Raw genomic sequence first — 144179 nt, forward strand, 5'->3', positions numbered from 1 at the left:
AACAAACAATTTCGAATAAGTTTCAGACACTTGCAATGCAGAAAACGCCGAGAATTAACAACTTTTTAAAATTACCATTCAGTATTTCACGACTGCTCGGGATCCAGAAAAGTCGGGAAGTCATTTCCCGAAGTGGAGATCGGGACTGGAAATTTATTTCCCGGTCCCGACTTTTCGGGATCCCCCAAATCCCTACCTCTTCTGATACCGAAAAGTAAACATAAATATTCCATAAAGAAGGCAACGTTGGATTCCTTCAGAACGTCATTAATGACTAGCTCCAAGATCCAAGGGAAAATCTACCGAGTTTTTCAAACCTGACTTGCCAACACTGACTGCGAAGGTGAGTTTGAAGCAGTGTTGCCAGGTCTACTGATTTCGCAGGAGATTTCCTGATTTTCAGCACGATCTACTGATCTCCTGACAAGTTTCAGGAAAATGTGGAAATCTCCTGATTTTTTGCTTCCTAAAATATTTATAATGAACAATTATTTAATAAAATCAAAACTTGATTTAAAATTTACATATTCAGCTGATGGAATGTAAAGATCCATGAATATTCCGCAGAGAGAGAGAGAGAGAGAGAGAGAGAGAGGTGGGGGAGGATGGTCATACCAGGCTTGATGACACTGGGAAAGACGTGCGACTTCTTGAGCTCTTTGTGCATTCGGAACTCCAAGGCGGCTGTCCTAATTTTCCCTATTGAGGTTTTTGTCAAAGGGAAGGAAACTGGTAACAACAAAATACCAATGTTGCCACCCACACATACGAACAAGTATTCAGTGTTATGGTAGTGTTTATTGCAAATGCTAGATACAGGTTCAGGTTTTTAACTCTGATAAACAAAAGGGAGTCCCCATTAGGAATGCAGCCAAAGGTTATGGTTACAAAAGCTCTTAGTAAACTGTCGATTGATTGATTTGGTTTATTTTACTTCGCATTTCTGCCACATTTGGCTAATCGCGAAGACGAGGATGAGTGATGATATGATGAAATTCATGTAGGGACAACCATGCCCTGGCCGAGATTCGATCCCGAGACGGGATCCCTGATCTCATAGCTCTGTGCTAACCACTCAGCCACGGAGGTCGGCTTAGTAGACTGCTGTTGCAGACTTATACGTCGCAGTTTTATTTTTCCTTAATCATCTCTTAACTTAGAAATAATAGTTCATATTTTCATAGAGGTTTTTTTTAAGCTATTTTTGAGGGTAACTACTACTACAATTGCTCTTATGTCCCTTTATACTCAGTCGTTACTCTGACGGTAGAAGAAAAAATCTGCGACTTGTCTGATACTGGGCCCCGGGTTCGAATCCCGGACTGGGACTGGGATATTTCGGGGGTTCAGGCATGATAGCCCTTCTCCATTACCATTCTTTGAATGTGTTGTTAAAAAAAGTGTTGTCTTTATTATATCCTGTAACTTTTGCTAGTTTTAAAGAAAAGCAATCTATGGTGTTATCAGGTAGAATATTTAAAAAATATATCCCCGAATGCGTAGTGGCTGAAGCTCTAGTCCTAGTTAATACAAAAATCACGAAATTTTTCCATAAACTTTTAAACGCCAAGTACGTAAATCCACGCACAGTCACAACTTATTTTAGAATATTTGTGAGAGATGAACAGAAAATCGAGGCCGCATTTTTTCCAGTAATGTCACTGCTTTTTGCAATGTGTAGGGGCAGTGCCGTCGATTAGGGGGGGGGGGCAATCCTTGCACCACCCTCAGTTTTGGCCCCCACCACTGGTTGGGGAAAACTTTGCCTTTACCTTTGGTGAATTAAGGTGGTGGCGTTATCGTATCAAAGTACAACAGAGAAATTTGTATTAACATAACATTAATAAATTTATCTTTTGAATTCTAAAATTAATAATTAACGTTCAATAATAATAGTGGAAAGCTTTTCCCACTCTACCCCCCCCCAGAACGTTGATAATCCGCTATTATTAGTTCTTCTGATTTTTTAAGCAGATCTCCTGATTTTTCAGGGGACGATCTCCCGCTTTTTAAAAATCTGACCTGGCAACGCTGGTTTGAAGTACAGCGCCGTAGTTTGAAGTTTATTAACTATGGAGTATGTCTGTATATTCTGTGTTTGATGTATCTACATGTTTGTGACACTTTATTAAGTAAATATGTTATTACTGAAGTTTTTGTGGTAACATTATCGTATGAGGGAAACGGATTCCTTCAAATTTACAGGAGAAAGTACTTACGGAAATCATTTTCTTTTGCGTTGTGGAAGTTCCTGAATGTAGATTTGATCCATTTTAATGTGAATGCGTGTTGTTTTCTGCGAAAATCTCTGTCCGACACGCTGTTTCTGCTCGCGCCATTTGCTTTCTGCACGAGAGTGCAATGTTCCGTGTGTTAAGATGATGCAACCCCGTAGCCAGTGTTTCAGCCTCGCCGTGTTTTCACTAGAACATGACGTGTCGAGTATTTTTTTTTAACTATGCTTGCCTAACCTAACCTAACCTTACGGAAAATGGGGTACTACTTTACTATACCGGAGACACCTATCAATGATTTATTTCGCAATTTTTTACGTTGCTAACGTGCTATTCTGCATTGCGGAACATTTCTTTAGGTGAAATAATGAATTTCTAACGAAAATAATGTCAATTTCTTACATTAACGAGTACTTACTGTTGTTCCTTATTTCCAACAAACCATCCACGGGTAGCCCCAAAAACCATTGACGTTAGCCCAAAAATTCACGATAGCCCCACGAACCATCACGGGGACGAGGTATGCCTACTAGGTTAGGTTAGGCCTGTTAGGTTAGGTTCCATTAGCACTCATTTCGTTCAATTTAGCATATACGGACAATACGAGAGCGTATTGTGCTCTCGAGCAGAAAGCAAATGGCGGCAGCAGCAATAGCGCGTCGGAAATAGATTTTCGTAGAAAACCACATGCATTCGCATTAAAATGGATCAAAACTACATTCCCGAACATCAACAACGCTACAGAGAATGATTTCCGTAAGTACTTTCTCCTGTAAATTTGAAGAAATCCGTCTCCGATATAGTAAAGTGTTACCGAAAATGGTTTTTGGGGCTAATGTCAATGGTTTGCGACGTATTAGCATAATTTCAAATCCGGGCACGAAAGTAGATATTTTCCGGTGAACGATAACACGTTAGCAATGTAAAGAAGTCCGAAATATATGATTTGTAGGTGTTTCCCTTATACGATAATAGTACCGTTTTTATCCTAATAGAAGCTGACAACAGCATATTTGATTTTCTTAATTCTTTTTATGCATTTGTTTTACGTATATTATAGTAAGTCTTAAGGTGTATTTTCGGTTCGGTTTTAAGTCACTCATTGATTAATTTCTGTTTATATTCTAAGCAAGACAGAGTTCAATGCCCATCCGAGATTTTTGTCCTAGTTCTACAGGATGTATTTATTGCTACATTTTATTGTAAATGGCTAGTGATTTTGAATTGATTTTATTTTAGTTGTTGGAGAATGAACGCATAGATTCTTTGGTAAATATGCGATATCGCCCGGACGGATTTCTTCAAATTTACAGGAGAAAGTACTTACTGAAATGAGTTTCTTTAGCATTCTGGGCATTCTTGGAGGTATTTTCTTTCACGGGAAACTAAAAACTTCGTATTTGAATGCTGCCAAACAATAATTAATCACTTTTTACGTAAGAAACTTGCATTGCCTGCCATATTATGCTGCTGTTTCCATTGTGTGCGTGCAGATGGCGAGAGCGTCGAAAGTCACACGGTCTCGTCAGTGTTTCCAAACGTGCATTTTTTATGATATTTTTTTTTTTTGGGGTTATCGTGAATGGTTTTTTGGGGCTATTCGTCAGTGGTTTGTGATGACATAATGAACACGAAAGTAGGTATTTTTCAGTTAAGAAGGTTGAAACACTGCATACCCACTCCAAAACGACAAAACACAAGCACGGTGCGGTGCGATGATCAATGACGAGTGCATGCCATATTGTTACCAAGCGGAACAAGGAAGACAAATAATCACTCGTAATATGAAAAGTTGACACTATTTTATGGAAAAAGACATAACTTCACCTTAAAGAATGTTCCGCAATGCAGAAAAGGTAAGTACCAGTGGTAAAATTAAGGAAATAAATGAGTTTAAGGTGTCCGGGCGTTATCACATATTTACCGATTCTTTTTGCATTTGGCATAATAGCATAACCAAAAAGTTGAGTGCTGTTCTTATCACTCAAGAAGAGTTTGAATAATTCCTTCTGATATTGAGCTGCATTGACCCACTGTACTCCCTCGAGAATTACGTCGATTTTTGGCATGAGTTTACAATACTGGACCACTCTCCAATTTCTATAAAATTTCGCCTATTTACTAATTTCGGTGTCCTGATGACGTATCTGTAGTTCATATTTGGCGGCCACTTGTTAAAATTGTACATTTACGTGTAGAACTTGTAAAATAACCTTGCGATTTACCACGGTGATTGTCCATACACAGCAATTCAGAACCATCTTTCTTTCGCAATTCGTTAATGGTCTTCCTTTACGCACAACAATCTTGCTGACGTCAGACGAATAATGCCTACGAAGTTAGGTTAGGTTCCATTAGCATAAATACAAAGAAAAATTAATATTTTAGCTACATGTACTGTACCTTGTCTCGCCTGTTGATTTCTTCATGTTGGGAAAATGGCATCTTCCGTGGAGCTATTGTTCTTTTGGTAGGGTTACGTTACGTTAAGAAAACATAGTTTATTTAGTTGTTTTACAGAATAAACGAGTTACAGACATTTCCCAGCTTTAATAGTTTTACCGTTTTACGTAATATAAAACTGGTTCTAGTGTGCTGTAAACACAAATAAGATATATTTGATCTGAAAGTATAGTGCACATAAGGAAAATACACATTCTATTCCGGACTACTTTCATTCAGAGGTCTGATCGTATCTGGTGTCCTTGCTATTGTGTTATTGGGTCATTCTCATGTGGTATCCTCACATGTAGAGCTGTTTGCACATGGACTAGCTGATCACAATTCCCAAATTGCAACAAGCATAACTCCTAGCCTAACAACAATTTGCAATATAAACAAAAATATATAATTTTTGAATGTACTTGCCTTTAAAAAAATGGACTTCTTTCTACGTGGTTTCAAGGGCAAAATGTGTCAAATGGCAGGCAAATTACTTGCTACAAACACTAGTTGTGCACAAGGTATCTCAATGTCCTCCTGCAACAGTCAAACCTCTGGCTCCTGGCTGAAAAATGCAACAATGCTGAATATATCAGAGCACTGCCAAATTTTCATTTCCACAAGCACTTGCAACACTACGCACCTTTGAAACAGAAAACCGAGTCTTGCTGTTGACATGGAACCCAGACACCTTTTTAGTCAAACCCTAGCCTTCGTTTTCTGGTGTCAGGCAAAAATTGTAATGTACTAGGTAAATCAAAAACTAAAGGCAATTTTGTTTTTTCACAAGAATAAACAAAAACTGGGTGTGTCTGACGTCACCACGTGTATACTTGGAGTGACGTGGAAGTAGGAGTTTCCATCACTGCCCCATTCGGTTGAGTGTTGCGGAGCAAAAAGGTCACACGTATGGACGCACCACTCCACAAATGCACCATCAAGGAACAGTGAGTCATAGTGCACTTTCTGTGGTCGGAGGGAGTCAAACCGGCAGACATTCGCTCTTTCTGAGGTCGGAGGGAGTCAAACCAGCAGACATTCACCTTCGGTTGTTAGCGCAGTATGCATGACTCAACGAAAGGTGTATGAGTAGGTGGACCACTTTAAAGCTGCGTGGTCGTCGGTTCAGGTCAGATGATGAGGTCCAGCAGGCGGTGCTGGCGTGGCTTTGTGACCAACCAAAAACCTTCTTCGTGGATGGGATACAGAAGCTGATTGCACGATATCAAAAGTGCTTTGCCGTGCAGGGGGCATATGTAGAAAAGTGATATGTGTAGTTCTTCTTGTGTGGAAAGAAAGATGTTATGTGAGAATTACCTTTACTTTTTGATTTACCCTAATATTTTTGCTAATACAACTAAACCTAAACGTCATGTCAACTTTTGCGCCATTCTTCCATTAAGATATGACTTTCAAAACCAATAACGTTTTATAAAAGCGTTACAAAGCTATGCATAGTACATTTATACCACAGGAAAATGGTGTAAGAAATAGTATCATCATAAACTCTCAATACTCCACTATAATACATCTCCACAAGTTAAAAACAACAGAAGTCATTTGTATGGAACTTAATCTTCGCAAATGAAGCAAACATTTTCACTTTCTCACAGGGATACTAAGGGTTAAGGGTACTGCGTCCTTTAGTTTCAAGTACAATTACTTAGTGATTTAAGAAATATATACCTTTGATGTTACATGATGATAAATTCAAATTACTGTTGTTAGCATGTGTGTGTGTGCTTCATCATTATTAAAGAAAAGAAAATTTCATTCATTGTACTGTTTCCATTGATAATAAATATAGAATTATTGACAACATCCATTGTGAAAATGCTTAACAATGAATAAGTTTCTTCTATTCTAAAATTCCATTATGAATGATATGATATCACTTGTGTAACTGCCTAATTTCACTAATCAACCAGAGCAAGTCTGGGTCATTCCATGTCAAGTGAACCAATGAAATACACCTGACCATCTCTAATTTTATTCAAACTTAATCATCATGAAGTACATCTATAAACTAGGTATGACACGGGAATATTACAGTTAAATCTATAAGTTCATTACACTCTAAAAGGAAAACATAATTATCATACCTTCTCTTCTTTCATGGCAACAACTTTAATTTACTGTATGGTAATTTTCAAGAGCCATGGTTGCTGCATCCATTTCTTCCTTTGAAAGGTAGTAACTATGGGAAGTGGGACATCTGGGTTCCACAAGGGTGAGGATCTGAGAGACAAGCACTTGTAGTTTATATGCATAGTCACTTTTGAAATTAAATGATGGAGAAGGACCAGCAGGGTGCAGAAACTCAACTTTCACCGTATTTGCAGCCTCATTCTTGTCCAAGACTACAGCAAGCCACCAATTATTGTTGTTCTCACATGTCACATACCCTTTCACTTCTGCCAGTTGCAACTTCTGCTTCATGCCTGCTCCTAATATAGTAAAAGTGCATGACTGTTCACTTGTTGAAAATACCTTTCACCGACACTGGGATGAGACTGTGGAATTTATGTGTAGCTGGTATCGGTTTTGCAGACAGAAATCTATCTGCAAGTATTGTTTGTTCTTCATTGTTTAGTTTTTCATTGAAGAAGAACTGTATGGAGTCGATGTTTTCCTCACACCATGTAAACAGCTGTGATGGTGTAATTATTTGATCATCATAGGGCCAGTGCAGGTTGCCCTTCCTGCAAGTCTTTTCACAGTACCACCCAGACCATCACACACTCTTTTCCCATGAGCTGTAGCATGAAAATGCCACTCCGCCGCTACTCCAAAATCATTAACATGGGCCAAATGTTTGAGAAGTTTTTGCTGTTTCTGAACTGCGCAGCTGAACCATCTGAGAAGTAGTAAATTTGTTTCAAATCTAATCAGTATCTATCTAAGATGAGAGGGAAGCTTTTTTTTAAATGAATGTACAGCAACAGTGTCATGCTGCAGACATTCAGAGATACATACAATGCTTTTGAATTTTAGATCATTGTGATCCTTGTAGTAGACTGCTATTGGAAAAAATTGTTGCTTGCTCATTGTTCCAATGAAAAGACTGGGCCTCATCTTGTACTACAAACTAATAATTTTCCACAAAGTCCATACATACCACAGCCTCATTTTCTTCAGTGTTCTGCTTCAAGTAATTGTAATAATCTGTCTGTTTCCTTGCAACAAAAGAATGTCTCTTCAAAACTAGCAACTGTTCACATAAAGATTCTACAAACTTATCTGCAGTTTTAGTGAACGTTACTACAGTAAATTACATCTGTCAACAGATACCCATTGCTTGTATGATATGTAGTCTACCAGTTCATTATCTAGCTGCAACTGTAACTCATCTTTAAAATTACCTACACCTGGACACAAAGGACATTCATTAAGGTGGCATTCTGTACCTTGCGCTATACACATTATCTGCTCTAAACACGATTTATAGTCACAGCTGTGCCATCATTCAGTGTAATTTTCTTGGATTTCAGTACTTGTATCATTTGGTTTTATATTTTGATGTGTTGTGCAAATGCAGACTGTGTGGGCACCACTTCCACCTGCCAAGACACAATGTTCAGGTCGTAAATCAGTGAATTTTGTAAACCCAATCTTATCAGTAGGATTTTCGTTTTTGAACAGCGCATATAGTTCCTTCATGTTGCCCAACACTAGCTTCTTTTAATCATGAATTCTACAGTCACCTGTTGTTATTGAAAGAAAGTATATTTTTTTTCCAGGCATAAGACAGCTGACAGCGTCACTGTTGTAGAAACTGATTACCTTTTCAATGACCCTTTCCAGGTTTAGGATTAGGTGTTGCGAAAAAACCCTTTTCTTTAACCAATGCTTTCGCTTTTCTTGCCATTTTGTTGCTAACCTGAAATCCTCTTTGTATTTTATTCCATGACCAGCTTTTAGGTAGTACTGTTAAAATTTTCAATTTTTCACTCACACATACATTATCTTGTTGAAACTTTTGTTTTAGCTGACTGATCGTTTCACATTATGCATTCTTTTCCACAGTTTCCTCTGCTTCTGTTAGTATCTTTTCTCTCAAACATCTTTTTATTTTCCTATATTTTGTATCACTGTATGATTTCATTTGCAATTTTCTCTTAGCAGCAGGTGATTCTTCTAGAGAGATTAGAGAGTTATTCAAATACTCTAAACCGACATCTATGGACACAAATGCTTCGTCAACATTACTAGGCCCTGGGCTACTGCTATTGGGTATTGGTACTGAACAGTCATCTGCCTCCTGATTTGTAATCTTTTGCAACTTCATTTATTTCCTACAACTGTCACAAATTTTCATACCTGCCACAATGCTGTCTGTAACAGGTTGGAGACTTCTTTTAACACTCTGATGTCTGTTTTTCTTAAAAGGGTTGCAGCAGAAAATCTTTGCTCTTTCACTTACTTTTTCAGCCATACTGGAGAATAACAACAGTCACACAATGTCTAATATCAGTAATAATAACCCTTTTCCTGAATGCTGGCTGATGGAAACAGCAAGCATGTACTTGTTTGAACATGTTCAGACTTGCAGACTGGCTAACTCTCATTGTGGCATGCTATCAGACTGAGGTTGGTCATAATATTTTACCCATAGCGAAATCAGAGGCATAACTTGGGGGTGGGGGGGGGCAAGGGAGAACTTGCCTTCCCCCAATATTTTGAGACTTATAACAACACTTTATAAAAACCTGGTAATTATTAAAACTGTTAAATATGTTATGCAATAGTAGTTTCAAATGAAATTGCATCCAAATATACTAATTTGTACATTTTTTTTAGATGGGCCAAGATATACATTATATATATATATATATATATACAGTGCTCAAAAAAGTTTTGCATATTATGATTGCATGCGGTTTGAGTCGCGATATCCTCAAAAGGTATACAATGTTCATTATGTGAGCAATGTCCGAGACAGAAACCGACATAATGTGATACGTTCTATGCAATTAGACACGTCGTATTATTATACTATTAATATTAACTTAATAATACTCAGCGGTGAACGATGAGACTCTGTGAAGTACACAGACTCCTCTCAGGTACAGGGGTAGTGTTAGGCAAAGACAATATTCACAGCACAGAGAAATAAAACCACATTACTGCAGTATGTATAAACTGAAAGATTTTATTCTTTATTTATTGCAATTATAGTGCAAATATACTTGAGACGAAGACGAGGATTTCGCTTTGTCGATGAATTGACTCAACTAAAACGCATAAACTCAATGCGTGGCTATCGGCAAGCCTATGATCACATAGACCTAGCTTGCGCCCCGAACTACCACACCAAGAGATATGCAATGATAACTGAGCCAATATTTGCTCTTTAGCCTTTTATTTCCAAATTACTCCTTAGGCTAGCTTTATTATTTAACGTAGAATGGTTGCAGTATTGTGCATATCATCAATGCATGGCTATTGGCGTACCTATGTTCACATAGGCCTAGCTTGCGCCCCGAACTACCATACCAGGATGTATGCACAACACCGAGGAGTTCTTTTTAAGTTTAAAAGCTTCGACGATCCGTGGCGAAAAAGTGTGTTGTTTCTTACGCGATATCCTCGCTTTTATACTATTTTCGAGAACACAGATTAAAGTACAGATGAATCACTCACTATCTACAAAAGGATACTATCAACAAAACTGACATCTATACATCCTTAGAAATACAAATTCGTATAGTGCACTCTTGCAAACATGAAGATATATTAAACTACTCATAACAGAGCATAAAATACAACAAACATTAAACAAAATATATACATTACTAATAAGGTGCAATATTACATAGAATAACAAGGAAATTACGCTTTCTTTCACAAAATAAATATATTAGTGACATATTTTCTACTGGTGACGTCACATAAAAATATGGATCATATCATCTGCCCCTTCCTTTCGGAAACTAAGTTTCAGGAAGGAAGTTATCTACCTGGAGGAAATTTAGTTTTAGAGTACAAACTCTTTCTTTTTATCCTCCGAGAAACGCACCAGTTTTATGTTATCCAAGTTAACCTTATCATATAATTCTTTAGTCCTTGGAATTAACAATGTCACAACATTATTTTCCACTTTGTCCACTAGATAAGGTCCTATCCACAACATAAATAACTTTTGAATGGTCCTATCTAGTGAGGAGCTTAAGGAATGGTTTTTAACCATCACAAAGTCTCCAACTGTCACTGTCTTGGCGTTTCCCTTCTGTTTTAAATCCTTCGACAACTTCTTTTTCTCCCTGACTTGGGCTAAGAATAATTTGGACTTCCAATCCGGTTGGGCTTCTTCCCGTTTGGGCCAATTGAAATGTGTTAGGATCTCTCTGGGTATAGGATGATTGAAGAATAGTTCAGCAGGCGAATATCCAGTAGTTTCGGAAATAGAATAATTAATTAACCAAACAACTTTTGATATGTATCGCGACCAAGTCTGATGTTCTCGATAACAAAATAAACGAAGTAATCTGACTATCTCTTGATTTGCTCGTTCTACCATGTTCCCCTTTGGATTGTAAGCTGTTGTGCAAACATGATGGATACCACGGCTTTTGGTAAATTCTTTCCACTGCTTAGAGGTAAACTGAGCTCCTCTGTCGCTTAGGGTAAACCTAACGTTTGGATAGTGAGCAAAATATCCTCTCTGAAGCGTGTTTATAATTTCTGTGGTGCTGGCAGTCCATAAAGCATATGCGGAGACAAAACGTGTACCCACATCAATAAGGCTCAAGATGTACTGGTATCCATTAGAACAAGGAAGCTTCCCAATGAAGTCCAGAGAAAGCATCTCGTGAGGTTGCTTGGGACTGATATGAAGGGTCTCCTTGAGTATCCCCAATTTGTCGTCTGGTTTACTCTGGGCACAAATTTCACAATCTCGGATGTACTGTATCACGTCATCCTTCATGCCTTTCCAGAAGTATCGTACTGCAAGTTGCTTCAATGTCTTGGATACTCCAAAATGTCCAGCTTCATCATGAATTACTTTCAAGAGAGGTTGCTTCATTACCACCGGAACACACAATTTCCAAAGGAACTGATTATCCGATCCTTTCTTAAATAAAATCCCTTCTTGAATGCGATAGGAACGATGCAATCTGAGGTTAGGTTCCTGAGAATTTAGAGATTGGAATAAATTTTTGCAGAATTCATCTTCAGATTGTGCCTCTCTCCACTTGTCGACGTCATCTATTTCCCCTCTTTCTGCCCACAGGTAGTTTATTCTGAATGTCTGCTGGCTTTTTTCAGGATGAATCTGGGGTATATCATCAGCAGGATACCGAGATAAAATATCTGCCAGATCGTTTTGGCGACCAGAGACGTATACTATTTTATACTGGTACTGTTGGAGTTTTAGAGACCAGCGAGTCAAACGACTGTTCCAGTTACGGGCGTCTTGTAACCATACCAACCCTTTATGATCACTATAGATAGTGAAGGGCCTACCTTTCAAATAAACAGCATACTTCTCAACTCCAAAGATTATGGCCAAACATTCTAACTCATGGATGGAGTTCTCTTTCAGTTTTCGGCTTGCATACTGAATGACTTTTCTCTCTTCACCAACCATTTGGAAAAGAATACTACTCAATCCTTTCCCAGAAGCATCGCATTGGATACAGAATTCCTGTTCAAAATCAGGCTGTGCTAATTCAGCATCTCTTACAAGTTCATTCTTCAGTAGCTGGAAACTTTGTTCTTCCTCGTCTCCCCAAATCCAACGTTGATTTTTACCCAACAGCTTGGTGAGCGGTTCAGATTTAGCTGCAAAGTTTTCAATGAATTTCCGCCTCCAGTTGGCGAGGCCAAAAATTTTCCGAACATCCTTTCTAGTTTTAGGTTTAGGAAATAACTTAACGGCTGAATTTTTGTCTGGTTGGATTTTGATAGCATCTCCAGAAACAATGTGACCCAAGTAGGTAATTTCCTTTTTGACAAATTCACACTTTCGTAGCTTTACAGTCATCCCCACTTCTTGGAGTCGCTGCAACACTTCGTCCAGATGTTCGAGATGCTTGGAGAGTTCATTGTCGAAAATCAGCAAGTCATCCATATATTGAGTTAGATACTCTTCGGTTTCAGGACCAAATACAGCATGCATGGCAGCTATGAAAATTGACACAGCACTAGAGATACCAAAAGGCATTCGAGCAAACATCCACTGACGTCCTTTATAGGAGAAGGCAGTACATGGTTGGCAGCGCTGCACTCTCAGCAACTGCAGACGGATGACCAGCTGTTCGAGATCCAGTTTCTGTTTCCGTTTGGCGGGTAACGTGCATGGTCTCTAACTGATTCGTAAGTTGTTCTACTTGAGTTTTTATTTCCTCAACGTCCTTGCTTCTTTGAGACATAACTACTGGAATCTGACTAATATTTTCTTGGACCTCAGCCCGGAACTGTATTTTGTCAGTCTCGGCCTCGGCCAATATCTGTTCCATCGTCAGCTGTTTTTCAATAATCTTATTGCACTCCTCAGTGAATCTCGAATTAATGTCCTCTATATCGATGCAAACACTTTCCGTGGCTTTATTAACATCGGCTGCCAAGCTATGCCGGAAGTCATCAAAGTCTATCTCTCTAGCCTGCCGGATTTCTTCAGAGAGTCGCGCCCTTGATTCCTCATTCTCAGACTTCAGTTGTTGAATCTCACAGGCCATCTCGCCTATTTCAGCTCTTAATACTTTTAAAGATTCATCGTGCTGCTTACCGATATCATCCTTTAGCAACGCACATTGTCTGAGGATATCTTCCTTTAATATGTCAGATTGTCTACAGATATCAGCCTTCAGTGCTTCAGACTGTTTGCACATATCAGCCTGCAATGTTTCAGACTGTTTGCAGATATCAGCTTTCAGTGCTTCAGACTGTTTACTAATATCATTGCTAATCTCAGCCTGTAATTTTCCAATACTTTCGACTTGTTGTTTGCTAATTCCTTCAATCATTGCTTTTAATGCTTTGAACATATTTAATGGATCAGATGAACTATCTGTAGACAATAATTCACAATCTTTACAAACCAAATCGGTAGACTCGTGGCTTTCAGTTCGAATATCTAGGCCACAACATTCAAAATGTAGAAGCTTTGTACATTTCTTGCACACAAATGTGGTTTTATCTTTATCAATGTCCCGACAACAATCGGGAACATTAAGTCCTGAACTCGAAGTGAGATTTTTATTTGCGCTACGCAAATGCTTCTTTTCCATTTCGAAACGAAATAACTCTGTGCTTTTCAATAAATATGAAAGTTTAGTGCTCTTGCACAATTAATCTCAACTTTAAACAATTGTCTTGCCCTTGTACACTACAAAATCGAGCCAACACGTTGAGCTGCCACTTGATACGTTCTATGCAATTAGACGCGTCGTATTATTATACTATTAATATTAACTTAATAATACTCAGCGGTGAACGATGAGACTCTGTGAAGTACACAGACTCCTCTCAGGTACAGGGGTAGTGTTAGGCAAAGACAATATTCACAGCACAGAGAAATAAAACCACATTACTGCAGTATGTATAAACTGAAAGATTTTATTCTTTATTTATTGCAATTATAGTGCAAATATACTTGAGACGAAGACGAGGATTTCGCTTTGTCGATGAATTGACTCAACTAAAACGCATAAACTCAATGCGTGGCTATCGGCAAGCCTATGATCACATAGACCTAGCTTGCGCCCCGAACTACCACACCAAGAGATATGCAATGATAACTGAGCCAATATTTGCTCTTTAGCCTTTTATTTCCAAATTACTCCTTAGGCTAGCTTTATTATTTAACGTAGAATGGTTGCAGTATTGTGCATATCATCAATGCATGGCTATTGGCGTACCTATGTTCACATAGGCCTAGCTTGCGCCCCGAACTACCATACCAGGATGTATGCACAACACCGAGGAGTTCTTTTTAAGTTTAAAAGCTTCGACGATCCGTGGCGAAAAAGTGTGTTGTTTCTTACGCGATATCCTCGCTTTTATACTATTTTCGAGAACACAGATTAAAGTACAGATGAATCACTCACTATCTACAAAAGGATACTATCAACAAAACTGACATCTATACATCCTTAGAAATACAAATTCGTATAGTGCACTCTTGCAAACATGAAGATACATTAAACTACTCATAACAGAGCATAAAATACAACAAACATTAAACAAAATATATACATTACTAATAAGGCGCAATATTACATAGAATAACAAGGAAGTTACGGTTTCTTTCACAAAATAAATATATTAGTGACATATTTTCTACTGGTGACGTCACATAAAAATATGGATCATATCAAATGTCCCAAGTTAATTCGATATTCAGCAGATACAGGGCAGTAGATGCCACATGATCCCTGAGCAGATTTGAAGAAGCAGCCCGATGGGAGGCATTATCCGTGTCTTATCCACACTTGTGAGTTGGAAACTGCACAGAGAGCGGGTGGAAAACGAAGGGCAACATGCCTCGAGCAACCATTTCTGCTACACAGGGAAGATCGGTACTTGGTGATTTTGGCACGTTGTAGACCCACTGCAACTGCTGCAAGTTTGTACCAGGATCTGCGGAGGGCCTCAGGAGCGAATGTTTCCAATCAGACAGAGTGGAATCGACTTCATGATGAAGGATTGACGTCAAGAAGACCCATAGCCAAGGTTCCTCTGAAACCACACCATAAGAGAGACCGTGTAAGGTGGACAACAATGCACAGTGAATGGAGTCAGGAACAGTGGGAGCACACGCTCTTTACAGACTAGGTCACCCTCAGTTTGCACCCGTTAAGCAAAAGCACAAGGGTTTGGAGACGATCAGATAAGAGATTGAACGAGCGCTTCATCCAGGAACGTCACCAGCAGCAGGGGGGCTCCATCATGTTTTGCGGTGGAATCATGTTTGGTCAACTTACACCCCTAATTCCTCTCCAGAGTCACGTGACTGGTCTGATGTACAGAAACGCTATTCTCGAACCCGTGGTAGCAGGTTTCTCTACAACTGTGGGGGATGGCTTCACGCTGGTGGATGATAACGCTCGACCACATCGAGCCAAAGTGGTTCAAGAGTTCCTTGATATGCATGGCATTCGACGTATGGTGTGGCTGGCGTATTCTCCAGACATGAATTGTGTGGAACATGCATGGGGACACCTGAAGCGAGCAATTGTCAGCCACGAAAATCCTCCTGTGAACAAGGTGCAATTGCGGGAGGCTGCCATTCAAGAGTGGGACAGTCTTCCTCAGGAAAAGTTGAATGCTCTTATCCTTAGCATGGCCCACCGTGTTCAAGCATGCCTTCGGGCTCGAGGTGGCTATACACGGTACTGAACTCCCATCTGTTGATGCCAAGCACGCCTGCGAGCCATAGGTACACGGTATTACACTGCCTTTCTTTTGTGTTTCGCATCACACACTTTCAATCTTGTGCTTCTGGTGTGATTTTGTTTCATCTGCATGGCTTCACTGTTTTCTTTCTGTTTGTATGTCTCCCCTGTACTCTTGAATATGATTCCATGTATCTAGTACAATAAAATGATCACAAACCCTGAATATGCAAAACTTTTTTTTGAGCACTGTATTTATATATATATATATATATGGATAAAAGCAAGGAGGGCTAAATAAAGATCCAAGAAGGAGAAAGGAAACACTCGCTGGACAGTGGAAAAATTCAAAATTTTCACTAACTTTGTCGTAGCATCTTCGGTGTTTTAAATTTTTTATATTGATTTAAAATATATTTTAAATATTACATTTAATGTTTTTAAAAAATTAAGTATATTCTTTATTTTTTTTAACAAATATTTGTTAAAAACGTGCCCTCCTCCCCTAAAAATCAAGACCCCAGGTTAACCTCCTTTCCTACATACCTATTATTTCACCATTTGGCCAATTTGGTAAACACCATAGTCCCTTTACAAAGGAATGGAATTACATTGCAATATTCCCCTGTCATATGATCTTACCTAGTGTTTGTTTATACATGTCAAAAACTATGATCCCATTGCGATCCCATATCAAAACTTCTATGACTTGATGTTGAAATATGTATGTTTCTAAAAATATAGGGTTTTTGAAGAACCCTATTTTCAAAACAAGTTTGAATGACCTTGAAATGAAAAAAAAAATTCAAAAGTAGTCATGTGATATATCCAATTAAAGCTCATAGGAAAGGCAACAATTTGATTCTTATTCAACCTTCTACTGTACATCAATTCTAGCTTGATTTATGAGTTTTTGTGATCCCATGTGTGCTGAAAATTGCACTTTTTCCCCCCATATTTCAGAGGGTTTTAACTGGAGGACTACCTCAGATACAAATCTGAAATTTTACATTTCTTCCTACCTTAGGTGGTACTTCATAACAACTAATTATGAATAAAATCAGAGATGGTCACGTTCAAAATTGACCAAAATTTGGTTCACTTGACATGGAATGACTCGTCCAGGAATCACAAAGTGTCACATTTCAATTTGTGCAATTTTTATGATCAATTAGTTTCAAACAATGTTTAAAGAAAGTATGGTATATCTTGTGGTATAAAAAGGGGTCATAATTAAGATATGACTATTTGTGACAAGTGTGACATGTGCAAATGCTAAAGATATGACACATTTGTTAGTGTTTTTTCATCATGGAAACAGGGCTTAATTGTTCTGTAATTTTTCAATTTATGAACAAAGTATATTATTATAGAAGTAGAACTTTGATATTGTGCTTCAATACATTTATTTGTCTATTTTCACCTGATTTAGGTGGAAACTCATTGAGGATGGCAACGAACATAGTGATTAATTCATAAACATTTCTGTCAAACTTTGACAAGATGATGATGGTTTCATACCATTAGCAGCAATCACAGCTTTTAGTACTTGTATACCATGAAATTGTAGTTATCAGATCATCATTCATAAAATTGTGCATCTTTCTGGCATTTAGACATGTGAATAACTTGTTGTAAATCACAATCTATGCATGCATCTCACATTGTTACTTGAGAGGGAAAGAATTGTCATGTCCTCTTTAATCAATCGCAGTCTGATAATCTCTATTTTTTTTTTTTTTTTTTTTGTAGATCAGACATATATTTTCATTTCCACTATTACAGCTTCCTCAGAGACTGCTCAGTACTTATAGGTTTATGTAAAATTAAATATCTTTTTTGAAGGCTTTAGTAAGAATCACCTCTCCTCTTTATTTCCAAGATGCTTGACTGCTTCTGACAACTCTTCCTGATATGTTAAAACTATTTTTTTTTTTAAAAAAAGGTATTGCATACAACGAGTTTTTCATTAGTATAGAGGAAGGAAGAATAGTTTTCTAATGACAAAATATTTCATTGATGTTTTTTCAAATCTATGATCTGAACAGAAACAAACCTTGCAATAATTCTCTTTTCAAGTGAAGATCAGAGGTTTCACAATTGAGGGAGTACAATATTGTTCTTGTTCAACAGAAATTAGCCGAAATATTTTTCGTTTTTTCATTCACACAAGTTTGTTACTTAGTTATCACAGATGCTGATGAGGAACAAACTTATTTGTTTTAAGATTTCAAACCTTGGTTCCTTAGTCTTTCAGCTTCTTTATATTTGTTAATTTTGTAGACCAATCTTGTGCTGACACTTGTGGCCCTTCATTTATAAATGTTCAAGATTTTTTGGCTGATACCCAATTATAACACCATTAAGCCTTGTTTCCATAATATGAAAAACTAAATATGCTGACCAAGGCAGAAATTTATTTTATTATAAAACATAAATAGAGAAGAAAGGTGAAGAAGACACAATTAACTGGAATGAAGGACTGAAGATAAACAAAGAATGGAAGAAGGTGTTAGAAAGAGTGGAAAGGACAAGAGAGAAAGAGGAGAGAAGGAAAAAGAATGAAGAAAAAAAAAGAGCATGAGATAAAGAGTCCAACCACATTCTAAATGGAAGAAAATTTTTAGCCTTTTAGGTGAAAGTACAGTTGACAAGGGAAATCCACCTGCTAAAATGTTCCAGAACAACTTTCCAATAGTCTGGAGGGGAGTAATGTTTGTGTATATATATCCTCCTGTTACATTTGCACTTGGTGCAGAGTCTGAAGAAGACCTTGCTAGAAGGTTGAAACGTTACATTCAATTTATGTTTTATAATAAAATAAATTTCTGCCTTGGTCAGCATATTGAGTTTTTCTGATACCCAACATCGTAATTGGTTTATGATTTTTGCAGTTTACATTGTTCTTAAATTCCCAGCACACTGAACACATACACTTGGTACATGCTATTAAGATGGCTTCCATTTTACATTCATGAACCTTACATGACAGTTGCATGCATGTAGAATTTTTAACATCACAAACACAGAAGTCACGAATACAAGCCGAAATTCTGAAAGACAGGTTTGCTTGTTGAACATTTTGTCTGTGACGATAGGAACAACACTGCCATATGAAGAACCCTGTTGTTTTCATCCTCAATAGCATGCACGGTTCCCGTATACCACTTTTCATCTAGGTCCCAATACATATGAACTTGAGAACCTGTTTCCAGGTTCGATACCCGGTGGAGGCACATAGTGGTTCGGATCGCACTTTAAACTATATGTCCAGTTCCGATTAGCCTCTCTGTACATAAAGTGGACTTAAAACAACAAATAATTCAATTTAGAACCTGTTTTAAAGTATCTTCACTACAAGAAATTAAGTCTTTGGTAGATACAACATTCTTCATGTACCATCTTCCCTTCAAACTAAAATATCTAGTAACAAGATAAAACCAAGTAATATAGGTAAGCAAATACCTTCTCAAAAATGGCTGATAGTTGATGGATGTCATTTTGCCAGAATGTGAATCCCCCTATGTAATACACATTTATGAAATATCTCAATTTTTTTGAGATACAACATGTTGTGATGGTTTCGAGTTTGGCGATATGTGAGATCCTACTGGTGCAAATATCAAAATAAAGTGTATATCCATCATGTGGGCTTTCAAAACATGGGTAATATGACTCTTCACTAAAACTAACCTTTCTTTTACCATATATTTATGGATATTTTTTCCCCCTTTAGTTTGCAAGATTTGTAGATTGAACTCTGTCATGGAGAAATTTTAAGGCAATACATGGTTATTGGTACTTACCACTTTCTTGATGCAATTTTTGTTTTTTATTGTTTCATTTTACTTTGCATTTCTGTCACTTTTGGCTAATCCCAAAGATGAGGATGAAGGTGAGTGATTATACTGGCTGAGAGTCCAGATGCCAGAGCCTCATTAGTCTGCAAAATTTTGTTCAGGCTGTACTACTTGGAAGGAAGGTGGACATTTTGGTATCTCCAGAAAAGGTCACCCCTACAATATTTGGGTGGTTGTTTGGTAGATAGTTACTTTGAGTAATATATTTGTAAATTTTACTATAATTATGCATTACTTGCACTATAATTCTTACAAAATTGGCCAATTCATTCCAAGTGTTACATAGAAACCTACCCTTATATTATGTGAACCTACTGTTCAGTTTCTCTTCATATATTCTAAAACTCGTTAAGTGGTATTCTAAGTGTATGAGTGTAGCTAAAATATAGTCACCTTCTTCCAGACATGTTCATGTACAAAGGACATAGAAATGGTATGCAAATTGTTCATCACCATTTTCCTTCTGTGTGTTTTCCACAGTATGATGATCATCAGGACTGGGATTAATATGTACTAACAAGTGGCTTTATATGTACTACACTAGTGTCCAAAATTAAAGGAACAAACATAAGTCCTTTCCTCGTGTGATTTTTTTGTTGATAAATTTGCCAAGTTTAACCTGTTGCTATCGTGATTTTTTTTGTTGATAAATCCTGGCAGGGGTGCCCACAGGGGTGTTTTATGGTGCAAGTTGCGCCATCGAGATTTATTGGGGGGATTTTTTCCTTCAAATAATATAAAATTCAACATTTATATCTTTTCCAAAATATATGTAAAAATTTTACACCTTAAATGCACCATATTTAATCCATTAGATGAAGAAATGAAAGTGTTTAGGACATTATCGAAAAGGGGGGGGGGGGTATCGAACTCCTATATATTAGGCCTTAATTGACACGTGGGTTCTGAGGGGAATTTTGAATTAAACTTTGGGGGGGGGGACAGTATCCAACTCTAGGTCTTAGATTATGGCGAGTACTTTAGTTAGAGGGGGATTGAGCATTAAATTGAAGGGGATATATCCAATTCTTGTGTATTACTATTGTCTTGGACTGTTGCGGAAATTCTGGTGTGGAGACTGAGAATTAATTTTTTGGAGGAGGCAATATCTACTCTTCAATATTAACAGTAAGTCTAAAATTGGCATGGGAATTTTGGTGGTAGGATTGAGTATGCAGGGTGGCGACAGACGTGGAAAACCAGGGAAAGTCAGGGAATTTGAGGTATCCAAAAAATCAGGGAAATGTCAGGGAATTTTGTATTGATTGACTTTTTTTTTTTTTTTTTTTTTTTTTTTTTTTGAGATATCGTTATAGATATAGAGAGAAAGAAAGAAGGAGAGAAATTTCCAGAGGGGCAGTACGTTGTGTTAAGCTTCTAAATATTACGTGGAAAATGCATTGAATTATATATTTTTTTGTCCGTATGGGAGTAGTAAGTGGACAGAACTGTCACCAGATGGAGGGGATGGGAGCGGGTGGCACCGTCCGGTAGTTGTCTGACATCGTAGTAAGGCATTTTGTTGGACAAACTGAAGGAACATGGAAACAAATAGGATCCATTGATACTTACGATTTTTGTCGAGTATCACCACCCGACAAAGTATCTCACTACAACATGAAACAAGAAATTGCATGCATGGCACTCTTATGGAATTGATTTTTGTTGGATGTCTTTGGACTGCAACATACAACAAAAATCGCATGCTGATGGAATTTTATTACTCTTCTGGCTCACTTCACCCTATTTAATGTAGCAGTGCTTACAAAGGTTTTCTTTCATCATCCTGACGTATTACTGGTTTCACACAAGTTAACATACTTTTACAATGACATTGCACTATTCTTAGATATCAAGGAGAATCAAACAAAACGGGATATATATTATTGAATACTATCACGAGAAAGTAAAACATAAATCTGCATTGGTGAAAGTTATAAAAATTGACAAGTGCATGCTCCCAACCTCAAATTTATTGCAACACTAGATAGCCGTGGTAGCTCAGTCGTTAGGGCGTCTGACTACCATGCCAGAGGCCCCCGTTAGATCCCTGGCGGGGGAGAACCTGGATTTTTTTTACCTGTTCGAGCGGCTCCGGCACCCACTCAGCGTTGTATAAAGTGGGTACCTGGAGGAAACTCTGGGGGGTAAAGGCAGCTAGGGGCATGGTGCTGATCACATCACCCCAACCTTCAGCCATGATTTAGAAAGTGTGGGGCCCTAACCCCACACTCCCCTATACGCCTTCATGGTGTGGTGCAGAGCACAGGGGAGCACTTTACCTTTTTTCTTTTTTACTAGTATTGCAATGAAATTAACGCCACTCTCTGTCCTGTAGGTTTAAACTCGTGAGAGATGGTCATTAATCTCTCACTGAGTGAAGTTAATGTCCCATATTATGAAATAAAATACTACTAATAAAAAATTACCTAAATATTTTATTATCATATTTAGTCGAATCATTCAATCATAAAAGCATATCACATTCTTCAAGAATTGACTTTTCTCTGCCAACCCTGCTAAATTTTCACTTTTCATCTATTGATTTATATGAGGGGTGCCCAGAAAGTAATTTCCAATTAGTAGGGACCTCGATTTTTCGCAAACGCGAAAACCGTGAAAAATGTTAATTGCTGAGAAGTTGTGTTCATGAATGTGCAGTGATGTCGGGACACATTTTTTGCCCATTCGAAATATCGAAATAACGCAAGTTTGGCATTAAATGCGAATTGTTCGTGTTTTTAGAGATTTTTTTAAAAAAATGTCCTAAAACAACGGAAAATTCCTTGAAATCCAACATTCTCGTGTTTTCTAGGCTTAAAGAAACAAAATGTGCCATATTTGTGTACATAGAATGTGCAAGTTTTCCAACATTTTATTCAAGAGTAAACTATAATGCTTGTTATACATGGAATATTTCCGACAGCCACATTAAATCATGTATTTCCCACTATTTTTTCAACTTCTATGAAAACAATTTGCATCTCAGAGGAAAGTGGCAGGGTTCTAATAGGAGATCGAGTGCGTATCTACCGTCACATGGGAATACCGTCTGTATTTGTCGCGCGAGATGTGTTTTGAATTACCAAGCTAAGTGCGCATCATCGGCATTTGTCGAGCGATAAATAATGGAGCTCAGTCGTTAGGACATCCGAATACCATGCAAGAGACCTGGAGTCGATCCCCTGCGTGGAAGAACCGGGATATTTTCCACCTGTTCCAACTGCTCCAGCGCCCACCCAGAGTCGTATCAAGCACGTAGTTGGAACAAACTTTGGAGGGTAAAGGTAGCCAGGAGCGTGGTGCTGATCACATAACCCCCACCTTCGGCCGTGATCAAGAAAGTTTGGGACCCTAACTCCACACCCCCTAGATGCCTTAATGGCTTAGTGCTAAGCACAGGCGAGCACTTTACTTTTACTTTTACTTCCTCAAAAATCTGTTCCAACATATCAAACTGTCACGAAAATACGTAGACCACGTGACCTACAATTTAAAATAATAGTTTAAAAGCACAATGGAAGTATTAAGTTTTGGTATATTTGGCAGAAAAATGTTCTAAAACAAAAACGCTAATTTTGGGAACGGAACACTAACAAGTCAAAAAAAGATAATGTCAATTTTTGGTGCCATAATATATCGGTATCTGTCACGTGAGATTTATTGATTTAAATTTTTTGGGTGCATCGCCACTTATGGTCATTATGCAACCTTCAGTATATTCAGGGAAAATTCTATTATCTAAAAACCTTACCTTAAAATTAAAAAGGGGGTATGGAACATAACTTTCCCAGAAAAACTTCCAAGATATCAAACTCTCACTAAGAGGCGTAGGCCATGTGACTTACAATTTGAAACAGTAGTGAAAGACACCATGAAGGTATAATTTCAGATATTTGCTAGAAAATGATCTAAAATAAAAATGTGAATTTTATGAAAATAACACCGAATAGTAAGAAAAAAATACAACAATTTAAAAAAAAATCAAGGTCCCTACCGATTAGGCATAAATAAAACATGAATATCAGTAGTAATTTATTGCATTAGTAACAGTGAGTTCTAACGTAATTTTCGGCATAATCACCACCGTTGTTCTGGCATTTGTCATAGCATGGCACTAAATTTTGTATGCCCATGGCATATGTGTCTGACAGCAAATCCTTGTCTTGCCAGAAACCTCTTCAGTTGAACAAAGATATGAAAGTCGGTACATGCAAGTTCAGGGCTGTACAGGGAGTGTTTCAAGATCTCTCACGTGAAGTGATGCAAATGGCCCACGTGTACTCAGCTGTATGGACTTGTGCACATTCGATTGGCCTTCTGTGAATTGTCTGCACCATCGTCTGACCATAGTATCACTCACGAGGTCCGGTCTGCCCACCTCACACGATTGCTGGTGGCTCTGTGCCAAATTCTGAGCTTTCAAAAATCTGATTACTTCACGTAGGTTACATCGCAGTCGGTGGGAGACTGTATGAGAGCTGCAATCTTAACCTAGAACTGTCGTAAAACGGCTGAATTGCGATTGTACCAGATTACAGTTACATGCCACTTCTTCCTGCCTGCATGTGTGTGGTACTCTCTGGCCACTAGTGCTGTGTACAATCACCGTTGGAGGTATTTTCAGGACGCCCCTCGCATATGAACTTTCAGAAGCTGTAATTAACAGAGTATTTCTGTTTTAATGTGTTGTTAGCTAAATCAGGTACCTACACAATGCAATTCTATAAATTCCTACATACCCTTTTCGTCAGCAATAATGGTATAACTGCATGTTGTCAGTTTCACAGTACTTCACTTGGATATACTGTACCGAAGCAGAAATCCCATTGATAACACTGGTCTACATATGAAAAAAAAAATTCTGCTGACTTAGATATTTTAACTGATTCTATATAATTTGAGGTCGCTGATTGCAAATATGTAGTCAGAAAATGTGTATCACGTCACAATTTTTCACAAATCACATTTGAGAATTTTCACAATATTATAATACTGGGCTAAACTCCAACAATTTTCCATATAGATATCTGCACATAATGAAATTATAGGACTATACATAGGTGGCGGAGCTGATAACAGGTATTAAGTTGCATTGTTTGTCAAGTCACATTTCAAAATTTTCAGAAAATTATATCCAGCTACATTCCAACAGCACTTGCAAAGAGAATGCGACGTAGTCAGATGTCCATGCAGAGTATCACGTCACGTTGTTTAACAAACATACGTTTCTATTTTCTCAATAGGGAGTTCTTAATGCACAAAAAGTTTAGTCAATTCCGGCAAATTGATCGATTTGTTTCACGAGCACATACAGTCAACACCTGATGCCTGTACTTATGCTAAACTTAACATACACCACAGAATAGCACAACATGCATACCTACTTAGCCAAAATTTTTTGTTTCTTTGATTTTCTGGAGTAGGTGGCCTCAGGAACGTCACGCTGCAAGCACCAGCAATAGTCGGTCATCATGTTTTCATTCTATCTCCCCTGATATCGGTGCTCCATGGTTTTTATGTCTTGGTGGAAGCGTTCGCCCTGTTCTTCACTTACGGCACCAAGATTGGACGGAAATACATCTAAGTGGCTGTGCAGGAAGTGAAGCTTGACACTCATATTTACTCCTAACTTTTGAAACGTCACCAACAAATTTCCAACTAGAACCTCGTAGTTGTGCACCCTGAAGTTTCCAAGAAAGTTTGTATTGACATCAGAAAAGGCACACCATGCATCTTTCTCTGTGTGGTTCATTGTTTGTAAGAATTCTTCATCTTTCATTAGCATCCTTATCTGAGGACCATCAAAAATACCTGCTTTTACTTTCTCATGCGTCAATGCAGGAAATTTTGAGCAAATATATTTAAAGCAAGCCCCATTCTTATCCACAGCTTTTACATACTGCTTCATTTATCCAAACTTAATGTGCAGTGGAGGAAGTAACACTTCCTTAGGATCAACAAGCGGCTTGTTCTGGATGTTTTTCGCCCCAACTTCAAAGCTTTTCCTGGCAGGCCACAGTCTTCGTACCCAATGTTCGTTCCTTGCTCGACTGTCCCATAAACACAAAAAGCATGGATATTTCGTGAAACCTGCTTGTTGACCAAGTAACATTGAAATGACCTTGAGATCTCCGCACACAAGCCAACTTTAATTTGCATACTTTATCTTTCGAAGCAGTTCTTTCATTGTTTCGTAGCTTTCCTTCAAATGTACGGAGTGGCCAACAGGAATGGATGCTAACTTATTGCCATTATGCAGCAACACATGCTTCAAACTCCTCTTCGAGCTATCAATAAAAATCCTCCATTCTTCTGCATTATACATACATCCCATAGCTTCAATTAGTCCCTTCACATCTGTACAATAGACATATTCTTTGTCCCTTTGAAAATATCTTAATAGATGCTTCTCTCTGTCCCGACACATGAAGGTTTTTCCAGACGCTAACATTTTTCTTTCCTTTAGTCTACACAGGTCCTGCATACTTTATGAGGTGCCCAGGATTTATGTTGGTCACCCAATTTAATTCCGAAATATGCACTATATGCTTTCCTTACAAAGTCAGTAATATGACCTTTGTTTTGGGGTTAACAATGTTCGAATAACTGATTTAAATAATAATCATTATAATATTCCATGTGCTGCCACCTTGTGACCTCTTTACGGACTACGTTGTTTCATTGCTCTAAATATACATCCCTAATATTAGATAATTTTCTATTTTTCTCCGAAACCTGACGTGATAGAAAAAACGGATTTCGGTTTTGGATTTATCACCCTCGAATTACTAAAGAACAACCATCAACCTCCAGTCAGCAAAATGGACGTAGACCAGTGTAATGTAAGGAAATATGACGCTTTCTTTTGTACAATTCAATTGTTTCACTTATATGCAAGAGTTAAGTTGTTTGCTTTACAGTAAAGCGAAAAGTAGCTTTATTCATCAAAAAATGAGTCCGCACTCATGGTTCTTGCAAGAAGCGGGTTCCAAACCTCAGTGGAAATATCAACATATAATACTGAAAATGGATAAGGAGACTGATAAATTACAAAATGTATTTCTTAATCAATCACTCTTCACTCGTATCTCATTTAGTCGTAACTTTAAAATAATCAAGTATTTTATTTTAAAGTTACTGCGTATGATAAAATTCCATAATCCTTCCCTAGCTTGTGAATTGTAATAATTTTCCAAATTCACTATTTTGCAGTTTGAATTCAATTCATAGAGAATAGAGAAATTAAGTCATTTTCTTAGAAGATAATATTGGTACTTAACAAATCCAAACCTGGATCTGTATTAGTTCATTATTTCCATTTGCAAAAACATCGATTTAGTTTAGTTTGTAATTGTCAGGGAAAAATGTAAATTTTGTCCTGGAAAACCTGGAAAAGTCAGGGAATTTCATTTCTGCTTGTTTGTAGCCACCCTGGTATGTTCCCTCCAGGGAACACCACCTTAAAGTAGCACTGACCGTGCGGGCGGAGGGGTTTGTGTGCTTTGTTGAGGCTGAGAGCTATGCCAGCGGTAGAATCTACCGGCAGGGTCACAAATGCTGGACAGGTCTCAGAAGAGAAGCCAGACTAAGGTGTTCTACAACGTCCCATCTTTACCATATCCTATCCTAATATTCCTTCCTAGTCCCAAATATTGCTGCCTTGTAGTCATAGAGGGATCTATAAAGGCTAAGGAAAGAAAACCCTAACAGAAAATTACCTGGTCCTCCAGGTTGGGGGTTGGCGTGAGGCTGACAACATTATCCGGAAAAAAAAAATCAATCGTTCAGAAACCACAACTTGTGCCTCGGAAAGTGGATAAACATGATGACGGACCAGCTAAACGAATAACGGACATGAATATGGCCACGTGGAATATAAAGACAATGCTAGCCCCAGGAAAGATGCAGGAGGTAGCGAGAAATAAAAAAAATGGTATACAGATAGCAGCAGTACAGGAAATTAGATGGGTTGGAATGGGTAGAGTAGACAAAAAAGATTTCACAATGTTTTATAGTGGAACAGAACAAAGGACAGGGCAGAGAGGTACAGGCTTCATAATAACTAAGGAAGCAAGAAAAAGTATACTGCAGTTTGTGCCAGTATGTGATAGAATAAGCAAGCTCAGAGTTAAAGGATCATTCAGAAACATAACAATTATAACAGTGTATGCACCTACAGAAGACAAAGGTGATCAAGAGAAAGAAGAATTTTATGATAAGCTGGAGGAAACATTAGAAGAAACTCCTAGATATGATTCAATTATTATCATGGGAGATTTTAATGCACAAATTGGCAAGGAGGATAGGAGAAAAGGAATAAGTGGAGTCTATACCTTACATAGAGAAAGCAATAATAATGGCAATGTACTCTATCAGTTTGCAATTAGAAACAAAATGATAATAAAAAGCACGTGTTTCCCACATAAAGATATACATTTGGGGACCTGGAGATCCCCAGATGGAACAACAACAAACCAAATCGACCATGTTTTGGTAGGTCACAGATATTCCTCCTCAATCACAGATATTAAAAGTTGCAGAGGACCTAACTGTGACTCTGACCACTTTCTTTTGAAAGTAAAAGTTCGAGAGAGAATAAGAACAACACAACAGACAGAAAAACTAAAAAGAATAAAATGGAATATGCAGAAATGGAAAAAAGAAGAAATCAGACAAAGATACCAAGATGAAATAGCTCAAAAAACACAAAGTTGGACAGTAGAAGAGAGGAGCTCAACTGAAAAACACTGGGAGAAAATACAAGGAACTCTAAAAGAAGTAGCAGAAGAAATAATAGGAGAAGATAAGCAAGTAGGGGAAAAAATGTGGTTCGATGAGGATTGTGAGAAAGTAATAAAGGAAAAGAACGAAGTTAGACAAAAAATGATACAAAGAAAAATGAGAGGAAATGTCGAAAGGTACCGAGAAAAAAGGAATATAGCTAATAAAACATGCAAACAGAAAAAGAAGAAGATAATGAAGAAACAGCTGATGGAGATAGATGACTTGAGTAGACAAAATGAAACAAGAAAAGTATATACCGCAATTAAAAAAGTAAATAAAGGATACCAACCAAAGGAAATTGGCTATAAGGATAAAAATGGAGTAGTGATAGGAGATCAGCATAGAAAATTAGAGAGATGGGCAGAATATTATCAAGAACAACTAGGAAATGAAGAGGAACTAGTGGGAACAACAGGAATAGATGGATACAATGAGGGAAGCATTGAAGACCCACCAACAATGGAGGAGATAGAAATAGCAATTAGAAAAGCGAAAAATAACAAAGCACCAGGAGAAGACGGTATAATAATAGAAATGCTAAAGATGGCAGGGCTGACAATGAAAATTGAAATCCATAAACTCCTGGAACGGATCTGGAAAGAAGAACAAATGCCGGAAGGATGGAAAGTTGGAATAATATGCTTTGCTTTGCTTTGAGTTGCTGTTTTAAGTCCACTTTATGCACAGTAAGGCTAATCGGGACTGGACCTACAGTTTAAAGTGGGATCCGAACCACTTGTGCCTCCACCGGGTATCGAACAGTTGGAATAATATGCCCAATACACAAAAAAGGGGATCGAACGGAATGTAGTAACTATAGACCAATAATGCTGCTAAATGTGGTGTACAAAGTCCTTACCAGTATTATTAATGAAAGATTGAAGAAATATACTGAAGCTATAGTAGGAGAATATCAATGTGGATTTAGACCAGGTAGGTGTACAACAGATCAATTATTCGTTATACAACAGATAATTGAAAAACACTATGAATATGCAATAGACCTCCTAATTCATTGACTACAAAAGAGCATTTGATAGTATAAGGAGACCCGAACTGAGTAGAGCTATGCAAGAATTAAAAATCCCCATCAAGTTAATAAATTTAATAGAAATGACAATGAAACAGACCAGAGCAAAAGTGAAAATAGGGAATGAAACAAGTAGAGAATTTCCATATTCCAGAGGAGTCAAACAAGGAGACGGACTGTCAACCACACACTTCAAACTAGCATTACACGTGGCCGTTCAAAAGGTAGATAAGAGAGGATCAATTTTTACAAAGAGCACTCAAATATGCGCATATGCAGATGACATTGCAATAATAGCATGAACAAGAAACGATTTAAAGAAAACATACCAGAGATTAGAAGAAACTGCAAATAGGTTAGGACTAGAAACAAATGTCAATAAAACAAAGTACATGATTGTTACCCAAAAACCTGACAAATATAGAGAGAAAAGAATAGAAATAAATGGGAAGGAATTTGAAAGAGTCAGGTCATTCCAATACTTAGGGCTGATCATAAATAAACAAAATAAAAAAGATAGCATGATAAAGGAAAGGATATACATGGGGAATAGAGCATATTATGCAAACATGCAATTATTAAAGAGCAAACTAATAAACAGGAATCTCAAAATTACCATATATAAAACGTTAATAAGACCTATAATAACATATGGTTCAGAGACATGGGTAATGAATAAGACAGAAGAGGAAGCATTGCGCAGATTTGAGAGGAGGGTGATACGCAAAATATATGGACCGGTTAATGAAAATAATTTTTGGAGAATAAGAACTAATGAAGAAATTAACCATATACTAGGGAAAAAGGATATTGTGAGATTTATTAAATCACAAAGAATGTGGTGGCTGGGTCACATACAGAGAATGGGAAAGGATAGAATGCAAAGGAAAGTGATGCAAGAAAAAATCTATTCAACAAGAAGAAGAGGAAGACCAACGACAAGATGGCTAGATGGTGTCCTGGAAGATTTGCGTCACATGAAGGTGAAAAGATGGTGGGAGATTGCAGAGGACAGGAATAGATGGAGGCACATAGTTGAGGAGGCCAAAGCCCATGAGAAGCTGTAGCGCCATGGGTAAGGTAGGGGATAGAAAGCTCTTGATAAAGTGTTAAATCTTAGATTGTCAAGGAATTTCTGTAGTGGAGTGAGAGTTCGAACATTACATTTTGGAGACTATATTTAGCGATAAGGTTTCCGACCCCAAATGTGCCAAAGGAAAAGCTGGAAAAGGAAAAGACTAAATATCTCAGGATCTTAAGAAAGTAATGACACCCCATTAAATTAATATTCTTCAAAGCCTGCAAAGAAATGGATATAAAAATTTTCTTTCTCGCTTTGCTTGCAATAACTTGTTGCTACGATGTGTGTTTGGCACTTTAATGACATGAATATGAAGTTTACATACTGAAGCTGCATTACAAGACGAGCGATATCCTCGATTGATTGATTTGGTTTTTTAAGTCCACTTTATGCACTCTAAGGCTAATCGGGACTGAACTACAGTTTAAAGTGGGATCTACGTGCTATTCTCGATTATGATGAATGATTTTAGGGGTGGTCTTGAGTGATGGCACACCTGTTTATGGAGGAGGAGCAGATCAATTATAAAGCTAAGAAACAGTTACTTTCGGTAGACATGCTGTCATAATTAAATATTTTGTGGGGATTACGATATGGTTTAAGACCGGGAATGATATGATTTGTTGGAAAAGCATGACATGATTTTGGGGGGATGCACCATTGGCCTTGGGGGGATGGGCACCCCTGAATCCTGGCACATTAAGGTTAGTTTATTTTCTATCTTAAACCAGTTGTCTATGACATCATAAATATTACTATCACCTGATCGTATTATGTGGTCAAATGGACACATGGGAAAGAATTTCCGTTTGTTGCTTTAATTTTGGACATTAGTATATTTGTCAAGATAGTAAATGCTTGCTTGATGGTGGCGTTGCAAGCAAAACTTCAATTATGAAAAGTTTTAAGGTCAAATGTGTGACGACACACCATTCTCACCTTAAGTGTTTTGAAACTAAGATGTTCTCTTTTCTGGGAGTTGCATCCCAATAATGTATTCCATAAGGATCTCCATGGATGTCAGAAAGTAAAAATTGCAGCAGTCTGGAAAAACAACTACATTGGAAATAAAATAGGGAGAAGAAATATGCGTAGCCAGTGATGAAACAATTCAAGAACTTACATGATAAGTAAATAATCACCTACCAGGAGAAGCTGTAGGTGAGTGTTTAGTGATACCGCCTCACGTTCTGAAGGATGCATGTTTGAACCCGGTTAGAGAAATGATTTTTTTCCCCCCCACTTGCCAATGAGGCTCCATCACGTGTGTTCGAATCTGCATTTGGACAGTGAAACTTTTTTTTTTTAATTGTGTAACCAGAGGTTGTCGACGACATGGGATACAGGATGTGCATACCACATGCATTTTAAATCCATGATTTCACCTGCTAATTTCGTACAACGTCTTAGCTTTTGGCTTGGGTCATTCCATGCCAAACCATCCAATGGTGGTTGCATGACCATTTTAGAAAAAAATCATTTTTAGTACATAGGTTTGTACATGTTTCTAGATATCAAAACCAATGTTCAAAAAAAAATATTGTCTTTAGTTCTCCTGGGGCAGCCATTTTTCCAACATGGAGCATGGCTTTTTTTGCTCATGTAGCAGTATACAGAAACCTTAATATCTCAAAAACCATTAAAGCTAGAGACCTGAAACAAAATTAATTTTGTAGCTAATGAAGTATACTTCCTATGATATTCAAGTATGTTTTGCTTGAAATTGCATTGTAAGTACGAAATTATGGTGGAAAATGGGGTAACAATAGTTAAAAAATTGCATTTTTAAGCCTGATTTTCTTAATGAAGGGGTTTAGTCTAAGGCTTGATTTTTTTCATCTATAGACCTACCTACTACCCACAGGGTGTCTGTAAATAAAATATCAGTGCTTAGAAATGCACCCCTTTTTTACAGCATGGGCTCAAACATGGGTTCATTGAATTTTTACAGTTTTTGGGGTTAAATATCTCAGATGGGTCTCCTTTAAAAATTCTGAAATTTGGCACATAGGAAGCCCTTAATGAACCTAACTCACAGTAAAAATCTCAACTTTTAGATTCAACTCGTTTTGGTCAATATGAGGTAAGGTATGTCACCTAATTTCTGACATTGCAAAGTAAGGTTAAACTACATTCCATACTTAGAATAATGAAGTCTTTTCTTCTTCTTTTTTAAATTTGAGTTAAATAAAGGCTCAGAAAATATAGTAACATAAGGTTTTAATACTTGACTTACCATAAATTGAAATTAAAAGGTATGACAATTGAAAATCTGTGAAATCTCATTGCAAAAGGTTTGATTCATTAGGTACCCACGACCAGTTGGTGTTGTCAGCCCCAAAACTGTCCACACCTCTAGTTCTGTGACTAAGGTTTATATACTATGGGTGTGGCCGAAGCAACCACTGGCGGGGTTATTTCTGATGCCTCGTGTTTTTTTTTTTATCAGTTGCCAATGAGGCACCATCTCATGTGTGTTCGAATCTGCATCTAGACAGTGAAACTTTTTTTTTTTAAATTGTGTAACCACAGATTATCAAGTACATGGGACACATGATGTGCTTACCACATGCATTTTTAATCCATGATTTCACCTGCTAATTTCGAAAAACACATTAGATTTCAGCTCAAAGCCCAGCCAACTGATCTACATACCCCTAACGGTAGATCCAGGGTCTTTCGAAGCATACTTTATTTAGTGGAGATGCGGGGCAGAGGTCTGATCGTATCTGGTGTCCTTGCTATTGTGTTATCGGGTCGTTCTCATGTGGCATCCTCACATGTAGAGCTGTTCGCACATGGAGTAGCTGATCACAATTCCCAAATTGCAACAAGCATAACTCCTAGCCTAACAACAATTTGCAATATAAACAAAAATATATAATTTTTGAATGTACTTGCCTTTAAAAAATGGACTTCTTTCTACGTGGTTTCAAGGGCAAAACGTATCAAATGGCAGGCAAATTACTTGCTACAAACACTAGTTGTGCACAAGGTATCTCAATGTTCTCCTGCAACTGTCAAACCTCTGGCTCCTGGCTGAAAAATGCAACAATGCTGAATATATCAGAGCACTGCCAAATTTTCATTTCCACAAGCACTTACAACACTACAGAGACACATGCACCTTTGAAACACAAAACCGAGTCTTGCTGTTGACATGGAACCCAGACACCTTTTTAGTCAAACTCTAGCCTTTGTTTTCTGGTGTCAGGCAAAAATTGTAATGTACTAGGTAACTCAAAAACTAAAGGCAATTTTGTGTTTTCACAATAATAAACAAAGACTGAGTGTGTCTGACGTCATCACGTGTATACTTGGAGTGACGTGGAAGTAGGAGTATCCATCACTGCCCCATTCGGTTGAGTGTTGCGGAGGAAAAAGGTCACACGTATGGACGCACCACTCCACAAATGCACCATCGAGGAACAGGGAGTCATAGTGCACTTTCTGTGGTCGGAGGGAGTCAAACCGGCAGACATCCACCTTCGGCTGTTAGCGCAGTATGGAGCTTGTGTCCTTGCTATTGTGTTATCGGGTCATTCTCATGTGGTGTCCTCACATGTAGAGCTGTTCGCACATGGATTAGCTGATCACAATTGGTTCCTAGAAACCAACACAGTAACCACTGTTTTCCTGTTGTTGCTCACCTTACTTCATTGAAGGATAGTGAGTGCTTGTGAACTGAAGACAGACAAAGATAAGATCCACAGCACCTTGAGTGCTTCCTGTTGAGAACCGCACCCAAATCCAAGTTTGCAGGAAAACTTGAACGTGTGGAAACTTGCAAATTACAAGAGTCTTCAGAACATTATTTTCACTGTTCCTATATATTGCTGCAAATGTTACAACACAATTATAATGTTAAGATCTGGACTACTTCAGTCGACTTATATAATCTAATATGTTCTTAGCTACTACATTCTTTTGTTTTAAAAATTGAAATCTGTACAGTGTAAATTATGTTCATAACTCAACCAATATTTTTTCAATAACCGCTCGAATTTTTGACATGGTTGTTAGAAATTTCCGCATTAACTCTCCATTGTTGATCTTGTGTGATACACAATTCAAGAACTGTATGTCTCGTTCACATGCCTTTCCACATTTTGTAAGAAGTATAGTATGAAGTAGTTAGTCTCAAAATCATTAAATTTTTATTAAAAATATGAGTCGTGCCAAAATGTGTAATTAATTCCATCCTAGGTATACACTAGTTGGCACTGCACTGTGAAGAAAGTTCTACCTTTGATGAGAAGGGAGCACAGGACCATTTGTATGTTGGAAAGTTATCATACCAACTTGACTACAATGCCAGATTCACAGAGCATTTTATTTCCCCACTTAGGCTTCTGTAGAAAAAATATGATAAGACTTTATCTGTTATCCAACAAAAAATAGAAGTGGGTCATGCACAGAGAAGCCTGATTTGTCCTAGATACAGGATGTTAGTTCTCTGCTTCAATGTGTAGCCTCCATGATATGACGTCACCCCTGAGTTCAATCACTTGATTTCACAAACGAAACCTCCGTGGGGTGGTGAGACGAGTAATTTTGTAAGCAATGGATATGGTTGTATAACGAGGGGAGGGGGAGGTGATGAAGTTCTTTCAGTTTTTAATGAACATTTATATGTAGTTAGTGACTGATGAGTGCAGTGATACAGAGTTGATATCTTCTTTGCTCACTGCATGTATACAATGTCTAAAACTACAAATTTTTCAAAGTTCTCTGATTTTATTATTTTAATTGAAACTGAATTAATGTAAATGGCAAACTGCAAGAAACATAACTTTATGAAATGACAGCTTGAGACTGGGTTCCTAACAATTCCAACATTAACATTTTGTGTCTGTATATGGATTTAGAGGCAAGATTCAATAGCATAGCTACATCAGTAATCCAATAATACTCTCAACAAATAATATCATTTTATGAATTCCATGCAAACACTAGTTTTAAATAATACACTGCTTTGTTTTTATAATTACATTTATTTTATTCATGTCTCATTTTAGGTTTCAACTTTATTAAATTAAATAGGAATTGTAGCTTTCCTTTCGACATGATTCAAACAGGAGTTCTTGGGTTACCAGCAAGGTTAAGTCGAGGTTAATTTCCGTTTTGAGCGCATACATTCCTCTCATCATCAAGGAATATAGAAATGGAGACCAGTGTAGGTGGTTAAATATATGACTCTTATGGTGCAGAGTTTGGGTTCTGTCTTCTTTTTTGCTCACTCTGCATCCTGGTGTTTTTATGGGCTGGAGATTTTTTTTTTTCGATGAGCTTGTTCCAGGCATGACTGAGCTGGAGTCCCATGTCCCTGTTGAAATTTGTGCTTTCCTGTGATATGGCTTCTTTTACTTGTCGGTCCCAATAACTGGCACATTTGGCTATTATTTTGAAGTCAGCAAATAAAACCTTGTGTCCCTCTATGATGTTGTGTTCTGCAAGTCCTGACTTTTCTGGTTGGAATAATCTGATATTGCGCTGATGTTTGTTACATCATTATTCAATGGTGCATCCTGTTTGGCTATATATGGTGTCCCACACTCGCATGGAATATGGTATACTCCTGGAATCCGGAGTTCCACGTTATCCTTGACTGAGTGGAGAAGAGCCTTGATCTTGAGTGGTGGTCTGTGGATGGTATTTAATCTGTGTCTTGTGAGAATTCTACTTAATTTCCCAGTGGTGTGCCCAATAAGAGGTAAAACTGTTTTAGTGGGACGCTCTTCTGTGTTGCTGCTTGCTGCTAGCAGGGGATTTGTGTGGTGAATGGACCACATCCCCACCTGGTCCAGGTGGTGAAGAATTGGCCCTTCTAAGGACCACACTGTTGTCCAGGGTTGGTTTCTGCTGAGATGTCACTCCCTTGTTGATGTCACTGATGTTGTATCCATTCTCTGTTGTAGCGTGGTTCTAAGATGGTTGACTTCTGAATGTAGGTTTTCTTCGTTCGAAATGGTTACTTCTCTGTGGGCTAGTGTGTTGAGAACCACAAGACATTGAGCCTTGTGGTGGAAAGTATGGGCATTAAGGTAGAGGTTGCTGTGAGTTGGTTTTCTATGTACACCATCCCAAAGTGTTCCATCTGGTTTGTGACAGATTAGGATGTCCAGGGAAGGGAGGCAGTCATCTTCTATCTACATAGTAAACTTAATGTTTGAATGGCGGTTGTTAAGGAATTCCAGGAAACTATGTAATGCCGGTTGTCGATGTGGCCAAATGACGACTGTGTCATCCACATATCTGTAGAAGCAGGATGGTGGATGCGGTGTGTCCTTCAGGGCTTTGTGTTCAAAATGCTGCATGTAGAAATTCGCTATGCCTGGTGAAAGTGGTGAACCCGTGACCACTCTGTCATTTGTTTATAATATTTCCCGTTGTAAAGGAAATATATCAAAGCGTGTGGTGAAGAGGTCTTGTATGGCCGGTGGAAAGTGGCTTCGCAGAAGTATGTGTCCAATGTTACCTCGCTGGTAGTCCGAGAACACCTGTTCGAATTTATTATAGTAGTTTTGTATTGAGCAATTTCAAAACTATTTGCAATTTTTTATTAACAAAATAAAAACAGTTGTCATCATATATGCAATAAATATTTTACAGACTTAACATTAGTTGTTATTCTATCATTTAAATAAAAGTGCTGTAGAGGAGAATCGAACTAGGGACCCTTCATGTAGTGAGCAGATATCGTAAACAGAATATTAAAATTAAATTGTTTTTTTTCAAAACTATGATATATTATGTTTTCTTGTTAATTCTAAACATTAAAAATGAGGGAATTTAGAATTCGATGCCAGACAGGATAGCCCATTCGATGTATACTTCAACAGTCTTATCTACAGAGCATGCGAGCTGAGCATGTACAGTTCTACGGTTGTCAAGCTTTGTGGTCTCTGCCTGAGACCACAATTTACACAGTCAACGCGAAGGTTCTCTCAGCAGTATGACATCATCCTTGGTTGACTTGCAGCGGTGTGCCCAGCAATTTGTTAACAAGCATAAAGGGTTACAATTTTCAATAATATATCTCTGTCCACCACCCTATTGCCTTTCATAGGAATGACTTCGTATTGGAGAAGCTATGTGGAAAAATACATCCCATGTGGTGTCTACAAGTAATAAGATATATCAGAAGAAGAGTTTTCATATTCTCCCTCTTATAAATGTCCAAAAGCAATAATTCTACTAAATTAAAAAAGTCTGTTCTATAAGAGATTTGTACCTGCAATCTTCAGAAAGCTGGGTCAGCTCTTTCCCACTGTCCTACTTTTTCACTTGATCAAATCAAGTTGAAATTTTGTCCGCAATGTTGAAAAGTTTGTTAACATACCTGCTGTTTCTTGCTAGTTTATTTTTACAAGCAGGAACTCGGAACTAGACTTTTGTGGTATATTTTATTCTCTCCAACTAACTAACTAACTAACTCTCTAGCCTTCTTAAACCTGAAGATTCATGGCTGCAGCAACACAGGCCTTCCATCTGTCCCTATCCTGAGTAAGATCTATTTACTCTTTTCCATCCCTACCAATTTCCTTTAGGTCCATCTCAACGTTATCCTTCCATCTTCGTCTTGGCCTTCCTACAGGTCTCTTACCATCAGGTTTCCCAACAAGAATCCTGTAAACTCCTCTTTCCTCCCTCATTCGTGCCACATGGCCTGCCCACCTAAGTCTTCTTGATTTAATTATTCTAATAATATCTGGACATGAATACAAATTATGTAGTTCTAAATTATGTAACCTTCTCCACTCACCTGTCTTCTCATCCCTTTTAGGTCCAAATATTTTCCTAAGGATCTTATTTTCAAATACTCTCAATTTATGTTCTTCTTTCAATGTAAGAGACCAAGTTTCACACCCATATAATACTACATGCAAAATTACTGTTTTGTATATTTTAACTTTTAGTTTCTTAGATATTAAACGAGAAGACAAAAGTTTATGAAGAGAGATGTAACATGCATTTCCTGAATGAAGTCTACTTTTTATTTCCTCTTTAATATAATTTTCATTTGTTAGTATTGCTCCTAAGTATTTTGGAAACTGGTTCAAACGAGTTGTTATCAATAATTAGATTTTGATTATTACCTAACACTTGGTTTCGGCCTTTAAGCATATATTTAGTTTTCTCTTCGTTACCCCCACACCCCCTATACGCCTTCATGGCGTGGTGCTATGCACAGGGGAACACTTTACCTTTTACCTTTTTTTACCTTTGTTAACTTCCAAACCTATCTCTTTAGCAGTTTTAAAAAAATATTTTAGTATTATTCTTGATTGTATTTATATCATCCCCTAATAAGTCTACATATGCATATGCTAACAACTGAGTCACACCATTTCATTTTAGTCCTTCTTTAGTTTCTTTTACCTTCCTAACAGCATATTCTAAGGCAAAATTAAAGAGCAATGGAGATAATGCATCTCCTTGCTTTAACCCATCATGAATTGCAAATTTGTCAGACACATTAATACCTACACGAATTTTACTTTCTGTTTCACTGGTACATACTTTTATCATACCAACAAGCTTCTTAGGTATTCCAAACTCGACTAATATTTGGTCTAGGAATTAATTTGTGCGCCTGGACAAGAGATGGCGTAACGAGCGTATCGTCCCACAGTTCCGTGTAGCCACACATGCGTTGAAAACTCCTGTCAGCACGCATCATTCGTAGTATAGAGCAGTTGATTGACGCATCAACAACAGCATTTTGTAGTCAACTAAACATGGTGCAGTTCGTGCCAGATAAAGTGTTTTTGTGGGGTGTTCTGCTTCATTACTTTAACATGCAGAAAAGTGCTACCGAAAGTAATCGTATTTTGGTGGAAGTGTATGGTGACCATGCACTAGCTGAGCGGACGTGTCTGAAGTGGTTTGCACGGTTTAGAAGTGGTGATTTCGGCCTGGAAGACCAAGAGCGACCTGGACAGCCAAAAAAATTTGAAGACGAAGAATTAAGAGCATTGCTCGATCAGGATTCGTATCAAACGCAGGAAGAACTTGCAGAAGCATTAGGCATTGATCTAACAACAGTTTCCAAATGCCTCAAAGCCATGGGAACGATTCAAAAGATGTCACATTGGGTTCCACATGAATTGAAAGACAGAGACGTTGAAAGACGAAAAACCATTTGCGAATTGCTGCTTCAAAGACAGAAAAGAAAGGGGTTTTTGCATCGCATTGTTACTGGCTATGAGAAGTGGATCCATTACGAGAACCCTAAACGAAAAAAGGCTGGGTGAAGCCAGGTGAACCAGGTCCATCACAACCGAAACCAGATATTCACTGTGCAAAGGTTATGCTGTGCATATGTTGGGATATGAAAGGTGTGGTGTACTATGAGCTGTTGCAACCGGGTGAAACTATTAATGGAGAACGTTATCGACAACAATTAATGCGTTTGAAGCAAGCTCTGGCCAGGAAACGACCAGAATGGGAGAACAGACATGATAAACTTATTTTTCAACATGATAACGCTCGCCCACATGTCGCAAAACCGGTCAAAACCTATTTAGAAAATGTCGGATGGGAAGTTTTACCCCACCCGCCGTATTCACCAGACGTTGCTTCTTCGGACTACTACTTGTTCGATTGCATGAATAACGATTTGATTGTACAGCAGTTCACTTCTTCAGAAGATATCGAAAAATGGGTCTCTGAATGGATCGCTTCAAAGGATGAGGACTTCTTTTGCCACGGAATCTGTAACTTGCCTGACAGATGGGCGAAAGTGGTGGCTCGCGATGGACAATATTTTTCTTAAGGTATTTATGTATTTTGTGTTTGAACTACAGCTTCAATGTGTGCATAACAACCGCACGAATTAATTCCTAGACCAAATATATTATATAATTTATCTCTTTTGACTGAATCATATGCTTTTTTGAAATCAATGAATAGCTGATGGACATTTTGATTATATTCCCACTTTTTTTCAAGTGTCTGTCTAATGTGAAAAATTTGATCTGTAGTTGATCTGTTACGTTTAAATCCACATTGAATCACCTATAATTTCATTAGCATATGGGGTTAGTCTTGTTAAAATAATGTTAGATAATATTTTATATGTTGTTGAGAGTAGAGAAATTCCACGGTAATTATTGCAGTTCATTTTATCACCTTTTTTAAACACAGGAACAATTATGGATTCTTTCCACTGTTGAGGGATTTCTTCTTTATTCAATACTACACAAATTAATTTATTAATTTGACATATTAACGAATTTGAACCATATTTAATTAACTCAGCTGGTATTAAATCAATGCCATCTTTAACTTCAGTCAAGTTAGGTTCTGGAACTAAAGGTACTTCTAATTTATCTCCTACATGAACATTTAAGAGGTCATTAAAGTAGTTCTTCCATCTATTTAGAATATCGCTTGGGTCAGCTAGAAAATCACCGTCTTTATCTTTTATCAAGTTTACTTTAGGTTGTCACCCCTTTCTAAATTCATTTACACCTTTATATAAATTTCTGATATTTTTGTTTTTGCTTTTTGTTTCAATTTCGTTAATTTTGCTTTTCAAGTAATCTCTTTTTTTTACTTCTAAATGTACGGTTAACTTCTCGCTTTATTCTATTATAATTGCTTAGATTTGTATCATCAGAGTTATTTCACCACCTAAGTCTAGCCTGATTTCTTATTTCTATTAGATTATGACATTCATTATCAAACCATGGCTTACTTTTTCTTGGTTTATGGTATCCTATACTTTCTTTAGCTGCTGATTCTATTGCATTACGTATGTGCTCCCAATTCTTATTTACGTCTGTTTCATTTATATTTTCATCATCATTTAAATCCTGCAAAACATCAAATCTATTTGACAGTTTAATTTGGTAATCTTTCTTAATTCTTTCATTAGCAAATTTTCCTGTTTTAGATTTTGTTGCTTATGATTTATCACTACGAGTCTTTCTCTTAATTTAGCAATTACTAAATAATGGTCACTGGCACAGTCAGCACCTCTATGTGTACGCACGTCAATTACACTGGTCTACAAATTTTCATGAACTTTCTGCTTATGTATATTTTTCAGTCTTATTTTCATAATTTGGACCCACTGAACACGAATATGACATTGGTTTTGCTGTAATGTCAGTTTTTTGGATAATATGGGTCGTTTATTATTTCTTATTGAAAGTGCAACGTGTAGCCCATATGTCATATGTATTATGTAGAAAAACATAAAATTACAAACACAGGACAGTCAGTAACCAATAAAATTACATATATAATGAACAGTATAACAATGAAAAATAGCTAAAACAATACAATGAAATGAACAGAATACAATAATATTACTCATCAGTCCCTTCATTTAGTTCATCTTATGTGACAACATGCTCAAGAGTTAATATTTGTTGTTCGTTGTCTTTTTTGGGAAACACTTCCTTCCCCTTCATCACAAACTAATCCCCAAATGTAATCACCCATCATGGCACAGTCCCATCTTCTCTGGTATCTGGCTTCCATGAATGGAATGTCCTTTTGAAAGTGTTCGCCGTGTTCTTCGCTTATCTCTCCCAAATTCTGCCAAAGAAATCAAGATGCAAATGAAGCATGTGTAATTTTACAGACATTCTACAGCCTAGTGCTCTATATCTATCAATTAGTGTCTTAACCTGATCGTCAAGATCTTCACTTCTGTTGTGGACAAGAAATCCCTTCACGAAGTTGTGGAAGTCCTTCCAAGCATTTCTTTCCAGCTCGGTCATATTTTGTTTAAGTTCATTACTATTTAGCATGAAACAAATCTGTGGTCCAGTAAAAATGGATTTTCTCCAACATCAACTTCACACTTGAGTAACTTTCCTTCAAGTGGATGGAGTACGCGACTCGAATTGGTTCGTATTGAAAGCCAATTGCACTAAAGAGACCACTTATATCAGAACAGTAGCACAGCAACTCTTCCACACACACAAAAAACACGAAAACACCTGGTGTCTCTTTCTGAATTTTGTTATTCTACAGGAAGGAAGTAGCAAGTTCCATTCCTTCAGCCGTGAAGCTAAAAGTTCAGACTTATTTTTTGGTAAATTCAGGTCTCGAATAAGGTCATCTAGCTCTTTCTGGTTCAGTAAATGAGGTTTCTTTCTATCCTCATCATCAGTAACATGGTCACCAGAACTGTCCAAATCAGTACCTTCTTCCGCAAATGTGGTTTGGATTGGAGGCGATGGTATAGGAGGATCTTCACTGTCAGGAACAGGTGCTCGGGAGGATGGTATGTCAAGGTACTCTAGCTGACGCCTATTCTTCCCTCTCTTGAAATGTGGCAGGTCGATCATGCAAAAGTAACAATCATCATGATGATTTGTAGGTTCCCTCCACACTCGCAGAATCGCAAATGGCATGCCTTTCCTGCTACCACGCAACCAATGTTCCATCATCGACCTGCAGGTACCACACCTAACATGTGGAGCTCATGGTTTGTCCAGATCATCAACAGCCATTCCAAAATACTCTTTATAGGCTTCACAAAATTTTGTCCCTGGTACAATGACATGTTTAACTTGCTTGGGACCAATATACAGTAGTATCCACATACATAACAGAACGAGTCTGCATGAAATTTGCACTTCTGACCCGCTGACATGCTGTTCCATAACAAAGCAAATGAACTTAACGCAGATTAACACACACCCAGACTGAAGTAGTAGACATGGTGGCGAAGAAACAACCTTGAAACACAACCACAAGGCCAAAGTAGGAATTCAGGTGAGTGCTTGTACTCTTCAAATTTACTAGGCACCGATAAAAACACACACAAAAAATAGGTAAACCACACAGACGGGGTAGACATGAAGGGGAGTTTCAAACCTTTACACGAGTTAAAATCAACAGCAACTGTGCTTCCATCTAGCGACTGTAAGAGTAAATACACCCATATTGCTGTGGCTAAGGCAGCAGTGCAAGAGAACAAAACATACTAATATCTTTCAAAATGTTGATATTTCGACAAAATCGTTGCTGGATTCGTGTTTAGTGGGTCAAAATCTATAAGAATTCATCACAAAACAATGATAAGCAAAATGTTGTTGACCAGTGTTATACTAGTATGCCTTCTCTTATCAATGAGAATATGATCTATCTGATTATGAGTTTTACCATCTGGAGAAGACCAAGTATATTTATTTACATTTTATGGAAATGAAAATTATTTTTGTAATATTTTCTTGATCGCTTCTCTCGCAATTCCTGCTTTTCTTAGTCTTATCAAGTTTATAACCATAGCTAGGGGGTGCTGGCTGTGGATCATACATGCTGACCCCACACTACCCTATTCTGGTTGAAGATCTTCACACCTCTAGGTAGGATCGTGGGAGGGAGACTGGCAGTCGGGAGATAGGCCAAGGGCTGTAGAGCCATGGGGTTGTTATTATTATTAATTGTGTGGTCGGCACACTAGGTTTACTGTCACTAACCAGGCAAGATTATAATTTGTGTAGTGTTAAATTCACTTGTGTAGTAGCTACCTTTCGTTAACGGCATAGCAGCTAGTCCATACTTTTCTTGCTAATTTTTGTTCATGTAACTCTAATGTTCATGTGGCATTGTTAGGTGTCTTCATTTAGAGATTGTTCTGGAGTTGCAGCTGATTTTTTGTTCTATTCCTGTGACTTTGAACTCGCCGATGTTACTGACCAACTGACAGGGTAGGTAGATAAGCCCTTAGACTACCCAATGGATCACATATTTGCGTAATGTATAGTCTTCGTGGCACATATAATGGAAAAGTCACTTTTGTGCTTAAGTTTTGGACACCAGTGTATTTTTAAAAAGCATCATCTGAAAATTAATCTTCATTGCATTTTATTTATTGTAAGGAAAAAATTCACTAAAAAGTGTAGTTTTTTCTTCCATTTTGCAAGAACGGTGAACTTAACATCATACAGGTCATAATGAACTCTTGATATAATATTGATTTTTTTTTGTACCTGAAGGTAGTAGTTATGCTGTCTAATGTGTTTTTGTTAGTCTTGTGTAGTATCGGTGGTGTGTATGTATGTGTCTTGTGTTGTAGTTGTGCTGTCTAGTATGTTTGTTTTGTCTTGCATAGTAGTTGTGCTGTCTAATTTGTTTGTGTTTGTCTTGTGTAGTAGTTGTGGTGTGTAGTTTGTTTATGTTTATATTGTGTAGTAGTTGTGGTGTGTTTGTGTTTATATTGTGTTATAGTTGTGATGTGTTTGTGTGTGTCTTGTGTAGTAGTTGTGCTGTCTAATGTGTTTGTCTTGTGTAGTAGTTCCTCCATTCATATTGGGGGTTAGGCGTAGAGCTGACAACTCTGCACTGTAAAAAGCCATGTCAAGAATCAGCAATATAAGGCCATGGATGTTCCCAAGGTAAAATATTCCGGAGGCAAAATAGTCCCCCGTTCGGATCTCCGGGTGGGGACTACTTTGGGAGGTCCCTGGACTAAGGATAAAATCTACATTAGGAATAAGGATATTAAATTAGGCACCTGGAATGTTCTGAGCCTTTACCGGCCTGGGACATTTCAGTGTACAGTTAATGAGATAGTTAAGTATAAATTAGACGTAGTAGCTGTCCAGGAAGTTAGGTTATTAGAAATTATACTTTTTTCTATGGTGGTACTGAAAATCATAATTTTGGAACAGGCTTTTTTATAAATAATAGAATTATCTCGGCTCTTAAAACAGTAGCATTTATTAATGATAGGATATCATATGCAGTTTTACAGGGTAGGTGGTGTAAAATTATTTTAATAAACATACATGCACCAACGGAAGATAAAGATGATAATACTAAAGATGATTTTTATACAGAGTTAGAACAGGTCTTGGATAAATTTTCTCAGTATGATATGAAAATTCTGTTAGGTGACTGTAATGCACAGATTGGCAAAGAAGAGACATTTAAACCCACGATTGGTAAAGAAAGTCTTCATGAATTAAGTAATGATAATGGTATAAGATTGATTACTTTTGCAACCTCAAAGAATTTAATTGTGAAAAGTACCACTTTTAAACATAAAGTTATCCATAAATATACCTGGTCTTCTCCAGATGGTAAAACTCATAATCAGATAGATCATATTCTCATTGATAAGAGAAGACATACTAGTATAATTGACGTTCGTACACATAGAGGTGCTGACTGTGCCAGTGACCATTATTTAGTAATTACTAAATTAAGAGAAAGACTCTCAGTGATAAATCATAAGCAACAAAATCTAAAAGTTCTAAAATTTGATACAGGAAAGTTTACTGATGAAAGAATTAAGAAAGATTACCAAATTAAACTGTCAAATAGATTTGATGTTTTGCAGGATTTAAATGATGATGAAAATATAAATGAAACAGACGTAAATAAGAATTGGGAGCACATACGTAATGCAATAGAATCAGCAGCTAAAGAAAGTATAGGATACCATAAACCGAGAAAAAGTAAGCCATGGTTTGATAATGAATGTCATAATCTAATAGAAATAAGAAATCAGGCTAGACTTAGGTGGTTAAATAACTCTGATGATACAAATCTAAACAATTATAATGGAATAAAGCGAGAAGTGGACCGCATGTTTAGAAGTAAAAAAATAGATTACTTGAAAAGCAAAATTAACGAAATTGAAACAAACAGCAAAAATAAAAATATCAGAGATTTATATAAAGGTGTAAATGAATTTAGAAAGGGGTGGCAACCTAAAGTAAACTTGATAAAAGATAAAGATGGTGATTTTCTAGCTGACCCAAGCGATATTCTAAATAGATGGAAGAACTACTTTAATGACCTTTTAAATGTCCATGTAGGAGATAAATCAGAAGTGAATGAAGTACACACAGCAGAACCTTTAGTTCCAGCACCTAGCTTGACTGAGGTTAGAGATGCTATTAAAAGGCTAAAGAATAGCAAAGCACCTGGCATTGATTTAATACCAGCTGAGTTAATTAAATATGGTGGAAATTCATTAATATGTCAAATTCATAAATTAATTTGTTTAATATGGAATAAAGAAGAAATCCCTCAACAGTGGAAAGAATCCATAATTGTTCCTGTGTTTAAAAAAGGTGATAAAATGAACTGCAATAATTACCGTGGAATTTCTCTACTCTCAACAACATATAAAATATTATCTAACATTATTTTAACAAGACTAACCCCATATGCTAATGAAATTATAGGTGATTATCAATGTGGATTTAAACGTAACAGATCAACTACAGATCAAATTTTTCACATCAGACAGACACTTGAAAAAAAGTGAGAATATAATCAAAATGTCCATCAGCTATTCATTGATTTAAAAAAAGCATATGATTCGGTCAAAAAAGATAAATTATATAATATATTAGTAGAGTTTGGAATACCTAAGAAGCTTGTTAGTATGATAAAAATATGCACCAGTGAAACAGAAAGTAAAATTCGTGTGGGTATTAATATGTCTGACAAATTTACAATTCATGATGGGTTAAAACAAGGAGATGCATTATCTCCATTGCTCTTTAATTTTGCCTTAGAATATGCTGTTAGGAAGGTAAAAGAAACTAAAGAAGGACTAAAATTAAATGGTGTGACTCAGTTGTTAGCATATGCAGATGATGTAGACTTACTGGGGGATGATGTGAATACAATTAAGAATAATGCTAAAATATTTTTCAAAACTGCTAAAGAGATAAGTTTGGAAGTTAACAAAGAGAAAACTAAATATATGCTTACAGGCCGAAACCAAGTGTTAGGTAATAATCAAAATCTAATTATTGATAACAACTCATTTGAACCAGTTTCCAAATTCAAATACTTAGGAGTAATATTAACAAATGAAAATTATATTAAAGAGGAAATAAAAAGTAGGCTTAATTCAGGAAATGCATGTTACTTCTCTCTTCATAAACTTTTGTCTTCTCGTTTAATATCTAAGAAACTAAAAGTTAAAATATACAAAACAGTAATTTTGCCTGTAGTATTATATGGATATGAAACTTGGTTCCTTACATTGAAAGAGGAACATAAATTGAGAGTATTTGAAAATAAGATCCTCAGGAAAATCTTTGGACCTAAAAGGGATGAGGAGACAGGTGAGTGGAGAAGGTTACATAATTTAGAACTACATAATTTGTGTTCATGTCCAGATATTATTAGAATAATTAAATCAAGAAGACTTAGGTGGGCAGGCCATGTGGTGCGAATGGGAGAGGAAAGAGGAGTTTACAGGATTCTTGTTGGGAAACCTGATGGTAAGAGACCTGTAGGAAGGCCAAGACGAAGATGGAGGGACAATGTTGAGATGGACCTAAGGGAAATCGGTAGGGATGGAAAAGAGTATATAGATCTTGCTCAAGATAGGGAAAGATGGAAGGCCTGTGTTGCTGCAGCCATGAACCTTCGGGTTTAAGAAGGCTAGAGACTTAGTTAGTTGAGGTTGCAAAAGTAATTAATCTTATACCATTATCATTACTTAATTCATGAAGACTTTCTTTACCAATCGTGGGTTTAAATGTCTCTTCTTTGCCAATCTGTGCATTACAGTCACCTAACAGAATATTCATATCATACTGAGAAAATTTATCCAAGACCTGTTCTAACTCTGTATAAAAATCATCTTTAGTATTATCATCTTTATCTTCCATTGGTGTATGTATGTTTATTAAAATAATTTTACACCACCTACCCTGTAAAACTGCATATGATATCCTATCATTAATGAATTCTACTGTTTTAAGAGCCAAGATAATTCTGTTATTTATGAAAAAGCCTGTTCCAAAATTATGAATTTCAGTACCACCATAGAAAAAAGTATAATCTTTAGTTTTACAATTCCCTTCTCCTGGCCACCTAACTTCCTTTACAGCTACTACATCTAATTTATACTTAACTATCTCATTAACTGTACACTGAAATGCCCCAGGCGGGTAAAGGCTCAGAACATTCCAGGTGCCTAATTTAATATCCTTATTCCTAATGTAGATCTTATCCTTAGTCCAGGGACCTCCCAAAGTAGTCCCCACCCAGAGATCCGAATGGGGGACTATTTTACCTCCAGAATATTTTACCTTGGGAACATCCATGGCCTTATATTTCTGTTTCTTGACATGTCTTTTTACAGTGCAGAGTTGTCAGCTCTACACCTAACTCCCAATATGAATGGAGGACCGCACCTGTCGTTGGTCAGTGGATCCCTGGGATCTAGCTGGGAGGATCACATTGTAGTCCACCAACCATACCCCACTTCTGCCGATTGTGGGACGCTCATAGAGCCATGACAGGACAGCTCTGTAAATCCCAACAGAGCAAAATGTTGACCATTTCACTCTGTTGGTTGACTAACTGCAGTGAACAAGTCACTGGGCGATGAGGTTGTCACATCCCTACGCCTATAATATTAATTTTAATAATAATGATAATGTTAATTATTTTATTCTCTCCATCCTACTCTAATGTGACGTATCTCATATATTGTAAATTCTAAGTGGCATTGTTACATGTTGCAATTAATTTCTCATACCATTGTTAATTCCAGACCTGGCCACAACCACCGAACATTTACTTTCTGGACATCTAGTACACACATAGGGACTAAAAATTGGCAAAATATGGTCTAACACATATGTAAAATGACTCAAAACGATGCAAGGAAGACTTCTTCATAGTGATTTCCTCATTTGTGTGATTTCAAATAAAATAAACAATTTATTATTTTCCATTGCATTAATGCTTAAAGATGACAAAAGCTACAGATAATGAACTTGACCTAATCGAATAGGTGAGATTGTAAAATCCAACTTTTTGCAAACTTAAGATATGTATTTTACAAAAGAATAATTTGAATAAGAAGTATTTTTAACATGGTTTTCCTTACCTGATAGTTTGACAAACAATTTAAAGAAAACATTCTTAATACAATGTACTTCTTGATAAAATAATTCTTTTTATTCACTTTTTAAAACTTTCAACACAACCATTTCTAAAAATGATTAATTCAGTATGGATTGATATTAAAGTTATTCAGAAATTATTTTATAAGCACAGAAAGTACTAATAGTAACATTCAATTATTCGTTTTCTGTTTTCAGAAAGTGTTACATGTGTGTTACAAGTACAGGTTGTAACAAATTACTGAGATTGCCTATTTGCAAAGCAGTGTGTTGCAAAACATTGTTTTTAGTTTTCAAATGTAAAACTTTGTCTATAGTCTCTCAATATTGCTTTATACTGACTGAAATTTCTCTCTACATCACAAGCAGTAAGGGATCCCGTAGTAACGCTAGTAACATCTTGAGGCATTAAATCTACATCTGGTTATACATTTAAATTGCCATGTGTGACAAGTTCTCAACAATAGGAATAGCAGCATGGCTTATCGTCTAATGGCAGTATATGTATTTGTTATTGTTGTGGAAGCCGGCATTGTTTGTAAATGAACAACAAAGTAAACCAACTATCGCCCATCACAATTTTAACAACGAAAACAATATGAATCAGATGAAACAGCCTCCTTTATGGAATTCCTACAAGAACACATTCCGGAGCCGAGAGTCGAAATGCTCATATAGCCACTTTCTTTCTTTTCAACAATTCCAATATGATGAAATATGAACAATATGTGAAATAAACCTGTTGAAATATATAAAATTGTGTTATCCTTAAATATACTATATAAGTATGTATTAAAACAGGGTTTCTGGAAAACGGGAAAATGTCAGGGAATTTGGCTTGTCAGGGAAATATCTGGGAAATGTATTAGAATTTTGCATATCATCTTGAATTTACGTGCATTTTGGAGTCTGCAAGAGAAAAGTTGCAAAATGAACAAGAAGTTTACTTCTACTTCTGGATTTGGTTCTTGTGATTCCAGTCCCAAAAAATATTCAGTTTAGAAACTTTGTTTGGTTTTGTTTCTTTTGTTCTTGTGATTCTCACATTTGTGCAAAATTATGGTTCCTTCGAATTTCTGTAATAAATTTTCACTTTTATAAGACTAGATATTATAAAGAATATCAAAGTTATACTTGCAGTCCAGATATCTGATTGATGAGTAAAGTACATTGACAATATGATCATAATTATCGGAGGTTGGTGAAAATGAGGTTATCTTCTATTGTTTTATAGATCATAGTCTTCTTGGTATTTCCTATAGAATTCCTATATGCAACAAAAATTTGTCCAGATGCTATGTACTTATAAATGTAAGCAAAAGAGCAGCATTTTCTATGGCACTGTAAATTCGCCAGAAAATTAAAAATTTTGTATGGTTTATGAACTTTTTCTGATGTTTTAATATTGTGGAGATGTGTTATGGTGAAATAATGTGCCTCTGTTACCTTAGCCTGAAGGGTAGATGCACGTGATTGTAGGACCCAATACATTTGATGCCAATTGTAATATTACATTTTACTCTTCAAATTTTCATGTGTTCTTGTGTGTGTAGAATGAAATTTGCTAAAACAAAGTTGTGAAAGTAAATATTCATAATAATTAACAAATTATATATTTAATTGAAAAATGCAAGGTTCAAAAGCAAAAATCATGGTGATAAACATGTCTGAAAAAAATTCAAACCTGGAAATGTCAGGGAATTTCATAATCAAGAAATCATAGCTTTCCTGTAAAGGTAGAAATGTGGAATAATATTGACAATAAAATGTGTGTCTTAAATCACTACAAACGTTACTATTCATAAAGATAATACAAAATTTCAGTGGTAATTCGTCAGACTAAAAGGATGTATTTACATATAAATCCTAGCCCTGATGATCATGAATTGAACTAAAAATGCCAGCAAGGAAAGGACATAATCTGCCTCCCATCAACAGAATTCCATTCTTTAAAACAACACAGGATGTACAATTTGGCTACTATTATCTTTGCCATTAGCTGTACATTAATTGACACAATGATTTGGTGTGAATAATTTGTAAAATTAAGGTAAATAAGTTTTTACAATATTGAGAGAATTTTGAAGAATAAAAAAAATATCCTGTCTTAAAGTAGCATAGATATGTAATCATAAGTTGAATTTGTGTTTTATTATGTGTACCCCTCATATTGCAGGGTAGCATAGATATGGAAGACTACGGTGATGCTTTGAACTTATTTTTTGCACCAAAAGTATATAATCAATTATTTGATTATGAGAAATCTGTGTACAGAAATGTGATGAAGGATTTCTGGGTAAAATGGAATGAAGGTTAGTGCTTTCTTTTAACTAGTGCCATTGTCTATACACCTGAATAGTTGCTAATACTATGGTCTTGTAATCAGGGTGTCTTGGGTTTGATTGGTTGGGCAGTCACTTTGAAGATTGGTTTGATTTTCACTTTAAACTATATGTCCAGCCCTCATTAGCGGGACCCAAGTTCTGATCTTTTAATTCAAACTAAACACATTTTTTTACATGGTTTGTCATGTCTGATAACACCTATGTCCATCGGCTTTGTGATAATATTTTATAGACTCATTTTTACCTTCCATATTCTCCTTTGTACGTATTTGTTCCATCAACATCATTTGCCGTTTCCTGCCTCTGGCTGGGTTGAAATAGAAGTCAAGCCTCTCCATTTTTTCTGGGTCTTCCACCACTCCTCTCTTTCCACTGTTACAATCTTGTCCTCTTCTCATAACACTCTCTACTATCTGCTCTTTCCACTGACATCTTGGTCTCCCCCTTGACCTTATTCCCACTCCTTGTGCATTGTAGGCTCTTACTGGTAGTCTTTCTGCATCCATCCTCTTCATGTGTTCAAACCATCTCATCTGTGCCTGATCTATACTGTCCTGAAGCTTCACCACCCCAACTGTCTATTGGAACTCCTCATTACTTATTCTATCCCTTCTAGTCTTCTTCGATATACTCCATAAAAATTTCATCACCACTGCCTTGCATCTTTCCTTTGTCTCTGTCAGCCATTGTCCAAGTCTCTGCTCCATATATAATTATTGGCACATAGTAGGTATTATATATCACCTTCTTGCATTTCATAGGTACATCCCTGTTCCATAATAATCTTCCAACACCTTGATACAGTCCACCACCCATTTGTCCTCTTCTGTTTACCTCCTCATCTATTCTTCCACTTCTATCAATTATGCTTCCTAGATATTTGAATCTCTCCTCTACCCTCAACTCTTCCGTGTCCATCTTTATTCTTGGTTCATTTCTATGTACATATTTGTGTGCTGGGAACTATTCATTTACTATCATCTTCAATGCAGATTGCTGGTGGTATTCTGTGTCAGATCAACTTGGTTCTCAACTTCATTGTTGATTCATTTGAAATTTGCCACACTGTTAGGCTACATGTAAAGATGCATTTTAGAGGTGTGCAGAAGGTGCAATTTTGACCAATTTTTCACCATCTTGTTAATTGTAAAATAATTCAGATGATGTTGGGAAGGTCTTGAAGAGCTGCTTTCACGTGAGATATTACACGCCTATGTCAAAGGTGGACATTTTTGAAGGTGGTGTGATCAAAATTTCGGTAGCCATATGGTTGGTTGAGTTGGTGTTTATGCACAGTAAGGCTAATCAGGACTGGACCTACAGTTTAAAGTGGGATCCGAACCACTATGTGCCTCCACCGGGAATCAAACCCGAGACGCCTTGATTACAAGGCAGCGACGCTACCACTGCCCCATCGGGGAGGCCCTGTAGCCATATGGCTACATATACAGGATGACCTGTAATTAGATGTATTCCCTGAAAGATGTTAAAGTAGAGACAAATTGCAATAATTTTGACCATATCATACCCCATCCAAAATTTCGTAGTTTTTGAGATAAACTAATTTTTTTAAGTTACAATTTTCCACAAAAAAATGTGAATTGCGAAAAACAGCTCATTGTACGGCCATTATTTCATAGTTTTTTGATAGCTAACAAATAAGTGGTTCATTGAAAAAAAGGTTTGTCCCAAATAAGAATCACGTGTAAGTAATGAGTGCAATGAACCCTCAGTTCTTGCATTTTATTAGTTGAAGCAAACATGCAGTTGGCAGCACTTGGGTTTGTCAGCCTGATAATTGATAGTGGCAGATTGACAAGGGTGATTGTTGAAGAAAGGCTCCGAGTGTATTTACTTTCATTGTTGATTGGTTTATCTTCTCTTCTCTGGGTTTCTCAGTTCCTATTGTTGTTTTATAACTTAGCAAATGGTTTTCGATTTAACACATGTACATTTGGTTATTTTTTGGTTTTGTTTTTTCTACAGTACTAAAAAGGGTAATTTACATATGCTTAGTAGGAAACATGTAAATATTGAAGGTTTGCTACGCATGCCCGATAGTTCAAATTTTGGCCACCATGTTAAAGCGCCACTTTTATATAAGTAGCGTGTCAGTGTCATGGAGCACAGTTGATTGCTGGATGCCAACTGCGAAAGGACCTGGTCCCTGGGGTGCAAGCCCCAGATGAATTTCCCCAACCAGGTTCCTAATATGGATGTGTCTCCCCTCAAGGTCTGGTTCCTGGGTTCAAATCCTGGATGAATTCCCCCAGCCAGATCTTCCAGTCAGTTCCCAACTATGGGCGCTCCAACAGACCTCCCACTTTTTTTCCTCCGTCCATTCCTGAATACAGGCACACCAATGGGTGACTCTCTTTCTCATTCCTCCGTCCATTCCTAAATACAGGCGCACCAAAGGGTGAACCCATTACTTCATCCATTCCTGAATACAGGCACACCAATGGGCACTCCTACTCCTCCGTCCATTCCTGAATACAGGCGCACCAACGGGCAAAAACCATTCCCCCGTCCGTTCCTGAAAACAGGTGTACCAATGGGTGAACCCATGCTCACCTTTTCTCTAACTGCCCTTTTCTCTTTTTAAATATAGCAGTACCTTTGTTTGAGGTTTTTCCATTATTTATAGTGGCCTCTTGGTTCGAGTCCCTTGACATGTGTTTGGGTAGTTATATTAGAAAAATGGTTATAATAATTCTTTAACTCAGGAGTAGGCTTCTCTCATTTGAAGAGTAGAAATAATTATTAAATGCAGAGCATAGTTTCTTTGAGATTAGACAAATGTACAATGGGAAGTGCTGACATGGGAAATGTTCATACACTTTCAAATGTTCTGTCATAGTCCTGTACTTATTCTGTAAAAGTAGTTATTTTTTATTAAGCATTGTAAAGAATTTACACCTAAATACCTTGCACTATTTCTTGTAAACAGTTATTAGTTCACTGTTGTAATAAACATGTTAAATCGAGCTTGAATCTCTGCTTTCACTGTTTTCGTGGCTTTACAGTGTTTTCACCCAGCAAGCCCTGAGGTATATATTAGAGATCTCATGTCTACGACTGTACAATGCTAGCATTAATGGGTAAACTATGCAACGTCCCCCCCACCCCACCCCCTTTGTTAAAGTTTTCACATTTCTCTTAAAAATGTTGTAAATGGATCTGCGCAGCCGGTGTATATATTGCAAGGTCCTAGTAACTTATATACTCTTTAAGTTAAAAAGTTAAAAACTCTAAAATCAAATTAAGTCAGGTGGAATGTTGCATGAGTGGGTCTAAACTTACAAGTGGTGATAAAAAAAATGCACTCTTAACAGGTGGGCTGAAAAGTTCGTAGGCTAACATAGTAAAAAATATTTTTTTGACAAAATTCGATTTTATTATTCAATATAGTTGCCTTCGAGGGCGATACAACGATTATAGCGGTCATACAATTTTTCGATGCCATTTTTATAGTACGATTTCTCTTTAGCCTCAAAATAGGCCTCAGTTTCGGTGATTACCTCTTCATCAGCACTAAATTTCTTTCCAGCGAGCATTCTTTTAAGGTCTGCAAACAGGAAAAAGTCACTGGGGGCCAGATCTGGAGAATATGGTGGATGGGGAAGCAATTCGTAGTCTAATTCATATAATTTTGCCATCGTTTTCATTGATTTGTGACACGGTGCATTGTCTTGATGAAACAGCACTTTTTTCTTCTTCAAATGAGGCCGTTTTTTCGTGATTTCATCCTTTAAACGCTCCAACAACGCTATGTAAAGTCTCAGCTATCTCGATCAACTTCACTTTACGATCATTTAAAATTATTTTGTGGACTTTTTTTATGTTTTCGTCGGTAACAGCCTCTTTGGGGCGTCCACTGCGTGCATCGTCTTCGATGCTCATTTCGCCTCGTTTAAATTTAGCAAACCACTTCTCAACGGTTGATTTTCCTGGTGCAGAGTCCGAATAATGTTTATCAAGCCAAGCCTTGGCTTCAACAGTATTTTTTTTCGCCAAAAAGCAATGCTTTATTAAACACACGAAATTCTTTTTTATCAATTTTTTCACAATAACAAAAGCTGCTTCACTCACAATGCTATATCTCACGAACTAATTATCCGGCAGCTGTGAAATTTATACACGTATCTTTTGAAGGTTAGTACTAAGTAAAAATCACATGGATTTAATTCTAGTAACGCCATCTATGAGTCAGCCTACGAACTTTTCAGCCCACCTGGTACTTGGCAACGTATTAATAACAAGAATGGTAGTGTACAAATTACTTAAATTACTTCCTTGTGTCATCAGCTATCCAACAAGGTACAAATGTTTCTAACATTCACATTTGTGTACAAGAAATAATACTTAATTCATTTTCATGTGAATGGAATCAATGAACATTACATTTAAAGAACATTACAAGTCTTGCTCAAAGTGGGCACCTCTGTTACGAATGCAGGCATGCAGGTTTTTACTGAGATTTGTTCTGTAACTCATGGTGTGATGGTGTCCTTGATGTGTTGAGGAGCTGTTAAGATCCTCTCCCTGAGTTCTTCTTGCGAGTTTAGTGGTGTCTTGTAAACTAAGTCTTTCATGTGGCCCCAAATGTAGAAGTCGCAAGGCATTAAATCGGGAGATCGAGCTGGCCAGGGAATCGAGCCACCTTGGCCAATCCATTTATTTGGGCAATTTTCATCCAGCCACTGTCGCATGCCCAGGCAGAAGTGATCTGGGCAGCCATCATGCTGATAAATCATGTCACGTCTTGTGGCTAGAGGCACATCCGCCAACAACATTGCCATCTCGTTCCTCAAAAAATGTTCATAAGTGATGCCATTTGGGCAGGAAAAATGGCCCGAGTGTTGATGACACCCGTTTATACATTCAATGAGAATCTCCTCTGACTGGCCTTTTCTTTGACTTTTTTCGGGTTCTTGCCCTTTGGCACCCAATAATGCACATTCTGGAAATTGGTTACATCGTTCCGGTCGAACTTTGATTCATCCGTCCATAAAATCTTGCTGAGGTAATCTGGATCTTCGAGATCAGCATTTATTAGAAAACGACAAAAATCCATCCTCCTGGCAGAGTCTCCCTCCTCCAGAGCATGCACGGGGGTGTAGTGGTATGGCTAAAGCCATGCCATATGCAATGTACACCACATTTTCCACTGACTCATGCCAAGTTGCTTGGCCACAACTCTTGTCGAAGTAGTCACAACTCTCATCAAAGTAGTGCCGTCTCTTTGAAAACGCTCCAATATTTCCTCCTCTCCTTCAGGAGCAAACTCGCGAGGTCTGCCTGCATCACCTTGCCGTTGTCAAACCGAACCGGTTTCCTGTATGCCATACAAAACACTCATGCGTCTGGTAAACAGCGATTAGGGAAACGATGTTCATATTCTCTTCATTCTGCAGCTGCGTCACCATCATAAAACCCGTAACAGTACAAAATATCAACATATTCTTCACTGTCAAATACAGCCATTGTTGAACAGCACAGTAACAACATTAGCACCTATTCTATCACTTATTGATTTAGTTGCAAGGCTATGCAAAGTAGAATTATGTAGATCAGCCACTTTCAACCTGAGATAAGCTCTTAGGTGCTGCGATCTAGTGAGTGTCATTTCACTGCCATCTAGTGAGCTGTGTAATTCACATTTGTGTCACTTGTTTACGTGATAAGACAAGTATTGTCCTCTAGTGGGCATATGATGTAATATGTAACAACCAAAGCATGAGTAACAGCGGTGCAGATATCGTGCTTGTAAAAAAATTAACATGAAAATGAATTAAGTATTATTTCTTGTACACAAATGTGAAAGTAAGCAACATTTGTACTTGTTGGATAGCTGATGACACAAGGAAGTAATTTATGTAATTTGTATACTTGATGTCATACCATTTTTGTTATTAATACGTTTTGATATTAATCCAAGTAAACTAAGAGTGCATTTTTTTATCACCACTTGTATGTTTTGACCCACCCATTACTTACATGTGATTGTTATTTGAGACAGACTCCCCCCCCCCCCCCGAACCACTTATTTGTTAGCTATCAGAAAATGCTGAACTAAGTGTCGTACAATGAGCTGTTTTTTCGCAATTTGTATTTTTATGTGAAAAATTGTAATTAAAAAAACAATAAAAATTATATTATCTTGAATAGTACTAATTTTCGGGTGTAGTATCATATGGTCAAATTTATTGCAAATTGCTTCTACTTCAACCCCTTTCAGGGAATACATCTAATTACAGGTCACCATGTATATTCTCAAAAAAATGGGTAAAATGAAATGTCATACATACACTATTAATCAGTAAGTGTACAAAATTGGAAAATGGTTTGCCAATGAGATCCAGGGTTATTTTACATTTAGCTTAGGTTAGGTAACAGAAATGAAAATTACATGAAAACACAATATTAATAGAATTCATATACATGAAGCAGAAATTTGCATTCAGAGTTCTTAGAAATATATTGCCACATAACTGCAGGCAGTTTAATGGTAGTAAAAATAATATTAAATAATATTAAGTAAAATTGTAATATTTTTGGGCAACTCAAAGTGTTACCCCTCCTTTTTTATACCTATTCATATTTCTTCTAGCAATAAACTTTAGATGTTAGATGACATTTAACTAAAGAATACCAAACAATATGGAAGTAGTGACGTGGGTCGAATAAGTAGTGAAACATTCTTATGGTTCATAGATGCATACTGAACATATTTTATACACAAAATGTATGAACTTTTGAAGTAAAAAATTAAAATGTTCCAAGAAATGAAAAAAAAAATGTTGGTTAAAAATATTGTCCCTGCCTAACTTGCATTATATCTGATCATGTTAAAACTTGCAGTAAAAACTTTGTAATAAAATATTGAAATTAATTTGAAAACACATATAGTGTCTTTAGCATGACATGTCAGTTATTTTTTTATTTGAATGCATTTTGCTGCGCATCGATCTTACACACATCTGAGTGGTGCCTGTGACTTGTTTCCAGTTCCATTTACTTACTGGGGGAACAAAATACTTCCTGTAACTCCATAAAACATTGTATTTGTACTGTACTTCATCCACAGTAAGAATCATCACAATCTCTCTCTCTCTGTATTACAGTGGACGCATCAGGATTAATCGTGTAGGGGTGCCGAGAGGATGTGGAATCAAATTTAATAATAATCTTGAAAATAAATAAAAAGAAACATGCAACTACGACACATACCACACAAGGGGGAAAAATGATTACATATGGAACTGCACAACACCACATTCTACCAAAAATGGAAACTTACAGTGTTAATTTTCTCTACTTGTTAAACAGGCCTGTCTCCTCCAATGCCAGATTTCATGTATAGTGTTCACACGAGATCAGTTGAAGATGATTTAGCCAAAGAGGAGGAGGAACATGACAGGTAATAAACACACTGATGAATTTAAATGAATTGTGGATGATTAGGGCTGAGTGGACACCAATGCCAATATGTGGGTATTGGAAAGTATCGGTTGGATTTTATTTACTGATAGCAGCCGACTTTCTGAAACCTCGGAAAATATGTGAACTATGAGCTTCCCTGTAACTTAGCATAGCAACACTAGCCCCACTGCTCCCATGCCAGGGTTTCAAATGTTGTGGTGGATCTATATTCTGGAATTTGGAGGGTTCGCAAGGTCTGCAAGAATGCCACTTGCACATTGCCATTCGACACTTTTGCGGAGTCTAATTATCCTGGAAGTCATGCAAAATTTGAGGTTTTCAATGAGTTTTGCAAAAATATTATGTAGGAAAACTGTATTTTGTGATTACATAACAGGTACTTTATTATTCTTGTAGGGCCTCCCTGATGGCACAGTGGTAACGTCGTCGCCTTCTAATCAATGGGTCCCGTGTTTGATACTCAGTGGAGGCACATAGTGGTTCAGATCCCACTTTAAACTATAGGTCCAGTCCCAAATAGCCTTAATGTGCATAAAGTGGACTTAAAGTACCAACTTTATTATTGTGATCCCATTTTCAATATTTTCAATAAGATATCGTTAAGAAACTCTGCACGGGAACAGGAAATCTTGTTGCTAAGTTTCGGCTTCAACTTTTAGGCCCCTTTTATGCACAACACAACCACGGTGCCAGAAACCATTGATGGCAGGAGGAGAGAGAGAGAGAGAGAGAGAAATTTCCAGAGGGGCAGAAAAATGTGTTAAGCCTCTAAATATTATGTGGAAAATGCATTGAATTATCATTTTTTCTTGTCTGTATGGGAGTAGTAAGGGAACAGAACTGCCAACAAATGGAGGGAATGGAGTGGCTGGCGCCATCCGATAGAACATGGAAACAAATAGGCTCCATTGATACATACGATTTTTGTCGAATATCGCCACCCGACAAAGTATCTCACTATAACATGCGACAGAAATTGCATGCATGCCACTCGTATGGAATTGATTTTTGTTGTATGTCTTCGGACTGTAACGTCCAATAAAAATCGCATGCATAAACAAGAAGAGGTTTAGACTGCAAATATGCTGCTGCAATTTTATTATTCTTCTGGCTCACTTCACCTTATTTAATGTAGGAATGCTTACGAAGATTTTATTTCATCATCCTGACATATTACTGGTTTTCCACAAGTTAACATACGTTTACAATAACATTTCACTATTCTTGGATATGAAGAAGAATCCATCAAAATGGGATATATATATACTATATTGAATACTATCACGAAAAAGTGAAACACAAATCTGCATTGGTGAACGTTATAAAAATTGATAAGTTTGTGCTCCCAACCTCAAATTTACTGCAACACTAGTATTGAAATGAAACTAACACCACTCTCTATCCTGTCTGTTTAAACTCGTGAGAGATGGTCATTAATCTCTCACTGAGTGAAGTTAATGTCCAATATTATGAAATGAAATACTAACAATAAAGACGTAAATATTTTAATATCATATTTACTCGAATCATTCAATCTTAAAAGCAAATCACTTTCTTGAAGAATTGACTTTTCTCTGCCAGCCCTGCTAAATTTTCGCTTTCCATCTACTGATTTATACGAGGGGTGGCCAGAAAGTAATTTCCAATTAGTAGGGACATTGATTTTTCGCAAACGCAAAAACCGTGAAAAATGGTAATTGCTGCGAAGTTGTGTTTATGAATGTGCAGTGATGTCTGAACACATTTTTCGCCCGTTCAAAAAAAAAAAAGTAAAGTTGTAGTGCTGCCTCCTAGAGGAAGAAGAAACAAGCTACTGTTGCTAGACAAGAGTCTGTGCAAACAGGACCTGGAATGGTGAACGTAGTTTTGTTATAATGTAAAGTATTACTTGGTTTGTGAGTTTGTGTAATAAATGCAGTTAATCTTGTTAACATATGTGTTTCCATCGCACAACATTATGGCGCAGTCGGTATAAAAGAACTTGACTGTTCATGGATTGCAGGATTTACAAGAACTTTACATTTCCGTAAGTTTTTTTTCATCTCGGACGGACTGTCCTCATTCGTACAACAAACTGTTGGAACAATCATATATGTGTCGGTTTGACGCAATTTGTCATAACACGGTAAGGATTACCGTCCACATTGTTTAAGTCTTACAAAAATAGTGTGATGTAAATATATATACCAAGATTCCTTCTAACGTAGAACCAAGTTATAATCATGAAACGTACAAAGGCTTTGTCACGTTCATAGATACATTGTGATCCGATGCAGATCAAGTATAATTATAAGTGAAAACTCACTTTTCATAGTTGTTAGGTTAAACGTTTGGATTTACAGTCATAAATATGTACACAAACATGACATTTAACGCTTTCGACGAAGATTCAGAGGACATTGAAGATTATCTCTTACGTTTCGAACAGTTGTGTATAATTCAAAAGTTCAGCGATGATCAGAGAGTTCCTATACTCATTGCCTTCATAGGTGCAAAGGCATTTAAAGTCTTGAAAAATGTAGTCGCACCAGACCTTGTACAGAATCTGTCGTATTCTCGTCTAAAGGATAGTCTTTTGTCACACTACAAACCTGTAACTAATAAGTTTGTTGAACGATATAAGTTTCGACGTTGTGTGCAAGAGCAAGGTGAAACCGTTTCTGATTATTTCATAAGGCTGAAGCAACAAGCCATAAAATGTAACTACGGCAATTTTCTGGACGAAGCTTTAGTTGAACAGATAGTATTGGGCATACGATCTGAAGTTACTAGAAGAAAGTTGCTTTCAGTACAGTCGCTAACCTTTCAGCGATGTCAGGAACTGTCATTACAAAATGAAATGTTAGAGAAAGAAACCCGATTGTTAATACGATCAGAAAGTGTAAAGCAAGAGTCAGCAGTTTCACGCACCTCAACCCAATTTCCAAAAAGAACAGTGCAAGGGGACAAACATACAAAACAACATACTTATAGTTCGTCTAATCCAACGATTCACGGAATGAAATATACTGATTACAGCTGTCCTAACTGTACGTACAAACATGATTTTAAAGACAACTGTCCAGCCAAGGATTCAGTTTGTTCATTCTGTAGGAAACGTGGTCACTGGCAAAAGCGGTGTAGGAAGAGAGAGAAGCTTAAAGGGAAGCCCAATAGTAGTAATAACGTAGGACAAACTACTGAAATCGAAAATTTGAAGATGTCAACTTCTCATACTTCACCTGGCGAGCAAACAACATGGTTACCTAGTGTCGTCTCATACAGTTGTGACTCGCACATCATCGGGTCACCTACGTCCAATTACCCTTTATCAAAGAATCCAATGCTAAAGGATTTACTTATTAACGGCAAGTTTGTTCAATGTGAGCTCGATACAGGGTCTGCCGTAACTCTGTTCCAAGCAGATTCATTCAGGAATTGGTTTCCAACGACTGATATTAACCGTTCCTCCATAAAAATATATGGCGTAGGGAAACATGCTCTTTCAGTGCAAGGTCAGGCTGAACTGGGACTTACACACTCCGGATCGACTTATTTACTTCCCGTTATTTTATGCAAGGACTTTCTCACCTATCCTCTCATAGGTCGTTCATGGCTAGATGTCGTTACGCCGGATTGGAGAACTTTACTGTTACATTTACAGCAGACTAGTTCTATGCTAGTTGACCCTACGGGAAATGACCAACCAGAACATTTACGGATGAAAATAAAACATGAATTTGCTTCGGTCTTCGATGGTGATCTATCGAAACCAATTGTACCGTACATAATTGATATACCTTTGAGAAGAGATGCTGTACCGATTTTCCGGAAAGCCTATGATACACCTTACGGTTTGCGGGCACAAGTGGAAGTTGAAATTAAGAAACTAGTACAACAAGGACTCTGGGAGGCTATCACCTACTCTGATTGGGCATCTCCTCTTGTGGCAGTCACCAAGAAAGATGGGTCTTTGAGGTTATGTGTCGATTTTTCTTCAACTGTCAACAAGATGACGGAAAATATGAAGTTCAATATTAGTAAAACTGATGATATATTTGCTAAACTGAAGAATTGCCAGTATTTCTCCGTAGTGGACCTTCAAATGGCTTATTGCCAACTTCTCTTGTCAGAAAAGTCACAAATTATAACTGTAGTGAACACCCATGTGGGACTCTATAAGATAAAACGGTTGTGCTTCGGGATCACAGTTAGTGGCGATATTTTCCAAATGACGCTGGCTAAAATCTTGGGAGACACACCAGGCGTCGCATTTTACTTTGATGACGTTATCGTAGGTCGAGATACATTGGCACAATGCTATGAAAGGACACTTCTAGTCCTCTCTAAACTTCAGCAACATAATGTGAAGGCTAACTTCAACAAATGTACCTTTCTATCTCCGGAAGTCGAATACTTGGGATACTGCATATCTTCTAAAGGTATCAGTCCTTCTCGTAAGAATCTAGAGGCAATATTGGACTGTCCAGAACCGTCGGACATCTCACAGTTGAGATCTTTTATCGGCATGTTAAACTTCCATCGAAGATTTATACACAATCTCGCTTCAAAGATACCACATCTTACCTCTCTCTTGAAGAAAGATGTTTCGTGGAAATGGACTACTGAAACATCCAAAGAATTTAGGAACATTCTAAAGGAACTACGAGAAGCGCAACCCACAATACCATTCGATCCAAGTAAACCTATTGTGCTGATATGCGATGGATCTCCATACGGTTGCGGCGCCCGATTATGCCATCGTGTAGAAGGAGCGCTCGCTACGGTGGCATGTGCATCATCTACACTTAGTGATGTGGAGAAAAGATATGCACAGGTAGAAAGAGAAGCATTAAGTGTAGTATTCGGCGTGAGGAAATTTGAAAAATTCCTAAGAGGACTTCATTTCGAAATAATCTCTGATGCTACGGCCATTAAGTTCATATTTTCACCAGGAAAGTCAATCTCCAAGCACGCTTCGAACAGACTATTGCGTTGGTCTCTCTTTCTATCCGGATTCAACTACGACGTAGTGACATCATCACGTGTACCTGTGGCGGACATGCTCAGCAGGTTACCTTGTCCCACAGAAGACCCAGTAGATGAGGAAGCTACATTGTGTTACAGCATGACAGGCACCAGAGCGCCAATTTCTCTACAGATGATCGCTGATCACACCAATGCTGATCCAGTGATAACCGAAGTTGCAATATATGTAGAAAGGGGTTGGCCGAAAAGGTTTAATCAACGGATAAAGGATTCCAATATTTACCCTTACTACGAAAGGCGAAACCTTCTCTCGCTAGAGGCAGGATGTCTGTGGTGGATGGGGAGGTTAGTCATCCCACAATCGCTTCGTTCGAAGGTTGTGGAACTCTTTCATTCGAACCACCCTGGGGAAAGGACGATGATGGAGACCTTACGATCACAAGCATGGTGGCCCAAGATGACAAGGGATATACAACATTGTATCCAGACTTGTGAAACATGCCAATCCACACGTTCCAGGATCAAGAAAGGTCCAGATAATAGGTGGCCGGAAGCTAGATTTGTAGGACAAAGACTCCACGTAGACCATTTCTTCTTGGCTGGGAGAAAGTTCCTATTACTTGTGGATGCTTATAGTCGCTGGGTAGATGTCTGGCCAGTATCTTCCTTAGATACACCGGAGACCATACGCTGGATTCTTCAGTCGTGCTCGACTCTCGGAATTCCACAAACAATAGTTTCGGATAATGGTCCGGCATTTATCAGTCTAAAGTTCCGTTCCTTTTGCCAACAGTTCGGAATCGAACACATCACAATACCGCCGTACCTCAGTCCTAGCAACGGGCTTGCAGAGAGGTACGTACGCACGGTGAAGACTGGCATGTTGAAGGTGTTGCATGAACATCCACATCTGACTTCTTTACAGTTCGATGCAAAGTTAGCGGAGTACCTGCTGTTTTTGAGGAATTCCCGGTTGGGAGAGGAACGTAGTCTTCCTGCAGCCTCAGTCCTCACCTTCATTCCAAGAACATGGTGGAACTGTATACGTGGTGATCATAATAGAGATGCCGAGAGGACAGAAGCTCCTTCTTTCTTGAAACCTAGAATCAACCACAACAAACCATACAGGACATTTTCACCTACTGAAACTGTATGGATTCAATCACCAAAGCACTTGTCACCTAACTTCAAGGAGGGAGATATTGTAGAAAGGTTGGGTGGAACTCACCTATACAAAGTGCGCTTTGCCGATGGAACTCAAAGAGTGGTACATTCACGTTGGATTCGTCACAGGACACACAGTCAACAGAACCATCCAGAAACCTGTGATGATGATAGTCCACCCGGACCAGAAGGTGCGCCGGAGAATCGAAATTCAGATTCCAAAATTACCCCACCTCAACCCCACGTTGATGACCATCAACCCCAAGACGCTGACGCTGCTCCACGACCAATATCCACTCCTCATGTGCCTAGAAGATCGACCAGGATTAAGGTACCCCCTGACAGATACGGGTACCCTTGTTAATTTTTCTTTTGTAACTCTGGGAGGAATGTAGTGCTGCCTCCTAGAGGAAGAAGAAACAAGCTACTGTTGCTAGACAAGAGTCTGTGCAAACAGGACCTGGAATGGTGAACGTAGTTTTGTTATAATGTAAAGTATTACTTGGTTTGTGAGTTTGTGTAATAAATGCAGTTAATCTTGTTAACATATGTGTTTCCATTGCACAACAAAAGTAGCCAGGAGCGTGGTGCTGCCGTGATCAAGAAAGTGTGGGGCCCTAACTCCACATCCCAATACACCTTCATGGAAAAGTTCAGGGGAGCACTTCACTTTTACTTCCTCAAAAATCTGTTCCAACATATCAAACTTGTCATGAAAATATGTAGACCATGTGACCTACGATTTAAAATAATAGTTTAAAAGCACAATGGAGTATTAAGTATCAGTATATTTGGCAGAAAAACTAAAATGCAAAGTTTGTGAAACGTAGCACTAACAAGTCAAAGAAAAGATGATGCCAAATTTTTGTGCCATAATATATCAGTTTCTGACACGTGAGATTGATTGATTTAAATTTTTTGGGTGCGTCGCCACTTATGGTCATTATTAAAGCCCGGATTTTTATGTAATATCAACTCCTAAAATATGTACATAAATATGTAATAAAAATGTCTGAAATATGTAAAAAATATGTAAATTCATAATGAAATATGTACTATAAATATTTATTCCAAACGTTACTTCCTATTTTTGTTACATTTTTTCCTCACAAAGGGATATGTTTATTTCAAAAAGACTTACAAAAATTGAAGTTACAATATTACAATGCTTACATTAAGTATTTTTTTATGTTCTTATAGAGCAAAAATATTAACCACAATTTGAATATATTCAATATTTAATATACAATGTCACCAGGTACCATTCAAAATGTTCAGTAGTAAATTTTCGTTGCCCAAATTTTTCACTCAAAAAGCACTTACAAAAATTCAGGTTACCTTTGATCTTGTGGCAGGCACTGTATTTAATTATTTAACTTACAATATGTTACCAGGTGCATTTCCAAATGTTCAGAAGTAAATGTTTGTCGCCGATCAGATAATATGTTCTTGTATGCAGAGAAACTTCTCTCCACGTCACAAGAAGTAACCGGACCGTACTTCAGGAGGTGAATGTGGTCGGGAGAAATATCATTGGGAGGGTTAACTGTTTCACCATTGAGAATGCGGCTCACTGTAAATAAGCTGACGTAACCTGGGTTTCTTTCAGTCACTGCGTCAAATTTTCCTTGAGCTTTCTCTCCCACATCTCCTCCAACAGCAGACAGTTTCTTTCTTGCATCCTCATATATATCCATGGCTTCCAGGAGAGGAAGCCCAACAGTTTCTAGTTTTTTTATGCTTGTATCAATCCAACCAAAATTGCTGTTTATGTATGCCATATCGCAAGCAAGTTTGGTGTTCTTTAAGAGATTTTGAGCAGTGCGTACCGATACAGCTGAGTCCGCCGAAAATGAGTCAAGCACAGATTTCACTTCTTCAAAATGTTCGTTGTCAAAATGTTCGTTGTAAAACTTACTTGCCCAGATCCAAGTGCCCCATCTAGTAAGAATAGGTTCCGGAGGGAGTGGTACACCTGGCAATTGTTCCTTGTAAACTTGCACACGTTGTGGTGCCTTCAGAAACACCTTTTTCGTGGAAGAAATAAGTTGCTTGACTTCCGGGAAATTGCCTCTCACCTTCTCAGCAATGCGTTGGAGAGCATGTGCCAAGCAAGTAAAGTGGATCAAGTTAAAATAAAACACTTTAAGTGCCGTAGCAGCTTTTAACATGTATGACGCACTGTCTGTGAACATGAGAAGAACTCTCTCTTCTTGTACGCCATCCGGATACAACAATTTAAGACTGTCATTCACAAATTGTGCTATGGTGGAATGATTAGTACGCTCTAGAACTTTGCATGCAATGAGATGTGGTGTAGATGGAGAATCAGCAATTAGCGTTCCAACAATGAAATTACTTACATACCGTCCCAAAGTATCAGTTGTTTCGTCGATGGAAATCCACACATAGGAACTGCCTACTTCTGCCCTAATTGATTCTAAAGTTTCTTTGTAGGAATGTGGAAGATATCGCTTTCGAAGGGTTGACTCGTCAGGAAGTTTACGGCCACAATATTTTTCCAGAAAATCCCGGAACTTCAGTACTTGAATTTTATACCAAGGGATGTTTGCTGCAATCATTGCTTCGCACATTTCCTTGTAAAACACACTGAATGAAGAATCCTCTTGCATCTTGGTTTGTAAAACTTGCTTCTTTTCACTCCGTAGTTGTTTGTTTTTCACATGAAGTGAAGTGCGAACATGTTGATCTAATTGAGACTTCATAGTGCACCCAACTTTTTTATCGCACACTCGACAAAAAATAACTTTACCATCCGTAGTAAATGCATCATCGACTGCTATCCAAGATCGCAACTTTTGAGATAACGAGGAGGTAGGCGGAGCCATTCCAGCTTTCTACAGCTAAAACACTGTTTAAATACTGAGGCAAGCTCTTCTTAAAACTCCAATGGTTAAAATGAAAAGGCGACGAAATATATATACAAAATTCTACGGTTGAGTTAACAATACTTCATTCAAGATTTGTCGCCGCCGGCTGCAAAAATCAAAACGATCACAACAATGTACGGATGAAAGGTAAGTGCCTCTCAGCGTTGTACTTGCCGCCTTCCATTGTTGGTTCTCTTCGTTCGCTGTGTGTTGCTTGCCGCCCCATGTTACAAACTGGAAACTGAAACACTGTCGAATCTTGATGTAATTGTTACGATGCGGCGAATCAACGAACTGCTATGCACGTACAAGGAAGGCAAATCGCACTTTTAAGTTACTATATTTTTTTAGACCTGGAAATGGGGAGGGGAAGTGAGAAGATACTGTTTTAACTAGTAAGCCAAAAGTTCATTGGATTTTCCTCTTAAGGACTGTTTTATGTAAAAAATTTGTAATATAAAACTTCACTGTGACATCTCTACTGACGTAATTCGTCAATATATTTTAATTCCACGCTTGTACATATAAAGGAAAAAATATGTAATTACATAGAAATCCGGGGTTTAGTCATTATGCACCCTTCAGTATATACAGGGAAAATTCCATTATCTAAAACCCTTACCTTAAAATTGAAAAGGGGTATGGAAAATAACTTTCAAGATTTCAGACTCTCACGAAGAGGCATAGGCCATGTGACTTACAATTTGAAACAGTAGTTTAAAAACACCATGAAGGTATAATTTCAGATATTTGCCAGAAAATGCGCTAAAATGAAAATGTGAATTTTGGGAAGAATAACACCGAATATTAAGAAATAAAAAATACACCAATTTAAAAAAAAATATCAAGGTCCCTACTGATTAGGCATAAATAGAACAAGAATATCGGTTGTAATTTATTGCATTAGTAACAGTGAGAGTTCTAACCTAATTTTCGGCATAATCACCACCATTGTTCTGGCATTTGTCGTAGCATGGCACTAAATTTTGTATGCGCAAGGCATATGTGTCTGACAGCAAAGACTGGAACTATCTCTACCGCAGTGTAGCTGTCAAATCTTTGTCCAGCCAGAAACCTCTTCAGTTAAACAAAGAGATGAAAGTCTGTGATGCAAATTTCCCGTGTGTACTCAGCTGTATGGGGTTGTGCACATTCGATTGGCCTTCTGTGAATTGTCTGCACCATTGTCTAACCATACTATCACTCACGACATCAGTCTGCGCACCTCACACGATTGCTGGTGGCTCTGTGCCAAATTCTGAGCGTGCAAAAATCTGATTACTACATGTAGGCTACATCGCAGTCAGTGGGAGGCTATATGAGAGCTGTAATCTTTAAGTTGGCTGTCCTAAAACAGCTGCATTGCAACTGTACCAGATTACAGCTACATGCCACTTCTTCCTGCCTGCATGTGTGTGTGTCACGCTTCGACCACTAGTGCTGCGTATAGGCACCATTGGAGCTTTTTTCAGGATGCCCCTCGTACATGAACTTTCAGAAGCTGTTATTAACAGAGTGTTCCTGTTTTAATGTGTGGTTAGCTAAATGAGGTACCTATACAATGCAATTCTATAAATGCCTTGCATTAAATTTTTAATATCTACATACCCTGTTCATCAGCAATAATGTTATAACTGCATGTTGTCAGTTTCACAGTACTTCACTTGGATATACTGTACTGAACCAGAAATTCCATTGATAATGTACGGAAATATATCACTTTCATTTGTACAGTTCAACATATTTTTTTCATCAGCAATAATGATATAACTGCATGTTGTCAGTTTCACAGTACTTCACTTGGATATACTGTACTGAAGCAGAAATCCCATTGATAATGTACGGAAATATGACACTTTCTTTTGTACAGTTCAATTGTTTCACTTATATGCAAGAGTTAAGTTGTTTGCTATACAGAGAAGGGAGAAATAGCTTTATGCATCAAAAAATGAGTCTGCACTCATGGTTCTTGAAAGCAGATGGGTCCAAACCTCAGTGGAAATATCAACATATAATATCGAGAATATATAAGGAGACTGATAAATTACAAATTGAATTTCTTAATCAATCATTCTTCACTCTTATCTCATTTAGTCGCAACTTTAAAAATAATCAAGTACTTTATTTTAAACTTAGTGTGTATGATAAAATTCTGTAATCCTTCCCTAGCTTGTGAATTGTAATAATTTTCCAAATTCACTATTTTGCTGTTTGAATTCAAATCATAGAGAATAGAGAAATTAAGTAAATTTCATAGAAGATAATATTGGTAATTAACAAATCCATACCTGGACCTGCATGAGTTTATTATTTCCATTTGCGAAAACATCGATTTAGTTTAGTTTGTAATTGTCAGGGACAAATGTAAATTTTGTCCTGGAAAACCTAGAAAAGTCAGGGAATTTCATTTCTGCTTGTTTGTAGGCAGCCTGATTAATCAATATTTTGAACAACTTTTAATTTTTACATTTTAAGCATCAGCATCGGGAATCAGTAAGAGTATCAGTTTAATTAAGGTGGTACCAGCTCGGCCCTATAGATAATGATTAAATTATGTAATAGTTTGTGTTGAAATTTGTTGATAAAAGTTCATAGTCTCGTTAACTACAAAACCATCATACAAACATCAGAGATACTGTATAGGTAAAGTATTTTTCATGCTTTGTACATTTGACTGCCAGGATTGTATCTTCTTAATGCAATGCTCCTATTCCCACATTTCCTTCTGTGCAAGAAGGTGTCAAATTCATGGTTTGGTGTGTTACATAGGATTCAAGTATTGGGTAAGTAGGATACTACACCTTCACAATACTGTAACCTTTTTTTAATAAAGAGCGTCCTTCAGCCCCATGCAGACAAAGTGTAACAAAAAGAAAAACTGCCAGCAGTAGATTTCCTAGATATTCTAGATAATGCATTTTTACTTATTTGCAAATCTAAACAAAAGTTTAAATTAAATATTCACATGAAAAATTGGTTCAAGACCTGATGTTCAGTGCATGTAAAAACCACAATATTTGTAGTTTTAAACCACATGTTTCCTTTTCCAACCTTGTTTCTTTCTTTTCATATGGTCAGCACAAAAAATTTAAATTGCATATTGTTTGGGAAATATTGTACTTGTGATGCTGTAGCTTTAACTGAGAATCATGTGCAAGACCACTTGTCCCAAAGGCTAAACATGTGGGAACAGGAAGTTCATTCTGAAAGGAAAATACAATACATATTCGTTGCAAACGCATATGTACAATAGGATATGTACAATACATATGAGTCATTCCATGCCAAATCAACACAGATATGTGCAATTTTTAACCTGACCATCTCCGATTTTCATGAAATTTGGGGAGTTTAAACTATGCATAGAACTTAGTAACTATGAAAATTTTTAGTCTCGTGCGTCTTGTAATTGTTAAATTATTCAAGGTCAAAGTTTGCAGAAATTGCCTTTTTTGAGCCCGCTTAGCTATACTAAATCTGCTGTAACTCCGCCACTATTTTGCCTAGGAAGCTCAAATAAAGCTTATTGTACAGGGAATTGAACAAGCTTTCCAGTGATATATAACAAGCATACCTTTGGATAAAAATATAATTTTGTCACGTGACCTTGACTTTTGACCTTGAATATCTCAAAACATTTCATCACCAAAAATCGTGACAAAAATATATTTGGTCCCTCATACCATACTATAAAACATACCAAAAAATCATTCTGGGACTGCGATGGGATCAGAAGATACAAAATAATATGTGTGACTGATAAAAGCCCCATTACATGAACTATGAAGAGTCAAATGTCCCTTAACACCCCCTACAAAATGTGAAGGAGTTATCCTGGGTATAATTGGTCATAAAAGAAATAGGTTAGGCACAGGGAGATCCCTAGCCGTGTGTGTCAAGCACAGGTCCAGCAAATTGTTGACCGCCATATTGAATTCAACGCAAAAATTTCAAAGGAAAGGGGGTGATGTGATATATCAAATCAGGCTAGAATTTCACGAGAAATGAAGTGACGAAGGATTTTCCAACATATATTTAACCAGCAAAAATTTATTACTGCATGCTTGTAACCATTTTCTCCTTTTCGAAGTGTTAAAAACAAAGCATTGGAATGCTCCTAACGTGTTAGGAACTCATCGAGATCACGCTGACATCTTGGGAGAGAAAGAAGTATACGCACCATTGCATATGATTTTAATCAGCTACATTCACCAAATAGTTGAATAGTGAAGAATATTGGGAAAAGTATCTCAAACAATTACGTGACACTTCCTTTGGAATGAAAAATTATTCAGTGACGAGGCAAATTTTTATGTTCACGGTGAAGTTAATAAAAATAATATGCAATACCTGTGATTTGCTCAGTCGAATGGTTGTTGCTGGTAAGCTAATTATGTGGTATAATGTATGGCGAACGGAAATGGTTGGTCCATATTCAACAACGGAACCTTAAATGGTGAGGGCTTCTTGGATTTGTTAAGTGAACAGGTTTTTTCACCCTTGCTTATGGGATATGGCACTTTTCGAGAGATTTGAAACAGGGCAGAGTGTGACCACACTATGTGGACATTTTCGCAATTTCTTCATGGTAATTTTCTAGGTAGATTGATGGGCACACGGGGATCTATTAAAAGGCCTGCACATTCCCCAGATCTAACATCTTAGGAGGACTTTTACCTTCAGAAACATTTGAAGAGAATGGTGCATGCTCTAAAAGTCCCTGATATTGACCATCTGAGAGAAGGCATAGTTGCTGCTTGCGATGTTGTTGCACATGCTACATTACCAAATGTTCTATGCGAGTGTGAGAGACGTCAACGAGTGTGCTCACAGGAACATTGACAACATTATAATGTGCATATATCGTAAGTGAAAGATATGTGTATAACTTTTTGCTGGCGTAAGATACATTGGAAAATTCTTCGTCACTTCATTTCTCGTGAAATTCTAGCCTGATTTGATATATCACATCACCCCCTTTCCTTTGAAATTTTTGCGTTGAATTCAATATGGCGGTCAACAATTTGCCGGACCTGCGCTTGACACACATGGCTAGGGATCTCCCTGTGCCTAACCTATTTCTTTTATGACCAATTATACCCAGGATAACTCCTTCACATTTTGTAGGGGGTGTTAAGGGACATTTGACTCTTCATAGTTCATGTAATGGGGCTTTTATCAGTCACATAGTTACACATTATTTTGTATCTTCTGATCCCATCGAAGTCCCAGAATGATTTTTTTGGTATGTTTTATAGTATGGTATGAGGGACCAAATATATTTTTTTCACGATTTTTGGTGGTGACATGTTTTGAGATATTCAAGGTCAAAAGTCAAGGTCACGTGACAAAATTATATTTTTATCCAAAGGTATGCTTGTTATATATCACTGGAAAGCTTGTTCAATTCCCTGTACAATAAGCTTTATTTGAGCTTCCTAGGCAAAATAGTGGCGGAGTTACAGCAGATTTAGTATAGCTAAGCAGGCTCAAAAAAGGCAATTTATGCTAACTTTGACCTTGAATAATTTAACAATTACAAGACGCACGAAACTAAAAATTTTTATACTTACTAAGTTCCATGCATAGTTTCAACTCCCCAAATTTCATGAAAATCGGAGATGGTCAGGTCAAAGGCTGTGTTGATTTCGCATGGAATGACTCATATACAAATAATCAATGTGCTTTTGTTATCGTGATTGCCATTGTTTTATAGAAATTTTAGAATATCAGACATGCATTTATATATATAACAATATCCTTGTCCCACCTCCAACTGGCACCATTCTCGTCAATGCTTCCCTGCAATCTTGTCCTGGAACTCAAAATGGCTATCTGGCGCTGCTCATCTGAAATGTAACGCAATGACTGCATACATTTTTGCTTTGAGGTCATCCAGATCTCTTGGCTTTTCTGCGTACACTTCCATCTTGACATATCCTCACATTCAAAAATCACACGCAGCCAGTTCTGGTGCCCTTGTGGGCCATGGTGTGGGTACTCTGCGGCCAATCCACCTGCCTCCAAATTCTTGATCCAGGAAGTTTCTGACTCCAAGAGCAAAATGGGGAGGTGTCCTGTCTTGCTGGAAGTGCACGGTCAGGGTTGCTACGCGACTGGAAAACCTGGAAAACAGGGAAAAGTCAGGGAATTTGGTTGGTCAGGGAATAGTCAGGGAATTTTGCATAATTTCTGGAATTTACGTGCATTTTGGAGTTGCAGGAGAACCAGTTACAAAATGAACAAACGGTTCATTTCCACTTCCGAATTCGGTTCTTGTGATTCCCGTCCCCCCCAAAAGATTCAGTTCAGAAACTTGTTCCTCTCGTCATTATGACTTCTAGTCTGTTATGTACAAAATTATGGTTCCTTTGCATTTTAATTCTATATTTATTCACTCTAGGATCTAGGTTCTTGCATCCGTTCATTTTGCGACTCGTTCTTGTGAACCTGTTCAAGACCGGAATTTGGAGAGGCGTGAGATTTTTCATTGATTTCAAAAAAGCATATGATTCGGTCAAAAGATATAAATTATATAATATATTAGTAGAGTTTGGAATACCTAAGAAGCTTGTTAGTATGATAAAAATATGCACCAGTGAAACAGAAAGTAAAATTCGTGTGGGTATTAATATGTCTGACAAATTTACAATTCATGATGGGTTACAACAAGGAGATGCATTATCTCCATTGCTCTTTAATTTTGCCTTCGAATATGCTGTTAGGAAGATAAAAGAAACTAAAGAAGGACTAAAATTAAATGGTGTGACTCAGTTGTTAGCATATGCAGATGATGTAGACTTACTGGGGGATGATGTGAATACAATTAAGAAAAATGCTAAAATATTTTTCAAAACTGCTAAAGAGATAGGTTTGAAAGTTAACAAAGAGAAAACTAAATATATGCTTACAGGTCGAAACCAAGTGTTAGGTAATAATCAAAATCTAATTATTGATAACAACTCGTTTGAACCAGTTTCCAAATTTAAATACTTAGGAGTAATATTGACAAATGAAAATTACATTAAAGAGGAAATAAAAAGTAGGCTTAATTCAGGAAATGCATGTTACTTCTCTCTTCATAAACTTTTGTCTTCTCGTTTAATATCTAAGAAACTAAAAGTTAAAATATACAAAACAGTAATTTTGCCTGTAGTATTATATGGATATGAAACTTGGTCCCTTACATTGAAAAAGGAACATAAATTGAAAGTATTTGAAAATAAGATCCTTAGGAAAATATTTGGACCTAAAACGGATGAGGAGACAGGTGAGTGGAGAAGGTTACATAATTTAGAACTACATAATTTGTATTCATGTCCAGATATTATTAGAACAATTAAATCAAGAAGACTTAGGTGGGCAGGCCATGTGGCACGAATGGGAGAGGAAAGAGGAGTTTACAGGATTCTTGTTGGGAAACCTGATGGCAACAGACCTGTAGGAAGGCCAAGACGAAGATGGAGGGACAACGTTGAGATGGACCTAAGGGAAATCGGTAGGGATGGAAAAGAGTATATAGATCTTGCTCAAGACAGGGACAGATGGAAGGCCTGTGTTGCTGCAGCCATGAACCTTCTGGTTTAAGAAGGCTAGAGAGTTAGTTAGTGAGATTTTTCCTTAGAGAACAAGCTACTCAACACGAAACCTACGCACCAGCCATCCTCAGAATTTCTTGCGGAAAAAATGTTGCTTTAGCTTTGTGCGTGGTGAGGAAATTTTCTTTCTTCAAGAACACACCCGTTCGGAACCCGTTCTCTTTTGATACATGAGGCGGAGCAGGTTGGTGTTCGGACAGTTCCTTGGTTTTGGATCTGCAATAAAGTTTGAAGAGCAGAATTTCACGGAACTGGCTGTGATTGACGTCGCACTGAACGGGTGCGGATGCCAAGTAAAAACAAAGGGACTCACTACTTCTTGCCCTCCGTGAACCCGTTCTGTGAATTTGAGTCCTTCGTTTGCGACCCGTTCAGAAGAAACGTGATCAACTAGTTCATTTGCTCGTTGTCGTAGTTTTTACATTGCAGAGATGTGTTACACCTGAGAAATTAGTGACTTTATGCAGTATCAGTGATGTCATCATTCGAATATGCATGTGTTTTGTGCATGTAGAACGAATTTATTTTTAAAAAACTGGTGTGAAATAGAGGAATTAAACGTACGCTGGTCACACATCATTGTTAGGTCAGGAATGTTGGTTTCATGCTGATAATAATTTTACGTATTTTTTGCATGTAGAATGAAATTATGCTGAAAAGTGGTGAAAATGAGCCCAAGTTCCTTTTCTTTTATTACGATTTCATCATGCTACAAATGCAGCTTTTACATGGTTCGATTTCGATTTATGTCTGTTAACACATACTGCAGAGTTTTAGCGATTACTTAAGATTTTGTGAATATATGCTTTTGTGGTTAGGTTATGAATGTCAGATTTGGTTGTCTTAGAATTAAAATAAAGACCCTGAATGCACTCTACTAAGGTTCCGATTTATTTCTACATTCATTCCCACTAGTTTACGATACATACTGTCGCTTGTCAACCGGAGAATACCTTGTCCGTGGGAAGCGTGTATGATTGCGTAAGGTAATTTTGAAGGTTTTTTTCAACATAAATAACTTTTTTCGAATCCAAACAGTGCTCATTATTATAAGGAAGGTTCAGATTTCGTGTCACAATGATCGCCAAAATTCTGTGATAATTAGTCTTCCTGCTAGGAAAATTTGAAAAAAAAAGTCATAAAACATTCGGGACTGTTACCTTTTAAAAGACAGATTTCGATGTTTTCCTTAATATAAAATTGGTTCCAGCATGTGGAAAACTCAAATAATGGAGATATATGATTCCAAAGTATGGCCCGTGTATATATATTATTTAGATGTATGGTTGGTCACCGGCCCCATTCAAGTTCTGAATTTCCGCAATATGTAGCCTACTATTTTCAATAAATTAAAAAATATAATCATTAAACTTATTGCATATTTTCTAAAGGTACATGATCTAATTTTCTGTTGTTCTCATTTGTATTGATATAGGCTAATTGAGGTTGTATACAGGTTACATTGTAAAGCTTTGATATATATATATATGCCACATTTTTTTATTGATTTTTTTACACCCCCTTAATTGTAATGACTTAGTGAAAATTGGGATGTACAATGGTTATTTATTTTTTCATTGAATGGCATTATATTAATCACTTGGTAAATTTTCAGCTAATAACTGTGTATATTCATATTCATAATAATTAACATGCCTGCATATTTAATTGAAAAACGTGAGGTTCAAAAGCAAAAATCATGACGACAAACATGTCTGGAAAAATTTTATTTCTGGTCTGGAAAACCTGGAAAAGTCAGGGAATTTCCTAATCAAAAAATCGTAGCTACCCTGTGCACGTCAGTCATCCTTGATACCAAGTTCAATCAGCTGGGGTAGGAGGAACGTCTGCAGGATGTTGAGGTAGGTAGCACCCGTCACAATAACTTCCTCTCAGAAGATAGGCCTAATTAGGTGATCTGTTGACACAACACACCACAGAGTCAATTTTGGGCTATCCCTCTCGTAGGTTCAGAATTTGTGCACCAGAACACATAATTTCAGTGCCTCATACCTGAAAATGCACTGACTTCTCCTGAATCGACTCCATCTTGGAATCACCTGATAGCTCATAATAGGTTTTGGGCGAATTACTCACTGTTACACAAATATTAAGATGTATTTCTATTATAAAAACACAATAAAAATATCAGATAAAAGGTCACTTACTTACAAAATTGTGAGTCTTCTTCTTTGGTTTTGCTACCATGCCGTGTCAAGTTTTTTGTACAAGGAAAAGGTTTCGCTGGTATGAAAGGAGAAAGAGAATTTGATCACTTGTCATTTTCACTAAAAATACCCAAAAACAGGTTAAAATGGATTAAAATTATAAAATCTAAGCTCCCTGTCGATGCTTCCATGTGGTATGCAGAAAGATGACACAGACTATATCCCTCACGCTTGGCTACATCTCCCATTCAACTACGTTACTTCCGGGTCAAACTCACGTGCAGCACAGATTACTTAATGCTTGCAGTCATGTGATCCTTTCAACTTGCACTTTTGACAGTTAAAACTTGAAGACTGCTGTGCAGTACAAACTCTGTTTCACTGAAATCTCTATTCGTTACAAAGTTATAGTGAATTTAATTTGTGGGAAGGACTTTAGGAAAATCTTGTATCTTGTTTGTTCTCTTGGGCATATTAAACTTTTGGATGGCATAGTATAACACATGAAGGGAAATAACTCACATTGAAGATTTCAGTTGTCAGAGGAAAAATTGAAACTTGCAGCAAATAACTGCAACTTGAAGTTACGTAATTCTCCACAAGTACATTACATGAGATTCTGTAATCACTCATTCATATTTTTACAGATCGTATCTCACTTAATAATCAACTTAAAAAATCCCTTCCACTTGCAACATGGGGAGAAATTCATACTCTGTCGGAGATTTCTTTTAGTAGCAATTCCCATTCTGACTATATTGAAATAAATGTACAACTGGACAAAAATGTCACTGCTTGCCTTAAAATAAAATTAAATAACATGGGCATGGGTGTTCGTTGTGAGTGTCCCTTCATGAATTTCATCACTCATCCTCATCGTTGTTAGCCAAAATTGGCAGAAAAACAGTGTAAAATAACCTAAATCATTCAATCAATCATGAGGAACATCATTGTCATTATTTATTTAACAGCTATTAAAAAACAACAAAGGAAAAGTTCTGGAAGCAAGAACGTGTATAAGGTGCAAAAAGAGTTTGACCCCACAATTTCTCTTTGGGTCTCAGTTGTAAAGTACACTATACTTTATTTGAGTTTCTGATATGTTTTTCTTTGGAATGTCTTCATCTTCTCATACATACAGCATATTCTAGTCAAAAGTGACAATACTTTGAGTTTGATTTGAGTTTTAACATATGACTCAGAAGGCTAATCGGAACTGGACCTACAGTTTATAGTGGGATCCTAAACATTGTGTGCTTCCACCGGGTACTGAGCCTCTTGATTACAAGGCAATGACATTACCTCTACGTCAGTGCAGAGGCCCTGAAATTGTTTTTAATTGTGTATAAATTTTCCAATGACTACATTGCACAAAGCATTTCAAGTGTTGATTATATTGTGCCTTGAAGACTGCAAGTAGCTGACTGTATATATGGAAATTTCTTTTACAAAAAACACATACATCAATTGTACCTTTATTAGGATAAAAACAATTAAAATAACATCATAATACACTTAAATGCAGGTTATATATATACAGTTTAAGCTCAGTTTTATGTTTTCCTGCATCAAACATTCATTTTTCATGATCACAATAGAACAGAATGTTATAAAATTTACATTTTCTTGCATTTTAAATTTTTACTCGTTGGTCTCCTGAAGAACATAAAAATTGAGGTTCCACTAGAATTATCTGATGGGTAAAATTATCAACCATTTTACAGATAAACAATAATCCTAACTGTACTATCCAAAATATATTTTTTCTAATGATCACATGCTCAACCTGAACTAAACAAGATATTTTAAAAATGCAATCCAAGAAGTATTGCATCTGTGACCATGTAATCTTCCAACTTATTACTCTGAAAAGAAAAGTATTTTATCTTCAAGAATACTTGGTTATTATTATTTGTTTATCTGTGGTATTTTATTACATTAAACAAGACAATTAAATGTACATTTTCCCATGTTTTTTGTAATACAAAATGATTAGAAACTGAGCAACATGAAAACAAGACATGTTCACACAGCTATATTTTTAAAACACTTAAAATTAAGACCAAGGCAGACTTTATTGTCAAATAAACACACTATAAACGTGACTATTTCAATCTTATAGCAAGGCCTTCTTCAGATTCTGAACCAACTTCAAAAATTTGGATTTGAAGTTGAAGTTGTTTATAGTGTGTTTATTTGACAATAAAGTCTGCTTGGTCAAAATTTTAGGTGTTTTATTAAGTCTGGAAACAAGGCTTAATAAAGTTATATTTTTCATTGTAAATCCTAATCTATAGAAATCCTCATCCATTCTTTATTTTTCTCTCAACATTTCCTGAGAGTAATAATTCATGTTGTTTTTTATTACACAGTTCCTCCAAATAACTTCAGGCACACCAACTTTGTCGAGTTTCTAACTGCCAACTGGCATGAAAGTGCACCTAGGGTTAGCTAATACAGACAAGAAATGTACAAGTCATTCAACCCTCTGTAACCCCCTTTTTCAAAAATTTGAATTATTTTCCTTACCAGTGCATTAATGGTCGGGAAAGCACTAGGTAACTTATGTTCACTATTCCCCCGAAAACATAGAGGCATTGGTGCCTTTTTTCTGCCGTTCTTTCAGTTGCTTTCATGCCTCTGAAGTGACCGGTCCCCTTTTGGTGCCACTCAGTACTGCACGCGGGAACGTTTCATACCTTAACCACTTGCCTTACTAACCCGAATTATCTCGGATGTGGTACTCTTCTGGCAAAATATTATCCCGAGTTATCTCGGAAACCTGAGGAGTTTGAATGTAATTTTTTTACCGGCCCGTACTAAGTCGGGCGGAACTTTCATGATGAATTGGGTAGGTGGAGTTAGTTGCAAGTCCGGCCAACAGATGTCTCGAGCGTGCACTAATTTTTGTGCCTGCCTTGAGGCGCCAAGAAGTGAAGAAAGACAACAGCTTTTCTGCATTGCGTGACATTCGGTTGCTTGCAAGAACGCATTGTTCGGAAGCGTTGATTCGGTTGGAACTTTCTCGTCCTTTTGGCAGCAAAAATATAAGCACAGACATAAGTGCATCAGAGTGTAGTGTAAGTGCTAGTGGCAGTGAAACAACGCTAACTGACTATGATGATATTTCAATCGAAAGTTCGCATTCTGATGTTAGTTTGACGTCTGTACGAGTGTGGCAAGAACTTGATCCTGAATCTCCAGCACAGCTCCACCACGCTTTCCGTTTTCTGCTCAACCACGTGCCAAGTATGATGTAGACGAAAGTAAGGGCTTGATACAATTTTTCGAACAGTACATTGATAATGATATTGTGACTCTAATAGTGAATGAAACGAACATATTTGCAGTGCAAGAAGGGAATGCAACTTGGAATCAAGTAAGTGTGAACGAAATGCAAATTTTCCTTGCTCTTACAATACTACAAAGCATTGTAAAGAAACCCGACCTACAGTTTTATTGGACAAAAAATCCATTGTTGCTAACTCCATTTTTTTTCACAAACAATGAGCTACCGTCGTTTCCTTGAGATCAAAAGGTACCTTCATTTTTCAAACAATCAAACCTATGATGCAGCAACCCATCCAAATCCAAATCTAAATAAAATATGGCCCGTTATTGAACATCTGCGGCAGAAATTTCAAACACTTGTTACACCAGAAAGAGAACTATCTATTGACGAAAGTCTTCTTATGTTCAAGGGAAGGTTGGGTTGGATTCAGTACATACCACTAAAAAGAGCGAGGTTTGGGATAAAGTCGTATATGCTTTGTGAATCAAAAAGTGGCTATGTTTTGGATATAATTGTTTACACTCGGAAAGATACACACTTCATGGAAGAATACAAAGATTTACCGGTGTCTTCCCGTGTTGTTATGTCTCTCTTACATCCTCTTCTAAACCAGGGATTCAGCGTAACAATGGACAATTATTACAATTCACCCCAGCTGGCAGATATTGTTATATCAAACAAGACAGACGTTTATGGTACACTAAATACAAACAGAAAAGACTTACCAAAGGAACTGAAAGATACACGAGTTGAAAAGGGAGGAATCATAGGTTTCAGGAAGGGTAAAGTAACAGTTATGAAGTGGAACGACAAAAAATATGTTGGTCTATTGTCGAGTGTACACACAGTTGATATGGTGAAAGTAGAGAGGCGGGGAGAAGCAAAATATAGACCTCGGGTTGTTATTGACTATAATGACACTATGGGTGGGGTGGATAGGGTAGATCAGCATCTTGCTGATTATGCAACACCCAGAAAGCGTGGCAAAAAATACTATAAGAAGATTTTCCTACACCTTCTTGATCTGGCCATATGGAACTCGTTTGTTTTGTACACAAAATGTGGTGGAACAAAAACACACCTGGAATTCCGTCTGGAACTTGTGAATGACCTGATCAAGCAGAACCACACACCATCACTGTCACCAAGATTTGGACGACCAAGCATACATCCAAGTCCACTACGACTTTCAGGTCGTCATTTCTTCGAGTATTTGCCACCCACTCCGAAGAAATCAAATCCTACGAAGCAGTGTTATATGTGTTCAAGAGTACGTTATGCCCGGGGCAAAAAAATCAGAAGGGAATCCCGCTTCTACTGTCCTGACTGTAATGTGGCTTTGTGTGTAGTGCCCTGTTTCCGTGTATACCACACAGCACCTGGTGTCGGAAGTGAAATGCTACAGGTAGCAGAACACCTAAACGTTGGTAAAACGAACATTTTCAAATGAAAAAGAAAATTGTTGCTCCGAGTTTACTCGGGCTAGTAATTATGTGAGTCGTTTGTGAAAATAATAATTACTTCTTTTGTCTTTTGAAATCAATATTATATCATTTATAACATAAACAACATACCATTTTGTTCGTTGCATTATTGTTAGTAAATATCACAATTTATATCACATTTAACAGCTCCGAGTATACTCGGGTTAATAAAGGAATGCCTATTTGGAATAGAATATTTTGATTATTTTTGATTGTTGTACCAAAAATCATTGTTAATGTAATTTTGCATGTAAAGTAGTAGTAAAATATAAAATTAAAAAAAGTGTAAAATTTTGACATCAATTTGGAAAAAAAGTCATAAGGCAAGTGGTTAAAGCCATGAATTTGGGCAAATAAGAAGACTAAAACCACTGTACATTGATTGGAATGCAAATTATTTGTATGCAGAAACCATTGCAGTACCCATACAAAATGTCGGAGTTGTCAAAATAACAATATTGAAAAGCGACAATATTCGGTTCCTTATATTTGGTTCTTTTCTTATGTATACTTTGTAAGAATACGAGAAACAAATTGAGATTTGAACATTTTTAAAATATTATGTAAGTTTCTTCGAGGTGTGTTTTCTACATTTGATTGCTTTTTCTGCGAGTCAGTAAGATTTTGACACAGAGTTTAACACATAGTTTGTTTCTATGCCCATATAAGTTGTACGATTTCAAATCAATTTGAAAAATACATTGAAAATTTATGAAAATATACGTTGAAATGTTTTGAAAAATATGTTGAACATTTTTGGAAAATACTTTGATAATTTTGTGAATGGTGAGTTAATTTTTTAGTGCCTTCATTATATGGCAAAGTTTTAATTACATTTAGAATAATATTTTGGTGCATTTGCTTCAAGAGTCTAAACTTGTAATTCTATGAGACTCTCTCATTTTTTATTTTTTTACTTTTCTTTTAATAGCTGATAGATATATCCGAAATGAACATATTTGCATTCATGTATATTTCGCCTGATATCCAGTAAGTGCTAGTGTAATTCAACCTCGATTTGCATGAATAATTCATGTAAATAACGTTGGTTTTGATGAGGTGGAACTGAGAGCCATGTGCAGGACATTTGTGCTAAAATGAGGATGCGGATGATGGTGGGTTAATAAAGGTTTCATGCTAGAACCTCATGTAGATTTTATTGTAACTAGGGTCTGCAAAAATGCAACATGACACTTGTGTGGGGTCCAATTATTCTGAAAATTATGCAAAATGTTTACTTATTTATTTTCCACCAGTATTATGTGAAATGATAATGATTTTGTGATTAACGTATAGCAATTTTGATAGTGTGATGTAATTCTTGAGTATTTTTTAAGTAAAACTCTTGCAAATTGGTTCATATAATTGCAGTGGAGACATGCACTACTCAATATCTTCACCAACTTTTAGTTTTCACAATTTTCAATGATTGGTATTGGTGAGAATTGGGAAGATATTGGTGTCTTTACCTGTTCAAAGTGCTATCGGCTTAGCTCTACATATTTTATATCTATGACATACATGTAATATTTCAATTAGTATAAAATACAACCACATGTATGCTGGATCAGTATTTGCACATTGAAGGAAATTATTGCACCACATAAAAGTGCAATAAAGAACAACCTTGACAATTATGTGACAGGGGCACATGTTACCCTTATTTTCAAAGCAAATTATTTTACTAGTGAATTTCAAATGAAAATCTATTATTTAACTGTTCTCAGACATATAAATAACATACATTAAAATAAAAAAAATATGTTTTCTCTTGGCCTTTTTGCCTAGTGTGCAATAGGCTGCACCAAGATAAAGTCATTGCTAGCTCAGTGTGTTTCATTGCAAGATATGTAAATATGTTTAAATTAAATATTTTGAATACTTTAATGGTTTCCACTTTCACAAAATTTGTTCGTTAATGCAGAACTTTTTTGTCTTTCAAAAGCAGCTCCAACTCGGATGCTTTGTTGGGTAACCAAAGCAAGAAAGGTGAGTTACTTTTATTTTTAAATTATTCATGTTTGGGTTTTGTGAGTTTCAGCTGGGTCTCACATTCTAATACAATAGAAATAGAGCCTGGAGTTACAAAATTAATCACAACAATGTTTTGGGGGAGGAGGAGGGTTGGAGAAGGTCTGGTACTTCTCTTTAAAACCCAGTTTCATGTGGTGATACAAACGTTAGTGAATTTGAAGTAAACTATTAGAGCCACTTAAAATGACTGGTTTATATCACACATGTTAATACCTTTATACACGTTTGTCTATATCACTTTCGTTAATACAAAATATATCCACGAAAGAAGTTTATGTACTGCAGCAGTCACAGTGCCTCGCTTTCATTCCAAGTTTGTTAATTCTTTGGCAAGTCACGGTGTTAAGATTAGGCAGTTAGTCCCATAGTCAGGATGAAATTGCGCCAGCTCGGTCCCTTTGAACGACCAAGAACAACCATAAATTTTTGTTACATATTTGCCTCGACTATATACTCAGAACCTTTGGGATATGAGAAATCGCATCTCAGAGTTTGGGTATGGGTCTACATCTCAACTTAGCTTATATATCTACTGGGTTAATTCACTTTAATCTATATTCATGCATAAATTACCCTCACTTCGGTACTTTGCTTAACTATTGTGATCGCACCAACCCTCCACTGACCAGTGTAAATGTGCATGTGGGTCACAACAGAATGAGTGCCGAATTAACTGATTGACTTACAATCCGACAGTATCTCCACCCCACTGACCAGTGGTGGTGAAACACCCTATCATGCCGGAAGTCCATCAATAAACAAAATATTTACTATATACCATAATCATTAGTTATGTTTTTCCTTATTACTTTCAAAGAATCTAAAACTATTCCAATTATTAAATTTATTTACAACTCAACTCCAAATTTTTCAACTCCTAAATATAATTCAAAATATACTCCTGAATTTTTATTAATTTATTACTATTTTTGAATCATGGTCGGATATCCTAAAATGTAAAAACCTCTGATCATGACAGCTTAAAAATATACTGATTACAGCTGAAGGCTCAAAATAACTTAACTTCAAAAAATTACTGTAAATCCTATGAGCACATTTTCAGCTACATGCCTGAGTCCCTAAAGGATCAAAGTCTGTATTACAGTTACTGAGTTACAACAACTGACCATTCTGCGAGTACAGCAACTTTACAAAAGGTCGAAGATCTCATTTTGAATTCAATAACTTTATAAAAGGCCGAACTATGTTCTTCGTAAAATTTCATTTATGTGCATTCATAACTATTATCAGCTACTTATATTACATATGCTACTACAGAATTCAATCAAGCATTCATATCTAATAACACAGGAACCAATCTCAACCCTTTACAAGCCATCATCAACTACTTATATTACAAATGCAGCTTTACAGAATTCTCTCGAGCATCCATAACAAATAACAGGAGAACCAATCTCAACGCTTTACAAGCCATCTTCGGCTACTTATATTACAAATGCACCTTTACAGAATTCACTTATATAATTCGCTTCATAGAAAAAATGTACAACCAATAACTTATTATATGCTGACCCAATAATCCGTACTTTCACAACCCAATAAATGAAACAATTTATAAATACGGCGAAACTAGTGCTCACTTTTATCCGCGAACCTGTTTTTTCTTCCTTTTCGATTAATTTCAGTGGCCACTGCCACCATCCTCGTTGGAACTTGCTGCGTTGTTGCTTGGCGTGCATCTTTTGTTCGTAGTTCTCTGGCTGCCGTTAGGTGCGCTGTGCATCTTGGTGCGTCGTCTGCTATTTCCGGGCGATAACTGCTGCAGTAGTGGAATCCAAGTGTGGTGCGCTTGCCCGCTATCGATGTTTAGTTCGTGCGGGAAGTGCATTATGGCGTGCGTTTCCTTGATTTTGGTGTCTATGAGCATGTGGGCAGTGTGTTTGACTCGAACCTTTTGAATTTTATGGCTATTGTATTTGATATGTCTAGCAAGACCAGTAGTGGGTTGGGCTTTTTTCGCATCTGCTAGGTGCTGTTGGAGTCTTTCATTGACAGATCTGATGGACCTGCCGATGTAATGAGCCTTGCATTCACACTCTGCATCATATACACCTGGGTTGTCAAGGGGGGAGAGGAAGTACCGTTTGTGCTTGTTCAGTTTATCAGTTATTTTGGAGTTGGGTTTGTGCGCTACTTTGATGCCAAATGGGAGAAGGGCTTTGGCTATGCGGTTGGAAGTGGTGGGATGGTAGGGGAAGGCAAACCATTTATATTGGTCGCTGAGGGTTGGTTGTGGCTGGGTTGCTTGTGGATGGGTTGATTGTGGTAGGTTAGGGTGTCTGACCTGTATTTCCGCCTTACTGCACCAAGTGGAAAGTTGTGATTCAGTGTAGCCATGTTTCAGGGCTATTTCTGTGATAGTGGCTATCTCCTCTCGTAGATCCTCTTCTTTGCCACAGTAGGAGAAGGCTCTTCGATAAAAGTTTAGCCACACATTGGCTTTTTGCTTAGGGGGATGGCTAGAGAGAGCATGTATGTACTGGTTGCCTGCATCCGGTTTTCTGTAGACGGTGGTTGTGAATTTGTTAAGTGCACGGCTGATGGTGATGTCCAGGAAGTTGATTTTACCAAGTTTTTCATGCTCTACGGTGAAGTTGAGCCTGGGGTGGATGCTATTTAGTTTGTTCACTAGGAGGTTGAGTTCTTCTGCCTTTTTGTATACAACTATTGTGTCGTCCGCGTACCTTCCATATCGGATGTGTTGTAGTTCGGGAGTGTGGAGTATCTCTTTTTCAGCCAGGTGCAAAGCCCTTCTCCCGTTTGGCATCAAAGTAGCGCACAAACCCAACTCCAAAATAACTAATAAACTGAACAAGCACAAACGGTACTTCCTCTCCCCCCTTGACAACCCAGGTGTATATGATGCAGAGTGTGAATGCAAGGCTCATTACATCGGCAGGTCCATCAGATCTGTCAATGAAAGAATCCAACAGCACCTAGCAGATGCGAAAAAAGCCCAACCCACTACTGGTCTTGCTAGACATATCAAATACAATAGCCATAAAATTCAAAAGGTTCGAGTCAAACACACTGCCCACATGCTCATAGACACCAAAATCAAGGAAACGCACACCATAATGCACTTCCCGCACGAACTAAACATCGATAGCGGGCAAGCGCACCACACTTGGATTCCACTACTGCAGCAGTTATCGCCCGGAAATAGCAGACGACACACCAAGATGCACAGCGCACCTAATGGCAGCCAGAGAACTACGAACAAAAGACGCACGCCAAGCAACAACGCAGCAAGTTCCAACGAGGATGGTGGCAGTGGCCACTGAAATTAATCGAAAAAGAAGAAAAAACAGCTTCGCGGATAAAAGTGAGTACTAGTTTCGCCGTATTTATATACTACCGCATCTCTCTTTTCCCAATCATAAAAACAATTTATTTTTAATTATAGATGGCAATAGTATTCTTGCTAAAAACCCAGACTCGCAGTGTTCTTTTAACAGGCACTTTCTGACCAGAAGAGTGTTCTTAGCTTTAAGTAAACAAAAAACAAGTGTTATTTACAGAACTTCCTGACCAGGAGAGCTCCGGAAGATTTAAAAATATAAAAGAATTTCAAACATGACAAGCAGCTTGTAGATCTTTGAAACTCCAGTTTAAATTTTCATGATTTAAATGGAGTCACGCTGACCAGCACTAACTCCAACAAAATTTATAAATGATTGATGAATTTTAGATAAATAATTATGTATGGTTTAAATATTTACAAGCACGCATTGTCCACCCTTAATGACTGCACTGACCAGCATTAGCCTTAAGGGTTGGCTTCCTAATAATGCTGGACATTGTGGAAGGATGGGCTGACCAGTCACTTCCCACACAATGCTCACATTCTCAAAGCCTGGACCCCGATGTGTGAAGTGATTACCTCAAAACCCAAGAACAGAATGAATTTTGCCGATGAATTGCCCAGTTTTCATGCCTGCTGTATTGCATCATTTTCTCCCCAGAACAAAAAATATGCCAAATGGAAAGTTATTTTAGCTAACAACAATTACCCCTTCCAAAAGACACATTGAGAAACACAATGGAACTAAAGTTTACTGCCTATATCAAAGTGCAGCGCCGACTGTAACAGATGCATTGTTGGGATGAAAGAAAAAGCAAGATTCAGCTTGCTCTGCATTATCTGTCGCCCGGCAGAAACTACGTTCATTTGGAACCAAAGATAAATTATACACCCACAAAAGAAAAACATTTACTGGTACAGTAGTGCAGGTGCACCGATTCACCAACCGAAAATGGGGCTCAGTGGGGCTCGCAGTGTTGCTAACTTGTAGCTTTTTACGATGTATATTTTACAGTATAGCCAACTTATTGTAGACTTTTACGCTGTTTCGAAAATGGGGCTCGGTGAGGCTCGCAGTGTTACTGACTCATGTTACTCTTTCACACCCTAATCTAATCTAACATCGTACTCTATTACGACCTTGGTAGCGTTGTCGCCTTTTAATCAAGGGGTCCCGGGTTCGATTCCCGGCGGAGGCACATAGTGGTTCGGATCCCACTTTAAACTGTAGGTCCAGTCCCGATTAGCCTTACTATGCATAAAGTGAACTTAAAACATCAATTCAATCAATCAATCAATCTATTACGACCTAATCTAATCTAAATGGATGACATCTTACCTAGGGTGACCAGACACATACATTCAAAAAAGAGGACAGAGCATGGCGAAAAACGAGGACAAACTCATAAAAAAGAGGACACTGCAAAAAATTGCACCACATTTGCCATTACTCACAATTTAATCAATATTAAACAAATCTTACCAACACCTTGCTCACAGATACTTTTCAAGTGATGTCCTTTAAGCAAAGAAAGGAATCTCCTAATCTGTTATTTAACAATTGACAAAGAATATCTACAATTTGAAGCACATAATTTTACTCCTTTTCTAATTCTTGGATATTAGAATGAAATATCCCCACAAGTGAATGCAAATGTAACAAGTAAGATTTATTTTAACTTATTTCCAAAAACCGAATTAAAATTTTAGGTAGTTTACATTGTTTCAAGAAATATGATTTTAATGCCAGGAACATTTCTAGCACTCCTTCAACAGCAGGGAAAATGACAGCCACCTTACACTTAACTCATATTCGTTTCTTCCATCCTTTTAAAAGCCGGATATTTTCTTGCAAGATCATTGTTGAATTTACACTTTCGCTTCGTTATTTCATGAAAGTAAATATTAATTAACAATCAAAATTCTCACTACGCGTTTCTGTATCGAATATGTATAACTCAAAAAGGTCGATCTCCATGGCGGAGTGGTTAGCACACCGCGCCACAACGCCAGCGGTCCCGGATTCGAATCCCGGCCTGGGCGTTCTTTGTGAGTGTCCCTTCATCAAAATCATCATATCATCGCTCCTACCAATCTTTGCGATTAGCCAAAAGTGGCAGAAAAGCGAAATAAAATAAATCAAATGAATCAATCGAAAAGGAACTGCACAGACTCAGTCATTAGGGCATCTGACTACCATGCGAGAGAGAGAGGTTTGATCCCCGGTGGGAGAGATCCGGAATTTTTTCTGCCTGTTCAAACCTCTCCGATGCTCACCCTGCATCGTATTGAGTGGATACCTGGAGGAAACTCTGGGGCTGATCACATCACCCCCACCTTCAGCCGTGATAAAGGAAGTGTGGGACCCTAACACAGGGGAGCACTTTACTTTTACAGATTACGTGCATTCCTGCAGTCTCAAAGGGCGAAGCAACGAGTTAGAATAATACTAATGACTATTGTGTGGAATTTTGCCTATTTTATTTATTTGTAGTAAAACACAGGCTTTAATGTTTAAAGTTCATATCATGGTGTTTCTAGTCCAAAAACGCATTTTATAGTGCCTTTCGAGGGTTAGTACCTACTTTGCTTAATCGTGCCAAAAAATTGCTATTCTGCAATTTCTTCATACTTCAGGTTTGTATTACATGAATATATGTAAAACGTTTTTCATGTCATAGTGGAAATGTCCATTCCAGCTGTTTGTTTAGACTTACCACGATTTGATTTGCTTTTATATGTTTTAACAGTTGCAGATAAATGTACTTCATCACAGGCATTAGTGACTTGAGTTGTCTTCATTTGACTTTGATTGACTTTATTTGTCAATTTTTTTTGTGTAATTTGGACACCTATTGATTTTAACCCTATATTTAATGAATCTCTGCTAATTTTATTATTTTTACAAAATGAATCTTTGGTTACTTTTTAACCTTATTTGATATATTCCTGTGCAAGATTGGAATATCTTAATAGATTTATTTCTTTACTGTTTTTTGGAACATATTTATTTTTACTTTCAATAAGAGACTTGTAACGATTTTTTGTCTTTTGAAATTCAGTTAATGGTTTTCGCGAGTTTGATTGGTTTATCGGTGTAGTACTGTGCAATAATTGTTTGACCATTTGACATCTTTTTTTATGTTTGAAAAAATATATAAAACCAAAAATTACTAACGCACTAAATTTAGGGTAGAGTATTAACACAAATAAAATTTTACCCTGCTAATGGAGCTCACAAGAAGGTGCTCTGTTTGTAAGACTGTTAAGACTCTTAATGAGTTTGTTAAAAATAGGGGTATGAAACATGGTGTTAAATATACATGTCATATTTGACAAAAATTGCATAATAGCAAAATCCTTGAAAAAGTATATTGTAATACATGTGACAAATATATATCAAACCTTCATTTTAAGAGACACCAAAAGTCTAGATTGCATGAATTATTAGTACAATTATATAAACAAGAAGCAAAAACTACATGTGAAGTTACGGTATGTTAAAAATGCATTGCTAATTTTTTTTCGTAATAAATGGAGGTACGAAATAATTGTACAATGCTTTCAAATAATTTACTTTTAAATTACACAATGAATAATCAAAACGTAGATAATATACAAACCAATGATATTGGTCAGGGTGGCGACAGACCTGGAAAACCGGGAAAAGTCAGGGAATTTGAGGTGTCAAAAAAAGTCAGGGAAATGTCAGGGAATTTCGTCTTCATCGATTTTTTTATTAAATTTATTTATTTAAAGATATCGTTATGGAACTCTGCACGGAAACAGGAAATCTCGTTCGTAAGTTTCGGCCTCAAATTTTAGGCCCCTTGTATGCGCAACACAACCACGGCGCCAGAAACCAGTGATGGCAGGAGGAGAGAGAGAGAGAGAGAGAGAAATTTCTCTCGCTTGGGCTTCTCGGCGGGAATTTTAAATTCGAACACTCTTTGGAGGAAAATTGTTATAACTCGGGCACTATGGGAGCAATCTACTTCGGATAACTTTTGTTTTGCAGCTAAAACATCAGCGCATGCAACCGTGTACAATTCAGAACACCGGTCCGAGGAAGGGGGCTTGGGGGGGAAGTCCCCCGAATTTCAATGCGAAAAACATAAAAATCAGGTGTTTGCCCCCTCTTATCCCGCTATTTTGGGGAGAGGGTGAAAACTTTAGTATTAATTTCAAAGAATGAACATTTATCAAGAGAATGAAACATGTTTCATGTTCTTGGGTGCCATGCAAGTTGAATAATAAGCCAAAATGTGATTATTTTTTTTTTGCGAAAAATAGGTAATTTGCATTTTTGGAGGAAAATTGTTATAACTCCGGCACTATGGGAGCATTCTACTTCACATAAGTTTTGTTTTGCAGCTAACACATCAGAGCATGAAACCGTGTACAATTCAGAACGCCGGACCGAGGAAGGGGGGCTTGGGGGCATAACCCCTGAATTTTCAATGGAAAAAACGTAAAAATCTGTAGTTTGCCCCTTTTTCCCCCCGCTATTTTGGGGAGAGGGCGCGAACTTTAGTATTATTTTCAAAGAATGGACATATCTCAAGAGAATAAAACATGTTTCATGTTCTTGGGTGCCATACAAGTTGAATAATAAGTCAAAATGTGATTATTTTTTTTTATGAAAAATAGGTAATTTGCTTTTTTTGAAGAAAAATTGTTATAACTCTGGCACTATGGGAGGAATCTACTTCGGATAAGTTTTGTTTTTCAGCTAAAACATCATAGCCTGCAACCGTGTACAATTCAGAACTCCGAACCGAGGAAGGGGTTGTGGGGGCGTGACCACCGAATTTCAATGAAAAGAAAACATAAAAATCTCGAGTTTGCCCCCTCTTCACCCGCTATTTTGGGGAGAAGGCACAAACCTTTGTATTCTCTCCAAAGAGATTGAAACATGTTTCATGTTCCTGGGTGCCATACAAGTTGAATAATGAGCCAAAATGTGAAACTCTGTTCGGAAAGGTGGTATGGATATGTTGCGGAGAGAAGGGGGGGGGGGGGGGGTTGGTCATCAATATGAATTTCCCAGGCTTGCTCCAGACCTGTGTCAGAGTTTCCACCCAAACATAAGAGTATGAAAGTCCAAAAAGCACTTTCATTTCGTAATCAGCATACCATATGGTATCATCGGGGGAGTAAAGGTTAAGCCTCTAAATATTACGTGGAAAATGCATTGAATTATTATTTTTTCTTGTCCGTATGGCAGTAGTAAGGGGACTTGTCAACAGAAGGAGGGGATAAGAGCGGGTGGCGCCGTCCGATACTTGTCGGACGTCGTAGTAAGGCATTTTGTTGGGCAAACTGAAGGAACATGAAAAAAAAAAAAAAAAAAAAAGCTTCTATTGATACATACGATTTTTGTCGAATATCGCCACCTGACAAAGTAACTCACTACAACATGCGACAGAAATTGCATGGACTGCAACATCCAACAAAAATCGTATGCATAAACAAGAAGAGTTTTAGACGTTGCAAATATGCTGCTGGAATTTCATTACTCTTCTGGCTCACTTCACCTTATTTAATGTAGCAGTGCTTGCGAAGGTTTTCTTTCATCATCCTGATGTATTACTGGTTTCGCACGAGTTAATATACGTTTACAATGACATTGCTCTATTCTTAGATATCAAGAAGAATCCAACCAAACGGGATATTTATTGAATACTATCACGAAAAAGTAAGGTTAATGTCCAATATTATGAAATAAAATACTAAAAATAAATACGTAGATATTTTACTATCATATTTACTCGAATCATTCAATCATAAAAGCAAATCACTTTCTTCAAGAATGAACTTTTCTCTGCCAGCCCTGCTAAATTTTCACTTTCCATCTACTGATTTATACGAGGGGTGGCCAGAAAGTAATTTCCGATTAGTTATGTTTAGGAATGTGCAGTGATGTCTTGATACATTTCTCGCCCGTTCAAAATATCGAAATAATGCGAATTTGGCATAAAATGCGAATTGTTGGCGTTTTTAGCGATTTTTTTAAAAAGAAATGTCCTAAAACAACGAAAAATTCCATGAAATCCAAAATTCTTGTCTTTTCTAGGCCATGTTTGTGTACACAGAACATGCAAAACTATAGAGTTATACGTACATGGAATAATTCCGACAGCCCACGATTTTTTCAACTTTATCAAAAAACATTTGCATCACAGAGCAAAGTGGCAGGGTTCTAACAGGAGATAGAGTGCGTATCTACCGTCACACGGGATCCACATCTTCGAATTTGTCGCACGAGATATGTTTTGAATTACCAAGCTAAGCGCGCACCATCGGCATTTGTCGAGCGAGTAATAATGGAGCTCAGTCGTTAAGGCGTCTGACTACTATGCGAGAGACTCGGGGTCGATCCCCTGCAGGGGAGAACCAGGATGTTTTCCACCTATTCAAACTGCTCCGGCACCCACCCAGCATCATATGAAGCTGGTACTTTGAGGAAACTTTGAGGGATAAAGGTAGCCAGGAGCGTGGTGCTGATCACATCATCCCCACCTTCAGCCGTGATCAAGAAAGTGTGGGGCCTTAACTCCACACCCCTGTACACCTTCATGGCAAAGTGCAGGGGAGCACTTTACTTTTACTTCCTCAAAAATCCAACATACCAAACTGTCACGAAAATACGTAGACCATATGACCTACAATTTAAAATAATAGTTTAAAAGCACAATGGAGTATTAAGTTTCGGTATATTTGGCAGATAAATGTTCTAAAACAGAAACGCGAATTTTGGGAAACGTAACACTAACAAGTCAGAAAAAGATAATGCCAATGTTTGGTGCCATAATATATCGGTATCTGTTACGTGAGATTGATTGATTTTAATTTTTTGGGTGCGTCGCCACTTATGGTCATTATGCACCCTTCAGTTTATACGGGGAAAATTCCATTATCTAAAATCCTTACCTTAAAATTAAAAAAGGGGTATGGAAAATAACTTTCCCAAAATATCTTTCAAGATATCAAACTCTCACGAAGAGGCATAAGCCATGTGACTTACAATTTGAAACAGTAGTTTAAAAATACCATGAAGGTATAATTTCAGATATTTGCCAGAAAATGCGCTAAAATGAAAATGTGAATTTTGGGAAAAATAACCTCGTATAGTAAAACATAAAAAAATAAGAAAATACACCAATTTGAAAAAAATAACAAAATATCAAGGTCCCTACCGATTAGGTATAAATAAAACATGAATATCAGTTATAATTTATTGCATTAGTAATTTTCGGCATAATCACCACCGTTGTCCTGACATTTGTCGTAGCATGGCACTAAATATTGTATGCCCATGGTATATGTGTCTGACAGCAAAGACTGGAACTATCTCTACCGCAGTGTAGCTGTCAAATCCTTGCCCTGCCAGAAACCTCTTCAGTTAAACAAAGAGATGAAAGTGTGTACATTCAAGGCCATGCCTGTACAGGGAGTGGTCCAAGATCTCTCACCTGAAGTGATGCAAAGGGCCCATGCCCTTTGGGGATAAGAGTTGTGCACATTCGATTGGCCTTCCGTGAATTGTCTGCACCATCCTCTGACCATACTATCACTCACGACGTCCGGTCTGCACATCTCACACGATTGCTGGTGGCTCTGTGTCAAATTCTGAGCGTGCAATGTAGGCTACATCGCTATCGGTGGGAGACTGTATGAGAGCTGCAATGTTTAACCTAGAACTGTCCTAAAACGGCTGCGTTGCAACTGTACCACATTACAGCTACATGCCACTTCTTTCTGCCTGCATGTGTGTGTGTCGCTCTCCGACCACTAGTGCAGTGTATAGGCACCATTGAAGCTTTTTTCAGGATGCCCCTCGTATATGAACTTTCAGAAGCTTTCATTATTAGAGTGTTCCTGTTTTAATGTGTGGTTAGCTAAATCAGGTACCTATACAATGCAATTCTATAAATTCCTTGCGTTAAATTTCTAATACCTACATACCCTGTTCATCAGCATTAATGGTATAACTGCATGTTGTCAGTTTCACAGTACTTCACTTGGATATATTGTACTGAAGCAGAAATCCCATTGATAATGTAAGGAAATATGATATTTTATTTTGTTCGATTAAATTGTTTCACTTATATGCAAGAGTTAAGTTGTTTGCTTTACAGAGAAGAGAGAAGTAGCTTTATGCATTGAAAAATGAGTCCGCACTCATGGTTCTTGCACAAGCAGAGGGTTTGAAACCTCAGTGGAAATATCAACATATAATACCGAGAATGTATAAGGAGACTGATAAATTACATATTGTATTTCTTAATCAATCACTCCTTAACTCTTATCTCATTTAGTCGTAACTTCAAAAATAATCAAGTATTTTATTTTAAACTTACTGCGTATGACAAAATTCCGTAATCCTTCCCTAGCTTGTGAATTGTAATAATTTTCCAAATTCACTATTTTGCAGTTTGAATTCAAATCATAGAGAATAGAGAAATTAAGTCAATTTCATAGAAGATAATATTGGTACTTAACAAAACCATAAGTGGATCTGTATGAGTTTATTATTTGTATTTGAAAAATCATCGATTTAGTTTAGTTTGTAATTGTCAGGGAAAAATGTAAATTTTGTCCTGGAAAACCTGGAAAAGTCAGGGAATTTCATTTCTGCTTGTTTGTAGCCAGCCTGTTGGTTAAATCAAGAAGCTATTTCTGGAACTCAAAACATCGTATGACACATTGGTGAATAAAGTAAACACTTTGAAAAAAGAAGTGAGTGATCTCAAAAGCGAAAACCAGATAGAGATACAAAATATTATATGACCAAGAAAATAGAAGTAGACGTAGCACAATGGATTTAGATAATATAACAACCAAAGGTAATCTTTTAAACTTTGCTAAACAGCATGGCATCAAAGATATTCCAGACATAAACATATAAATGATTTACGAGAACATATAAGGTTTAATATACTACCTTTTACATTTGTATCTAATAGTGATATATTTAGACCGATTTCTCAAACAACTCATTTTAATCCACCTTTTAGCAGAATAGACAATAATGATGATACATTTCCACAACCTCGTAATGACACATTTCTACAACGACAAGAGAGAAATCAACCACCATTTACCAATGTCCCTAATAGTGAAGAGTTTTTTGAAGACGAAGAGTTGGTAGAGAGAGAAAGAAGAAATCAAATTATAAGAGAATACTTAGCTAACCCCAGGAGAGCGTTTAATGGAATGATTAGTGATTTCACTAAATAAGAGATAGAGTTATTAAGTATATTACCAATGGTTTAAAGAAACACCCAAACTTACGTATCTACCTTACTACACATTTTCAGTATCGTATCTTAAACCCGGCTACTGGAGAAGTAGTAGGTACAGATAACTGGCATGTAAGGTGTCATACTCTCAATATTGAAAGGTCAGCTGTAAATAGATTATGTACTATATATGAATTAGCAACAGATGAGATTATAAGAAAATTTGAAGAATAACTTATAAAAACACAAAATATAGATTTGACAAAATAATGTCATAAAAGGTTTGATAAAAAGAAAGCTTATACCAATCACATTTCAAAATGTAAATCTAATATAGACAATAGTGGAGGTGAGATAGTTATGCCAACAGATAAAAATAATATAAAGAAATATAAAACATGTGGTGCTGAGCTCTTTTATCCATATACTCTAACTTATGATATGGAGACAACACAGGAAAAAACAGAAGTATTAAAAATAAGTAACAGAGATATTATATCTGAACATGTCTCAAACAGCTATTCATTTATGTGTAACTTTTTGAAGAACATCTTAAAAAGGTGTGATGATAAAAGTCAGCTTATGAAAAATCAATGAAAATCCTGTAAATTTAGCAAAAAAGTATTACACAAACTTTATAAATAAAAACGTACCTGCTATATATAATGAAGAGTCTATGAAAAAAATTGAAAAAGCAACACATTGTCACATATGTGGGGTTGAGTTTAAAAAAGGTGACCGTAAAGTATATGATCACTGTCATACTACTGGTAAATATAGGGGTGCAGCACATATCAGTTGTAATCTTCACTTAACACTACCTAAATTCATACCTATATTTATACATAACCTTAAGTATGATAGTAAAATATTTATAGAGTGGATATTAAACCTATGTAAAAACGAAAAAGATATACATATTCTCCCTGATACAAGCGAAAATTACAAATACATTACTTTGCGAGTTGAAGTTGGTGAGTATGAGCAAAAAGATGATCAAACTAAATGCAAACTATGTAAAATAAAGTTTAAAGGATTACAAATTACAAAGTATGCCAATTGCCGGTGTGTCCAGTTCCATTTGACTACACGTACGCTATTCCCATTGCACGGTTCAACAAAGGCAATTGGAAAGTACCGCGGGTCGAGGTGTGACGAGCTCTCCTGCATAGCAGTCGGTTCCAGTGTGCTTTCACTGATAACGCAAATACGCTCCTCCAATCTTGGTCTCATTCACTGTTGTCTGTTACAAGTGGTTGCATCGTCGAAGGCATTGTGTGGTACCTCAGGATATTCTACAGTGCATTCCTCGTGGGTAGTGTACATTCCTGTACTTAATTTGCAGTAGCAAATTTTTGAATGTGAACTAATAATGTGTTTCACGAACGAAGAAGCATTTGAGAGGCTCATGGTGTTGGGTGAGTGCCAACGAAATAGTTCTGCTGCTGCTGGTGTGTATGCTGCAAGGTATCCCGATCGGGAACATCGTTCAAGACATGTTTTACGCACTCTTGCCTATTGTGTATGCAGAAGGGGCAATGTTCAGCCTTCTAGCAGTCACAAACATGAATGCATTGCTCGGGCTTTTCGAGATGAGAGGTCTGCTGGTGTACTTGCAGCCTTCCATTTCAATCCTCACGTGAGTATCAGGTAAGTTGCTCGTGATTCTGGTGTCAGCGTAAGTACAGTGAGAAAGATTTTAAAGGACCACAGATTTCATCCGTACCACATGTCCTTGCATCAAGAGCTACATGAAACTGATTTTCAAAGCAGGCTAGACTTTTGCATGTGGTCGCAAGCTCAAGTGAATGCAAATGTTCGATTCCTTGACGAAATGTTGTGGTCTGACGAGGTTACATTTAAAAGTGATGGTCAGGTAAATTGGCACAACATGCATTACTGTGCCGCCGAAAACCCATGCTGAATGCAAGAGGTTGATCATCAACGTAGATGGTCTGTGAATGTGTGGTGTGGAATCATCGGCGGAGGAATAATTGGACCTCATTTTTTCAAGTGAGGCTTACGGGTGTAGTGTACCGCACATTTCTTCAAGAACAATTGGCCAGTCTTCTCGAAGACTTCCCCTTACACATCAGAACACACATGTGGCTACAACAAGATGGCTGCCCAGCACATTTTGATCTGACAGCGAAGAATCAGGTGAATGCAATGTTTCGTGGTCGCTGGGTAGGTATTGGTGGGTCTGTTCCCTGGCCTTCTAGGTCACCAGACTTAACATGTTTAGATTATTACCTCTGGGGATGACTGAAAGAAATCGTTTACCAAAATCTCCCTACAACGACGGACGATATGATCGAGCGCATAGTTGTTGCATGCAGAAAGATTAGTGAGGCAGAAGTTATTGCAGCACAAAATGACTTCAGTGTCTGTGTGCAGAAATGCATTGAGACCGAGGGAACACGTTTCGAACATCTACTGTAAGTTGGTAAATGTGCATCACACTGGGTGCTTTACCTATTCTTCTCGTTTTCGTTGTTCATTGGTTTCTGATTACTCTTTCGTTTTTTTGATCATCATGTCAGTTAGGCCTATTTCTCTTGTCAAACAATGGTTTGGCAATCAATTGTGAGAAAAGGACCTTTTTCATTGGCGAAGCAGCCGTCAAAGACACCAACGAATTCCTTATTGTGCGTGACAGTAAACCATTCATTGCCAGTTCTAAGCCCGGAGAAAGTGTGAAGAGCGGTCAAAGGTTCAGCTCAAACAAAGCTTACAGTAGTACGGTGTTTCAAGAGCAGACCCATTACCATAATTGTTTGTACAGGATCTTATGTACTCTGTCCAGTGTTTGTGTTTTGTACGTAATTCCTCACTTTGGAACACCAACTTCAGGGGTTGGAATTGTTTTGGTCGCCATTTTGAAACCAGTCAGTGGATTACAAAATCATGTTTGCATTCTTTTCACGTTTTCTGTGACCTTTAAAATGAGGTATTACTCGACCCCCCTTGCCATTTGAAATTTTTGAGTCCTTCCCTAATTTTAGACCCCCTTTTTGGGTCACGTGGTTTCATCCTTTTTTAGTCCCTCAGTCATCATGTGGCATATCATTGGAAAGCTTGTGTCCTGCACTTTCCGAAACTGTTATGGTGCTTCACTTATCTTAATTGTTAAGCTCGGTATACTCAATTTGGCTCACCTTCCTTTTTTTGTAAAACCATTTTCTACACGGAAAACGGTAGGTAGTACAGACAAATATAACAATCATATTTTTTCCCCACCTTTCCAAATCTGCATTCCAAACATACCCTTCCCATTTAAAAATCGCACGAACGGGCATGTGCCCTCCACAAAAACCACAAAGGGTGGCTTTAGGGCTGTTGCAAATACTTTCTACGTATTCTTTGGGCCCAACTTAGTGGTGCATTTTTTGTTTCAACTTGATACGATCTCTCATTCTCGAGAAAAAGGTAGTGTCTGGGTCACTCTGAAACACCCTGTATATATAAAAGATAGTAACAGAATTGTGAAAGCAGGGTAATGTTGCATGGTTTTCCAGATGGAGGAAGTCATTGATAACTGATAATGTTATGGGCGTGAGAATTCTATAGCCCTGATGTCTGGTTGACTGACCATTATTCTGTTTACACATTTGTTGTTTAATTTTAGAATAACACATGTAATCGAGATTTTCATATTTTTTGTGTTTAAATACAATGAGTATGGTAAACTTTATTACAAAATGCACAAAAGTCACAAGAAGTCATGTAGGTGAATATCGTGGCTGCTGTGTGGAATGAGGTTTTCTTTTTCATGAGATGAGAAACAAACTTGATGCAGAGAAGTTGCATATTTAAGATATATATCTTGTGTTTGAATTTTTTTGACATGATCTAGAGGGTGACAGGATCTCCATATTGAAACATGCTTTAGCTTTTGTAAATTGTACCACATTTGCATGAATCAAAATGTATTGTCGTCCCTGAGATGGTAGAATTTAATTGCTAATTTCAGCTTTCTCCTCACACTGGCAATGGAAATCAATGTTTCTAACATAATGTTAATAACACAATGATGGACACTGCATGAGGATGCTCCGCTGGCATTATGTTATGAAGTGTGGCAGTATGTGTTAACAGCTGCAGATGGTGGTGAGGTGGATGCCAAGGCTATCAGAAACTGCAATTGAAAGCTGATGACTACGAGATCTGTGGTAGGCTCTGCAGCAGAAGCAGTTGTCCCTCAACATCTGGATAGCAGGAAATATGCAGGTGGGGTTTGAAGTCCCCAAAAGTCAACATGCCAAGCCGTTTGTGAAAGTGGTGTAATCCACGACACTATATAAACTGTTTTAAAAGAGTTAAAATAGGAAACTAGATGTAATATTAGATGCTTATTCCAAAAGAAAAATCAAATCCATACTAATAGGAGATTTTAACATTGATTTCCTGAGTCAAAAAAACAGAATATGAGGTAGAAGTATTCATGAGCCTCCCCCATGGCGCAGTGGTAGCGTCATTGCCTTGTAATCAAGGGGTCCCGATACCCGGTGGAGGCACAAGTGGTTCGGATTCCACTTTAAACTGTAGGTTCAGTCCCGATTAGCCATACTGTGCATAAAGTGGACTTAAAACACCAACTCATCAACAACAACAAGAAGTATTCATGAAAGCTCACAATCTGACAACAGTTGTGAGAGTACCCACACGAATCACATCAACTTCAAAAACAGCAATTGATCAGGTTTTCTTAAACACCAACTTATTTGTATACAGTGTCAATACAATTAGTACTGGCTTTTCAGATCATGAGGCACAATGCATAAAAATTACTGCAGCACAAAACACAAACCAAACACACACACCTTATAGACACATAAATACCACAAAAAGAGAATTTAATGAAGCTAATTTTAGTTACTTTAACTACTTAATAAGTAGAGAATCATGGGATAGCCTATACTACCAAACTGATGTGAATGAAGCATACGAGACATTGCTGTCTGCCATTTCATACTCATTTAATTTAGCATTTCCCAAAATAACAAAAAAATATGCATTGAAACAAAATCAAATTGGATAACACCCGACATCAAAGAAAACTGGAAAGATTTCATCATAATGAATAAATGCAGACAGCAATTCAAAAGTGAAACATTCAATTCATATCTAAAGGGAAAAAGAAAGGAGTTTGAAAACTCAGTCAAGGAAGCAAAAAAAGACACAATATCAATATGATCCTAGACTCAAATAGCAAACAAAAACCTTGTGGCATATTGCAAAAACCGAATTAGGTATGGTAGGGAAAGAAAAATACAAAGACAACATATCACTAAAACACAAAGGCAAAAGCGTGGTCAATCCCCAAGATGTAGCATCAACTTTCAATAAATACTTTACTGGGATAGTAGAAAAAAAAACCAAAAAACATCCAAAAACAAAATCATAAAACTAGTAATATAACTAAAGTAGATTCTAGTATATACTTACTCCCAGCAGACGAGAAAGAAATATTTAGCTTAATAAGTCGCTTGAAAAACAATTATTCTGCCGGCATAGATGAGATACCTGACATTGTAATAAAAAAATGTGCCGCACACATATGTGGCCCAATATGTCATGTAGTTAATCTAAGTCTCCTTACCGGTAAATATCCAGAACAGCTAAAGACTGCCATAATAAAACCTCTGCACAAGAAAGGGTCAAAAAATGAAATGAGTAATTACAGACCAATCTCTCTTCTCCCAGTCATCTCAAAAATACTCGAAAGGGTTATTTACAATAGATTAATAACATTTTTTAACAATTTTCCATCATTTCAGAACAACAACATGGTTTTTGCAAAGGAAAATCTACACAATCTGCTATACACACATTCACAGAAGCAATTAGAGAAATTTTGGATAAAAAAGAACACTGTGTAGGGCTCTTTCTTGATCTAACAAAAGCATTTGACACTGTCAACCACAAACTCTTGGTAAAAAAAAAAAATGGACCAGTATGGGATCAGGGGAGTAGCAAAAGAATGGTTTAAATCATATTTAACGGACAGGAATCAGATAGTAGAAATAACTCACATCGACGAGGATAATAACAAGGAAAATTATCGATCAAAGAAACAACGTATTACATATGGTGTACCCCAAGGATCCATTTTAGGACCCTTACTTTTTACAATTTACATCAATGACCATCCACAAAACTGTAAAGATGCAAACACAACTCTCTTTGCTGATGATACAACTGTTCTTATAGCAGGAACAAACACAGAACGGTTAAAACACAACGTAAAGAATACAATCACACACATCTCGGAGTGGATAGAAAAAATTGGTCTTGTGGTAAACACTAAAAAAACAAATGCAATTAGATTTCAAATCAACAGCTGTAGCAGTGAAACTCCAGAAATTAACTTTCAAGATCAGGACATAGAATATGTATCTAACATTACATTTCTTGGCGTACAAGTGTCTGAAAATTTAAAGTGGGATCTACACATTGAAGCTACAGCAAACAAGGTTAGTGGGTTTTGTTATGCGATAAGAACAGTAAGAAATGTAGTAAATCTAGAAGCAGCAAAAACACTATACTATGGCATCATTCACTCTGTATTACGGTACGGCATCATTTTCTGGGGGAACATGAACAAAAGCATTACATTATTCAGACTACAAAAGAGAGCTGTTAGAATTCTGGCAAATGCTCCAACAGATGCACCATGCAAACTATTATTTCAAGAATTACAGATATTGCCAGTTCCATGCATATACCTATATGAAATCCTAACAAGCATGAAAATTTGTCAAAATACACACACAGCAAATAAGGACTACTACACCTACAACACCAGGGGAAAGAATGACTTACATATGGAATTACACAATACCACATTCTACCAAAAATGGGTAACATATAGGTAATGGTATACGCTTATTTAACATGCTACCAAATGCATTTAAAAATATAAAGTCATTGCCAGTATACAAGTTACATCTAAAAAGATTCCTAAAGGCACATTGTTTTTACACAGTGCAAGAGTACATTGACACCGTAAGTGACAGGAATAGCAACAATAATATAACAAAGTAGAACTACCCTATCATCATTATCTTTTCCTTTTTCTTTTGCTGTTCGATTTAATTTATCTAGATGTAAGTATAGGTGACTATTTAATGCTCAATTTATGTTTGTGTGTGTGTATATATATATATACAAATGATGAAGGAGACAGTAAACACTTACCACACGAATAGAAATAATTCAATATTTCGCGATCTGAGTCGCATTTTCAAGAAGGTAGATAAAAGATCGACGACACTTTGAGTAGAGGCACAGAATACTGACCGTAGCATCTCTACGGTCAGTGTTGCCAGAAACAGTTGAAAGGAAACACGAAATACTTTAGCCAGTGTTTACTGTAAGGTGGGTGGGTAGTTTCGGGGAGGAGAGGAAAGAGTTACTGGTTGGCTAGGTTGAGTCCGGGGGGTATAGTGGCGTGCATGCCTGCTATATAGGCCCTTTCCCATCGCCTGCGGAAAGATGTGTCAGAGCGGGGGGGTCAAAGGTGGATGATGGCAACACGGAAGCAGTTATTGAAGGTGGTGTTATGGCTGTTGGTGTGGATATATATATATATATATATATATATACATGTGTGTACATAATGACATAGCAAATGAAGCGAACATTGAATATAGAAAACATATTTTTAGCCAATTTGTCTCAAGAAAATAACATTGAACATGCATTTATTCTCTTTGTATGATATCTTGTATCTCATATTATCTATTGTATTTTATATTATATTATGCCTATAATTTTATAGATGTATTCTAAATGTACATGTACAATGTGACAATTCCAAACTTTTGTAAAGTAGAATGGATGCTAATAAATCAATCAATCATCCTTGTATGCCAGGCACTGTCGGGCGAAGACTCTCATCACCGCATGGAGTGTGCAGACTGGCCCCAATTGTTTCACAGCATCCTTTGTAGCGACGGAGCTGTGGGTCATGTAGGAGGGATTGTGAACTGCCACAATTGTCACTACTGCGCACAAAAGTATCCTTATGTCTCTCTTAAAAAGATACAGAATCGTTACAAGATGAATCGTTACAAGGTCACAGTGATGTGCGGCATTACATTAAGTTACGTTGTGGGCACATTCCTTTTCAGGACACAATGAATGTAGATCGTTACTTAACCATGCTGCAAGATAATGTCTGCCTACTGTGTCCACTTGGGATAACATCACCAACCTCATCTTCATGCAAGATGGTGTCCCTCCTTATTTTGCTGCCTGGTCCACTGGAGATGCGAACGTGGGTCGGAAACAGTTGGTGAAATTAGGAAGAAGTATCCCCCTTCCCCGCTATAGAGTAATCCTGAAGATGTAATGGGTGGAGAGGAGTGAAGAGGGTGTCTGATCATGACTCTTCCCAGATCTCACCTTTTTTTTCATTTCATTTGTATGAGGAAATTAATTATGCAACATTCGTGAATGGCTTGACATTCAATTTCAGGTATGTTGGCTGGATTGTTGTCATCCACATGAATGGCCAGCAACAAACCCTGACCTCTTGTTATCCTTTTTCATGTGGCGCTAGGCGAAGGATGAATTATACCACACTAATCCACAAACTGTGGATCAACTGGAGGATCACATTGAGCATGTTCTGTCCAGCATTCCACCTGAGTTCGTGTTTGTCTGGTGAGGTTATTCTCAGATGATTGCAGAAACTTGTGGACAATGCTGGTATCTATGTGGAATTTTAGATGGCAAATAAGTCTACTGTCCACAATATAAAACATGTTTTACTACAATCGACTGATAACTAATAAAATTATTAACAATTTTAAGTAGGGAGTTACTTTTCAGCCACTTTGTATGTTTTGAGTGATTCAGAGATCTCATGCAATGTTAATTGTTGGTGTGCACATATCTACTTTTCTGCTCCTTAATAACAATTCCAACTATGTGGGAACCTAAGATTCAGTCTTTGCATTGTCTGAACACTTCAGGGCAGGAGGAACAAACAGCCAGACACGAAGATCCTAAAGTGCTCCTCTTCCACTGACTTTTACCTGCGGCAAGCTGGGGAAAGAGAGCGGTCTCTCCACTGGATGATTGTAAGAAGAGGAAAAACTTGGCATTATGCTTTTGGGAGTATTATTTTATTTGTTCTTGTTGGATTGTCAAATTTTTGATGGCATAGAAACACACATAAATGTAAACAGAGCAGGCTCAAGATTTGATTTGCGGTTTGAACCACAGACATGCTGCAGCATGTTTGAGAGGAGCTGGACTACCTACTTGACGTGTGTCGTTTCATAGGTTGTGCACATATTTGACCACTTGTGAACAATCATTTGTAACAACCACATACCTTTGAATTTGTTATTCAAATTTTTATGTAAAAATCTTATTGAGTTGAGCATTACACCTGTGTAGTTTCCTTTACCTTCATATTACATATTTACATCTGTAATGTTTTGATAAATTTCTTTGAAACCCACTATACTTTGCAATTAGTCGTTTTAAACCACTTTTCAGAAGAGAGATTGTCTTCTCAAAGGTGTAAGGTTATTTTTCAGTTATTTACAGGGCGATTCAAAAATCCCTTAACACTCCCTATAAAATGTAAAGGAGTTAGGATGGGTACAATTAGTCATGACAGAAGCATTTTAGACCTAGGTGGAACCATATTGATGTGTTCCAAGTGGACGTTTGCCACATTAAATTCGAGTCAATTTTTTAAAATGGGAATTGAGTGATATGAAATATCAAATAAGCCTAAAATTTCAAGAGAAATGCAGCAATGAAGGTTTTTCGAACCTATATTTAATCTGGAAAAGTTATGACTGCATGATTGTAACAAATGTCTCATTTTCCAGGTGAGCAAACAGTGCCAGAATTCTCCTAATGCATGAGGAAACAAACACGTCGAGATCATACTATTGTCTGGGGAGAGAAGTTCACATGCCATTGCAAATGATTTTAATCAACGACACCCCCCAATGAGATCCAGTGTCACATGTTGCACAATTAATCTGAAATTTTCGGTAGTCAGGATCAGAGTCCATGGCAGGCGTTGATCAGGATGTCCCAGAATTTTCGGTGACACGTTAGGAACTGTCTGGCACTGTTTTCTCAGTGTAAATTTATGTTGAGAAACCTTCACCATTACATTTCTCATGAAATTATAGAATGATTTTATATTTCAGATAACCCCTTCCCATTTGAAAAAAAATGTGTTGAATTTAATATAGTGGACGTCTGCTTGGAACACATCAATGTGATTCATCGTAGGTCTAATCTTTTTTTTATCATGAACAATTGTACCCACCCTAACTCCTTCACATTTTATAGGGGGCAGTAAGGGACTTTTGAATCACCCTGTATGTCCTTTCAATTTTTTGTGTCTTTTAGTTACTGTATATGTGTGGATTGCAAAACTGAATTTCTCACTTAGTACTGTGAACCTTTATTTGTACTATCTACATGAAATGCAATTGTCATGTCTTAACTTTGGAAGCATAGTTTCAAATTGTGCTTGAATGAAAAGTGGGGCTCAAATATTGGTTATTTCATCAGTGCAGTAAAAATTGGCAGGTGGGGTGTTAAGAAATGAACAATTTCCAGGAATTTATTTTAAATTCAGGTTATTTTAGCTAATATGTTGTAGTAACATATATTTTGTTACAATTCTAGGCTGCTACATTTATAGATGTCAAATATGTGCTTATAAAACCAGACGTGAAAGAAGATTTTGGAGGCACATACTGAATCATGATGCCATGAGGCACTTAGGGCCCCATATTGATTGCTCATACCCTTGTTTTGATGTTGTTTCTGATGAAACAAATGGATTACGATGTTATGTGTGTGGCTACATATTTGCTTCGAAGGATGAATTGGATAGACATATTATGTTGCATGTAGTTAATACAATATTTCCATGTAAATTTTGTGATGAGTACTTTCTTGTTGAACAAGATTTAACATGTCATTTAGATGTGCACAAGTCCATATATAATGAAGAATGTGAAGTTGATAAGCAAGCATGAATTTGATTTGCATGGGAAGAAATTCTTGTGGGAAGCTCAATTGAAAAGACTTGCACAAACACTGATATTTTCGAAATCATGTATCATCTCATTCGTCTCTTGCGAAGTATAAATGTGATAAATGTTCTATTCATTTTGTACAGTTTAGGAGTCTCAGGTATCGTTGTAGCTATATACATTCTGCCAAAAAGGCTATTTCATGTAAGTTTGGTGAGGCAACTTCACACAGTATATTTTGACTTGCAGCACCATCAGAGAGTTCATAAGTTTATTTTTTACATAGAAGTTAATATGTTATAGATATATAGAATATTGCATAGAAGTTAATATGTTATAGATATATAGAATATTGCATAGAAGTTAATATGTTATAGATATATAGAATATTGTAGAAAGTTAAAAATTGGGTGAGCAAGTTTCAACCAGCATATTGACTTGTAGCATCATCAGAGAGTTTATGTATTAGAGAAAGCTTTTCCATGTGAAAATTGTGGGAAACAGTTTGCATCAATGAGGAACATAAGAAGACTTATGTTAATATGTTATGGAAAGAAGTCATTCCATGTATATTGTTGAAAGTTATACTTTTGTTTGTATTAAATTTGATAACAAAATTAAACAGTAGATGTATTAATTGTATACATTTTGCAGACCTGATATTTTCGAGGAAGTTCTAATTGCAAGAATTAAAGGTAACGTTTGTACATGGTTTATTCACACACTCAGCGTTTTTGTAGTTTCTGTTTCAAGACGAGTTTCATGTTAATCAGTTTGCTTGGTTTGCTGCAGCCCAGGTCACAAAATTTCTCAGGGAGTCACAAAACTTGTCAATGTGTAAATAAGTGCATACATGTGTCTCTCTTTACACTTTGGTCAGGGACGTCGGAACTTATTTTGGAGTGGGGGGGGGGGTAGGTTTTCAAATCCGTCAACCAGATTTTACAATCTCTTCCCCCATATACACGCATATGCGTGTGTGTATATATATATATATATATATATATATATATATATATATATATATATATATTATTTAATATATAAATATCCACAGTGACTCATAAGATATAAGAGGAGGCCGAGAGGCCTTTATTACGAATTATGTTATTACTTACAATTCCATTAAACGATGCTTAATGCAACAAAACTGAAATATTATGTCTTATGATAATTACAGCAAATTTCCATCCCTGCCTGGTACTCGATCTTCGTATACAGTTAGGCATGATGGTATTGAGGCATTCCTTTTTATTTTTAATAATTACTGACATAACTAAAAACGCGCTACTTTAAAAGGGGAGTAAGTTCCCGTGCAAACGTATTAAGAAAATCCATGTTTATGAAACTTTCTGATCGATGTGTTGCAAAGAAAGTTGACCGTGTTCTTATTTACAATTTCATATATGAGATTGAGACAATATGGTATCTTCTATTTTGTAGGCGCTAAATTTTTAAAGATTTAACATATAAAATAGTTCTCCTTCTAAAAAGGCGTAAAAAATGGCGTAAGATGGCAACCAAAAAGGGTAGTGATTGCTGCCACACCAGTTTTAAGCTATCCGATTGGTTGACGCGAACTCGTTGTTCATTGGTGGACACATTAATGACGTACTGGTTGGCATTAATGACGTACTGCCTTGCTGGAAGCGTAATGAATCTTTGTACTTCACTTGTGTTTTGTTTGAGCCGGTAACAAGCAACAAGAAAGAAGTCTTTTTCGGAATTGGAGCTCCACGTTGTTTAGACAAGAGGAATTTATCATGTCAGTGTTTCCAACCTCTTTTTTTTTAACTATGCGGCTAGAGTCTAGTTTACGTCCTTCTTGCCCACTCCTTGTTGCCCATTTTCAAAACCGTGCTAGCAGATAGCCGGTGCTCCGGCATCTCGTTGGGTAAGTAAGTTTTTCTTTTTACACTTTCTGTCACTAACCATTCACGGGAACGAGGTTAGGTTAGGTTCCATTAGCACTCATTTCACCCCTAAATATGTGCTTCATCATCGAAAAATGTCCTCAGTACGTTCAATCACACATATCCGGACAACATCGGTTTTTCTCGATTTTCTCCTCCAGGAAATTTTTCCTCGACTTGGGATTTAGTTTGTTGAATTCCTTATACAATAAGCTTTCCAACGATATATAACACGTATTCCTTATGAAAAGGACGTAAATTAGACTCTTACCAACTATGCTTGCCTAACCTAACCTTATCGGAATGGTTCGTAAGGCTATCCGTCAGCTACCCATGCATAATGTACAATTTGTACACGTGACGAACATGATAGTAGGAATTTTTCGGTGAAGAAGTTTGGAAACACTGATATTCGAAAACAAAAGAAGCGATATTCGCAAAGTAAGTGATATCAAAACGTTATGTGTGTTCGGTAGCACTTAGAAAAATGCATTATTTTAGTAGAAAAAGTGTTGTGTTTTTGTGTAAAAAGCATAATGGCACCTTGAACTATGTTCCACAATACACATTTGGTAAGTACGAACCATGCGAAACACAAAATATCCGATTTTAATGTGTCTCCGATCTATGAAACTGGTACCATAATAAGTATACCTTTAGGAAAAAACAAAGAATGAAAGTTTTTGAATAGTAAATAATAATGAAAAATATAGTGCACTTTTGTATGAAATAGGTGATAATTAATTTCTTTCCATATGTCCAACACTGATACTTGCACAAACGTAAATTGTTGCAGTGGGTAACAGTGACACAAGTATAATCTTTCCTGCAGACACATAAACGCAAACCGTATATATCACCTGTGGAGCTGTGGAGGGCAGGAGGAGATAAGAAGCTACTGAGAGTATGACCCACTTACCTCCAACCCTAGACCACTTATGGGTTAACACACAGCCTCGTATTTTTTCCAAAAGTATTTTCGCCAGGTGGTGAGAATAGCATGTAGGACTAATTTCACCAGTTACTGAGAACAGCATATGTGGCTATTTTTACCAGGAAAATTAAGTAATAACCTTGATCATTGTCTTTCATCTTATTTTTTTATATTCATTGGCAGTGTTGATGAACTTATTTGAAGTTATTTGAAATTAAAAATGGGTGTGACTACTACTGATAGATTGTATCATTCCTTGCTGAAAAGGCAACAATTTTCCATGTCTGGTGTTCAGAAAAGTTCGGAACCATTCATAAACCTCCACGGATGACGTCAGACACAGGACATGTCAAAGACGAGCACAAGCAAAGGCATAGGAATTCATATATACTTCTTCCGTGTTTTTGGAAATAAATTTGTCTTAAAAATCGATTGAATGTTCTAGTGTGTGTGTGTGTAAGTAAATGTATATGTATAGAGCAGACTATATCTAGTAAACTGTGTCGCCGAAGGTTAACTATCAATATAATTAACATGTAATGAAAAGCGGGAAAGCCGGTTCGGGGGTGGAGCAGAGGTCTATTCAGAATTTTCTCTTTTAGGGGTGTAAGTTCGTGTTTATGGGGGTGAAAAGGTATACTTAGAGATATATATTAAGTTAGCCTGAAAGAAACCAGCCTGAACGTTCCGCGCACATGAATATAGCACGCGAAAGAGAATCCAAAATACACCAGATGGGAAGTTGACTACCGTTAAAGGTTGCCGAACGTAAGTTACATGCATACATATATTTCGAAGAAATATCCACTGCTTAGTACCAGGAGAACAGGAGTGCAAAAGAGATGTACAGTATCGAAATTACACCAGATGGCAAGTTGTGTATTGCGTACCGTTAACCGTTGCGAAAGTTCCGAGGCGAAGTTTAGTATCAGGAGAACAGGAGTGCAAAAGAGATGTTCAGTACAGGGTGCACAGAGGCACTTGCCCCCCTCCCCCAAAAGCTATAAGTAACAGGAAAGGGATGATATCTTGAAACTCCAACGAACAAAAAAAGTTGGAGCAACATCAAATAACTGCCAAAGAATACGAAGATAAAGTCCATTCGGGAGGTACTGTATCTATTTGATATTTACAGGTCGATAATGTTAATTAGACTATTAATATATACCAACAGCTTTGAGCGCCTCTGCAGAGCTGATTAAGGGAGTCCTTTTCCTTTATATATCCTGCTTCATAATGTTTCCCTCTAGTTTCGGGTATGAAAGATTCTTACGCACAGAGCAATCTAATGAGAATCCAACAACACCATTGTGTTGTGTTATGCAAGAAAAATTGCATTAATAAAATAATAATGGTTACATATTATCTACATTTTGATGAACTGTGTAAAAATTTGTATTTTTTTCTTTTTTTGTACTTGCTAAAACATTAAAACATGGGTCCCTTAGTCCACCACGGATTCTATTTGCTTCAAAGAGGAGACTACAGACAATGTTTGCCTACTGGTGACGTTAACTATTTTGCAAAATATTGTGTGAATTGTATTATTTTGTTGTTGAAATACATGTGTTTGACACCTGACAAACAAATAGGGATCCCTTAATTGATCAATGATTTCTTGGATGACATTGTCATCATTAATATTTCATATTAAATTTCATAGAGATAAATTATGTACCCTCTTTAGATTATGAAAAATATGTTCCTTAATGACTATGGTACGAAACCAAACGATACAGGGACCTCCTTCGCCATACACCATCCCCGCGGCACGAGGTCTGTGGGCAGCTTACCGCCACCACTTTTTGAGCAAAAGTGTACAAACGCCAAATATCAGGTTTTTTTTATGCTGATACTGATTTCTGCCAGTCATAGAATGGCGCCATGGCATTTTCTTTAACACATTTTTTATTTCATTTAGACCATTTTGCCCCCATGGCTATGGGTCTGAACTTGGACTATAAGGAATATAAGAATAACAAAAATTACGAGCGAAGCAAACAAGAAAATTTTACTAAAATTTCAAATCAAGGGGGGCAATTGACCCTCCCTGCCTCTCCTGCAAGTTTCCTTGGCCATCTGGAAGAAAAACTAATTCCATCTTGAGTTTCCATTTGTCCTGCTATTCTTAGATTCTGCTAGTCGTGTTTCTTTTTACTGAAATGTTTGCCCCCCCAGAAAGACTTCCGTTCAAGGTTGAGGGGGATAATTCCCCCTGTGGTTGTGGCACTGTTTGTGAGTGCCACTTCATCAATTTCACGTCATCACTCCTTGTAGCGATTAGCTAGAAGTGACAGAAAAGCAACGCTAAGTAACAAAAATTAAATATCCATTCCCTCTCTCTACTGCACGAATCACTATTACCAAATGGTAGACTTGGGAAACAAATATTATTAAGTAGTTCAAACTTCATAGTAACAAGTAGTATAAAATACAATACAACCAGCACCACTTACAAGTGTACAAATGATGAGCTCATATAATTAAACAGCCCGATTTGCCCACACTTAAAATTATGCAAAGATGCTCTTATTCCCCAATTCTTCAAGTGTGATATGCTCTTAATTCTAAGAATTTTGAATCCTAGTGTACAAATGATGAGCCCCCTCAGATTGATTTGCCTACACTTACAAAAGGCACTTCTGTGAGATTGTTGTCCATAAATTTGTTAAAAATATGCCCCTCTTGATATTTTTTTTGCCCACACCTAAAACTAGGCCAAAACGTATTAACACACACCCACACACACATACCCCCCTCACCCACACACACACACACACACACACACACACATATTTACTTCTGGTTTAAGTTCAATTAGATACCAGGTTCAATTTGTTTATCTAATATTAAAACAATGTAATTCTTCTAGAATTGCTCTGTGACTCTCTCATTTCTTACATCATAAACATATGATTTTTCACCTATGAGAATAACACTACATATGGTGTCATCGGGGAGTGTATCGTGGAATTCACAGATAATTTTAATGTTTGTCCTGTCATTAACCACAACTTGTTTCCTTTTTGAAGTGTTGATTACAAACATGGGTCTCTGTGCTTTGAATTCATCTGGTGTGTAATACATGTCAGTATTGCCAGTAGTGACCCTTTTGTATGCTGTAAATGCTTCATATAATTTAAGGAAATCATTCTTGGAAATGTCTAAATTATAATTTTCTCTAGGAAATACCTCATTTCTGCCATTTTTAAGATATATGTTCTTGATGTTGCAGTTATCAAATCTACTTGAATTTTTTTCCTGATTATTGTGTCTTCCAGTCTGAAACAGTACCACCACAAAATCCGGCATGTCATATTGTATACTGGAGAATGAATTTGTAGCATCAAACTCATAATAAGTACCAGTTGCGGGCTTCTGTACACATTGATATGTATAAAATTGTAAAGGAACCTGTGGATTTTTTATTATATCTGCTTTGTATTTAAGAGCATAACTGGCTTCATATTCAACAACTGGGATTCTTAGCTCCATAGTCTGAATAATGCATTTGCCTTCATCAGGTAGGGTATTGGGCAGAGCTTCCCCTGTAGAGTTTATTGCACTGTACCTCATCAAAGCATTATTATCATTGGCAACTCTTCTAAATGTGATTCTTAAACCACCCTTCCACATAATATCTTTGTAATCTGAGAAGAATCCTGGCAACAGGCGCATAGGGAACAGCACTGTGTGGCTCTTGGATATAATTTTATCACCAGCCTCAAATCCACCTATTTTGTAGTAAGAAGCCTCGGTTTTGGATAATTTTAGTGTGGCCAAAGCTGTGGAGGTAATGCCGGGATAATCCACTCTGTTTATAACAACACCATGCTTTCTGATCTCAATTTCAGAGAACAGATGCGGCACAAAATTGTCTACCAATCTTATATTTGAATTTGCCGGATAATCTGTTCCATCGAGCTTTACAACATCAAATTTGATGTATAGATCTGCTCTGTGGGGGTGTATAAAGCCATCCCCTACATCAAGATCAACCTCAATTTCTGTGTTGGGTTGATTTAAATTTGCAAATGTCCTCCTGTTTGGGGGGAATGATTGTAGCTCATAACTCTCAATATTTTCCATTTTTTTGTATGTATTTTTATTTAAATATTAATCTCTATGATTGCAGTTGTTGTGGCTCCAGCAAAATCAACTAATTCTTCTTTTTCATTAGTGACCATCAATTCAATATTATCTATTCTATTATGGCACACAGGAAAATATAATGTTGGGGATGGAGTGTAGATGATTGGCTCCATAAATTCAGAATTAGGTTTGAATGTTGCAATGATGCCAGTTTGTTTGTGAGTGCCTATGCTATTTGATTTGGTGATCATACCCTCGGCCACATTACAGTGAATATTCAGAGTCTCTATGGCTAAGAATTTAGGTATATTAATAGCAGTGTGTTTGATGGCCAGTTCAAGTTTTGTGTTGTTCTCAAAGCCTAACAGCTCTCTTATAGTACCCAGATCCACTGTTTCTGTAGCAGATACAATCTCTACTCTGTGAGTGACAGAATTTTGACTTAACACTATACCTCTGGGTAATTGAGCATTTAGAGTGGACAGATTATACTGCCCTGGAGTGATGACAATTTTTTGATCCCCTACTGCAATTTTGTTGTTGTGGTGTGTAATATTAGGGATCAAGTACATGCCATAAAATGCTCTGAGAGCTATTGTTTTGGGATACACTATATCATCATGTAATTTGAGTTTCAATATTGAATTTTGGCTGGTGAGATGGAATACCCCCATGATGTTTTAAATACCACAAGGCCTTTTGAAAATTTTCAATTGATGGTTTATTTATTTGAGACATATATCTGAGAACAGATAAACACAAATGTCCACAATTAACATCTTTGAAATTTTGAACATGGGCATTATTGTAATAAAGATTAGCTGATTTTAGATATTTTATTAAATTTTCAGGTGGATCACCTCCAAATGAATCAAACACAAATGCCTAATTGTTTAAATATTTAAGATAACAGATCCAGTGAGTGCCCTGATTTTTGTACTTATCCAAATTAATAATACCACACTCTTTGTTGAGTGGTTGCTCTGGCAAAGAATCAGACATGTACACACCTCTAAAATTTTTGATGCCCAGTGGCTTGATTAAAGCTTCAATATCTTGGTTTGTAAGCGGCTCTTGTTTTTTTTAAACTTATTCATGGCTCTCTTAACACTTTGCCTTGTTTCTCCATGGCCAGGTTATGGCGCTTTATTTCATCTAATTCTGCCCTATTTTTCTTGGCATCTATTACTGTTTTTGCTATGGCAGCTGATCCCCCAGCCAAGCTCCCAACAGCCCCAAGTGCTGCTAAGATGGCCGGGATAGTAAATATGAAACCCCCCACATGTGATTTTTTCCTGGATTGCTGTAATTTTTTTAATTGTGGGGTACTAAGTAATAATTTCATACCATGGCCCTTGGCAATACAAGTATTTTTTTCTTCCGCTGCTTTTTGGTTAAAAGGCTATCAATAGTTTTAAGAGATTTAAGACCTGCATAAGGTATTTGATACATAACACCCTTGGCCTTCATTCTAGGTTTATTATATACATATTTACAGCCCCCACCCCAGTTTTTGCTTGGTGTTCATAGCTATGATGGTTCCCAATGCTGCTATTTTTTCACTCAAAGAAGCATCTTTGCTTACAAATCTACCAAATGCAGCCTCTTCTAATTTCTTGTCTGCAACATGTCTCTTGTCAAGATCAGAATGTGTGTTGTATGCTATGTCATGGTCTCTACAAGCAGCATCTAGGGGATTAACACCAGGATCACCTCTGTTTAATCTATGGTCCAATTTTGTGCCTGGACCACAATACTGATAGCCTGGAATGTGTAGTTCAAATGGCAGCTTGTTTATAATGTCATTAACCAACCCCCGACCCTCGGAAATATTCCAAAATTTAGGTGGTAGAGTATTAATAATTTTTATAAGATATCCAATCCCCTTAATGTCATTCACTATAAAATTAGACAATTTGGTGCTTATCATGTCCATAATTCCAAACTTTTCATTGTAAAAATTGTGGTTGCCAGCATTTTCCTCCCCACCTATCACCAATAACCTATCTACAAGTTTCCTGACATCATCAACCCAGACAAATTCTTTAGGCAGGGTGTTGTATTGTTTGATTCCACTGCCTGTCTTAATTTGTGACCATATGGGCTTGATTAAATTGTTATATTTTGCTCCACTGCTAGACTTGACTCTTTTTTGTGTGGGATCATTGTTCTGGTATAGAGCATCTGATTTTATTAATATTTCCTTGTAATGCTCATAATCTTGATCTGTATAGGTGCCAGGCCTCTTCCTAGTCATCAGTTCCCACAATCCAGGTGTGCCAAGATACTTAACAAAAGCACCTCTTTCTCCAAGATGAGATTCTGAATATACAATTATATCATCTCCCATAAATGTTACTCTGAAATTGCCAATTCTATGTATGATGCTACCATCACGCTCTGTGTCAGCATATAAGCCAAAGACCTCATCTTTGTTGTCTTTAGGTGTGCTTAAATATTTTTGAGCAAGCAGACCCAATTCAATAGGATCCTGAGTAGCTTCAATTCTTCGAGGAGCAACAGGACTAGGTGTATGAATACTGGAAAGTGGGGTGATTGGATAATCTAATATGTTCCTTGCAGCTACAGGTACAAGCTCTGTGATCAAATTTTGATTTTGCTCTGTAACAGTTTTGATATTTTTACCTAATTCACTAATAGCATCAATAATAGGCTGTTCTGTTTGTTTGTGTTGTTCATAAATTCCTCGGTTCTGTGATTTCCATCCCTTAAATCTTTTTACAAGATAATCTCTTAATTTAAGATCATCAATGATTGGCCTTTTCATGGTTATTTATATATGTTTCAATGTCTAGAAAATTGTTGATTTTATTTCTGTATTTGCCACTATTGGGTTTTCTTGTCATATCAATTGTGACAAACCCATAACTGTCCTGGTTCCAGCACCTACTGCAAAACTTGGAAAAATCATTGTAGCTCAAGTCCCCACCTACATATTCATCATGTATGTGTTTGAGGTTGGTATGATCTTGATGAAACGCACATATAAAATTGCTGTTGTCTCGGATCAGCTGCTTCGGTATTTTTGAAAAAGTCTGTGCCAGGTAGAAGCAATCAATGTTTTTGTGTCGGCCCTGTGTAAAGAAATTTCTAACCTTGTTTTGATTATCCAGTATAATGTCATCAAACACAACAACAGAATTATCGAGACATTCATGAAGTGGCTTAACATCTGATTCAAAAGTGGCTATATCCAATCCATCATATAGCTTCATCAACTGCTGATATTTTAATTGTTCCAAGCTCTTAGAGAAGACATACAAGTGCCTGTTTTTCCAGTCTAACCAGTTGGGTGCCAATAAAAAATTATCAATCATTAGTGTAGTTTTACCACAAGCCGATGGCCCAACAATAAGACATCTAATATTTTCAGGCAGCAACTTGCCATTTCTCTTAATCTGCTGTTCAGGTTCTGGCAGCCTCTTTATAACATCCCAGGTGCTCATATTATCACTTTGTCTGCATCGATCCAGCTGTGTTCTGGAAGTCCTAGCCATTTGACAAATAACTTGTTGCCTTTTCTGCGGATGATTTTTTCTATGAGATATGTGTCAGGCTGTTTAGTTTTGCTGAGTTCTTCTTCATAGAATCTGCCTTTGAGAATTTCTCCTCGGTGGTCTTTTATTATATATGTGTTAAGGGTCCCAGGTTTAACTTGAACCACTGTAAATAATTCAGTGCTCCAGTTTCTTGTAAAGCCTCTTTTGAATAAGTGCTTATATTTGCTGATTCTTACTTGATCACCCACCTTGTATTTGGCCTTTCTTGTTGTTGGCTGGTATCTAGGATAATAAACAGTCTTGATCAATTTTTGCTCATCAGATGAAGTTACTTCAGAGGGTTTCATGTTGATTGTGGAATGGACCGAGTTGTTATATTTATGTAGAAGTTCTGGAAGAATATTAATCCATTTATAATTACCTTGAAGTGTAAATTGTTTATACATAAGATTTTTTAGGGTTTTGTTGAATCTCTCTACAATTGAGGCTTTGAGATCACTGTAACTCGAATAATGTTTTATTGACTGGCTTTTAATAAATTGTTGGAACACAGAATTATAAAATTCTTTGCCATTATCTGTTTGCAAATAGCGCGGTGATCTTCCACTCTGATTGATGATTGTCCTGATGGCTTCTGTAACACATTTTCCAGTCTTGGATTTGAGTGGCACAGCCCAGGCAAATTTTGAAAATGTGTCTATGACAGTGAGTAGATACATGTAGCCCTTGTTGATTTTGTCTAAGTTTTTCAACTGTCCACTTGCCATCTCAATCAAGTCCCCTTGCCATAAATCATCTATGCCTTTTGTGACTACTGGCAGTCTCTTATAATTATGTCTGGCTTGTCTGTGTAATTCATCAACAATAATTTGTCTAGACATAATATGAAAACAAGAATATTGCAACTATGGGGTGTTCAGCAGCTGATACTACAGGATTTTCTAAATATAATTTGTCCCCTATTTGTATTTTAAATTCCAGAGAGCCATCATCTTCAACATAGGCTGTTTCTAATGTATTGGGATCTGTAAAATCCTCTAACTCTACACTGGTGATTTTTGGTTTGTTGTCAGCATTTGTTATTGATAAGGTAGGGTAGTGGTGTGCCTGTGGTTGAAGCCAATATTTGATCTTGATTGGTCTCAATGTGCCCCCAACAAAAAACTGGTAATAAAATTGTGCAGGGGACAGCATATATATTTTGCCTCCTGGTGTAAATGGTGAATCATATTCTTTGTTGGGGATGCTGTACAATTCAAGAATTACTGTATGTTTTGGATTCTCGATTATGCCTGTTATTTCTTTTTCTGCTGTAAGCAATCTGCTTGTTACAGATTCAAGATGCTCATTGATGGTCCTAACAACATCATCATGGCCTGGCTTGATCTTTATGTCCACAACAAGTTTCTTGTATCGTTGCACAATCTCTTGAAGCTGGGTGGCAAAAACAGACAAAGCATTTGCTTGATTGGATTCCATGGTCCCTAGCTGTTGCTTGATATTAGCTACAATTTGTTGCAAATTTTCAATAACTGCCAATTTTGAATTTTGAGCAGTAAGATCATGGACCTGTCTTCTGATATCCTCAAACAGGGCATGCAGTTCATTAATATGTTGATTAGTTGGTAGAGTGGCCACTGTTTGAGTGAGTTGTTTGATCTCTGTCTGTATATTCTTGATATCTTCTGATTTCAATATGCGATTCACTGCTCTCTTTATATTTTTAAGTTCCTGTGATGTAGGCAGATTTGTTACAGTATTTTGCAGAGATTCAAGTGCCAATTTCACATTGTTTAATTCAGAAGCATCAGCCACATTTTGCATAGCATTTTGGATCAGGGCTATATCTGCCTGAGTGGGTGTTGATTGTTGTAAAATTTCAAGTTTTGTTTGGATATCATCGATCAAGTGATGAAAATGAGATAGCTCAGATTCAGTGTTGAGGTTTTCAAGCTTTGTGATTTGTTGCTGGACACTAACAAGGGTATCTACAATACCGGGCAGGCGGGATTCTAGAGATTCTTGTATATTTGTCAAATCACTTTGCACTGCTGCTATTGTACCCTCAAGATGGATTATGGTACTTTGAATTTTTCCAAAATCTTCATATGTTTCAAGTTGCAGCTTGATATTTGCAACACTCCGAGTTATTGCACTCAAAGCATCAGAAGATGGCAAATTGTTCATAAAATTTTCAAGTGTCTCAATTTTTTCTTTAACCTCGGCTATGGCATTGTTCAAGGGGTCCAGATTAGGTATTTGGAGTGATTGAATCTGTTCCTTTAGAGTGCAAATCACTAGATCAAAATCTTCTTGTGATTTTATGCTTTTGACAATTGTTTGGAGCTGTGTCTGGACATTATTTATCTGCTCTTCCAATTGCTGTTTCAATTGCTCAGAGTTGGTGGCCTGGCTCTTAAATTTGGCATGAAGAGCTGCTACAGCTTCTTCTAAACTTTGAAAATTATCCAATGTTGCCAGATCAGTATATTTCTGAAGCAATAATTTGAGTTCAGAATCAATTTTAAGAAGAGGGTCCATGCATTGTGATTGTAAATTTGTAATTTCTAATTGAAGACTGGCATTGAGTGTGGTTTGTAAAGCTTGTAAATCACTTCTTAATTTCTTGACTCTGACATCAAGCATCAGAATCTCATCACTGTGATCTTCATGTCTTGTATGGCCAAATATATCATTAGGCATTTTTGTTTTAGTGGTTATTTATTATTGAATATCTGATTCTTAATTCTATAAAAAAGGTATAAGCTTGTCATATGACCCAGGGACCTCAATATATAAGCAGTCACCAGCAGAAACAGTGCCAGAAATCATGTTTGAGTGCTTAATTCTATAAATATTTCTCCCCACTGAAATTTTGACATCACCCTCAGGGGTTGTAATAAATTGCAATTGACCACCTACAGGTAATTGGTAATGATTTAAATTATTGTTAAATATGTACAATGTTTTACCCGTTTCATCATCAACATCTGTAAGTATGCTGTTCAGATGAATAATTAACAAAGCACTCAGTTTAGATATCATATCAGAAGAGGGTTGTGGTGTTGGCAGCTCCATAATAGCCTGTTTTTTGAACCCAAATAAGTTCATAGGCATGTTTATTTATTTCAAATCATGCTCTGTAATTGGGCATTGATTACCACTTTTCAAATCACAATGCCCCCATGGTAGAGTATGTATGCCACATGATAAAATACATATCTTATCATCATGTGGGTCCAGAGCCACTTTTCTTACAATATTGCTAGTCAATAAGTGATCCACACTCTGAATTCTGGATTCTGATGTTCTGATTAAACTCTGGGATTTGAGACAATTTTTGTAATCCTCAAATTCAAGCTCTTTGTCAACAGTTACTCTGCCAATGCCCTTGGCCTTTTTGGCAACAACACCACTACATGTTTCAAAACTGTACATCTTGGCCCTTAACCCAGCAAATGCCACAATAACATCACCAAGTGTCTCATCTTTTAACTTGCCAGGCATCTTTTTGTTGTGGGGGTGAATTTTTGAATGTTCAGTGGTATCAAAATATTTAAACAATTCAGGCTGTGCAATATCTTGATAAACATCTTCTGTTTGAATATCAAGAACAAAACTATCTGTGTCCATGTACATCAATTTTACACTATCACCATAAAAAGGTTTCAGCACATAATACAATTTTAACATGTGTAATTTGGCCAATTCCAATATCACAGCCCCTACATAAATAGGTTTATCAAACTTAATCGTTGTGTTTTTCATGTTGAAAAGTGCCATATTTTCGTCATAAATTCTTCTGTAATTGAAGTTGGGCTTTGCAATCAATTTTTTGCTCCGGCTGGGGTCAGTAATTATTTTAACATCAATATGTTTTCTGACATTTTCAATTGTTTTGCCATACACTGAATTTACCATCAATTTAAACAAAGATTTATCAAATTGGCTCATTGCAGATGTTCGAAGCTCTGTGTTTGTATCAATATATGGCTTCAACCATCTTGAGTGCCTGAACCTCAAAACTTTTCCAACTTTGGTCACTTGAACACCATGATTCATCAGGAACTGGAGGTTTTTGTAATATATGACATAATTCTGTTTCGGCTTCAGAGTCATCATCAATTTCTTCTGTTTAGAGCCAGGTGAACACTTAACCTCGGGAATTGGGGGCAGATCAGAAAAGTTATTGTGTAAATCATCAGGAATTGTCAGATCAACCTCTAAGAACAGACCATAGTTACTGTCATCAAAATTCTTAAGATCTTCAATGTTAAAATTTTCAACCCACTCAAGCCCTGCATATGGCAGTTTTTGCATCATGGCATAACCATACAGGCTGTTTGCATCTACATACAGTATATAATTTGATGGCAGTGCTGGATCATAATCAGGAATATATTTGTTATTTGCTCTGGCATATCTCTGAGAACATTGCACCATGCCTCCTCTTATACATTGTTCCATAAACAGATACATATCTTGATCCTGGATCAGATCCAATTGCATTTTAGTGTTTAAAAACATTGCAGACCATGCTAGGCCCGGAGCACTGTAAAAATACATTGGATCCAGCTTATAATTTTGCATGGAAGATTTTCTGAATGCCTGCAATATATCAGCTAAGAGGGTCACATCAAGTTTTAAATATGCCTTGTGATAATCACCAAATGTCTTGCATTTTAAATTGTTCCACATCAATTGGGCATGGTGATAATCATCATCAGTGATTCCAGATGCTCTGATTTTGCTGTAAAACTCTTGTTGTGGTGGCAGAGAACACTCATCAAATTTAGAAAAATCTGTAACATAATCATATGGATTATTCAGAATTTTGTACTTAATATATATATATATATATATATATATATATATATATATTGTTCAGCTGTGTGCTTTGTTTATTTCTTGTGTATATTTAATATGTTAATATTATTAATTTTTATCCTCGGTTTATTATATAAATTTTTTTGGGTTTTAAACCAAAACTCTATGCTTATTATGACAGGTTGTAAAGCCAATAGCCTTCCGCCTAATTAATTTCAGGTCCTGATTTGGAAACAAAGCACATGTGATTTTGAATTGATCATCAGATAATTGAGTGGCCAGTGTAGCCAGGCTAGCCGATAAAATTCTGTAGGAATCAAGAAATCTTAAGTGAATAGAAACACCATTAACTTTAATTATTTTGTTAATGGCAATATATTTCTCATCATTTTCAGCTAAAATATTTAAATTCTGCTTGTTAAACCCCTCGTACCTGATCAAATGATGAAAATCATAATTGGATGCACCATGGCAAAATATGGGGACAAATTTTGGTCTCTGGATCTGAATATTGCAGCTATTACACAGGGCCATTAAGAATTTACCATCTGTATGAGAATGGTGATGAACCTTGATATTTGCATCTGAAAATTCAGAATCACATACCGGGCATTTTTCTGCATCGTTGAAATCTTCAATCTGTTTCTCTGTTAAAGGCAACATGGGTTTTGATTTTAATAAGACATTAGATGCTATGTCATGGCACTCATTTTCTATTCTATGTGCAAATTCTTTGATGGCATCTGCTCCCATGTATAAATATTCTTTACTAACCACACCACCCTGTACAACAACATAATAAAAGCTGGAAGGTTCATGTAATTGATATGATGTAATTGAAGATTCCTCAGGGTCTGGGCTACAGAATGCAAGGGGTTTGAGATTTGATTCAAAATCACAGACTATATATGCTGGGTGTTCCAACAAGGCTTCAAACTTTTTGAATTTTGCATTTTCACTTGGCATTGGCATCTCCATATGAACAGGTTTATGGTTGCCACAGTATTTCAGATGCTCAATTAACTTGTTTTTAGCAATTTCTGCATTCACTTCCCGAACCCCATTTATTATTTTTTGACCATCAAATACAGACAAACATCTTCTGCACAACTTAAATATTTTATGAGTTTTGTCTAGTTGTGTTCTGACTAAAGCTTCAAGACTGTGTATCAGAGTGTAATGATATGTGCCATCCTTTTCAATTAAGAGCAGATCAATCGGAATAGCAGATTCATCATCAAGCAATTGTCACGGCCAGTAGAACAAGTAAATACATTAATAGATAATTGTTTGCCATTGATGTGCCTGGCCTTTTTTTCAAATTTATCAATATTCTGAACAGGCATTGGATATTCTAAACCCTCCATTGCCTCGTCAAAATCATGTTCATGTTCCTTATAATAAGTTATTCTCTGAGGGTTCCTTGAAACTGGATACAAAGCAGCTAAAATACACCACAAAAAGCATTTCTGGTCATTATTTTTTATATTAACCACGGCTGTTTTGTTTTTGATATTGGCAGGTAATGGCAGATATGTAGATCCTTGTAATGGGCTGAATTCAGAAATATTAACATAGAGCTTGTGTGGAGATCCGCATAGGCTCCATCCAGACTCTTTTGCTGCAAATTCAGAGTGTTTAATATTCAATTGATCTATCAAACTGCTTATTATTTTGTCTAAATTTGCATTTGAATATACAGGTACAGTTTCTGTTATGTGGGGCTGTGTAAATTTTGTGCCATTTGGCTTCTTATATTGTGTAAACAATTTGAGGGACAGCTTATAAGAGCCATTTTGTGCATTTAGAATTGCCTGCACATCAGGATTTATACTGTTCAAAAAATTCTTAATGTCACATCTTGGCTCTGATTTAAAACAGTGATCTCTTAATTGGCCGTTAAAACTGCTATGGATGGGTTCATAGCGTGGCTGCTTTGCCGGTCCAGCATTAAGAGGTGTTTCATGCTTCCTTTTCAGACCAGATGTAGATGGTTGAGGGGGCAATGTTGATGACTGTACAGAACAAGAACCCACATGTCTATTGAAATATGCATTTAGAACATATTTTAGTGGGAGTTCTGAATTTGCCTGGGTTACAATTCTTTTGGTGTCTGGCCCAATTGGGGCTGAATATATTCTTATTACACTGATTGCAATATTTTTGATTTGGAATTTTTGTTGTTGGTTTATTATATAAGATTTCCTGGGGTTCAATTCAGAATTTTGTACTTAATATATATATATATATATATATATATATATATATATATATATATATATATATATTGTTCAGCTGTGTGCTTTGTTTATTTCTTGTGTATATTTAATATGTTAATATTATTAATTTTTATCCTCGGTTTATTATATAAATTTTTTTGGGTTTTAAACCAAAACTCTATGCTTATTATGACAGGTTGTAAAGCCAATAGCCTACAAGTAGAAAAAGAGAATAAATATTGATCTACACTGACCTTCCGCAAATGCCTGCACAGACATGCATGTCTAGAAAGGCAATGACCTAGCGCTGAGTGTTATGTATTGATTTTTGTACAACAGGCTGATGTAAGAAAGGAGAGAGTCACAGAGCAATTCTAGAAGAATTACATTGTTTTAATATTAGATAAACAAATTGAACCTGGTATCCAATTGAACTTAAACCAGAAGTAAATATGTGTGTGTGTGTGGGTGTGGGTGTGTGTGTGTGGGTGTGTGTGTGTGTGTGTGTGTGTATGGGTGGGTGTGGGTGAGGGGGGTATGTGTGTGTAGGTGTGTGTTAATACGTTTTGGCCTAGTTTTAGGTGTGGGCAAAAAAAAAATATCAAGAGGGGCATATTTTTAACAAATTTATGGACAACAATCTCACAGAAGTGCCTTTTGTAAGTGTAGGCAAATCAATCTGAGGGGGCTCATCATTTGTACACTAGGATTCAAAATTCTTAGAATTAAGAGCATATCACACTTGAAGAATTGGGGAATAAGGGCATCTTTGCACAATTTTAAGTGTGGGCAAATCGGGCTGTTTAATTATATGAGCTCATCATTTGTACACTTGTAAGTGGTGCTGGTTGTATTGTATTTTATACTACTGTAACACATCCAAGAAAAACATCCAAACACATTAGGCACCTTTAATACAAGACTACTCAAAATGTCACAACTATTCTAGATACTTAAAGTTACGAAATCATTTCCCGAAGTCTGAATCAGGAAGGGATTTCCCCCCTAATCCTAGTACGACATTATTCAGAATCCCACACACCTCAATAAATCACAAAATCAGTAAGTGTCTTTCTTATGTTGCTACAGAAATAGAGGATATAATTGTAAAGATTAGTGAGAATTCCATGTAGGAATGTGTTCTGTATTTTTCACAGTGGGGGTGCAAAGCAGGTTCTCAGGGGGGCAGTTGCTCCCCTGCCCCCTCTAGCTACGGGCTAGCCCGATTAGCCTTAGCCTTTCTGTGCATGAAGTGGACTTAAAACAACAATTCAATCAACCAATCATACCTATATATTATGTTCCATCTAATCCTCCAAAAACAACACAAAATGAGTATTTAAGTGATCCATTGTTGAGAATCCGGTCAAGAATAATGCATAATAATTCCGCGCGACTGTACTTTTATTTTTATAGTTGTTTTTAATAACAGACTTTTTTTTCACGTGATATAATACTTTTCCACGTAGCTAGTAAATATGGTCCTTTGTTTTATATAAACACATTCATCGTCAAGAATAGTTATTACTAAAGTGCGGATCAATATGCAGTAAAAAAGTGGAAAATATGCATGCATCTATGCACTAAAAACAAGTAAAATATGCACTCAAATATGCAAATTATGCACTAAAGGAAAAATATAGGCACAAAAAAATACCTCGAAATACATTTATTTTTTAAAGTACTATACACACACATAGTAACCATTGAAAGTAAAGACGAAGTAACAACAGCTTCCATGTCAAGTAAGGTTGCAAAATCTTGTATTAAATTGAATTTACTATTTCCAGTTGTTAAACACAATATAACGAAAATCGTTAAGTAGTTTTGAATTTATGTAAATTGCAGTACACTACAGCATATGTCTCTAAATTGGTTAGAGTGATTTTTTTTCCGTTTATCAGTTAGTATATCCTTGTATGAAGAAAAGGTGCGCTCCACACTACAACTTGTCACTGGACAATATTTCAATGCAGCTATGTCCTCTGGCGTGAGATCTTGTAATAGTTCTGTTGATTCACCTTGTAGCACAGCTTTCACTTTGCACAAATATTCAAACCTGGGTTCTTGGAAGTCACTTTATCTGCCTTTTCTGCAATAATTCTCCCACTGATGTTGGAACGAATACAAGGTGCTTTCAGAAATACTTTTTTCACAGCAGAAATCACATTATTTATATCTGGAAACTGTGCACGAATTTCTTCCGCAACTCTATGAAGACCATGTACAACACACGTTACATGGGTCAACTTTGGATTTGGCCATAAAATTTTGAAGTTCCACAAAACTGTGCAAAATATGTTAACTTCAGAAAATTTGTTACTTTTGCAAATAAAAAAACAAAAAGACCCGCAAATGGGGAATCTAATTTTGTTATTAAAGAAAACATGTTTAAGTGGTAATTTTATGTGTAGGAGAGGGACTAAAAATGAAAATACAATCGGAAATCGTACTTACGTAGTGTATCACGAACTGCCCTGCAGCGCATACACACAGGTTTTCGAACACTTGTGCTTGAAAATTTTACTCTCAGAAACACTCCACAGACGAAACATTAACCAAGTAAACAAATATATTTTAAAAAACTATCAATTTAATGATTTTTTCACGTAATATGCATTTATATGCGCTTACGCAGTAAATATGCACGAATACCTTAAATATGCATTTATATGTACTTTAAAAAACCCCTACTTCGGTTCGGAATGCTCTGAAACAACTTTAGAACCCGGTTGCATATTAATTAGAGGACCGGAATAAAATATGCAAATATGCAAAATCCGCACTCTAGTTATTACGATAAAATATTTTTTCTTCTGTTTCATGTCTCGCAACCTCTAGGGCTATCTTATTTAGAGGTATGTATTATAATTTTAAAATTGTTGTTACCAAGAAAAAGAAGGACGAGGGGAGAATATCTGCTTAATACAATGTAAACATATCTTAATATTAAATAGGGCATAATGTCAGCCATAGTGTATAATAATATATATCATGCATTTACGCACTTAATATTTTTTTTCTTTGTAATGGTGGAAGTATCTTCGATTCCTACCCGACGTTGGATTACACATGCTCGCAACAAGAAAATAAGCAAAGTATAGTGTAAAAATTTTATCGACCCATGGCAGCTAGAGACGACCCAATTTACGTCAAGTTTAGTGTTCTTTGTGCATAAACGTACTATCTTTAGCTCGTTTTCGCAACCATTCCGTTGCGCTTTAATATATTAAATCTTAGGTTCATGAGAATGTAACTTTCAGAATTTTATGACTGGCTACATCATCTTAAAGCTTTGCTAAACCCATTTTTATTATCGATTTACACAAGAAATTCTTACCTTCATTGAAAATAACGTTTGTTCAGCCATTCCATCGATCTCCAATGTAAAGCTTAGGGCAACCAAATGACGAACCAAATTATTTAGGGACGCAACGGGGGTGGCGCCGCCACTGGAAAAGTTTGGCAATGAACAGCCCCATTTCTGTATTATGTCGACAAATTTCGTTAAGTGTACTTACGATCATTATACATACGTAGTGCAAAAAACCCCTTCCCATGAAATACTTTGTTCCCCCCAAAACAAGTTCAAAACCCTTCAGGCTCAGCATGCACTTAGGCTGTACGCAACACACTTGAAGCGGAGAGCCGATTTCAAGGCCAGGCTATCTCTTCATGATGCAATGAAACTTCACTGTATCGCACTGAAGTTTCATTGCATCCATTTAATCGCATATCAAATTACAAAAATATATATAAAATTATTTTTAAGCGGAAATTATTATTATTATTAAACGCATTTTCATACCGTGCCAAGGAACAGGCTTTGAGACTTGGTGGAGCATGCGTTATTCGTATAATCCTGTGAAAAATTATAAAGTTAATATTTTTTTTAAAAAAAAAAAATCAATTTCCACGTTTAATTGTTATTCAAAGAAGTTAATTTCGTAACTTGTTTATGAAAATAAGGTAACTCTTACTGTTTATTTTCCACGAATGAATTGTATTTTCCCCCTCCTCGTATCGGATCTACTCTATGATAGCCAGAAAATCGAATTAATGAATTTGTTCAAGTTATAGTCTATGAAAGTAAATTAAGGTTTACATATCGAATATAGATCTCGAGGGAAGGGAAGCGACAACCCACTCGCACCCTCCCTTGGTGCAGCACTTCTAAAATTTCGAAGTGATATCCACCGTTTACTACCAGGAGAACAGGAGTGCAGAAGAGATTGTGTAGCCCGAACGAGCAACACCTCGTGCGAGAAACTTATTTAAAGGCCCTTTCAATGTCTAAAGTAGGACTTCGAATTCCAAGAAATGTACTGACGGTCATTATACTTAAGTAGCTCTACAACTTCATTCCTATACAATACTTTGCTGGCCAAATCTACCCCATCAAGTAAGTTCAAAATCCTTCACTGTCAACAACACACAAGAAGCGGGAGAGCCGATTTCAATGCCAGCCTATCTCTTCATGATGCAACGAAACTGCACTGTATTGGCCTAAGGTGACTCAAGGCATGTCAAACTACAACGCTTTGCCATCAAATAATTCCTCTCATCTATCAACCCCCCCCCCCTCAGAGCACGCCGGACAAATGAAGAAATGTGCCGAAAATCGAATTTCAAGGCCAGCCTATTTCTAAAGTAAGCCTTCAAATTCGCTCAAATATATTTACGGTCATAATACTTATGTAGTACAACATCCCTGTTGCTATGAAAAACAGAGCTGCCTCAATATGCCATTTAAAATGGAATTCGGAAATCGGCACTTTGTGCATCGCTTCAGCCCGAACGAACAACATTTCACGCGAGAAACCGATTTAAAGGGCCCGCCTATTTCTAAAGTAGGCCGTCGAATTCTCCGAAATATAGTTACTGTCACTATACTTAGGTTACACAACAACCTCCTTGCTATCAAATTCTTTGCTGCCCCAATCTACCCTCATAAAGTAAGTTGAAAACCCTTCAGGCTGAGCATGTAGTTAGGCTGTGCGCAACACATGAGAAGCGGAGAGCCGATTTGAAGGCCAGCTTATGTCTTCATGATGCAATGAAACTTCACTGTATTCCCTAAGGTGACTCAAGGCATGTCAAACTACAACGGTTTGCCATCAAATAAATCCTCTCATATATCAACCCCCCCTCAGAGCACGCCGGACAAATGAAGAAATGTGCCGAAAATCGAATTTCAAGGCCAGCCTATTTCTAAAGTAAGCCTTCAAATTCGCTCAAATATATTTACGGTCGTAATACTTATGTACAGGGTGGCGCGGAGCCGATTGACACATTTGATATGCTCATAGATGATGAAAGAAAGGAAGGAGAATAAGGAAAACCGTTTGTAATGGTACACCGAAGTATGCAATTTTATTACTAACCAACTTACAAGTTCATTTTTTGAAAATTACATCAGACAGGTGGCCTCCTTTGGCATGAATGCATTGTTGCAGAAGTCTCTGGAAGTTATCTCCGTAGTTCCTCATCAATAGCCGTTACTTCCTCAACAATGGCTTCTTTCAGTTGTTGAAGAGTCATAGTATGCCTTCTGAACACACGGTCTTTCAAGAATCCCCAGAGACTGCTGGCGTGTCGAGCATTGTGGACTACTTTCACTCTCTGCAAGTTCTCGGGCGTACGCACTGTTCTTGGAGCTCCATGTTTCACATCCAATACACTGCCAGTTTCTTCAAATTTCTTCACCCAAACCAATATGATATTCCGAGACTGTACGTTACCATGTCGGCTAACAATGAATTGTCTTCTGAACAATCGTTGCACTTTAACCACTGACTTCGTTTCGTATTAACTACGAACACAGAAAACGCGATGTTCAACGCTCCAACGGTCCTTTATGACTGTTGCTGTCTTCATATGAAATGGCATCCTATCCTCTTCTCATTTCCTCCGCAATCCACTTCAAACTATCGCGCATGCGTAATATATTCAACTTTCAAATGTGTCAGTCGGCTCCGCGCCACCCTGTAGTACAACATCCCTGTTGCTATGAAAGACAGAGCTGCCTCAATATATCATTTAAAATGGAGTTCCAAACTCGGCACTTTGTGCATCGCGTCAGCCCCAAAGGAACAACATTTCACGCGTTAAACCGATTTAAAGGGCCCGCCTATTTCTAAAGTAGGCCGTCGAATTCTCCGAAATATAGTTACTGTCACTATACTCATGTAACACAACAACCTCCTTGCTATGAAATTCTTTGCTGCCCCAATCTACCCTCATAAAGTAAGTTGAAACCCCTTCAGGCTGAGCATGTAGTTAGGCTGTGCGCAACACACGAGAAGAGGAGAGCCGATTTGAAGGCCAGCTTATGTCTTCTTGATGCAATGAAACTTCACTGTATTGGCCTAAGGTGACTCAAGGCATGTCAAACTACAACGCTTTGCCATCAAATAATTCCTCTCATCTATCAACCCCCCCTCAGAGCACGCCGGACAAATGAAGAAATGTGCCGAAAATCGGATTTCAAGGCCAGCCTATTTCTAAAGTAAGCCTTCAAATTCGCTCAAATATATTTACGATCGTAATACTTATGTAGTACAACATCCCTGTTGCTATGAAAACAGAGCTGCCTCAATATGCCATTTAAAATGGAATTCGGAAATCGGCACTTTGTGCATCGCGTCAGCCCGAACGAACAACAATTCACGCGAGAAACCGATTTAAAGGGCCCGCCTATTTCTAAAGTAGGCCGTCGAATTCTCCGAAATATAGTTACTGTCACTATACTTATGTAAAACAACAACCTCCTTGCTATGAAATTCTTTGCTGCCCCAATCTACCCTCATAAAGTAAGTTGAAACCCCTTCAGGCTGAGCATGTAGTTAGGCTGTGCGCAACACACGAGAAGCGGAGAGCCGATTTGAAGGCCAGCTTATGTCTTCATGATGCAATGAAACTTCACTGTATTGGCCTAAGGTGACTCAAGGCATGTCAAACTACAACGGTTTGCCATCAAATAATTCCTCTCATCTATCAACCCCCCCTCAGAGCACGCCGGACAAATGAAGAAATGTGCCGAAAATCGGATTTCAAGGCCAGCCTATTTCTAAAGTAAGCCTTCAAATTCGCTCAAATATATTTACGATCGTAATACTTATGTAGTACAACATCCCTGTTGCTATGAAAAACAGAGCTGCCTCAATATACCATTTAAAATGGAATTCGGAAATCGGCACTTTGTGCATCGCGTCAGCCCGAACGAACAACATTTCACGCGAGAAACAGATTTAAAGGGCCCGCCTATTTCTAAAGTAGGCCGTCGAATTCTCCGAAATATAGTTACTGTCACTATACTCATGTAACACAACAACCTCCTTGCTATGAAATTCTTTGCTGCCCCAATCTACCCTCATAAAGTAAGTTGAAACCCCTTCAGGCTGAGCATGTAGTTAGGCTGTGCGCAACACACGAGAAGAGGAGAGCCGATTTGAAGGCCAGCTTATGTCTTCATGATGCAATGAAACTTCACTGTGTTGGCCTAAGGTGACTAAAGGCATGTCAAACTACAACGCTTTGCAATCAAATAATTCCTCTCATCTATCAACCCCCCCTCAGAGCACGCCGGACAAATGAAGAAATGTGCCGAAAATCGGATTTCAAGGCCATCTTATTTCTAAAGTAAGCCTTCAAATTCGCTCAAATATATTTACGGTCGTAATACTTATGTAGTACAACATCCCTGTTGCTATGAAAAACAGAGCTGCCTCAATATGCCATTTAAAATGGAATTCGGAAATCGGCACTTTGTGCATCGCTTCAGCCCGAACGAACAACATTTCACGCGAGAAACCGATTTAAAGGGCCCGCCTATTTCTAAAGTAGGCCGTCGAATTCTCCGAAATATAGTTACTGTCACGATACTTAGGTTACACAACAACCTCCTTGCTATCAAATTCTTTGCTGCCCCAATCTACCCTCATAAAGTAAGTTGAAAACCCTTCAGGCTGAGCATGTAGTTAGGCTGTGCGCAACACACGAGAAGCGGAGAGCCGATTTGAAGGCCAGCTTATGTCTTCATGATGCAATGAAACTTCACTGTATTGGCCTAAGGTGACTCAAGGCATGTCAAACTACAACGGTTTGCCATCAAATAAATCCTCTCATATATCAACCCCCCCTCAGAGCACGCCGGACAAATGAAGAAATGTGCCGAAAATCGAATTTCAAGGCCAGCCTATTTCTAAATTAAGCCTTGAAATTCGCTCAAATATATTTACGGTCGTAATACTTATGTAGTACAACATCCCTGTTGCTATGAAAGACAGAGCTGCCTCAATATATCATTTAAAATGGAGTTCCAAAATCGGCACTTTGTGCATCGCGTCAGCCCCAAATAATTTCCTTCTTTATCATAGCAAACCTGAAACGTAATAATTTCCTCATTGCTTTCATTACTCCACATTCCCTGCTTAAATCACCAGGAGGATTGTATAAACAAAATGCATTTTCCATTTGTTCAATGATTTGGAAAAATTCTTCAGTAAGTTTATACAGTCCACCATGCGACACTATGTCAACCCATTTTTTCTCTTTTTGACAAACGGGAGGAAGACTGTCCGTACGAGAACCCAAATCTTTATCTAAATGCCGACACTTTTGCGTAATGAAACCTGCGATATAATATAAACCTTCCTTGGAACAGTCGTGGGCTTCGTTGTCACTGCACTCTGTTGGAAACTGGAGTTCGCTGCCATCGGTGTTATCCTTCGTCTTTGATTCGCCTTCCTCTTTGTCAAGTAAAAGGTCAGACACCATCGTACTAAAAACACTATTGTATGTCCTACTGTGTAATTCATCATTCTCGCACTGATCCCTGGTTGGCATTTTTAGGGGAAGTTGTCCTATATTCACTCCTAACAACAGCAGCCTAAGTTGGTTTTTAAATTCTGTAGGGAGAGGGTGATCATAGAAACCTCTCATGCCATGAAGACGTGAGAAAAGATTTTCAATTACATCCTGATTCAACCTTGCAGTCAGTAAAAAATTCATATTGTGTTTCTGTTTCATATCCTGATAGAGCCCAAATAATGCGTTGATAGATTGTATCATTCCTTGCTGAAAAGGCAACAATTTTCCATGTCCTTTCACGCGAACACTTTCGATGACCTGCTTCATTTCATTTAACACCTTGGTTTGATGTCCAAGATGCACTCCAAAAGCACTTTTTAATTTAACATCAAAATTCTCTTTAACATATGAATTCATTATGTCAAACCAGTTGTTAATTAATGCGAAAAATTCTGCACTTTCAACTTCATTTGGGAATAAATAACATATAGCACTGCTTGTCCTTCTAGAAAATAACTGAGCGGCATAAAATACTCTTTGTCTCTCGCGACCTGATACGCAAATGTGTGCATCCGTTATCGATAAAGGCAAATGAAGTTCACTTTCATTTTTATCTAACACTGACTGTATGACTTTTTTTGTTACGACATTCTGCGATGGCAAGACTAAACCTTTATCAATAAAATGGTTTCTTAGCAATTTAAGCATGTGTGGAGTATCTGCAAATACCCAAATGTTCCGTCCCTTATCATTCGGATTCACAAACGAAGGATGACTCGAAGCGACACCTAATTCTCGCCAAACCCTTATATTTCCACCTCCCAAGTCGGAAACACACGCAACAACTTCATAGCCCGCACTTTGCACTGCTGATATTACTAAATATAAGATCTCCTTAGTCATTTGTGTGTTGAAGTTGTAGTATACAGTTTGTTTCCATGGGGCGTACAACCCGCGAACCAGAATGACCTGTAAAAAAAAAAAAAAACTTTCTAAAATCTTGTCAGTAAAATGTTGAGTTTCGAGCAATAGTTACGGTATTAATACTTGATAATAATCTCATTATGAACTACTAATAAATTTAGTACTTCATCCTGATAACACAGTCTATCGAGATGTGTCTTTCCAAATTTTAATATGTATTTTTCATTCTTAATTATGCTATGTAACACTTTTTTAAGGACTTTAAAGTAGTTTACTTCTATTAGAAAAACTTCAGTCAAAAAATTAATGCTGAGTTTTGGTGAACACACCCTAGCAATTTTATTCATATTTTACCTTATATCTTTTCACATTTCCAACACAGTAAGAATACACACGCGCGCACACGCTAACGCAAGATAGAAAAAGATGAAGGTTGCAGCGGAAAAACTCTGCAGTCAATGATGAATGATTTGGTGTTTTAAGTCCACTTTATGCACAGTAAGGCTAATCGGGACTGGACCTACAGTTTAAAGTGGGATCCTAACCACTATGTGCCTCCACCGGGAATCAAACCAGGGACCACTTGATTGAAAGGTGACGACTCCAGAACTGCGCCATCGGAAAGGCTCCCAATGATGAATGAATGAAAATGATTACTTGCTCATTCGTTATGCTAGAATTTGACTTCTGTTACGTTCTAACATTATATAAATAACTTGTTAATTCTACTTGTAAGTAAAGTAATAAATTATTTACCTGTGCATTCTTGAACAGTCCCATGACAGTGTCACTCTCAGCATCGTACGCAACTTTGGAGTATATATTCATTTCGTCGAAACATAATACGCAGCACTTTTGGTGTGGTTGAAGTGATTCTCCATAACTCTTCATAACATCAATAACACTTTTCAGAAGGCCTGGTCTACACTTGAAACTTTTGGTCCAGTGACGCAAAGTGGAAATGCTTGGAAGAGGGATTTTCATATTTTTCCTCATGTAGGTGTAAGCTTTTCTTGACACATGCCTAAGTGCTAATGCACTTACAATATCACTTCTCGACCACAGTTTTGGTCTGCTTTTGTGGCTAAGAAGACATTCGATTTGGTTGGAGGAAAACACTGGTCAAAGAATTTCCCTTACTTTCTTAGACACATTGAAAGCAGATTGCTTTGATTTGTGAAGTTTTACTAACTGTTGCCTCAAACTTTTATTGCTAATTTGTAAATTCTTCACTTTATGTAATAAACGATTGCATTGTTTCTTTCCATTTTTTACTTTCTTAGCACTTTCATCATGTAGTGTCTGCAGTTTCTTTATTTGTTCTTCAGCACATTTTAATTTCTTTGTCAGCGTTTCGAACCCACTATCTTGTTGCAGATTGGATATATTTCCAGTACTCAAAGTCTCTGAATTATGTGCCATGCAAATTCTTTTGCGAGGAGACAACTCTTCAAGTTTTTCCAATGCTCGCTTTCTAATCTGACGTTTATTGGCACGTCCACTTCGATCAATTATGTCATTTGGCTGCTGCACCCTACTACAATTCACCACACAACCAGGCAAATTTAAACTTGGTACAGCGTTTTTATTAAGTTGCAGTCTACAGGCAATGCTCAGCAGTTCTGCTTTTAAGTTCCGTTCGAAATCAGCATCCAGAAAATGCGATGAGCACACTGTCGCTGTTTTGGCGTTAACAGGATCTAACCTCTTACACTTTGAAACCCATATCTTGCACGTAATCGGATCCTTTGGGAACGAAAAGTAACTTATACCTACAGTATTTCTTGCGTTGTTCGGGCACAAAGCAACAGCACAATTGCACGGCATCTTCCTTAAATGTTATTGTTGTTGCAAAAAAAATTCTCCACTATCACACAAGCTACAGAAAAAGGAAAAACAAGGCACTTTCACACACTCTCGCACAAATGCAGATCCTATAACAAGCGGAAAGGTCAGTGACAGAGTCACCCCCGTCCTGTGAGTGACGTCAGGGTTGGGATCGCCCACGACCCTCTTTTTTCAGCTTCGGGAGGGAAGACTGCGCTACTTTCTCAACTATATATATACTTACTTTGACTGTCACGAGGTAGTGAGAATAGCAGAAAGTGCAGAAGATCAGAAATTACATGATTAGGTGTTTGGAAGTATTTACCGAGATAATTTTAATGCTAATAGCCATAAACCTAACCTGCCTAACCTAGCAATGAAAGCATTAAAAACAGCATACCCTTTCATACTTATGTCATGTGATATGTGACATATTAGCAGCACCAGTCTACATGAGAACACCTTGCGGTAGTTTTCCAGCTCCATGGCATGCAGAAAAAAGTACTTGTCTCCTGCACGAAAAATAAATACACACTGCCGTAAGCTTCACATACATCAACAACTAAAGAATACACACATACGTGCAGCAGGCTAGGCCAGGTTGCAGATCATACACATGCAGCTTAAAATCTGGTGAAAATAGGTCAAAAGCTAGCTTTTACCACCTGGTGAAAATACCAAAAACACCTGAAAAGTATATTTATTTTGCTGTAATTGATATGCACCTTTCAAATAATGGTATAATAATGAAGAGTAATGGCACAGAGAAATTATATTTATAAATTTAATTTCTCTGTGGTAATAGTTCGATTATGTCTAGGATTGTTGACAAATAGAGCAATTTAAACTAGTTGTCAACCGCTGGATCTAATGGGCCGGCCCCCATGGCTGAGTGGTTAGCACATCGCACTACGATGCCAGGGGTCCGGGGTTTGAATCCTGGCCTGGGCATGGATTTTTGTCAGTGTCTATTCATCAAATCATCACTCCATCCCCATCTTCACAAGTGACTCAAGAAGTGAAGTAAAATAAAGCAAATCAACTGGACCTAATGAACCTCTCAAGACCCTGAAACACTATCAGGTTTTATTTTTAGGCATGATTTTTACCATGAGATCTAATTGTTTTATGTTCTTAGATATTTTATGTTTGCAAATTAATTTGATTTCATGGGGTTTGTAATTTTTAACTGTTTATTTCATATTGTGGGTTAAGCTTGATGACGGTTGCAATTCCACGTATATTTGGACCTCGTATGTGTTGGTGTTTCATGAAAATATAGTGGTGAAACTATTCTTTGTGTTTGCCTACCTTAAGCCTTACTTATTGAAAATACAGTGTAACACACCTTAAACTGAATCAGAAGAGACCAGTATACTTATGTATAAAAACTGAGATTACATTAAATAAGTGCTGTACTCCCATACAGTATTTATTCGCGTATGCTAACATTGCACTGAATAGGACACAACAAATTTTTTACCAGTAGCGAAACAGGATTTTCTGCACACATTTTAGATTCTTGGCTGCTTGGCTTTCCGCAAATGCTTTTAGCCTGAGAAACCACACGAAGCATATCCGAATCATTCTGCTGTAAGGCAAATTAATGCTGTTCAATAATGGTCTATTTTTGCAAAACATGTCCAACCATCCATTACATGCTTTGAATTCAGTCTTACCCATTTTTTGAGTGGCATTTTTAGCATATTACTGTAACATGGGACCCAGTATGTGTTGATTTTTTTCCTCTGGCAGAGACAAACCACTCTCACACTATTTCATCATGTTCGTCTTTTTTTCTTAGGTTTTATTTTTAATTTTCCATTAGCACAGTTTTCCCACAGCTTCATAATGTAAGTTTTTTTCTCTACAGTATTGTACACTTGAGTTTTTATCTGCTTAACAGACAATTTGCTTCGCTCAATTCTGTAGCTATGATAACAACTGCAAGACTAAACTAGCTATACAGAAAGTGTAGGCCTCGACTCGCCTGTGAGTAAAATTTCTGGGAGGAGGAAATAAGTAAATTTAAACACAGCTGGGTGCTCAATATAGAAATGTTCAATCATTAATAGAATTCAAAACTGTCTCATGGGGGATTTTTAGAGTTAATGTCGGTCTCACTGAAGGGGAGTTTGTCTTGGTTGTTATTGTTGAGAGAAAAATTAGTTAAAGCTTTCATTGCTTGTTTCTATGTTCCTTCAAATTTTATTTTGTCCCATATCTAGTCTACTTGTCAGAAGCAATGGTATAACAATTAACTGATTCAGGTAAATGCTTTGAAATAGTGATCTGTTGCCTTATATGGCAGTTTGATTGATTGATTTGGTGTTTTAAGTCCACTTTAAGTAAAGTAAGGCTAATCAGGACTTGACCTACAGTTTAAAGTGGGATCCGAACCACTATGTGCCTCCACCGGGGTATCGAACCCTTTGATTACAAAGCGATGACGCTACCACGGCCCTATACGCAGTTCAGAAAATAAATTTTGTATAAACTAATGTACTTATCTTTTTCAATTATGTAGAATTTGCTTTGAGTATTTATTCTTCTAGACACTATATGAACCATTGTCAGTTTGTGAATGTACAATGGCTGTAAGTACAAGGTTCTACTTTATAGAAATGAGTATTTTTTTATTGTGCAATGAAATGTATGTAGTTGCTATTGCACGTGAAGAAATTTTTTCTAAATCCCAATAAAGCAATAAATTACATAATATTTTCCAGAATGTTACAATTTTCTGCATTATGAGTTTTTCTTCATAAAATGCTGTTAGTGTGTAATCCAGCATATAATTTGTATGGAGGAATAATTTTTGCCATGATTGTTAAATTTTCATCTTCTGTTTATTACACATACAAAGTTTGCCAAGATGGAGGAAAATTGTAATACAAATGTGTATGTCTTACCACTTGAATAAATCTATGTCAACAATGCTTATGCAAATTTCATAATTTACAGGTGTTCTCCCGCATGCAGTAGACAACTTTAAGTTGGAATATGGTATTTCCATCTTCACAGAACATTACCGTGTGTCAAGAATAATCTCATATGGTAAGTCTCAACATTCATAGTTTGAATTTTATATATTTTATTGAATTTTCTGTTCTTCGTATTCAGATCACTTTGCACAACTTCCATAGTAGTTGCATGTATGACCAAAAGTCAACAGTATTCCATATTTTACTCCATATATACCTTTTGGGTCCATCCGGAAATCCTGCACCCTCGATTTTGGTAGTGACATTTTTTTTTAGAAAGATTGTGTGTTGCATATTGTTGAAAAGAAAATTCTGTAGCGTGGAAACAAATATTTACAAGTGTAAAGCCGTTTAAAGTTGCAAGGCGGAAGTCTACTTGCGGCCATGTCAGTTTCGTAGCAGCCACCCGCACCCGTACAGATGGATATATAATGCTTTTTCAGGCCTAAACCATAAAAATTGGCCACAGATTCTAGGCTCCGTCCCTGGGGTAATAGACCTACCACCCCCTACTACTTCCGCAGCCCCACCTTTTCCTATAGTCTCTCTTTAAAGGCGTGTTAGAACCTGCCCAACACTATTTTTCGACAATTCACTCAAGGTACCAAAAAATTAAATATCGCAAATTATCCCATTCCACAAGTCAGTCATAGGAAGAAAAATAAATATGACTGAATCCATGATGGAAGCCCTGAAAAACCGTAATGACGTTACGTAGGTAAGGGATTTTAATATTTAAAAAACCTAAGTTTCGTAGCACGTAGATCTCTGAAAATTTCCTTCCGCGCTAGTTAAAAACACCCTTTCTTAAGAAACTTCATTTTGGACAAAAAGATTTGAAATGTGGTAGAATTCGAGGGTGGAAGATTTCCGGATGGAGCCTACCTTTTTACCAGTGTCACCAATGTCATCAACTATAGCTAAGTAATAAGTAGGGCTGAGCCAATCCCAATGCTAATGTATCGGTATCGACTGATACCAGTGGTATCATAAAGTTTTTTATTCACTAATACTGGCCGATACTTTTCCAACATTTGGTCTTGCATGGTTTTCTGCAAGAATGCCATGTAACACTTATGGCATTATCTAATTATCTTGAAAATTATGCAAATTATGAACTTTAATCTGCACCAATAATCTGTGTGAAAACTGTGATTACTTGAAAGCCTGATGTAATTCTTCAATAATTTTAGACAAAACTGATAAACTGGTGCTTGTAATTGGAGTGGAGAACTAAACCCACTAATATTGATCAACATTTTGAACAGCCTTTAATTGCGACAATTTTAAAGCATTGGTATCTTGGGAATCAGTAAGAGCTTTGGCATTGATGTGGATATCTAGGAATTCTAACAAGTGATTCAAACAAGTGTTCTTGGATTACCCTACACTGGCCTCAATTTCTATATTCCCTGATGATGAGAGCAAAGTATACGCTTGAAACGTTGGAAGCCAACATCAGCTTAACCTAGCTGGTAACCCGAGAACTTTTGTTTGGATGTGGATATCTGTTCAAAGTGGTATTGGCTCAGCTCTATTAGTCATACTCATGTGAAAAATTACTTAAGATAGCTTTTGACAGATTGTGTAGTATGCATACATTCCATAGATTACATAGCAATCATGAGACGTGAGAAGTTTGTGTCGCATTGGTATTCAATGTCAAATTAGTAAATTGTAGATACATGACTACTGATAAGTGGAAGAGATGGAGGTGTTGATCTCACTCCAAATAGATCTTTTCAGAGGAGATCAATTAAACAAAACCTAAAAATTCATTTTTGGAGTTAAATGTTCCTCTGGCTATCATGGAACGATTTTTGGTTACTTCTAACAAAACAAAGTCCATGTGCAAATGTTACTACAGCTAGAATAAATGCATTGCACAACAAAGGCAGCAATACTGAGAAACTTGTATGAATCAGTTTCATTGTAAATAATTTGCTGTTCATTGAAATCCTTGAGCCATGAGATAAAATGATGTACCTAATTTGTTCTCATATTTTCCAGTGCAAAGCAGGTGCCCTCATTACCTGTTTGAACTATTTCGATGATTCATTTGACACAAATGATACTGAATTCTATTACTCCCCGGTCAACCCTCACACAATAAATTTTATGACTAAGATAGTGTTTCAAAGCCTCAGCTGCCTCCGCATATCTCAAGAATTGGATTTCATCTCTTCATATATGTATCCCATATATAGTATTAACAAAGGTGAAGATCTGTTATTAGTAGTGTTCTTTGGTCAGTTATTCCTGTGGCTATATGCAGTATTTGTTTTTCTTGTATTTCTTTATCCTGTCTTCCTTTTCTGTGTAACATTTCTTGCTTCCTTCTGTTATTTCTGGAAGTCTTTATGTTTAATGAAATTGATGTCTTCCTTCCATATTTGCTGCAAGCTGTATTTCTATATGGCTCTAAATTTTCTGTTAAAGCTACCTGCAAGGATATTAAAAATAATGAAAGAACTCTCCGACAAGCAGTTTAAAGTAAAGATCTACAATTCCCGACAATGTAAAAGTAGAATGAAGGACTTTCGCTTGGATGGTGGTAGTGGTTTCAAAAGTGAAGCCGAATTTGGGTCTTTTGAAGAATTTGTAAAAGCTCTCAAAGCATGGTGTGATGGCAATTTCCAACCAATGTCATCCACCTTTGATGTGTGAAAAATATGTCAAAAGTGCTCTGATATTTCATTTGTTGATGTCACTTATCAAGTAAATATGGAAGGATTTCCTCTCTATGCAGTTTTATGTGAGGATGGGCAAAGTAATGGCAGGCCATTTAGATTATTTTTTTTTGTATAAAATGAAATGACTCAGTTCGTGTTGAAGAGGGCTTTCTCAACATTTGTAGAAGCTAATCCCTTTCTGTTGTTGTAGACAAAGATTTAAATGGAATTTATATTTTTATATTCAATCCATATCCATTAAGGTTACATTTAATCCAATATATATAAAGCCCCAATCCCACCACTGACTGACTCACTGACATAAATGTTCCCGGAGGCGAAAAATGCCCGATTACGACCCCCCATGAAATCATCACAAAAAGCAGAGAAAATTTAAAAATCGCTCAAGCGGCCCTTCCTTAAGGGTGAAAATGCCCTTTTTTCATGTCCTTAGCAACCGTTTCCACGGGTATTTTTTGCTGCACACATTGTTTCCTTCAATTCTTAATTGTAGAGATACATATATTTCTCACAGATCAATAGCACACAGATGAATGAACTCATGGTTTTGAAAAGGTGCCTGAAACAAGGGTGACATCTACATAATAAGGAGTTTCAGCCCAGATACAATTACGTATATATTGTTATACTCAATGCGTAAATATCTACATTGTGCTTGTTTTAGCTAAATATTTAGGGGGTTTAATGACATGCAATTCCTTAGAGCTTGCCGTGCCTGTTGTCCATGGAAACGGACGTTGCTAGGGAACTTAAAGAAAAGAAAGTTTATTTTCACCCCGAAAACTACTGTAAGGGAATTGTGCTAGACTTTTCGAATTTCAAA

At 37.1% G+C, this 144179-nt stretch overlaps 2 long non-coding RNA genes across 6 annotated transcripts; one reads left to right on the plus strand and one right to left on the minus strand.

Annotated features, from left to right (window-relative positions):
* The first annotated feature begins 2092 nt into the window (after positions 1-2092).
* On the plus strand, positions 2093-108417 carry LOC145992592 (uncharacterized). The gene is made up of 5 exons (XR_014442173.1): positions 2093-2132; positions 49273-49515; positions 51804-51939; positions 84932-84972; positions 108259-108417. It is a non-coding gene; the product is annotated as an uncharacterized LOC145992592 (long non-coding RNA).
* LOC145992593 (uncharacterized) lies at positions 74183-104857 on the minus strand. 5 transcript variants are annotated; one of them, XR_014442175.1, is made up of 3 exons: positions 104788-104857; positions 78212-78283; positions 74183-74566 (listed from the first exon to the last, which is right to left on the minus strand). It is a non-coding gene; the product is annotated as an uncharacterized LOC145992593 (long non-coding RNA). The 5 variants fall into 5 exon arrangements; XR_014442178.1 differs by lacking the exon at positions 104788-104857 and adding an exon at positions 82063-82101 and having other exon boundaries at positions 78208-78283; XR_014442176.1 differs by lacking the exon at positions 104788-104857 and adding an exon at positions 82063-82091.
* Positions 108418-144179: the final 35762 nt, after the last annotated feature.

Source organism: Lepisma saccharinum, chromosome 9 (assembly GCF_977018435.1).
Source record: "Lepisma saccharinum chromosome 9, izLepSacc3.1, whole genome shotgun sequence".
Taxonomy (NCBI): domain Eukaryota; kingdom Metazoa; phylum Arthropoda; class Insecta; order Zygentoma; family Lepismatidae; genus Lepisma; species Lepisma saccharinum.